Source organism: Ranitomeya imitator, chromosome 8 (assembly GCF_032444005.1).
Source record: "Ranitomeya imitator isolate aRanImi1 chromosome 8, aRanImi1.pri, whole genome shotgun sequence".
In the NCBI taxonomy this organism is placed as follows: domain Eukaryota; kingdom Metazoa; phylum Chordata; class Amphibia; order Anura; family Dendrobatidae; genus Ranitomeya; species Ranitomeya imitator.
In genome coordinates this window covers 18163247-18307425 of record NC_091289.1, presented here as the reverse complement: position 1 = coordinate 18307425, position 144179 = coordinate 18163247, and the positions used below count along the sequence as shown (strand labels likewise).

The window sequence follows — 144179 nt, the reverse complement described above, 5'->3', positions numbered from 1 at the left end:
TATTGAGGTACTGATAAAAACACACATAAACACACATAAAATAAGGACACTCTGCATTATGAGTCTGGGTTTGTCTATATTGATGTGTGGGAGGCAGTTTAGGGACATCATACCATGTGGGAGGCACTTTAGGGGCATCATACCGTGTGGGAGGCACTTTAGGGACATCATACTGTGTGGGAGGCACTTTAGGGGCATCATACCATGTGGGAGGCACTTTAGGGGCATCATACCACGTGGGAGGCACTTTACGGACATCATACTGTGTGGGAGGCACTTTAGGGACATCATACTGTGTGGGAGGCACTTTACGGACATCATACCATGTGGGAGGCACTTTAGGGACATCATATTGTGTGGGAGGCACTTTAGGGACATCATACTGTGCAGGAGGCCCTTTCGGGACATCATACTGTGCGGGAGGCACTTTCTTAACCTCATACTGTGCGGGAGGCACTTTAGGGACATCATACTGTGTGTGAGGCCCTTTCGTGACATCATACTGTGCAGGAGGCCCTTTCGGGACATCATACTGTGCGGGAGGCACTTTGTTAACCTCATACTGTGTGGGAGGCACTTTAGGGACATCATACCATGTGGGAGGCACTTTAGGAACCTCATACCTTGCGGGAGCCACTTTCGGGACATCATACTGTGCGGGAGGCACTTTAGGGACATCATACTGTGTGGGAGGCACTTTAGGGACATCATACCGTGCGGGGGCACTTTAGGGACATCATACTGTGCGGGGGCACTTTAGGGACATCATACTGTGCGGAGGCACTTTAGGGACATCATACTTTGCTGTATTTCCTATGGGGTCAGTAATCTGTGCATGTAAGGAGGTCTCTGGGTAAAACTGTTGAGGAGACTTTGCTGTGGGGATATCATACTGTGAGGGGGCATTGTTGGGAGCATCATCCTCTATGGGGCTATGAAAAAAGCATAAATTTGGGTGAGAATGCTAGGGGGCTTCAGTAGGGGCATAATTACTGTGTATGCTCCACAATGCATGTCCCTGTTTTTAAAAGTTGAGGGATTAACCCAAGCTACAATACTGATATTTTTTGGAGTGTGAGAATAGGGGGTCCCCAATTGCACCTTTTTACCCTACATACAAATTAAATATTTTTATCTAAGAGGATGTGGTCTTCAATAAGATGCCCACAAAAAACAGCTGAGCACCACGCCAACTTGGCTAACAGGACTATATTTATTTGCAGGGGAGATGGGGGGTCATATCTGAGGAACGGAGAGGCTCAGGAACAAAAGGGAAACATGGCCGTATTTCGTCATTATGTGATGACATATCCTGACCTAGGGGGGGGGAGTGATACCCCTTTAATTAAAAGGATCAATTAAAAAATATATGTCTATGCATTGGTGCCCTCTAGTGGTCAATAGTCAAAGATGCCAGGAATAAAAAAATAAAATTGGGGAATATTTTTCTTTTCCTTTTTAATGTCTTGAACAAATGCCAGTACTAAGAGATGTACAGTAGTTATCCGCTGACCCGGAGGTGGAAGAGTTTACAGGAGGGCAGTAGTAGGTCCATCACATAATTACCCACCGCACACGAAGGTGAATGATTTATAACGGCTCCGGATAAGCCCCTGGGATTTATAAAGGCAAAGTATTAAATAGAAGCTGTTTTATGGCAGGAGAACATTAGGCAATAAAAGACATAAGGCCCTTTGTACCCACCAGGGGAAAATTTCCCACTGAAGGATTAGTTCATAACACAGACAGCGGATCTACAGCGTCAGTCTCGTTCCTCGCACAGAACATTCCCCCAAGACAAACGGCTATTAAGACAACTCAATAAAACCACTCGGCTCTCGGTTCTGTCAGCAGCCTCACATTTATAAGAGAGCAGATATTTTACCATCTGGAGCCGAGAAGACAGATTGCAAAACTATCCGACCAATATCGGTGTCAGAGGACAGAACAATTCAGAGTAGCCACCACTAGAGGGAGACATTGCACACGCTTCTCATTGCTCCTATTGTTGTGAGCTCCCCCTAGTGGTGGCTGCCGATAGCCAAAATGTTATTTATTTCTCAGAAAAAAATATGAAGGGTACATTTCAGGCACTACTGTTCATGGGGCACTGCCATAGAACTGCTTAATGGACCTTCACTGATATTACCCATCTTGTAACATTTATGGCATATCCGCATGATAGCTATTTGTCCTACCACTGGGAATTGCATGTATTTCCAGACCAGGGACCCCCTTTATCAATTATTAAAATTAAATTGACAGATGAAAAGGATTTCAAGCTGATAGGTTTACATTTACACATATCAATATAGATCGAGATTCATTTTGCACTGTAAAAAAAAAAAAATAATGAGGGGAAAAAGTGAACTGTTTAAATACACGTGAAGGGCTGGATTATATGGTTGAGATGAATAGAATTTTTTTTTCTATAATTCTACATGTATACAAATAAAATATAATTCACAAATTAACCACTAGAGGTCACTATGCACAGTGAATCTATGAGACCATCGTTCATAGACGTCTTCAAGAATCATAACAACCACTATATACAAGGTGTGTCTAATCACAAAATGAAGTTTTTACAAGTAGGTCTTTATTATTAAGGGAAAAAGATATCCAAACCTGCAGGGCCCTGTGTGAAAAAATGATTTCCTTTAAACCTAATAACTGATTGGGCCACCCGAAGCCACAACAACTGCAATCAAGAGTTTGTGATAACTGGCAATGAGTCTTTTATAACGCTCTGGAGGAATTTTGGCCACTCATCTTTGCAGAATTGTTGTCATTCAGCCACATTGGAGGTTTCAGAGCATGAATCACCTTTTTAAGGTCACAGCATCCCAATCGGATTAGTGTCAGGACTTTGATTAGGCCACTCCAAAGTCTTAATTCTGTTTTTCTTAAGCCATTCAGAGGAGGACTTGCTGGTGTGTTTCGGATCATTGTTCTGCTACATAACCCAAGTTCATGTCAGCTTGAGGTCATGAACAGGTGGCCAGACATTCTCCTTCAGGATTTTTTGATAGACAGAATTCAGGGTTCCGTTTATCGCAGATAATCTTCCAGGTCCTGAAGCAGCAAAACGGCTCAAGACCATCACACTACCACCACCACCACCATATTTTACTGTTGGTATGATGTTCCTTTTTGAAATGCTGTGTTACTTCTACTCCAGATGTAATGAGACATGCATCTTCCAAAAAGCACAACTCTTGTCTTGTCAGTCCACAGAGTATTCTCCCAAAAGTCTTGGGGATGATCAAGATGTTTTCTGGCAAAAATGAGATGAGCCGTTATGTTCTTATTGCAGAGTAGGGGTTTTCGTCATGGAACTCTGCCATGCTGTCATGATCCGTTCCGGAGTTTAGTCCTGTCTGCTCTTTCTCTGGGTGGATCATGTCAAGGGTTAACTTTGATCTCCCTCATTCTGGGCTTGGGTTTGCTATTTAGCTCCCAGGTATCCTGAGGGTGGTGTCAGCTATAGTTCTGTCTTCTGCTTGTGAACCTGACTGTGGAAACCCTTGGTATGTCCTGCTGTGAACCCTGACTTGTCCTGTGTCTGTTATCACCCTCTGTCTTCCCTTTCCCTGCGTTTGTCTGTTCTTCTTGATCCTCTGATTCTGACCTCCTGGCTTGGCTATTGACTCTGCCTTGATTTGTCCCTATTGTACCGTATTTTGCTCGCCCTGGTTTACTGATCCCTTGCTACGTCCTGACTATCCTTTCTGTTTATATCCTTTTTGTACTGATGTGTCATCTTGTGTCCTGATTCAGTTTTTCTGACTACTCTCTTGCCACTAGGTGGCATCTGTTCAGCTGCTCAGTGTGTGCAGTCTTGCGTCCCTATAAAACTCCCCCTGGTGAAGGTTGCGCTGTACTGCACTGCAGCTTCATGACACATGCAGGCCATTTTTGCCCATTCTTTATTATGGTGGAGTCATGAACACTGACCTTTGTTGTGGAGTCTTTTGTGACCTCTTGGATGAGTCGTTGCTGCGATTTTGGGGTAATTTTGGTCGGCTGGTCACTCCTGGGAAGGTTCACCACTATTCCATGTTTTTGCCATTTGTGGTGTAGGATTGCACTTACCGAGTGTATTGGGTCACACTCATTTGGCAGCGGATTAACTTAGTCAGGCACGGGTTTTCACTTTAACAGTCCATGTGGTTTATTATGGAGTCATAAGCCACAGAAATATAAACAACAAGCACAAAGTCTTTACATCAATCTTCACATCATAGTATACGGCTTTGAAACGCGGTCACTAAACACGCCAAACCTCTGTGTCCAGTTATCGTGGGTGACCGCATGCCATACAGTTCATTAATGTCCATGGAGCACAACAGGCACCAACATATGACATTACGGTTGCAGTCTCTAATCATGCTGGGCCTTACTCCGTCCAGTTGCTGTGGGTGACTGCACGGTTCCCCATATGCTGGGTTACCTTCCAGGAGCTCCTGCTCCACACGCTGACTCCTGTCAGTACTCTCTCTCTCAGGGAAGCTGCCGACCTGGGATCACCGTCCCAGACAATGCCTTGCTCACCTGGCCACCTGACAGTCCAGATCCTCAGACGGGCTGTAGCTTCCCCAAACGCAGTGCCATCACAGACTCTGCACACGCGTCCTCTCTGTGCACTATTCAGGACGTCCATCCCCATCTGGGACCGTCCAACACACAGGTCCCCAGGTCCAAGGCCTTCCCCATGTGCTCTTCAGGGATCTAGTCCTACTCCCAAGACCTCCCAACACAGAGGACCTCCAGGACCTGGCACACAGACCACTATCCATTTTTTTCCATGTGACTAAACGATCACATTATATACTTGTAACCAGGGCCGCCATCAGGGCATGACAGCCATGACTGGCGTATGGGGCCCGGTGGGCAGAGGGGGCCCGCATCGGGCCCCGTCTCATCTGCTCACCGGGCCCCCCCTGCAGGCGCTGCGGCTCACTATTGACGTGCGGGCCCGTGCCCGCACGTCAATAGTTAACAGTCGCCGCCAGCCAGTCGGAGGCTGGCAGCTGACTTGAACGGCGGCAGTGCGCAGTCGCACCTCGCCGGCGTCTGACGTCATCGTCAGCCGCCGGCGAGTGCGTCCTTCACCTGCGTGGAGGAGCTTCGCCCGCCGCGGGAGCATGGCAAGGTAAGAAGTTTTTTTTTTTTTTTGGTAGCAGCGATCCAGGGGAGGGGGCCCGGGGCAGTATGCTGGACACGGGGGCAGAATACTGGACATGCTGGGGCAGAGGAGATGCTGGACACAGGGGCAGAATGCTGGACAAAGGGGTAGAAAGCTGGACACAGACAGGGGCATTATGCTGGACACAGGGGCAGAATGCTGGACAAAGGGGCAGTGTTCTGGACACAGGGGCATTATGCTGGACAAAGGGGCAGAAAGCTGGGCACAGGGGCATTATGCTGGACACGGGAAGAATGCTGGACAAAGGGGCATTATGCTGGACAAAGGGGCAGAAAGCTGGACAAAGGGGCAGTATTCTGGACACAGGAGCATTATGCTGGACAAAGGGGCAGAATGCTGGACACAGGGGCAGAATGCTGGACAAAGGGGCAGTATTCTGGACACAGGGGCATTATGCTGGACAAAGGGGCAGAAAGCTGGTTAGAGAAGATGCTGGACACAGGGGCAAAATGCTGGACAAAGGGGCAGAAAGCTGGACACGGGCAGAGGAGATGCTGGACACGGGGGCAGAATGCTGGACAAAGGGGCAGAAAGCTGGACACAGACAGGGGCATTATGCTGGACACAGGGGCAGAATGCTGGACAAAGGGGCAGTATTCTGGACACAGGGGCATTATGCTGGACACAGGGGCATTATGCTGGACACAGGGGAAGAATGCTGGACAAAGGGGCATTATGCTGGACACAGGGGAAGAATGCTGGAAAAAGGGGCATTATGCTGGACAAAGGGGCAGTATTCTGGACACAGGGGCATTATGCTGGACAAAGGGGCAGAAAGCTGGACACGGGCATTATGCTGGACAAAGGGGCAGAAAGCTGGACACAGGGGCAGAATGCTGGACACAGGGGCATTATGCTGGACACAGGGGCATTATGCTGGACACAGGGGCATTATGCTGGACACAGGGGCAGATTGCTGGACAAAGGGGCAGTATTCTGGACAAGGGCAGAATGCTGGACACAGGGGCATTATGCTGGACAAAGGGGCAGTATTCTGGACACAGGGGCATTATGCTGGACAAAGGGGCATTATGCTGGACACATGGGCATTATGCTGGACACAGGGGCATTATGCTGGACACAGGGGCATTATGCTGGACACAGGGGCAGTATTCTGGACAGGGGCAGAGATGCTGGACACAGGGGCAGAGATGCTGGAACCAGGGGCAGTATGCTGGACAAAGGGGCAGTATGCTGGACAAAGGGGCAGAATGCTGGATACAGGGGCAGAATGCTGGATACAGGGGCAGAATGCTGGACACAGGGACAGAATGCTGGACACGGGCAGAATGCTATACAGCGGCAGAATGCTGGACACGCTGGGGCAGAGATGCTGGACACGGGCATTATGCTGGACACAGGGGCATTATGCTGGACAAAGGGGCAGAATGCTGGACACGCTGGGGCAGAATGCTGGACACGCTGGGGCAGAATGCTGGACACGCTGGGGCAGAATGCTGGACATGCTGGGGAAGAATGCTGGACACGCTGGGGCAGAATACTGGACACGGACAGAATGCTGGACAAAGGGGCAGTATGCTGGACACGGGCAGAATGCTGGACACAGGGGCAGAATGCTGGACAAAGGGGCAGAATGCTGGATACAGGGGCAGAATGCTGGATACAGGGGCAGAATGCTGGACACAGGGACAGAATGCTGGACACGGGCAGAATGCTATACAGCGGCAGAATGCTGGACACGCTGGGGCAGAGATGCTGGACACGGGCATTATGCTGGACACAGGGGCATTATGCTGGACAAAGGGGCAGAATGCTGGACACGCTGGGGCAGAATGCTGGACACGCTGGGGCAGAATGCTGGACACGCTGGGGCAGAATGCTGGACATGCTGGGGAAGAATGCTGGACACGCTGGGGCAGAATACTGGACACGGACAGAATGCTGGACAAAGGGGCAGTATGCTGGACACGGGCAGAATGCTGGACACAGGGGCAGAATGCTGGACACAGGGGCAGAATGCTGGACACAGGGGCAGAATGCTGGACACGGGCAGAATGCTGGACACAGGGGCAGAGATGCTGGACACAGGGGCAGAGATGCTGGACACGGGCAGAGATGCTGGACACAGGGGCAGAGATGCTGGACACGGGCAGAATGGAGATACGGGGTATGATGAAAGACATGGGGGCATGACTGGAGACAGATGGGGAAGGATTGGAGACAGATGGGGCAGAATGGAGACACAGGATGCATGATTGGAGACATGGGGGCATGATTGGAGACACTGGGGGCAGAATTGGAGACAGATCTTGCAGGATCATGGGGCAGGATTGATATGATGGAGACAAATGGGTCGGGATGGGGAGATCATATGGGGCAGAATGGATACTCATGAGGGCAGGATGGGAGAACATATGGCTGACGCCAGGAATGAGACACACGGTGGCCAGGATGGGGAATATTATTACCATAGGGACTAATTTAGGGATATTATTACTGCAGTGATGTATTTATTTTATTTTTTGAGGATACTGTTTTAAATGAGGGGGCGATCCTGTTACTGTGTAGAGTGATACTATGTCGCCTCTTTTTCTTCATGTGGTGTAATGTAGAAGTTGGGAAAATTAATTAATGTATTCTACAAGCAGAACTCGAGATAACTGTGTTATTTCCTGCAGAAACGAGTCCTGGCTGGATGAAATGATGGCGGTCTGTGCTGGATGAAAGATGAAGGACTTCACCTAGAGATGTCACTGGTAAGTCAGTGTGTTACCTATACACTGACACTATACACTGTATACAGAGCTCCTGTGTATAATTTCACTAGTGATCACTGTATTATCTGTACACAGACACTGCATACTAAGTACAGATCTCCTGTGTATAATGGCACTTATGGTGATAGTATGGTGCTTTTTTTTTTATTACTGATCAGAATTGTAGTATTCAGTCACTATGTGGTGGTAATATGTGGTCTGGTCATGGTGTAGCGGTATTTGTTCTTTGTATGTGATATTCGATCACTGTGGTGGTAATATGTCATCTGGTCATAGTGCTGTGGTATTTGTTCTTTGTATGTGATATTATTGGTCATTTAAAAAATTGAAAAATAAATAAAAATATACCTAAATTGTATCGCATATTTTAACAAATATTTAATAGGTTACAGTAGAGTAGGGCCCGGCCAAAAGTGTCTACTGTGTTATGGTGGCGGCATAAAAAATCTTTTGGCCAAAACAAAAGCTGCCGGCTATATGTGTGATCTGGTGATGGGAACTGTTAATGTGTGATAGGTGAGAAGTGGAGTTTTTCCAAGAGAGAGCGGTGGGGCTGTGGACAGCTCGAGGGGTGGAGCCTGGAGGCGGGGCTGGGGTGGAGCCTGGGCGGAGTCTCAAGGGGGCCCCGAAAATTTTGCCAGTATGGGGCCCCGAAATTTCTAGTGGCAGCCCTGCTTGTAACCACTCCTAGAGGTGGGAGGTGGCTAGTTCAACCATTATAACCACAGATGCATATCCTGAGGAGCACATGCAGCGTCCCCTAGCTGTAACAGGGGTCACTGCATCACAGTGGATAATGGCTCTCACTGTGGTTCGCTGGAGTCCCAAAGCTTTAGAAATGACTTTATAACCTTTTCCAGACTGGTAGATCTCAATTACTTTTTCTCTTTTGTCCCATAATCTCTTTGGATTGTGGCATAATGTATAACTTTTGAGGATCTTTTGGTCTACTTCCTTTTGTCAGGCAGGTCCTATTTAAGTGATTTCATGATTGAGAACAGGTGTGACAGTTATCAGACCTGGGTGTGGCTAGGGGATGTGAACTCTGATTCCAAGGTTATGATAAACCACAGTTAATTTATGTTTTAAGAATGGTGAGGGCAGTCACTTTTTTACACAGGGCACTGTAGGTTTGGATTTCTTTTTCCCTTAATAATAAAAACTTCATTTATAAACTGCATTTTGTGATTACTTGTGTTATCTTTGTAGAATATTTACATTTGTTTGGTGATCTGAAACATGTAAAAGAATAGGAAATCGGGAAGGGGCAAACACTTTTTCACACAACTGTATCTTTTTAAAAGCATTTTTTCCACACCTTTTCTACGGTGCTACTACAGATTAAAATGTTACCTGCTGCCGGAAAACGACCCCGACATCCAACCAATTTCATTAAGAGCAAGGAGCCCGGGAAGTCATAATCCACAGAGCCCTGATCTCACATCATCCAGTCTGTCTACAATCACATAAAGAGACAGAGGGATCCGCACAAGCCTCATACACAGAAGATCTGGGGTCAGGTCTCCAAGATGTTTGGAACAACCTCCTGCCGAGTTCCTTCAACAACTGTGTGCAAGTGATGGAGAAGAAATGATGGGGGCGACAGGAAATCACCGAATACTTATGGGATTTACATTTCTCTTTTGCTCATTCACTTTGCATTTTGTTAATTGATAAAAATAAACTATTAACTTTCTATTTTATATTGCAGCATTTTCTCCACACCTGTGCTGTATACACAATATACGGTATCTTTGTCACACTCCGATTTTGCAAGTTTTCCCACCTAAAGAGAATAGAGAGGTGCAGAAACCTTTGTTTGCAGTTACAGAGGTCAGACGTTTCCTGTAGTTCTTGACCAGATTTCCACACAGTGCAGCAGGGATTTTGGCCCCCTCCTCCATACAGATTTTCTCCAGATCTTTCAAGTTTCGGGGTTGTCGCTGAGCAACATTGAGTTTCAGCTCCCTCCAAAGATTTTCTATTAACTTCAGGTCTGGAGACTGTCTAAGCCACTCCAGGACCTTGAAATGCTTCTTACGGAGCCACTCCATAGTTGCCCTGGCTGTGTGTTTCAGGTCATTTTCATGTTGGAAGACCCAGCCACGATCCATCTTCAATGCTCTTACTAAGATAAGGAGGTTGTTGGCCAAAATCTCATAATACATGACCCCATCCATCCTCCCTTCAATATGATACAGTTATCCTGTCCCCTTTGCAGAAAAGCAACCCCCAAAAGTATGATGTTTCCCCCACCATGCTTCATAGTTGGGATGGTGTTCTTGGGGTTCTACTCATCCTTCTTCTTCCTCCAAACATGGCGAGTGGAGTCAATACCAAAAGTTCTATTTTAGTCTCATCTGACCACATGACCTTCTCCCATGCCTCCTCTGGATCATCCAGATGATCATTGGCCTGGATATGTGCTGGGTGAGCAGGGGGACCTTGCGTGCCCTACAGGATTTTAATCCATGACGGCAAAGTGTGTTACTAATGGTAATGTTTGACACTACGGTCCCAGCTCTCTTCAGGTCGTTGGCCAGGTCCTCCCGTGTAGTTCTGGGCTGATTCCTGACCCTGGTACCAGAGAAACGAATAGCAGAACAGTCAACAGCAGCTCGCTGATGGTTTCCACGTAGCACCAAGAACATTTTTTTTTAAATTTGAGCTGAAAAAAAATCAAAGTTCCTAAACAAGAACCTCATAAAAGAAGGAGCGCAACTTTAAATGTTACGTTGTTTACAGCGAAAGTAATGAGAAATAATTAAGGCGCGCAGTCGCCGCCGTCTGTTACAGGCGCAATTTAATCTCTTTGTAATTAAATAGAAAATGTCAGACGGCAGAAGCGATGCTCCGCAGGGTTTTACCTGCACAACTATCATAAAGTTTTCCGTTTTGGTAGTTGGATTTTGCCGCTGTTTTAGGAGTCCACCTCTTAGATCCATTTTATTCCTTTTTCCCCATAAGTCACGACGCTCTCCTCATTTAATAAGCGAGCCAAATTAGTCCGATCGCTATAGTGTATGAACAGAAAAATCAATTTGTCTTTAAATACTCTAAGTATTATGTAATGAGACAACCGAATTAGAAATGTGTGTTCTCTGGACGCGAGCCAGAGATATGAATTGCTGATTTTAAGAGTTCATTTTACATTCATAGTTTCATTTTTTTTTTTTATGGACTGAAACTGTTCAAGACAAAGTCTTAAAAGGCACAGCGAATGTAAAAAGCTGACGTTATGTTCCAGCTATTGCTCCCTGTTATCAGCCATATCAATGTCGAGAGGCTGACATTTATCCCTGCTCCCGTGTTTCACTACTTTTCTCATATATCTCCAGAGCTAAAAAAACTTCAGATACATTGACATATATTGATGCGACTGATATCAGTAAAACTGTCATTTTTAGATGTACTGGCTCTTTAAGAAGGATTTTTTTCCCGTTATTTTTTTAAATTAATGAAACCTATATTTATTTGAAAGAAGGTTGAATTTCTGATAGAGGAGGCCCCTAATTCAGGACCCGGACCTTATCAGCCAAGATGAAAACAGATTTAATTCTCTAGAGGACTCAGCGTCCATGCATGACGTGATCAGACTTATAACACAATTGCTTTCTAGGGATACCATTTCTTTTTTTTTTGCAAACACCTCCAGCAGGCAATGCCTCTTGGGGAAATAAAATTGCATCAAGGCGAATGTCCACACCTTTTTTTTTGTAAATTCAGGCCACGCATGGCTGCTGATTGGCAGTACCTGATTGGCTGCAGCGATGCCTGATTGGCTGCAGCATTGTCTGATGCTCTCATTGGCTACAGTGATGCCTGACTGGCTGCAGCAGTGCTCGATGGTCTGATTGATTGCAACGATGCCTGATTGATGTCTCATTGCTGCAGTGGTGCCTGATTGGCTGCAGCATTGTCTGATGCTCTCATTGGCTACAGTGATGCCTGACTGGCTGCAGCAGTGCTCGATGGTCTGATTGATTGCAACGATGCCTGATTGGCTGCAGCAGTGCTCAATGGTGTGATTGGCTGTAATGGTGTCTCCTTGCTGAAGTGATGCCTGATTGGCTGCAGCATTGTCTGATGATCTGATTGGCTACAGTGATCCTGATTGGCTGCAGCATTGTCTGATGATCTGATTGGCTACAGTGATGCCTGATTGGCTGCAGCAGTGCTCGATGGTCTGATTGATTGCAACGATGCCTGATTGGCTACAGCGATGACTGGCTGCAGCAGTGCTCGGTGGTCTGGCTGCAGCAGTGCTCAATTATCTGATTGGTTGCAGCTATGCCTGATTGGCTGCAGCAATGCCCAATGGTCTGATTGGCTGCAGCAATGCCTGATTAGCTGCAGTCCTGCCGGATAATGTGATTGGCTGAAGTGATGCTTTATTGGCTGCAGCGATGCCTGATGGGCTGCAGCAGTGCACGATTAACTGGTTGGTTGCAGCTATGTCTGATTGACTGCAGCAATGCCCAATGATTTGATTGGCTGCAGCAATGCCCAATGGTCTGACTGGCTGCAGTACTGCCGGATGATCTGATTGGCTAAAGCGATGCCTTATTGGCTGCAGCGATGCCTGACTGGAGTAGTGCCCGATGGTCTGATTGACTGCAGCGGGGCCCAATGGTCTGGCTGCAGCCATGCCTGATTAGCTGCAGTGGTGACAGATGGTCTGGCTGCAGTGATGCCAGCTGCAGCAGTACCCGAAGGTCTGATTGGCTGCAGCAATGCCCAATGGTCTGATTGGCTGCAGTACTGCCGGATGATCTGATTGGCTAAAGCGATGTCTTATTGGCTGCAGCGATACCTGACTGCAGTAGTGCCCAATGGTCTGATTGGCTGCAGCGGCGCCCAATGGTCTGGCTGCAGCCATGCCTGATTGGCTGCAGTGGTGACAGATGGTCTGGCTGCAGTGATGCCAGCTGCAGCAGTACCCGAAGGTCTGATTGGCTGCAGCAATACTTGATTGTCTGCAGCAGCATCCAGTGTTAAAGAAAGCATAGCGTATACAGAGTGATCCCATCAGCGGCCCGTGGAGGCAGCGGGGCATCGGTCGGGGAGAATATATTACCATTACTGGCACAGACACAGGCGGCCCCTGTAATCGAACTGAGCATCTTGTAATTCATTATTTCTCCTCTGGGGGAGCAGTAGGAAAATTGAACACTTGCTGCTGATTTCTTCACAGATAATCAGTGAGGATCTTAGAAGTGAGACCTCCTGGGACCCCCAACCTGCCATGTGCGGACCCCGCTCATCCCTCATTTAGTCTCGTAGATTAATAATGACTTTACAAACGACGGCCGGCGGCGCATGTTACCATCTAATGTAATTGCATATCTGCCCCTTTATAATTTGCTAATGTTGACAGTCCGTCCTTGCTCAAATTGACTAAGTATTTCAAATTAAGCTCGTTTCGTCCCTTGCCAATACGCGTTTAAGCAAACAGTCATTATGCAAAGTGCTCAAACGACTATTTTTAATTACATACATTTCCACAACGTGCCGTACATCATTACCAATGGAAGTGGCATTTTAAAGGGCCGGTGAAAACGAGCTCTCATTTATAGAACAAGAATACACAGAGATGGTTTATCATTTGGCAGAACCCCAACAATAATCTATGTAGTAAGTGCAGTACCGCGGTTCTCCTCTAGAGGGCACCGTCTGTGGATTGAATATGATTTTATTCAAAGTTTTCTAAAACCTTAATTTACTTTTCTACATGTTACATTAATTGATTTAAAGAAAATTTGCCCCATGCTGTAAAACAATGCTGAGAGTTGTAGTTCTGCAATAGTTACAAAGCCAGAAATTAAAAAAGAAAAACACACATCTAAAAAAAAAAAGATATAACTTCACCTTTTAACACTATATAATTTTAGGTGCACATTTCTGTGCTGATTAATTTCTTAATACATCTTTACAGCAGTCAGAGTTTGGATTTCTGAGACAGAGCTCCAAATCCTCTGCATGAACAGAGAATTAAATAGAAATAGATTTCTGTATACCTGCAGCCACCACTAGGGGGAGCACACTGCATACTGATTTATCATTAAGTTTAAAAGGCGTGGTCCAAAATACTAATTTTCAAGCTAAATCTGTATCGCTCGTTTCAGGGGCTGGGTTAGTTCCTGCTCTGTCACTGTGTGATGTGCATAGTGACACTGCGCTCTCTGTTGCCGGCTCAGATGAGAAGCAGCAACAAGTAGTAGCAGAGCGCACTGTCAATGTGCATTGTCAGAATACCGCTTGTGCAGAGACCAGCACCGTCCATGCAAGTGACTTGCGGGGGCAGTGCTGGTGTCTGCACGCCGGGTATTCTGACCGCTCACTGACAGTGCGCTCTTGTGCCGGCCCATTACTACTGATCTGAGCCAGTGAGAGAGAGTGCACTGTCATTGTGCACATAGTACAGCTCCATAAAACAAGCGTCACTGATCAGGGAGGGGGCACAGGCTGCGGCAGTGACCGCAGCCTCTGCCTCCTCTGCCCCCCTGATGAAGCGTCATGTGAATTAAAAGTCCCTTTAATTTTTAGAGCGGAGAATACAAAAAATGGTGTTCCGGGTTGGACTCGCCGCATCCAAAGGCTCCTTTGTTCCAGTTAATCGTGAGCCTCATTTGCAACAAATGTTTCCACGAGGTGAAGTCCTTTCGGGCAATGCTTTTACTACTCGAGAAATATTTGGCAATCTGCTCACAATCCATTATACCGACGCCTGAGCGCAAAATACTGCTATAAAAAGGAAATTCTGTATTCCTACGAGAGGCAGAGAGTTGGCAGCGCTGGCAGAGGAAATATTTCTTTTCCGTGTATTCATAAAGGTGTCAGACTTACTAACGTCAATATTATGGGGAGAACATGAAAAATTGTAATCACATTTCTGCATTTTGGTAACATAATAACAATGCGACCTTTGTCATATGTTACATCATTACAAGGACACTGCCTCCTGCCGTATAGACAGGTGACCATTGGCGATCGAGTGTCAGCTGCTGGGAGGCCAAGTGACCAGTCGTGACCTGTGACATGTTCCCTGCAGCGCCCCCATAGGGGTTATAAAGAATTGCACTGTTCCCTTTGATATGTAGATGATGCATGTAATGCAGGGACATGCCCCAGAGCTAGAGACAATCCCTGTAGTGACCCTGCTACATAGTGGTAAAATTTGGAAGGGTCTGTCTGGGTGTTAGAACCTTGCAGTGCTCATTTTGGAATTGCATCTCTTCGGCTCAAGGATTGTATATTTCTATATGTCTGAGCTAATGGTCTTAATCATTTCTACATGGTTGGAACAGGTTTACCTAAATGGTTGTCCACAGCTGACATAGGATAGCTCATCAATATGAGAACTAGTACAGTAGTATAACAGAGTTGACTCAGATGTGGCAGAGCTGAGTTTGACAGAGTTCAACACAGAGATGGCACAGTAGGATATCAACCATGTGCCTCAGCTGTGTTTGTCTCAGAGTCCAATGCAAAGATGAGAGATACCGAATTATAGCAGAGTTAACTCAATGATGTACCATAGCTAGGTTTGTCAGAGAGTCCAATGTTGTCAGAGGTAGCAAAGCACTAGGTCAACCAGGTGCCATAGTTGAGTTTGTCAAAGAGTCCAACGTTGGACATGATGCAGCGGTTTAGCGGAGTTCACTCAATGATATTCCATAGCTGTGTTTGTCTGAGAGTCCGATGTTGGAGATGGCACAGCAGAATTTCAACCTTGTGCGATGTCTGCGTTGCTCTGATAGTCCAATGTTAGAGATGGAGCAACGGTATAGTAAACTCAACGATGTGCCATAGCTAGGCTTGTCAGAAAGTCCAATGTCCGAGATGTCACAGCAATATATCAACCATGTGTCATGTCTGCGTTTGTCTGAGAGTTTAATGTTAGAGATGGCACAGCAGTATTTCAACCATGTGCCATAGATGAGTTTGTCAGAGAGTCCAATGTTAGAGACTGTACAGCAGTATAGCAGAGTTAACTCAATGATGTGCCTTAGCTGTGTTTGTCTGAGTGTCCAATCTCGGACATGGCACAGCACTTTTTGAACCATGTGCAATGACTGCATTTGTCTGAGAGTCCAATGTTAGAGATGGTGCAGAGGTATAGTAGAGTTTACTCAACGATGTGCCATAGCTAGGTTTGTCAAAGAGTCAAATTCAGAGATGGTACAGTAGAATATCAACCATGTGCCATCGCTGAGTTTGTTTGAGAGTCCAGTGCAGAGATGGCACAGAAGTAAAGAAGAATTAACTCAATGATGTGCCATAGCTAGGTTTGTCAGAGAGTCCAAGACAGTGTTGGCACAGTGTAAAGGCTGAGTTACCCAGATATATAGCAGTGCTGGCTTTGCCAGGTGGTTTGTGAGACAAGAAGCAGTCTATGATAGTGGCATCAAGGAAAACTACTGGGTGTAGGCAGGATGTCTACCGCTGTATGAGCCAGTAACCCAATGTGCAGAATGGTAGATGAGCTAGCCTAGGCAGCGGGAGGACGCAGTGTCTGGCACTGAAGCCATGGCCATTAGAGCTATTGACAGTGTCTAGCCCCTTTAAGATTTTTGACTTTTCTTCTGTTTGCCTATAAGTGGGATATGTTGGCCGCATTATAACATCCTACAGTTATTTAATTGAACCCAAACTTATAAACTGACTTCAGGATGTTTGGAAGATGCCAGATCCTGTTTGGTTACCTCACACACCCTTCATGTGGAATGTAATGTTGTATTTCAGGGAGAAATCTGTCAGCGCTCAGTCTGCACATTGTACATTTTAATTCCATACCGTGGACTGCGCTCTTGTTTGTTCTTCTATTTGCCTGCAAGAATTTTCACAAGAGCTCGTAATCCTCCCCAATGGGTCATTGCAAATGGCAACATTGCAAGAGGGGTGTATAAAACTGAGACGTCACCCTCCCTGGTCTTTGTAGAGTAGTGCAACCGGATCTTATTCCCACTGGTGGTTTAGTCGCTTCTGGTTTATAATTCTTCCCACGGAATATCTGATGGCTATAACAATATATCAGTGCTCCACTAGGTGGAGCTCACTGCATACATTTCCCATTGGAAACTAGTCGCATGAATATATGACATGAGCTCCCCCTAGTGGTGGCTGCAGGCAGTTAGAATTTTATCATGTAAGAAAAAGAGATTCCCCCTATACAAATACATTATTAAATTAATTGGCAGAGAATTTTTAATCTGGAGCTCTGAGTGCCAAGTGGGGCCTGTTCTGAGTTTTGTTAGGGCTCCTATGAGTTCTGTGATGAAAATGACCCTTATTTAATGATTGTACCCAGTTTTAGGGTAGAGGTTATCGCAGAAACGAAGCCTGATTTTTCCGGAGCGAATCATCCCCTATTGCTAACCATGAGAGCTCCACTCATGAAAGAAAAGCAAAAATAGTCACATTATTCCGGAGGAGATTATAAAAATGCCGGAAATGTTCCTGCCTGTTATTAAAGGCAGCGCTCCTTATAGTTCATCTCACTACCAGGCCGTTCTTACATGACTTCACAAGCTGATATCACCAAATGGGTTTTTGCAAAAATTGCAATTTCATATTCAATGCTTGAGCTGCTTTGTGTATTGCAGATAAGTCGCTGCCTGCGATGTGCACAGAGGAAATAAATAGAAGCTTTTAACCCCCTGTTAGTCACGCAGAGGAGCGAGGAGAGTGAACTGTGCCCATGATCTGTCACCAGATTTCACCATAAAAAGTACAGTGGCTTGTGAAAGTACTCACCCCCTTACCACCCCAACACCCCCGGCTTATTACCTGTTTTGTTACATTACAACCTGTGTGTAAGTATTTATGTCATCCAATTTGTGTGTGATGCATCAGCACTAAATAGTCTAAGTTGGTGAAGTGCAAAAAATATAGGCATACATTAAAGTTATGGGATCAAATAACTAAAAATTGGCACGTGCATATGTAGTCACCCCTTTTGCGATGAAGCCTCTAAAAATTTCTGGTGCAAACAATTCCCTTCATAAGTCCCATGCTTAGTGACAGGACGTCCCCCTGTGTGCAATCTAAGTGTCACGTGTGTCAGTATATTATTATTATTATTATTATTTATTATTATAGCGCCATTTATTCCATGGCGCGTTACATGTGAGGAGGGGTATACATAATAAAAACAAGTACAATAATCTTGAACAATACAAGTCACAACTGGTACAGGAGGAGAGAGGATCCTGCCCGCGAGGGCTCACAATCTACAAGGGATGGGTGAGGATACAGTAGGTGAGGATAGAGCTGGCCGTGCAGCGGTTTGGTCGATCGGTGATTACTGCAGGTTGTAGGCTTGTCGGAAGAGGTGGGTCTTCAGGTTCTTTTTGAAGGTTTCGATGGTAGGCGAGAGTCTGATATGTTGTGGTAGAGAATTCCAGAGTAGGGGGGATGCATGAGAGAAATCTTGTATGCGATTGTGGGAAGAGGAGATAATAGGGGAGTAGAGAAGGAGATCTTGGTATATATCTTGGTAAAGTATATACACTTTACCTTCTCTGAAAGGTCACAGAGTCTGCAATACCATTAACAAGAGGCATCACTCACCAAACACCACCATGAAGACCAAGGAGATCCCCAAACAACACCATGAAGACCAAGGAGAACTCCAAACAACACCATGAAGACCAAGGAGATCTCCAAACAACACCATGAAGACCAAGGGGATCTCCAAACAACACCATGAAGACCAAGGAGAACTCCAAACAACACCATGAAGACCAAGGAGAACTCCAAACAACACCATGAAGACCAAGGAGATCTCTAAACAACACCATGAAGACCAAAGAGATCTCCAAACAACACCATGAAGACCAAAGAGATCTTCAAACAACACCATGAAGACCAAATAGATCCCCAAACAACACCATGAAGACCAAGGAGAACTCCAAACAACACCATGAAGACCAAGGAGATCTCCAAACAACACCATGAAGACCAAGGAGAACTCCAAACAACACCATGAAGACCAAGGAGAACTCCAAACAACACCATGAAGACCAAGGAGATCTCCAAACAACACCATGAAGACCAAGGAGATCTCCAAACAACACCATGAAGACCAAGGAGATCTCCAAACAACACCATGAAGACCAAGGAGATCTCCAAACAAGTCAGGGACAAAGTTGATAAGAAGTATGCAGCGCCCCAGGGTCCTGGTCGTTGCAGTAATATAATTCTCCTCTAGGGGGGAGTGATGTTACGTTTGGAGGCAATGAAAGAGATCTCTTTACCAGGTAACACCAACATACAACACATTTCATACTGCAGTCCGCTAGGGGGAGCTATGCTCCTATTTATTAGAGCACTCTTTACAATTAGGTAAAGCTAGTGGCCTGCAGAGGAAGTTAGGCAGTTGCTGGCTGAGCTTCAGCTCAGGTAGTTGGTCCCTGACAGGGGTGGGATCCTGTCAGAGGCCTATATAGAAAGCCACGGAGCTGCGCCTGCCCCACGTGCGGCAGTTCCTAAGGAACAGATACGAACAGAGAACTGTATTGTAGAGAGTGATAAGAAGTCATAGCAAAAGGAGTGGATACCAGAAGGAGTTCTGCGTACACTGGATGCCTCCTTCTGGGGCGCAGGATCCCGGTAGCTGGAACACCAAGGGAGCAACAGTCCTTTATGCCTTGATCCAGAGACCAAACAATACAAAACCCGGCACTCAACTTTGTGGTGTGAAGAAACGAAAGATTTATTATCCCAAATTAGAAAACGTTTCGGTCCCACAACTGGACCTTCATCAGTAACGTTTACTGGGACAATGTATAGATTGAAGTGGCTATATGGCCTGCCCGGAGGTTGCTACCAATATAGTATTGGATATCCAGAGAGAAAAGTTACAGCCTATATGGGTGCTGTCATCGCGGCGTCCACCGCTGAATAGCAAGTCAGTTGAGTGCCCGGTTTTGTATTATTTGCTGATTACGGTTTGGGAACCTACCCGTGCACCTCATACGGTTGTGCACACGTGTTTCTAACTACGTTGATCCAGAGACCGGCAGGACAGCTAATTTCACGTTACTGATCCGCCCTATACCCAGGAGGCAAGGTGGCACCCACGAGAGGCTGGGGCATGATAGAGTCCCTGTAAAAAGCCTCAGGCCATTGGTCATACGGGTTTGTCCTATCCATCTGGGGGACAGAGAGAGAGACACAACATCTGTAACATCTTCAATAGTTGTGAGGACCTTATGAGAGGCTCAACAGTAAGGTACTACAACACCAAGGCGCTAGAGGAAGGCTACTGATTTCCACCTGGATAAGGGGACTCTGGATTTGCCTCCAAACCGGCCGGACTCTGCCTGCCCTGTGATCTGTGCTCTGGACTGTGGATGCTGAAGCCTTCAGTAAAAAGGTAAAGAGACTGCACCCTTGTGTCCTCGTTCTTCACTGCGCCTCTCACCATCCACCATCTTACACACCGGGAAGCCCTGGGGACATACTTCACCTGTGAGAAGGTATACGTATACCATCTAGCTGCCATAACATTACTACAGCGGACACCTTAAAGCTGTGTCGGTCCCCCTGACCGAATACCACAGGTGGCGTCACGAACATATCCTTTTAAAGACCTTTCCCTTTTTCAAAGGACGTCCCAAGGGCCACAGACTGGGTCAGCCACTGTGACATCCCCCTGAGAACCGAAGGACCCGGTACCGAGTACCCCACTGCTCGTGGGGGCGCTCCAAGTACAAGTCAGGGTTGGGTTATAAGAAAATATCCCAATCTCTGATGATCCCCCAGAGTACCATCAAATCCATTATCATCAAATGGAAAGAACATGGTACCACAACAAACCTGCCAAGAGGTCTGCCCACCAAAACTCTCAGCCCAGGCAAGGAGGGCATTAATCAGAAAGGCAGCACAGAGACCAAAGGTAACCTCGGAGGAGCTCTAGAGTTCCCAAGCACAGACTGGAGTATTCATCCATCCTACCGCAATAAGCCGTACACTCCATAGAGGTGGCTTTTATGGAAGTGTGGGCAGAAGAAGCCTTTACTTACACACCAAAATTGTAAGTCTCATTTTAAGTTTGCCAAAAGACATGTGGAAGAGTCTCCAAATGTATGGAGGAAGGTGGTGTGGTCAGAGAAGACCAAAGTGGAACTTTTTGGCCACCAAAGTAAATGCTATATCTGGCGCCAAATAAACAAAGCTCATCATCCTAAGAACACCATCCCCACAGTGAAACATGATAGTGGCAGCATCATACTGTGGGAATGTTTGTCAGCAGCAGGGACAGAGAAAATAACTTTCGCAAGCCACTATAAGCAAGGTTGCAATTGACTTGCTTTATCTATCTACTGTCTTTCTTCTGGAATAATAGCTTTTATATTGCATACTATGCAGCTGGTTTCCATGGAACGTGGCCACCAGTGCCTTCCCAGAGTAAGCAAAGTAGCTCCATTCTAGGTCAGGTGTCCACTCCTAACATACCAACCACCTCACTCCAGCCCATTGATTTATATACAGTAGTTAGCTGCTCACATCCCTACCACCCTCCTGATCAGTTCTACAGGATAGTCCTGTAGAATCCCAATCTCTGGGACTCCGCATCATGTCTCTTAGGCTGTGTGCACACGTTCAGGATTTTTTGCGGGTTTTCACTCTAAAAACGCCATAAAACCGCGAAAAAACCCGTATATATTAAGCATCCTATTATTAGAATGCAATCAGCACTTTTTGTGCACATGTTGCGTTTTTTTTCCACAGCGGAATCGCATTCCGGAAAAATACGCAGCATGTTCATTCTTTGTGCGGAATCGCGGGGATTCCGCACACATAGGAATGCTTGATCCGCTTACTTTCCGCATGTGGCTATGCCCACCATGCGGGAAGTAAGCCGATCATGTGCGGTTGGTACCCATGGTGGAGGAGAGGAGACTCACCTCCAGGCCCTGGGAAGTTGGGAACCATATAATTGTTAAAAAAAAAAAAAGAATTAAAATAAAAAATCGTGATATTCTCACCTTCCGGCGTCCCTTGCAGCGTTCCAGCTCCTCTTGATGCTTCCGTTCCCAATAATGCATTGCGAAAATGACCTGTGATGACGTGCGGTCAAGCGATACCGCTACGTCATCTGGGGTTTTTGCCGCAATGCATTATTGGGACCAGAGCATCGCGAGGAGCAGGAAGACTGCCGGGGACGCCGGAAGGTGGGAATATCATGAGTTGTTTTTTTTTATTATTTTTAACGTTCTATCTTTTTACTATTGATGCTGCATAGGCAGCATCAATAGTAAAAAGTTGGTAAGACTTGTCAAACCCTATGTTTGACAAGTGTGACCAACCTGTCAATCAGTTTTCCAAGCGATGCTACAGATCGCTTGCAAAACGCTAGTGTTTAGCGGGAATATGCATGCCAATTCTGCATGCGATATACCCCGGCAATTCTGTAACGTGTGCACTTAGCCTTACTGTCCCTGGTAGTAGTGTTCTTGTTCTATGTGTAAATACAGTGATAGCCGTGTAGACTTGGAACAAAGTCTTGAATGTGTTACAGCAGAACTTGTGCTGAGCTTTATAGTTCTACTAATACTAAAGCTCATTTGTTCACCAGAATTGTCAATCAGAAAGAACCTTCCCTGCTAGAAACCATTAAGTAAGGAGACTGCAGGGCTGTGAGCTGCTCAAGAGACAACTTGAGAATAACCATTTAAAGGAGTATTATCAAATTTGTAACTTCTATCCACAAGATAGTGGATAACTTCTCGATTTCTGGGATGCCACCAAATAAATAGACCGAAGGAATGGAGTGACAATGTTCATGATCAGCCACCTCAGCATTCACACGAGGCTCTTCAGAGCCCCTATTCTCATTATCAGTAGAGGGTTCAATGGGCGGCCCCTCAGCGATCCAGTGGATAGGGAGAACTTCCAAAATTGAAAATACCCCTTTAAGAGAGCTAAACTACTGCCAAAGACTCGAATCTCTCCACTGAGAACACCAAGTTGAGCATGCATTTGTATGGATGGAATGGATGGAATAGTGGTCAGAAAACATCAGTCTTAAGTGTATGGTCAGCCTATATCTTCTACTACCAGGAACAGGGGAATTTGTTGTATAAATGAATTACAGCTCTCTCCCTTCAAACTTCTTATTCTAATATATGCGAAATATTGGCCAGGTACTGCAGAGTTAATGTGCGCAGTGATTAATGTGCTTGAGGGACAAGTACCAGAAGGTCTCTAGGTCCTCTATAGTCAATAGGACAATGATTACGCCTTGACGCTGCTGTGTCCACACAAGACATCAAAGCCCTGGTATTTTCTTCAGAAGGAAATCGCACAGCGGGGGGGCTAATCTAGTCTATTAAAAAACGATCAGCTATTGTATCTGTAAGTGGGAAAAGAAAAACAAGCAGCGTAACCCGGATAAACACACAGGGGTCCATTATCCATCTCCTTTTGGATTATTTCTTAAACTCAACTTTTTCAGGTTCAACTGCTTTGGACCATTCTTTTCCCAAAAAATAAGTTTGTCCAGGGATGTCCCAATGGGAAAAAAATTGGTATCTAGCATCATATTTGCCTGCAGTGCCTCCATGGGACAAATGAGGTATTGCATGATGTTCAGTTAAATCCATGAGCTTGGGTCCTCCAGGGTGATTGGTGCTTTTTGGAGATGCCAAACTGTTCTAGCAAGTAAAGGAAAGAAGGCGATCCTGGGCGCTGCCGCTGACAAAGGTTAATCCAGACGGTGAGAATAAAACGTCCAATTTATTGCAATGTGTTTCGGAGTAAAACCTACTCCTTCCTCGGGCCTAACTTGATTTTATCCATCCAAATTGTGGCAGCCGACTCAGGTAAGGGCAGGCAGAAACTGTAGCCGTAAAGAGGTCCGGAAAGGCAGCAGACAAAAATACACGGCAAAATTAACAAACCAGATTGATGCCAACACAAACTGGAGCAACACAATGAAATAAATGTACTGTCCATGTAATACATGAACATATTAGGTCCTCCAAGGTGAGGGACACTGTAGCGGCTATGTCTAATCGATGGAGGTCCCAAACGAGAGACTCCCCACTATTAATGCCGAATACCCTAAAAAGAATAATTAATTCCAAAAGTTATGTAGTGGAAAGTTTTCTGAAGTTTGCTGACACCCATACACTTGTCTTTCTCCCCCCTCGACTCTCCGTCTTATTCTCCCTCTCCCTGATTCTCTCCTCTACGACAGCAGATGGGCCGATCCATGAATAAAGCCCGATATCGACCTTCTCTTATTGTCTCCGAATTACACTTGTCCTCCGTGGGTTTGTGGCCGACCTCCGCGTCTTTCTAGGCCGCGAGTCTGTTTCTTCAGCTTCATTCTTGGCAGCTATAAAAGAGATCAGACGCGGACGGATCGTGGCTCAGATCCAGAGTTTTCAAATGCCGCACGCTCGGATGTTGGCGGCGGACAAAGGAGTAATACACACGACGGTCGGCTCCGGATTGTTTTCTTTTTAATTTACTATGTATTTTATTTCAGAATACTCAAGTGTTATAAAGCGGTGGTCCCAAAAAGGCGTCCTATCAGCTGTTCCAAAAAAGACAACTCCATGACCACAACGATGGTGCCATGATGGGTCCCAGACAGCCTCTGTCATGCTGGTACGTGGTCCTTACAGGCATCATGGGTAGGATCAAAAACACATGGGCTACTTGCACATTGAACAAACACACATTTTCAAATGGTAAAAAACCAGAAGAAAAAATGAAGTGAGGGAGAGAATACGATATAAAATAATAAATTTATTCAGAACTTATTCTAAAAAAGTGTATTTACACATGATATAAAATTAGACACAAAAAATGCACAAAAATGTGGGGGGAACGGAAACCTCCAAATACCAGGGGAGGCACCCCACAAACTATCGCTGTTATGTGGTACTGATAATGATCCAAAAAGGCAGCTAAATAAATTGGTAACAATATGTGTCTAGACAATCAAAGAAATGCTTAGAGGATCAAAGAATAGTTTGCAACGCACAGGGTTAGCTGACAAATGGTAATATATAATCTTAGAGAGGACGTATATCCATAGGGTCATAAGCATATGTACCCAGTATCTTGGCATGCAGTATGCTGTAAAGGAACCTGGGGAGTGTACTTGGCACTATATATATGCAGGAAGGATATATGGTACAACGCCTATCTAGATATAGTAGGAAAGGTTTTTTACCTGAGATAAATAGATGTCAGGAACCTGGGCGTGATAGCAGGATAGTGTGGAGCCTATTTAGCTGCCTTTTTGGATCATTATCAGTACCACATAACAGCGATAGTTTGTGGGGTGCCTCCCCTGGTATTTGGAGGTTTCCGTTCCCCCCACATTTTTGTGCATTTTTTGTGTCTAATTTTATATCATGTGTAAATACACTTTTTTAGAATAAGTTCTGAATAAATTTATTATTTTATATCGTATTCTCTCCCTCACTTCATTTTTTCTTCTGTTTTTTTAACATTTGAAAATGTGTGTATGCTCTATGTGGAAGTGACTCTAGCCATTGTCAAATATAGGACTATGGGAATAATTGCACATTGAACAAGTCTGTAGGAACCTGTTCACACCACCAAAAAACTTGAAGACACAAAAAAGCACAGTGAGGTCAAAAATACTCTGTTGTAAAAAAAATCACAGTAATAAGCAAGTGCTTGTCAAAAGATGGAAAAAAACAGGGTATTTAGTTGATATGTTTTTTTGCAAAAAAATGTATACTAAACTGCTCTACCAATCGTCAAGGTATACCCATATAGAGCAGTCCTACCTAATGTATATAATCCCTATCTGATGTATTTAAAACCTGATCATCTGTATAGTACCTGTATAAGCAGGGTTCAGAGAGGAATATCTGTGTGGACATGCTGGATGGAACAGCTTTGATGCAAATGACCCATAAGGAGTGGTGGACTCCCCAGTCTTGTAGAAACAAGAGAACAATTATAGAACCAAAAACACATGGGCTACTTTTACAACAGAGTATTTTTGACCTCACTGTGCTCTTTTGTGTCTTCAAGTTTTTTGGTGGTGTGAACAGGTTCCTACAGACTTGTTCAATGTGTAAGTAGCCCATGTGTTTTTGGTTCTATAAATACATCAGATAGGGATTATATACATTAGGTAGGACTGCTCTATATGGGTATACCTTGACGATTGGTGGAGCAGCTTAGTATACATTTTTTTGCAAAAAAAAGTATCAACTAAATATCCTGTTTTTTTCCATCTCTTGACTAGCACTTGCTTATTACTGTGATTTTTTTTACAACAGAGTATTTTTAACCTGTGCTTTTTTGTGTCATCATGGGTAGGATGTTGGCAGAGACCAGCGGGGACACCGGACCCCAGGACAGAGGATTCAATGGCTGCCATGGGCGAGACGCCGAGGAGGAGAAGGTGGTTTCTCTTCCTCTAACTGTTCCCCTCTTCTTCCATCTACAGAATGGGTAGACTTGTTGGCCGGTGGATGGGCCGCCAACTAAGTCAAGACTGGTCGCACGCCACCAGACGAACCCTCGCCACTTACATCGCGCTGCTTCTCCTCAAGGTTTCAAGACATTCTGCGTGCCAGTCTCAACGGAGGTGTTATGCTGTCAGAGCAAAAAGCGAGAGTGGACCCTCTGGACCGTGGCAAGGTACTATCTCCGGGCGAGCTGACCAGATGTTAACCAACCCCTATACAGGGACTGGCTGGAGCAGACCCGGAGAAGACCGAACCACAGTAGCAGATACCAGAAGGGACGGCTCAGCGAAGAGACAAAAAAACAAAAAACGGAACTCAGGAGCGGGAACTACGGAGGCAGCAGAACAGGAGCACAATGGACGACACGGATACCGGAAGACAAGCTGTACTGGAATAAACAGGAGACGGAGGCGAAACTGAAAAGAGAAACGGGAGAGATGACGGGTAAAGTAAAGGAACACAGGCGAAAGGCAGGCGAAAGATACTGGACTAGCAAGGACACACAAGACCAGAAGGGGCCAGAGTCAAAGGCAAGAAGCTAATGACACTCAGGCACCTCCTAGCAGGGGAGGTGGCCTGAAATACAGCAGGTCTTACCGGGATTGGCTGAACTACCGGATCCCGGAAGCAGGAGAGGTCAGACCGGAGCGCAGGCGCCCTCTATAGAACCTCGCGTGCCGGCGCAGAGACCGAACATCCTCAGCAGGATGTGAAGGAGGCGGAGCCTGCGGACGATGAGCGCGCCGTCCCCCGGAAGCAGTGCGGCGGGGACGAACAGTGGTGGAAGAAGTCGGCGCCGCAGAAGAGTCCGGAGGAGCGACGCGCCGGGACCCAAGCGAGGAGCGACCAAAGGAGACCGGGACAGCGCGCCGGCAGCCCGAAGCGGCGCGAGGACGGAAAGCAGCGGCGGCGGCCGTAACAGTACCCCCCTCCTTAAAATCCCCTCTCCCAAAACCGGATAGAAGATAGAAGATAGAAGACGGGGTGCATTAATATTTTCCAGCGGCTCCCAAGATCTCTCCTCGGGACCGAAACCCCTCCAATTCACCAAAAAAAACTTTTTCCCTCGAACTCTCTTCATAGCCAAAATATCCCTCACCTCAAAAACACCATCGGCAGGAGCAGGTTGAGGAGAGATACAGGAAGATGGATGGAAGCGGTTAAAAATAACAGGTTTGAGCAAAGAGACGTGGAAGGTATTGGGAATACGGAGCGAGGCGGGCAGCTTCAGCTTGTAGGCGACATCGTTGACTCGACTCAGAATCTCAAAAGGACCGATGTAGCGAGGACCAAGTTTACAGGAAGGAATCTTAAGTCTAATGTACCGAGAAGAAAGCCAGACCTTGTCACCGGGAGAAAACGGGGAAGAATCTAAACGTCTCTTGTCCGCATGTCTCTTCATCCTCAAAGATGCCGTATCAAGTGCTTCTTTAACCTCTCCCCATATAGAAGAAAAGTCCGAAATTACAGTATCGGCAGCAGGAACGGTAGACGTTGAGGACACTGGGAGAGGCATATTCGGATGTCGACCAAACACGATGAAGAAAGGAGACTTCGCAGAGGATTCATGGGAGTGATTATTATACGCAAACTCGGCCCAGGGCAGAAGACTAACCCAATCATCTTGGTGGATGTTAGTGTCGTAGATAGGCAGCCACAATCTGATTCATTCGCTCTGCTTGTCCATTAGTCTGAGGATGGTAGGCTGAAGAAAAGTCTAAAGTCACTTTTAAAAGTTTGCATAATGCCCTCCAAAAATGAGACATAAATTGAACTCCTCTGTCGGACACGATGTTTTGAGGAAAACCATGAAGTTTGAAGATTTTCGAAATAAAGATCTTCGCCAACTCAGGAGCCGAAGGTAGACTAGGCAGAGGAATAAAATGAGCCATCTTGGAAAACCGGTCCACCACCGTAAGGATAACTGTACAACCAGACGAGTTCGGCAAATCGGTGATGAAGTCCATGGCTATGTGCTGCCACGGACTAGAAGGGACGGGAAGAGGAAGCAATCTTCCGCAAGGAGATCGTCTAGGCACTTTATTTTTAGCACAGGAAGAACAAGAGGCAACAAACTCCTCGATGTCTTGACGTAGTGCAGGCCACCAGTAGTAGCGAGTTATGAGAAGGTAGGTCTTCTTTATCCCAGCATGGCCTGCTAACTTCGAGGAATGTCCCCAGTGAAGCACTTTCTCTCTGTCCCCCTCGGCCACAAAGGTCTTACCCGGAGGAGGATGGATCATGCTAACTGGAGCCACCGTGACAACTTTGCAGGGATCGAGAATGTGAGCTGGTTCTTCGTCGACCTCCTCGGGCTGTGAAAGCCTAGACAGTGCGTCAGCCTTGATATTTTTGTCACCTGGCCGGAAGCGAAGCTCGAAATCGAAGCGAGCAAAGAACAAAGACCATCGAGCCTGTCGTGGATTAAGTCTTTGTGCAGTTTGAAGATAGGCCAAATTCTTGTGGTCGGAGAAAATTACGAAAGGATGAACTGCTCCTTCAAGAAGATGCCTCCACTCCTCCAGAGCCAACTTGATGGCCAACAGTTCACGGTCTCCGATGGTATAATTGCGTTCCGAGGCAGAAAACGTTTTAGAGAAGAATCCGCAAGGAACTAGTCGACCGGTGGAGGATCTTTGGGAGAGCACTGCTCCTGCTCCCGTGGAGGAGGCATCCACCTCGAGAACGAATGGCTTGTTGACCTCAGGATGGTGCAATACCGGAGCGGACGAAAAAGACTGCTTCAGGAGCACAAAGGCATTCTCGGCCTCCGGAGTCCAAGTCTTCGGGTTGGAACCCTTGTGGGTGAGAGCAGAAAGAGGCTGAATTACAGAAGAGAAATGGGATATGAACTGCCTATAGTAATTGGCGAATCCCAGGAACCGTTGGATAGCCTTTATTCCATAGGGACGTGGCCAATTGAGAATGGCATTCACTTTCTCAGGGTCCATCTTGAGACCGGAATCTGAGATAAGGTAACCAAGAAAGGGTAGCGAGGTTTGTTCGAAGAGACACTTCTCATACTTCGCATAAAGACGATTCTCCCTCAAACGTTGCAAAACCAGACGAACACTTCTTCTGTGGGATGGCAAATCCACTGAAAAAACCAGGATGTCGTCCAAATACACCACAACACAGGAGTAGAGAAGATCACGGAAAATATCGTTAACGAACTCCTGGAAGACCGCTGGAGCGTTGCAGAGGCCGAACGGCATGACCAGGTATTCATAATGACCGTCTCGGGTGTTGAAAGCGGTCTTCCATTCATCGCCGGCACGAATACGAACTAGGTTGTATGCTCCCCGGAGATCCAACTTAGTAAAAATTCGCGCTCCTCTAAGTCGATCGAAGAGCTCAGGAATGAGAGGTAGAGGATACTTGTTCTTGACCGTGATGTTGTTTAAACCTCTATAGTCTATGCAGGGTCGAAGCGAACCGTCCTTCTTCTTGACAAAGAAAAATCCCGCACCTGCAGGAGAAGAAGATTTACGAATGAATCCTTTAGTCAAGTTCTCTTGAATGTATTCAGACATCGCTCTGGTCTCCGTTGAGGAAAGTGGGTAAATTCTTCCTCTAGGCGGGACGGAACCGGGAAGAAGTTCGATTGGGCAATCATAGGATCGATGTGGCGGAAGAGTCTCAGCCTCTTTTTTATCAAAAACATCCGCAAAAGACCAGTATGTAGAGGGTAATCCGGAGGGAATGGAAGCTGCCTGAGGAAGAACTACAGGCCTAACGGGCAGTAGGCATTGCTTTTGACAGGTAGATCCCCAACGGAGCACATCCCCCGAACGCCAGTCCAGAGTTGGTTCATGAGTACGGAGCCACGGCAACCCCAGTAACAATGCATGGGCCAGATGAGGCAAGACGTAAAAGGTGATCTTCTCTCGATGTAGAGCCCCAATCTGAAGTTCGACCTCCTCCGTAACTAGGGTAATGGCATCTTGCAAGGGTCTCCCATCCACGGAAGCGATCAGACGAGGAGTGTCCAGAGAGATAACTGGAATGCGAAGTCTTCGAACCGCCTCAAGGCTGATAAAGTTGCCCGCCGCACCCGAATCCACATACGCGACCTCGGAAAAACGTTTAAGGTTAAGAATAAGCAAAACAGACAAAAACAGAGGTAGAGAGGAATCAGAAACACCTAGGGAGGCCTCTCTTACCTGGCCTAGGCGGAGGAGTTTTCCGGACGATCGGGACAGGATCGCAACAAGTGAGCAGCGCTACCACAATAAAAGCAGAGCCCTTGGGAACGTCTCTCCCGACGACGTTGTTCTGCCAACTTGACGCGATCAACTTGCATAGGCTCAGGAACAGATGCAGCAGAGGACGTCACAGGACGTGGACTCCCCGGCCTACGGACCGGTGGTAGGGGGCGAACAGACCTCTTCTCCTTGGCGGTCTCACGAGTTCGCTCTTGGAAGCGTAGATCTATACGTGTAGAGAGAGCTATGAGGTCCTCTAAAGAGGTAGGAGTATCTCTTCCAGCCAATTCATCTTTTATCTGACTGGACAGACCACGCCAGAAAGCCCCAACTAAAGCCTCGTTGTTCCACCCCAGCTCCGAGGCTAAAGTTCGGAAGCGAATAGCATATTGGTCTACCGTTAGGGAACCCTGCTGAAGACTAAAAAGAGACTCCGTAGTGGAGGCTAATCATCCGGGCTCGTCAAAAACTTTGCGAAAGGTCTCCAGGAAGAAAGCTAACTGAGAGACTATGGGGTCGTCCCGCTCCCAGAGGGGATTGATCCAAGCTAAGGCTTCTCCCTCTAAATGGGACAAAATAAAAGCCACTTTGGCGCGATCCGTCGGGTATTGCTGGGGAAGAAGTTCGAAGTGGAGGCGGCACTGATTTAAGAACCCCCTACAAAGTTTAGGATCACCGCTATACCTGGGAGGTTTGCCTAGGCGAGGAGGCGGGTGAGGTGTGGGGGATGAACTTTGGTCTTGTGACACTACCTGAATGGGAGGCGTAGGGACAGACTGTAGGTTGAATAAGCGGTCGTCAATGGAGGCCATATAGGTCAGCATGCGTGCCTGCGTATCACGCTGCTGAGCGAGCTCTTGCTGAAGGCTCGCTAGATGGGAAGCACTGACTGGGTCGGCGGCCTGTAATGAGGTCAAACGAGACTCCATATTTTTTAAGAAAGACATGATGCGCTGTTGATTGTCGCGCAAATGTCCCAATTCCTTTTGGGCAGAAAACGCGGCACCTGCGGGGTCCATGGCCTGAGTGTTCTGTTATGCTGTCAGAGCAATAAGCGAGAGTGGACCCTCTGGACCGTGGCAAGGTACTATCTCCGGGCGAGCTGACCAGATGTTAACCAACCCCTATACAGGGACTGGCTGGAGCAGACCCGGAGAAGACCGAACCACAGTAGCAGATACCAGAAGGGACGGCTCAGGGAAGAGACAAAAAACAAAAAACGGAACTCAGGAGCGGGAACCACGGAGGCAGCAGAACAGGAGCACAATGGACGACACGGATACCGGAAGACAAGCTGTACTGGAATAAACAGGAGACGGAGGCGAAACTGAAAAGAGAAACGGGAGAGACGACGGGTAAAGTAAAGGAACACAGGCGAAAGGCAGGCGAAAGATACTGGACTAGCAAGGACACACAAGACCAGAAGGGGCCAGAGTCAAAGGCAAGAAGCTAATGACACTCAGGCACCTCCTAGCAGGGGAGGTGGCCTGAAATACAGCAGGTCTTACCGGGATTGGCTGAACTACCGGATCCCGGAAGCAGGAGAGGTCAGACCGGAGCGCAGGCGCCCTCTATAGAACCCCGCGCCGGCGCAGAGACCGAACATCCTCAGCAGGATGTGAAGGAGGCGGAGCCTGCGGACGATGAGCGCGCCGTCCCCCGGAAGCAGTGCGGCGGGGACGAACAGTGGTGGAAGAAGTCGGCGCCGCAGAAGAGTCCGGAGGAGCGACGCGCCGGGACCCAAGCGAGGAGCGACCAAAGGAGACCGGGACAGCGCGCCGGCGGCCCGAAGCGGCGCGAGGACGGAAAGCAGCGGCGGCGGCCGTAACAGTAGGCATTTAGAGGCGCACCCCTCCTCCTGAGTTAGGCGCCTCTCACTAGTGTCTAGCACCTCAACCAGACATGTGACTCCAGTCGAGGACATATCTGCCACAGTTTGTGCCACTACATGGAACAAGTTGTAATACTTTAATAATATTAAATAATAATATTAATAATAATAATATTTAATAATAAATATTTAGATAATAATAAATAATGATAATACTTTTAGTAGTGCAAATACAGTCAAAAACAACTTGATGAATCAGGCCGTATGTGGACAATATGGCAGTATTACCATTTTTATGTGCACTTTATAGTGACATTATGTGTGCAGTATGGTAGTATTAATTGTGTACTGTATGGTGACCTCAAGTATGACAGGGTTATTTCTATGTATCGTATAGTAAGAGTATGTGTGCAGTCTGGAAGGATAATTTATGTAGTGTACTGTATGGCGACATTTTGTGTACAGTATGGCAGTATTTGCGTACTGTATGGTGACTTCAAGTGTACAGTATGGCACTGTACACTGTACAGTATGCTATGTATAGGGCAACAAAATGTGTATAGTATGGCAGCATTATTTATGTATTTCATATGATGACACTCATAGTGCATTAACTGCACAAAATGGCTGTTACTTAAATGTGTTATATGGTTTACATTAATTGTACAGTAAAGAGGTTTTATGTTCACTGTATGGTGACATTAATTGTACAGTATGGCAGTATTATTTCTGTGTACTATACTGCAACATTTATTGTATAATGCCACAGTTTTGTGTACTGTATGACAGCATTAATTGAACAGTATAGCAACATTATATAGGATGGCGGATATATGTGTACTGTATAGTGACAGTAATCATACAGTGTGGCAGTATTATTTATTTGTACCATGTGACGACATTAATTGCATAGAGTGACAGTTTTGTGTGTACTGTATGACAGCGTTAATTGTATAGTATGGCAGTATTATATATGAGTACTGTGTGGTGATGTTTTGACATGCGGCATCATTATCTTCACTGTATAATGACATTCGTTATTAACATTATAACGAGGCCAGTATCAATGTGATGCACATGCCTCTACTTTTATGTGAACGCCCCATGTATGACATGGAGGCACGAACACTCCATGAGATACGGATGCTCCAGGAGGCACAGACACTCCAGGAAACAGGGATGCTCCGCGAGGCACGGACACTCCAGGTGGTACGGACGCTCCAGGTAGCACGGATGATCAAGGAGGCACGGACGATTCAGGAGGCACGGATGCTCCGTGAGGCACGAACACTCCAGGAGGCACGGACGCACCGCGAGGCACGGATGCTCCAGGAGGCACGGATGCTCCAGGTGGCACTGACGCTCCGCCAGGCACGGACGCTCCAGGTGGTATGAATGGTCCACGAGGCACCGACACTCCAGGAGGCACGGAAGCTCTGCCAGGCACGGATGCTCTAGGTGGCACGGACGCTCTGCCAGACATGGACGCTCCGCGAGGCACGGATGCTCCAGGAGGCACGGACACTCCTCCAGGCACGGACGCTCCGCGAGGCACGGACACTCCAGGTGGTATGAATGGTCCATGAGGCACCGATACTCCAGGAGGCACAGACGCTCCAGGAGGCATGCAAGCTCCAGGTGGCACGGACGCTCCAGGTGGTATGAATGCTCCACGAGGCACGGATGCTCCAGGAGGCACGGATGCTCCAGGTGGTATGAATGCTCCACGAGGCACGGACGCTCAAGGTGGCACAGACGCTCCAGGTGGCACGGATGCTCCAGGTGGTATGAATGCTCCAGGAGGCACGGACGCTCCAGGTGGTATGAATGCTCCACGAGGCACGGATGCTCCAGGAGGCACGGATGTTCCAGGTGGTATGAATGCTCCACGAGGCACGGACGCTCAAGGTGGCACAGACGCTCCAGGTGGCACGGACGCTCCAGGAGGCACGGATGCTCCAGGTGGTATGAATACTTCACGAGGCACGGATGCTCCAGGTGGTATGAATACTCCATGAGGCACGGACGCTCCGCGGGGCACGGACACTCCATGAGGCACGGACGCTCCGCGAGGCACGGACGCTCCAGGAGACTTGCCATGTATCGTACTTTCCTGGAAATGTGAAAGTCATCCGTTCACTTTCTCTTACCAGACGAGCCACATAAACCCATTTTAATCAGATACCGGCTCACTCTGAGCGATCGTTTTACATTTCATGCGGATTTAATCTGTAACATCTTAATAGTTCTCTGTGGATAGTCGATTATTTATCAGACTAGTACCGACAACACTTAACACCCAGCTGTGGGCAGATGAGGGATGCAGAAATCGCATTAACCTTATTAGTAGCTAATCTTAGCATTTAACGTATCTAGTCCAAGGGTGAACGGCCGGACACGGGCTGCCAAGATGCAAAATTAAACCCTCAGTCCAAATATTGATTTTTCCTGACTAATATACAAGTTGGAGACCACAGATATATATTGTCGTGGGCTAATTAATTTATTTTATTGGAGTGGAAGACAAATCACTGATTTTTCTCCAATAGTGGATTTGCCAGCAGAGAAACCTCCCCCCGCCCGGGAAAAATCGATAGCAACGTGCCTCTAGTAGTGTTGTGTGGTGCATATAAACTATTATAGCTACCTGCAGCCACCACTAGGTGGAGCTCACGGTGTACACGTGTATACACTTCCTTCTGAGGTCAAGAAAGGCAACATAAAAACACATGCAGCAAGCTCCCCCTAGTGGAAGCTGTCAGCAACAGCAGTGGAGGAAGAAATGAGCTGAAAGTGTAAATTATCTTTGCATTCATGGATTTGATAGAAGCTTTGATAAATAGACTTTAATTAAAAATTATGTTGTCCTCTCACCCTCCTGGAAAAATCACTCAAATTTGCCAGCCACTATGTGTTTCTCTTCTGTCTAACTTGGTGTCCACTGCAATCCATCTCTAGCAGCAGAGAAGCCGAGATGGGTAAAGGCAGGTGGGGACGGGTCTTCATCTCTTTGCATCTGCTCCTGGTGGGCTTTTAGTTGAGGCCAGGCAAGCCATTGGACAATAGTAATGCATTCTGAGATGTGATGGGGAAAGGAAGTTCCAACACCTATAATGCTGGCAGAATGCTGATGAAGAGGATGTCACAGTTTCTGGACATATCATACTGGTATGTGAATGAAGGCAGTTTTACTTTGGGGAGGATGGGGGGACATCGTGGTGCTAATCATTGGACTATGTGAAGCAATTAGGGGTCTTCTCTTGGGTGTCAATGTTCCTGAAAAAGAAGGGATTTGGAGATGTAAATCTGAGGATCGAGTATAAGAAGATCTCACGAATATCCATAACCAATAAGACTACACTGGAGGACGACACTGCAGCCTCCGCACACAGTGGGTCTAGTGCTACCGTATTATTCAAACGTGCATGAGACAGGGGTCATACATGTGCTGGAGAGGGGGTCACACATGTGCTAGAGAGGGGGTCACACATGTGCTGGCAAGGGGGTCACACATGTGCTAGAGACGGGGTCACACGTGCTGGAGAGGGGGTCATATATGTGCTGGCGAGGGGGTCACATGTGCTAGAGAGGGGGTCACACATGTGCTGGCGAGGGGGTCACATATGTGCTAGAGAAGGGGTCACACATGTGCTGGAGAGGGGGTCATACATGTGCTGGAGAGGGGGTCATACATGTGCTGTAGAGGGGGTCATACATGTGCTGGAGAGGGAGTCATACATGTGCTGGCGAGGGGGTCATACATGTGCTGGAGAGAGGGTCACACATGTGCTGGAGAGGGGGTCATACATGTGCTGGAGAGGGGGTCACATATGTGCTAGAGACGGGGTCACACATGTGCTGGAGAGGGGTCATACATGTGCTGGAGAGGGGGTCACACATGTGCTGGAGAGGGGGTCACACATGTGCTGGAGAGGGGGTCACACATGTGCTGGAGAGGGAGTCACACGTGCTGGAGAGGGGGGTCATACATGTGCTTGAGTGGGGGTCACACATGTGCTGGAGAGGGGGTCACACATGTGCTGGAGAGGGGGTCACACATGTGCTGGAGTGGGGGTCATACATGTGCACCACCGCTCTATTATCTACAGGAGAGACGGAGCTCAGCGCTCGGCCATATACTGTGATCTGTGTTTCTCATGTTCTGACTTCGCTCCTTTCAAGCTTGGCAGAGCCCTGGTCTCGGGTTCAGTGAGGGTCCCGGAGGGGCCAATCCTCGAGGGCCAGCAATATAAGGCTACGTGTCCATGATCAGGAATATTGGCGTTTTGGACACGGGGTATTTTCGCTGCGTTCTAATTACCGTACTTATGGTCAGGTACCAGCGGATTCATCGCCTATAATGACAGCGTAATACTGAACATCCGCAGCGGAAACGCTACAGAACGTTACATGCTGAGGCTCATAAACCGGCAGCGCGGGCGAGTGTACGCAGCTTCACATAGAAGCACAGTGTGCGGGACATTTCTATAAATCCCTCCACTGTGCTCGTAATGTAGAACATAGCAAAAATATGGTGCATCTAAAACGCTGCTATTCCTGATGATGGGCACGTATCATCATGGTGCAGCAGTAGCAGGAGTCAGCAGCCCAAGGTGTCGTACTAGCAGGAATCTACAGCCCACCCGTGCCATACTAGCAGGTGTCCGCAGCCCACCCGTGCCATACTAGCAGGTGTCCGCAGCCCACCCGTGCCGTACTAGCAGGTGTCCGCAGCCCACCCGTGCCATACTAGCAGGTGTCCGCAGCCCACCCGTGTGGTACTAGCAGGTGTCCGCAGCCCACCCGTGCGGTACTAGCAGGAGTCAGCAGTTGACCCATGCCGTACTAGCAGAAGTCCGTAGCCCACCCATACGGTACTAGCAGGTATTCGCAGCCCACCCGTGTGGTACTAGCAGGTGTCCGCAGTTTCTGGACATATCATACTGGTATGTGAATGAAGGCAGTTTTACTTTGGGGAGGATGGGGGGACATCGTGGTGCTAATCATTGGACTATGTGAAGCAATTAGGGGTCTTCTCTTGGGTGTCAATGCTCCTGAAAAAGAAGGGATTTGGAGATGTAAATCTGAGGATCGAGTATAAGAAGATCTCACGAATATCCATAACCAATAAGACTACACTGGAGGACGACACTGCAGCCTCCGCACACGGTGGGTCTAGTGCTACCGTATTATTCAAACATGTGCAGAAGACAGGGGTCATACATGTGCTGGCGAGGGGGTCACACATGTGCTAGAGAGGGGGTCACACATGTGCTGGCAAGGGGGTCACACATGTGCTAGAGACGGGGTCACACGTGCTGGAGAGGGGGTCATATATGTGCTGGCGAGGGGGTAACATGTGCTAGAGAGGGGGTCACACATGTGCTGGCGAGGGGGTCACATATGTGCTAGAGACGGGGTCACACATGTGCTGGAGAGGGGGTCATACATGTGCTGGAGAGGGGGTCATTCATGTGCTGGAGAGGGGGTCATACATGTGCTGGAGAGGGAGTCATACATGTGCTGGAGAGAGGGTCACACATGTGCTGGAGAGGGGGTCATACATGTGCTGGAGAGGGGGTCACATATGTGCTAGAGACGGGGTCACACATGTGCTGGAGAGGGGTCATACATGTGCTGGCGAGGGGTCATACATGTGCTGGAGAGGGGGTCACACATGTGCTGGAGAGGGGGTCACACATGTCCTGGAGAGGGGGTCACACATGTGCTAGAGAGGGAGTCATATAGTGCTGGAGAGTGGGTCACGCAAGCTGGTGAGGGGGTCATACATGTGCTGGAGAGGGGGTCACACATCTGCTAGAGAGGGGGTCACACATGTGCTGGTGAGGGAGTCATACATGTGCTGGAGAGTGGGTCACATGTGCTGGAGAGGGCATCATACTTGTGCTGGAGAGGTGGTCACACATGTGCTGGAGAGGGAGTCACCCGTGCTGGCGAGGGGGTCACACATGTGCTGGCGAGGGGGTCACACATGTGCTGGAGAGGGGGTCACACATGTGCTGGAGAGGGGGTCACACGTGCTGGCGAGGGGGTCACACATGTGCTGGAAAGGGGGTCACACATGTGCTGGAGTGGGGGTCATACATGTGCTGGAGAGGGAGTCACGCGTGCTGGAGAGGGGGTCACACATGTGCTGGCGAGGGGGCCACACATGTACTGGAGAGGGGGTCATACATGTGCTGGAGAGGGGGTCACACATGTGCTGGCGAGGGAGTCACACGTGCTGGAGAGGGGGTCACACGTGCTGGCGAGGGGGTCACACATGTGCTGTAGAGGGGGTCACACATGTGCTGGAGGGGGGTCACACTTGCTGTAGAGGGGGTCATACATGTGCTAGAGAGGGGGTCATACATGTGCTAGAGAGAGGGTCACATGTGCTGGAGAGGGGGTCACACATGTGCTGGTGTGGGAGTCATACATGTGCTGGAGAGGGGGTCACACATGCTGGCGAGGGGGTCATACATGTGCTGGAGGGGGGGTCACACATGTGCTGGAGAGGGGGTCACACATGTGCTAGAGAGGGGGTCACACATGTGCTGGTGAGGGAGTCATATAGTGCTGGTGAGGGGGTCACACATGCTGGTGAGGGGGTCATACATGTGCTGGTGAGGGGGTCACGCATGTGCTGGTGAGGGAGTCATACATGTGCTGGAGAGGGGGTCACATGTGCTGGCGAGGGCATCATACTTGTGCTGGAATGTTGTCACACATGTGCTGGAGAGGGGGTCACACGTGCTGGAGTGGGGGTCATACATGTGCTGGAGAGGGAGTAACACCTGCTGGAGAGGGGGTCACACATGTGCTGGAGAGGGGATCACACATGTGCTGGAGAGGGGGTCACAAATGTGCTGGAGTTTGGGTCATTCATGTGCTGGAGAGGGAGTCACGCGTGCTAGAGAGGGGGTCACACATGTGCTGGCGAGGGGGTCACACATGTGCTGGAGAGGGGGTCATACATGTGCTGGAGATTGGGTCACACATGTGCTGGAGAGGGGGTCACACTTGCTGTAGAGGGGGTCATACTTGTGCTAGAGAGGGGGCCATGTGCTGGAGAGAGGGTCACATGTGCTGGAGAGGGGGTCATACATGTGCTGGAGTGGGGTCACACATGTGCTGGAGAGGGGGTCACACATGTGCTGGAGAGGGGGTCACACATGTGCTGGAGAGGGAGTCACACGTGCTGGAGAGGGGGGTCATACATGTGCTTGAGTGGGGGTCACACATGTGCTGGAGAGGGGGTCATACATGTGCACCACCGCTCTATTATCTACAGGAGAGACGGAGCTCAGCGCTCGGCCATATACTGTGATTCATGTTCTGACTTCGCTCCTTTCAAGCTTGGCAGAGCCCTGGTCTCGGGTTCAGTGAGGGTCCCGGAGGGGCCAATCCTCGAGGGCCAGCAATATAAGGCTACGTGTCCATGATCAGGAATATTGGCGTTTTGGACACGGGGTATTTTCGCTGCGTTCTAATTACCGTACTTATGGTCAGGTACCAGCGGATTCATCGCCTATAATGACAGCGTAATACTGAACATCCGCAGCGGAAACGCTACAGAACGTTACATGCTGAGGCTCATAAACCGGCAGCGCGGGCGAGTGTATGCAGCGTCACATAGAAGCACAGTGTGCGGGACATTTCTATAAATCCCTCCACTGTGCTCGTAATGTAGAACATAGCAAAATGGTGCAGCAGTAGCAGGAGTCAGCAGCCCAAGGTGTCGTACTAGCAGGAATCTACAGCCCACCCGTGCCATACTAGCAGGTGTCCGCAGCCCACCCGTGCCATACTAGCAGGTGTCCGCAGCCCACCCGTGCCGTACTAGCAGGTGTCCGCAGTCCACCAGTGCGGTACTAGCAGGAGTCAGCAGTCGACCCATGCCGTACTAGCAGAAGTCCGTAGCCCACCCATGCGGTACTAGCAGGTATTCGCAGCCTACCCGTGTGGTACTAGCAGGTGTCCGCAGCCCACCCGTGCGGTACTAGCATGTGTCTGCAGCCCACCCATGCGGTACTAACAGTTGTCCGCAGCCCACCCGTGCAGAACTAACAAGTGTCTGCAGCCCACCCGTGCGGTACTAGCAGGAGTCAGCAGCCCACCCATGCTGTACTAGCAGAAGTCCGCAGCCCACCATGCTGTACTAGCAGGAGTCCGCAGCCTACCTGTATGGAACTAAGAGGTGTCCACAGCCCACCCGTGCGGTACTAGCAGGTGTCCACAGCCCACCCGTGCGGTACTAGCAGAAGTCCGTGGCCCACCCGTGCCATTCTAGCAGGAGTCCGTGGCCCACCCCTGTGGTACCAGCAGGAGTCCGCGGCCCACCCATGCCATACTAGTAGAAGTCTGTGGCCCACCAGTGCCATACTAGCAGGAATACTGCGGCCCACCCATGACATACTAGCAGGAGTCCGCATCTGAGATGCCCCATTTCTCCACTATCTCATCTCTTCCCTCCTCGTAAGCCCTAGACCACCAGGGAAGCTTACAATTAATCACTTACTGCCCTTGACCATCAGATTACCTCTAAAATGACCAAGGATTTCTACATTAACCTCTTATTGTAGGGATGCTCCCTTCAATCTCTTCTTTACCCCAGACCAGCAGGGCTGTGACTGATAAACTCGAATTGTATTAGAACCTCCAGGATTCCTGCATTAACCCCTCATTTCCCAGGACCACCAGGAAAGTTTACATTAACACCTACTCTAACCCACCAGGGATGCTAACATGACCCACTTACTGCCCTAGACCACCAGGGATGCTGAAATTAACCTTTTACTTCACTACACCAACATTCATGCTGAAATTAACCTGTTCTTCACTAGACCACCAGGGATGCTGAAATTAACCCCTTACTTCACTACGCTACCAGGGATGATGAAATTAACTTTTACTTTCCTAGACCACCAGGGAAGCTGATATTACTTCACTGAACCACCAGGGATGTTGAAATTAACCTTTACTTTCCTAGCTCGTCAGGGATGCTGAAATTAACCCTTATTTATGCAGACCACCAGGGATGCTGAAATTAACCCTTATTTATGCAGACCACCAGGGAAGCTGAAATTAACCCCTTACTTCACTAGACCACCAGGGATGCTGGTATTAAGTCCATGTCTCTGTATCTCTCCTTATTTAAGATGTTAACCCCCGCAAGAACTTAAAAACACCCGAAAGTTAATTACCAAAGACCACCAGGGATGCTGATTTAACCTTGTCACTGCCACTTCCCTGAAATCACCCCACCTTTTTTCATCCAGGTGGGGTAACAAAGATTATGAGTACTTGTTGTGAAAAAGCAAATTTGCCCAAATAAATAGACATAAAGGATGGTTGGAATAGAATTTAATAAAAATGATATTTGTAATTTTATGGATTTTTCTCACCCTGGATCCGTTTCTGATAACTAATATTGATAGTGATCGGATCATCTCGGAAATGTTTTATCTCCTCCGGGTATCCAGGTACCGGACACGGAGCGATCACACGATCATAAGTGATGGCAGCCGTCCGCACAGCATTCCACGGTTCACGTAACTAATGATTGCAGTTCACAGTCTGGGTCACATTTAATTAGACGATGCATTAAATAGATTTGTAGAAGCAGTTATTCTGATTTAATTACTTAGAATGATGGTGTAACGAGCGCGCGATCAGGAGGGAAAAAAACATGTTTAATGGCCTCATCTTCAAAATTAATAAAAGCAGAAAAAAATCATCTTTTAGCCAAAATTCTAATATGACAAGTTCATAAAGCTGGGACACAGCAAACATACAGGACCAAGACAGTCTTAAAGGGGTTGTCCACCTTCTCATTGAAAGGCTGTCATGACGGTGGTGGGATCATGAAACATTTCCATTTCCTTGCAGCGCCACCACTGTTCTTGATGCTCCTCCTTGCTTTACACTGCAGCTCTGTTCATGTTGCCTTTTGTAAATAAGTACAAGGTCGCTATATGGTAACTATAAGGAGAGGTGACTTCAAAGACCTCACCAATTTAGCAAAGCTGGAAAATATGCTAGAAAAGGGTTGTCCACCTTTAAGGTGAATTTTTTTTTTTTTTTTTACCTGCATTCATATTTTTTCAAAAAGGTTTCATTAAAAATATTGCACCGTTTTGCTTTTACAGGATATTTTTTCCCCAGCAAATTCAACTTGTATGTGGTCTGTACCCTTAAATAAGATGAGAAGAGCTCAGAAAAATACAGGTGAAAAAGTTAGTCTCTCTCTTAAGAGTTAAAGATCATCAGAACGAGCTCATTGATGGATTCTCAGTTTTCTCTTTCTACAGCCAGCAATAGGCAGCGCAACACAGGGGCTATAGAAGGCAAACGGTTGAATATTTTTAATAAAAACCAATTGCAAAACTCATTTTTAGCACCAAATACATGCATTTAAGTAAAAAAAAATTGTTCCCAAAGGTGGACAACCCCTTTAAGAGTATATATCGGCAAACACCCGGAGCGAAGAGTTTCCAAACAATCCGTTTAGATTTGTGTGCTCGTAAATATTTTATTTTATGGGTAATATTCTTGCCCTGGTTACGTTGTACAGAGGTCTTTTCTGAGGCCGTCAATTTAATATGGGGGTTTGGGGAATTTTTACAGCCTGGAAAGAAGAACCTAAATCAATAGCGCAGACCGCAGCGCTGGGGAGAGCGCAGCTCTGGATCGACTCTGCATTAAGAGGAATCCATGTCAGCCGTACGAGCCGGCCTCTGACTGTTTGTGGTTTGGAGGATAAGCAGATGGGCCGCAGCGAGGCCCCCGGGGATTTACTGTCAGAACTTATACTAAGTTTTCACTCTAAAGCGGCGCGGCTCTGCAGCACATAATGGCGGCACTGTGATCCCAGCAACATAGATTTCAGCCAATATTTGCACCATTTTCTGGTTTTATTATTAATAAAGCTGGCAAAAAGTTGCAGACCACACCCACTTCAAATGAACCACACCCACTTTGAGCAAAACACACCCATTTACTCTAAACCACTCCCACTTCCAACATACCGAATTTTAAACTTTGAGGAAATTCGTAGCGATATCAATTCATTATGAAACTTCGGCTTTAGCAGAGTTTCTGTTTTAACCTGTCCTATTGTCAAGGGCTCGCTAGGTGGTAGATCCTCAAAGTCCAAGATTTAGGTGGCAGCAGAGGTACTGGAAGCCGCAGGCAGACAGGAGATGTCCTGGAGACCACAGACCGGTAGCGGAGGTCCTGGAAGTCGCAGGCAGACAGGAGACATCCTGGAGATCACAGACAGCAGAGGTCCTGGAAGACAAGGAACAAGTAGCAGACGTACTGGAAGCCGCAGGCAAACAGGAGATGTCCTGGAGACCACAGACAGGTAGCGGAGGTCCTGGAAGTCGCAAGCGGACAGGAGTCATCCTGGAGACGACAGACGGGTAGCAGAGTTCATGGAAGACAGGAAAAAAAGTAGCAGAAGTACTGGAAGCTGCAGGCAGACAGGACATGTCTTGGAATCTGCAGATAGGTAGCAAGGGTCCTGGAAGACAGAAAACAAGTAGCAGAGGTACTGGAAGCTGCAGACAGACAGAAGAAATCACAGAAACTGCAGACAGGTAGCAGAGGTCCTGGAAGTCGCAAGCGGACAGAAGTCATCCTGGAAATCACAGACAGGTAGCAGAGGTAATGAAAGCTGCAGGCAGAGAAGAGAGATCCCGAAGTCTACAGTTAGGTAGCAGAGGTACTGGAAGCTGTAGGCAGACAGGGGATGTCCAGGAGACAGAATACAGGTAGCAGAGGTTGGAGAAATCAGAGGTGGACAGGAGATGTTCTAGAAACCACAGGCAGACATGTAGCAGAGGTCCTATAACACCAGGAACAGGTAGCAGAGGTGGTGAAAGACACAGGCAGACAGGTAACTGAGCAACTGGAAGAGGTACTGGAAGCTGCAGGCAGCCAGGAAGCTGTGCACAGACAAACTAAGGCTATGTTCACATGTTGCGTTTTTTGCTGAGTTTTTAATGCAATTTATAAGTTGCATTTTACAGTATTAACAAAAGCTATGAGATTTCAGAATCTCGTGCACACACATTGCCTTTTTTTACCCTGACTAAATTGGAAAACTGCTGCGGTTTTTCAAAACCAAGAACGTTTACCGGACCAGGGTGTAGGGAGCAGAGCCCGAACCTGGGACAGGTGTGTGACACCTAGATTTTCCCTGAAGATTAGCGCTGCCCCAGGTGCGTTGTCGCTTATCATGCAATGATCATTTAACAAAAAAAGTCGCCCATGTAAAAAAAAGTAGACAAAATTAGAGAAAATTTTGCAGAAATACAAAATCTCATTAGAGGTCTAGGCTGGAAAAAAATTAAACTCGAGGAATTTTATAAAAAAAAAAACTTCCTTTAATCCAGAATTAATTTCTGGATTATCAAATGTTTGGATCATAGGATGGTCATAGCAAAGCAGGGGAGATTTACAATTACTCATATCTGGTCTGGATTTTAGGAAGTTCCGTGCCGGAAAAGGAAAATCTGAATTTCCGGACTATTAAATGCCGGATTAAAGGAATTTAATGATTTTTTCCCCCCTCGCTCTCGTAAAGACAGGAAACAAGTGGATGGGTTTCGCACTTCATTATTCATTTCCGTTGTTTGCAAATACTTTTAGCTTTTACTTACAAGGACAATTTCCCTGCTGAATATGCGGAGAAGCGGCATTAATTAGTCTTGGCCTGATTACAAGAGATTCTGACAAGGATGCGGAGAAAGTGCCAGGACGAGACGGATGAGCGGCGGAGACGAGGACGAGGAGGATTTAGTCTCATTGTCGGCACGATCAAGTGTCGGCTTCTCCAAATACTAAGAGATGGCGGCGGATAGAGATCAGCGGTGCCCGGCGCCCCTCCGCAGCGGAGCTGTGTACACTTGTCGCGATCCATTTTCCAATTCTTAATAGGAATAATTATTTCCTTTTAAATTAAAAACAACGTTAAAATTAATATTGCATGCCAGGAAAATATATCAGGGGCCTGGGAATGCTTGGTGACGACACTGCGGAAAGAACCTGACATTGCAAAAATAGAGATTAAAGGGATGTATCATCAGAATATGATAAGGTTTTTTTTGTTAGATGTATTTTTAATTATTTTTATTTTTGTTTGCTAATTTTTTTTAAAATTACCCTAAATCACAATATGTATTAAAAATAAAAAATAGAAATCTTGCAAACCGGCCACTAGTTTTATTTTAGACTCTAACTTCCTGTTCATTCAGGAAATAGCACATGAACATTAGCAGCAATGACTGACTGACCCTATCATTATAGAGAAGCATCTAATGAGTGTGTGCAGAGGTCATTGTAAAAGGAGGTGAGCTGTGACATCACCTATTGTGAATGGTGGATCCTGTGTTATCTACTGTATATAGAGGTGTTATCAGTCATTGTACAGGTGGAGGAGGAGGTGAGCTGTGACATCACCTATTGTGAATGGTGGATCCTGTGTTATCTACTGTATATAGAGGAGTTATCAGTCATTGTACAGGAGGAGGAGGTGAGCTGTGATATCACCTATTGTGAATGGTGGATTCTGTGTTATCTACTGTATATAGAGGTGTTATCAGTCATTGTACAGGAGGAGGTGGTGAGCTGTGATATCACCTATTGTGAATGGTGGATCCTGTGTTATCTACTGTATATACAGGTGTTATCAGTCATTGTACAGGAGGAGGAGGTGAGCTGTGACATTACCTATTGTGAATGGTGGATCCTGTGTTATCTACTGTATATAGAGGTGTTATCAGTCATATTTATACAGGAGGAGGAGGAGGAGGTGAGCTGTGACATCATCTATTGTGAATGGTGGATCCTGTGTTACCTACTGTATATAGAGGTGTTATCAGTCATTGTACAGGAGGAGGAGGTGAGCTGTGACATCGCCTTTTGTGAATGGTGGATCCGGTGTTATCTACTGTATATAGAGGTGTTATCAGTCATTGTACAGGAGGAGGAGGAGGTGAGCCGTGACATCACCTATTGTGAATGGTGGATCCTGTGCTATCTACTGTATATAGAGGTGTTATCAGTCATTGTACAGGAGGAGGAGGTGAGCTGTGATATCACCTATTGTGAATGGTGGATCCTGTGTCATCTACTGTATATAGAGGTGTTATCAGTCATTGTACAGGAGGAGGAGGTGAGCTGTGATATCACCTATTGTGAATGGTGGATCCTGTGTTATCTACTGTATATAGAGGTGTTATCAGTCATTGTACAGGAGGAGGAGGTGAGCTGTGACATCACCTATTGTGAATGGTGGATTCTGTGTTATCTACTGTATATAGAGGTGTTATCAGTCATTGTACAGGAGGAGGAGGTGAGCTGTGACATCACCTATTGTGAATGGTGGATCCTGTGTTATCTACTGTATATAGAGGTGTTATCAGTCATTGTACAGGAGGAGGAGGTGAGCTGTGACATCACCTATTGTGAATGGTGGATCCTGTGTTATCTACTGTATATAGAGGTGTTATCAGTCATTGTACAGGAGGAGGAGGTGAATACAGGGAAGGATTATTAAGAGTTAACCTCTTGGAGAGGGCCATTAACCCCTTCACCACCACAGAGCAACCCCCAAAAATATTACTAATAATACAGATAAGTGAGCTGATCTGTAACATATCGAAATATTTACAAATGTCCTGAAATTTTCGGATTCCGGCACATCTGACATTCGATTCGCAGTGGCCATTTTTGGCACATATTTTTTTTCTTTTCTTTTTTTAATGCCGTTAAGGGGTTAAATTAAAAATTAACCCGATATCATTGCCACCACAATTTCCCCATTTCTCCATGCAAGCATTTTTTTCCAGCGCTGATGCAAACGTCAATGCCCCACATCGCCCCCTTTATGTCCTAATGAGATAGGGGAGCGTTTAGGATGGGGGGGGGGTACACTTTTTTTAAGCCCCTTCCCTCCCCTTCTTTTATTTTGCTGGAGGGCTCAATAACCAGGGGCACTTTCGATTTTTCGATTTTTAACCCTTAAATCATCAAGGACATTTCCTGCCCTCGGGAGAACATTTTCCTACATATGGGATGGGACTGGACCAGGACAGGACCCACCTCCCCGGGACCTTCCCCACCGGAACCCACCCCCCTCCAAAAGGGGGACCTACCTCCAAAAAAAGAGCAAAAAAATAATGAAAGAACTGTAAAACTCAGCCTGGAAGACAAAATATTCTGTGACCATGTCCAAGGAAAAAAAAAAATCTTCTAGCGCCATCCTGTGATAAAACACGTAGGTCACACGTTCCCCTTGAAGAAAATTACAAGATTGCGGCCAAAGTATCAGTCATTTATTGACCGTTTCCTACGACTCCAGGAGTCAATTCTTCTACTCCGATGCCTGTAATTAATTAAACGTATTGACCCCTCGTCTTCTGCGGCGCTCCCCGGCCCCATCTTATACATAGTAATGAGGTGTCAAAATGGGATAAATAAATAAAAATTTAATACTGAAGTCAAAATTTCCTGCAGGCGATGAAGGGTTAACCCCCGAGAGGTCGCAATTACGCGGGGTAAACTGTAAATTTAGGAAGATGAATTAAGTCCAGGAGGCGCCGTCCGTTCTGCGGCGGGTGCAGCGTTCCTGTGGACGGCGGCCAACATCTCTTCGCGGAGGCAGGTGTCGGAGGAATACAAATGAGCGGTGTATAATAAGGGCGCACATCGCGGCGCAGGACGCGCTGCTACGGGGGGCTTATTTCTAATAGGAAAATAACAGGTCAGCTGCGTCTGCTGATCACACGGCAATTATTCCCGCTGCCTGCGGTGGAAGAGCGGCGAGGTCAGCGCGCATCTGTAGCGCATTCACCGGATATTTCTATTAATGAAAACCATAAATTCTGACATTCGGAAACAGATAGCCCTCAACAACAAAAAAAGTCTCCAGCTGCTGCAATCGCTCAGACCTCAGGCGACGCTGATCAGTGGACCCCTATGGTGGAGCGGAAATACATTGCTCCCTGCTATCAGGTCCAGTAGTATGGCGGTATTATGGAGAAATACATCCTCTCTGCTATCAGGTCCAGTAGTATGGCGGTATTATGGAGAAATACATCCTCTCTGCTATCAGGTCCAGTAGTATGGCGGTATTATGGAGAAATACATCCTCTCTACTATCAGGTCCAGTAGTATGGCGGTATTATGGAGAAATACATCCTCTCTGCTATCAGGTCCAGTATTATGGCGGTGTTATGGAGAAATACATCCTCTCTACTATCAGGTCCAGTAGTATGGCGGTATTATGGAGAAATACATCCTCTCTGCTATCAGGTCCTGTAGTATGGCGGTATTATGGAGAAATACATCCTCTCTGCTATCAGGTCCAGTAGTATGGCGGTATTATGGAGAAATACATCCTCTCTGCTATCAGGCCCAGTAGTATGGCGGTATTATGGAGAAATACATCCTCTCTGCTATCAGGTCCAGTAGTATGGCGGTATTATGGAGAAATACATCCTCTCTGCTATCAGGTCCAGTAGTATGGCGGTGTTATGGAGAAATACATCCTCTCTGCTATCAGGTCCTGTAGTATGGCGGTATTATGGAGAAATACATCCTCTCTGCTATCAGGTCCAGTAGTATGGCGGTGTTATGGAGAAATACATCCTCTCTGCTATCAGGTCCAGTAGTATGGCGGTATTATGGAGAAATACATCCTCTCTGCTATCAGGTCCAGTAGTATGGCAGTGTTATGGAGAAATACATCCTCTCTGCTATCAGGTCCAGTAGTATGGCAGTGTTATGGAGAAATACATCCTCTCTGCTATCAGGTGCAGTAGTATGGCGGTATTATGGAGAAATACATCCTCTCTGCTATCAGGTCCTGTAGTATGGCGGTGTTATGGAGAAATACATCCTCTCTACTATCAGGTCCAGTAGTATGGCGGTATTATGGAGAAATACATCCTCTCTGCTATCAGGTCCAGTAGTATGGCGGTATTATGGAGAAATACATCCTCTCTGCTATCAGGTCCAGTAGTATGGCGGTATTATGGAGAAATACATCCTCTCTACTATCAGGTCCAGTAGTATGGCGGTATTATGGAGAAATACATCCTCTCTGCTATCAGGTCCAGTATTATGGCGGTGTTATGGAGAAATACATCCTCTCTACTATCAGGTCCAGTAGTATGGCGGTATTATGGAGAAATACATCCTCTCTGCTATCAGGTCCTGTAGTATGGCGGTATTATGGAGAAATACATCCTCTCTGCTATCAGGTCCAGTAGTATGGCGGTATTATGGAGAAATACATCCTCTCTGCTATCAGGCCCAGTAGTATGGCGGTATTATGGAGAAATACATCCTCTCTGCTATCAGGTCCAGTAGTATGGCGGTATTATGGAGAAATACATCCTCTCTGCTATCAGGTCCAGTAGTATGGCGGTATTATGGAGAAATACATCCTCTCTGCTATCAGGTCCAGTAGTATGGTGGTATTATGGAGAAATACATCCTCTCTGCTATCAGGCACAGTAGTATGGCGGTATTATGGAGAAATACATCCTCTCTGCTATCAGGTCCAGTAGTATGGCGGTGTAATGGATAAATACATCCTCTCTGCTATCAGGTCCTGTAGTATGGCGGTATTATGGAGAAATACATCCTCTCTGCTATCAGGTCCAGTAGTATGGCGGTGTTATGGAGAAATACATCCTCTCTGCTATCAGGTCCAGTAGCATGGCGGTGTTATGGAGAAATACATCCTCTCTACTATCAGGTCCAGTAGTATGGCGGTATTATGGAGAAATACATCCTCTCTACTATCAGGTCCAGTAGTATGGCGGTGTTATGGAGAAATACATCCTCTCTGCTATCAGGTCCAGTATTATGGCAGTGTTATGGAGAAATACATCCTCTCTGCTATCAGGTCCAGTAGTATGGCGGTATTATGGAGAAATACATCCTCTCTGCTATCAGGTCCAGTAGTATGGCAGTGTTATGGAGAAATACATCCTCTCTGCTATCAGGTCCAGTATTATGGCAGTGTTATGGAGAAATACATCCTCTCTGCTATCAGGTCCAGTAGTATGGCGGTATTATGGAGAAATACATCCTCTCTGCTATCAGGTCCAGTAGTATGGCAGTGTTATGGAGAAATACATCCTCTCTGCTATCAGGTCCAGTATTATGGCAGTGTTATGGAGAAATACATCCTCTCTACTATCAGGTCCAGTAGTATGGCGGTATTATGGAGAAATACATCCTCTCTGCTATCAGGTCCAGTAGTATGGCGGTGTTATGGAGAAATACATCCTCTCTACTATCAGGTCCAGTAGTATGGCGGTATTATGGAGAAATACATCCTCTCTGCTATCAGGTCCAGTAGTATGGCGGTGTTATGGAGAAATACATCCTCTCTACTATCAGGTCCAGTAGTATGGCGGTATTATGGAGAAATACATCCTCTCTGCTATCAGGTCCAGTAGTATGGCGGTATTATGGAGAAATACATCCTCTCTGCTATCAGGTCCAGTATTATGGCGGTATTATGGAGAAATACATCCTCTCTGCTATCAGGTCCAGTAGTATGGCGGTATTATGGAGAAATACATCCTCTCTGCTATCAGGTCCAGTAGTATGGCAGTGTTATGGAGAAATACACCCTCTCTGCTATCAGGCACATTAGTATGGCGGTGTTATGGAGAAATACACCCTCTCTGCTATCAGGTCCAGTAGTATGGCGGTGTTATGGAGAAATACATCCTCTCTACTATCAGGTCCAGTAGTATGGCGGTATTATGGAGAAATACATCCTCTCTGCTATCAGGTCCAGTATTATGGCGGTATTATGGAGAAATACATCCTCTCTGCTATCAGGTCCAGTATTATGGCAGTATTATGGAGAAATACATCCTCTCTGCTATCAGGTCCAGTAGTATGGCGGTATTATGGAGAAATACATCCTCTCTGCTATCACGTCCAGTATTATGGCGGTATTATGGAGAAATACATCCTCTCTGCTATCAGGTCCAGTAGCATGGCGGTGTTATGGAGAAATACATCCTCTCTGCTATCAGGTCCAGTAGTATGGCGGTATTATGTAGAAATACATCCTCTCTGCTATCAGGTCCAGTATTATGGCAGTATTATGGAGAAATACATCCTCTCTGCTATCAGGCCCAGTAGTATGGTGGTGTTATGGAGAAATACATCCTCTCTGCTATCAGATTCAGTAGTATGGCGGTATTATGGAGAAATACATCCTCTCAGCTATCAGGCCCAGTAGTATGGCGGTGTTATGGAGAAATACATCCTCTCTGCTATCAGGTCCAGTAGTATGGCGGTGTTATGGAGAAATACACCCTCTCTGCTATCAGGCACATTAGTATAGCGGTGTCATGGAGAAATACACCCTCTCTGCTATCAGGTCCAGTAGTATGGCGGTATTATGGAGAAATACATCCTCTCTGCTATCAGGTCCAGTAGTATGGCGGTATTATGGAGAAATACATCCTCTCTGCTATCAGGTCCAGTATTATGGCGGTATTATGGAGAAATACATCCTCTCTGCTATCAGGTCCAGTAGCATGGCGGTATTATGGAGAAATACATCCTCTCTGCTATCAGGTCCAGTATCATGGCGGTATTATGGAGAAATACATCCTCTCTGCTATCAGGTCCAGTAGCATGGCGGTGTTATGGAGAAATACATCCTCTCTGCTATCAGGTCCAGTAGTATGGCGGTATTATGTAGAAATGCATCCTCTCTGCTATCAGGTCCAGTAGTATGGCGGTATTATGTAGAAATGCATCCTCTCTGCTATCAGGTCCAGTATTATGGCAGTATTATGGAGAAATACATCCTCTCTGCTATCAGGTCCAGTAGTATGGCGGTATTATGGAGAAATACATCCTATCTGCTATCAGGTCCAGTAATATGGCGGTATTATGGAGAAATACATCCTTTCTGCTATCAGGTCCAGTAGTATGGTGGTATTATGGAGAAATACATCCTTTCTGCTATCAGGTCCAGTAGTATGGCGGTATTATGGAGAAATACATCCTTTCTGCTATCAGGTCCTGTAGTATGGTGGTATTATGGAGAAATACATCCCCTCTGCTATCAGGTCCTGTAGTATGGCGGTGTTATGGAGAAATACATCCTTTCTACTATCAGGTCCAGTAGTATGGCGGTATTATGGAGAAATACATCCTTTCTGCTATCAGGTCCTGTAGTATGGTGGTATTATGGAGAAATACATCCCCTCTGCTATCATGTCCAGTAGTATGGCGGTGTTATGGAGAAATACATCCTTTCTGCTATCAGGTCCAGTAGTATGGCGGTATTATGGAGAAATACATCCCCTCTGCTATCAGGTCCTGTAGTATGGCGGTATTATGGAGAAATACATCCCCTCTGCTATCAGGTCCAGTAGTATGGCGGTGTTATGGAGAAATACATCCTTTCTGCTATCAGGTCCAGTAGTATGGCGGTATTATGGAGAAATACATCCTTTCTGCTATCAGGTCCAGTAGTATGGCGTTATTATGGAGAAATACATCCCCTCTGCTATCAGGTCCTGTAGTATGGCGGTATTATGGAGAAATACATCCCCTCTGCTATCAGGTCCAGTAGTATGGCGGTGTTATGGAGAAATACATCCTCTATGCTATCAGGTCCAGTAGTATGGCGGTATTATGGAGAAATACATACTCTCTGCTATCAGGTCCAGTAGTATGGCGGTATTATGGAGAAATACATCCCCTCTGCTATCAGGTCCAGTAGTATGGCGGTGTTATGGAGAAATACATCCTCTATGCTATCAGGTCCAGTAGTATGGCGGTATTATGGAGAAATACATACTCTCTGCTATCAGGTCCAGTAGTATGGCGGTATTATGGAGAAATACATCCCCTCTGCTATCAGGTCCTGTAGTATGGCGGTATTATGGAGAAATACATCCCCTCTGTCAACATACAAAATTGTACAGAAATACATTCCCTTTACTATCAGTTTTAATAGTGTGGCAGTATTGCATGTGTTTCATTTGCAGTAATATATGAGTACTGTATGAAAAAAGTATTTAGGCATTTTTTGGCGGCTTTATTTGGACACTATAGAGGAAATTTATCTTAGTTTGGGGTTGGCAGTGTGTATACATCTGGCACTATACAGTAACATTCTTTCCATTTTGTATAAAATAATGGCTAGTGGAACTTGTTTGACCCTTACATTTGGAGAATGTACGACTAATTGGTTTCTTAGTCCATGGAGACAGGAAAATGAGATTATTGGGGGATAAGGACTGATGTGAATGATGCCAATCTCTGTACATCGCTGCAGAGTATGTTGGAGCTACAAAAAACAGAGGTATATAAAAAAAATAATGGTTAATTATTGGGCAAACTGATATAGGCAGCTTTATAACCATGGTACAAAGTGACCTGATAATTTGTCTAAAGCACAAACCTGGTAGGGTGCGATTGGCAGCCAGAGACAGGACAAGCAATTACACTAAACATTCCCTCTAACCCACAGTCATGGTTCTGAGAGATTTCCTGCCACCGAAACATTTAGAATTTGTCAATTTTTCAGTTATGCACCCAGGCAGTCAGGATGTGCTCCGAAGAGAACGAAGCACTGAACCACCGCATATGTGTGAAGTAGCTGTAAATAATGTATGGACCATACCAAGAGACTGTGCTGTTAGTACCTGCCAAGATCTATCCTGCAACTGTGAAGTATAACTATCAAGCTCTGCGCCTCAAGCGTGAAGAGCAACCACAAATTATATGTGAAGACTGAAATGTAACCACCAAGTTCTATTCCTCATGACTGAACTGTGACCACGAAGTTGTGTGCCTCAAGTCTAAAGTGTAACCACTAAGGTCTGTGCCTCGACTCTGAAATGTAACTATCAAGCTCTGTGCCTCAAGTCTGCGGTGTAAACACCAAACTCTGTGCCTCGACAAAGTCAAACCACCAAGTTGTGTGCCACAAGTCTGAATTGGAACCGCTAAGATCTTTGCCTCAACTGTAAAGTGTAGCCTCCAAAACATGTGTGAAAACTGAAATGTAACCATCAAGTTCCATGCCGAAAGACTCAACTGTAACCAACAAACACTGTGCAAGTCTGAAGCACAAGCATTGAGGTCTGTGCCTCGACTCTGAAATGTAACTATCAAGCTCTGTACTTCAAGCCCAAGTGTGACTTCCTAGTTATGCGTATGCAGCCTGATCTGTAACCACCAAGCTCTATTCCTCAAGTCTGAAGTACAACCACAAGGATCAGTGCCTCAGCTCTGAAAAGTAACAAATCAAGTTCTGTGCCTCAAGACTGAATTGTAATCAAGAAAATATGCCACAAGTGTGAAGTGAAACCACTAAGGTCTGTACCTCGATTCTGAAATGTAACTATCAAGTTCCGTGGCTCAAGTCTGAAGTGTAACCACCAAGCTCTATTCCTCAAGTCTGAAGTACAACCACAAGGGTCAGTGCCTCAACTCTGAAAAGTAACAAATCAAGTGCCTCGATTCTGAAATGTAACTATCAAGTTCTGTGTCTCACGTCTGAAGCGTAACCTCCAAGTTGTGTGTGAAGCCTGAACTGTAACCAACACACTCTATTTTTCAAGTCTAAAAGTGTAAAACCCCAAACTCTGCACGTCAAATTAAAGTCCAACCACCAAGTTGTATGCCACAAGTTTGAAGTCTAACTACCAAGTTGTGTGCCACAAGTTTGAAGTCTAACTACCAAGTTGCGTGCCACAAGTTTGAAGTCTAACTACCAAGTTGCGTGCCACAAGTTTGAAGTCTAACTACCAAGTTGTGTGCCACAAGTTTGAAGTCTAACTACCAAGTTGCGTGCCACAAGTTTGAAGTCTAACTACCAAGTTGTGTGCCAAAAGTATGAATTAGGACCACCAAGAATTTTGCTTCCACTGCGAAGAGTAACCATATAGCTCCATGCCGCACTAATCACCAAATAATGGCGTAAAATATTGTAACAATACTCTACCGTAAAGCAGATTCCAGCTGAACCTTCCATGGTCTTCATCCTCGATTGGGGATCCCTGTTTAGGGTTGTAGGGAACACACCCCAATATGACCCTCTTACCCTTCCTACAAATAACATGGGCAGGAAATCAGCTCTGGAAATACAGTAGTATCCCAATCGTCAGCGCACACAGGTCGGCATCAGTCCCAGCCTGCAGGAAGGACACGACGTTCAGCCTCCTCAGCGCTTTGTCTTACGCTGCAAATCTCCATGTCACCAGCATCAATTACCTCTCCATCCATATAGGAAATTATGGAGCCGGAGAAAGGGAACGAAATGCAATTTTCTCATCCGTAGAATTTCATTTATTTGCTGTGCGCCTTGAGCTGCTGCGACAACGGTTACCAAAGATTCTAGAATTTAAAGGGGCAACTATTCAGTATAAGGAGACGTTAAACAATTCTATTCAGTAGATCTGAATCTATCCTGGTCATGTCATGGACACACAGCTGCCTTGGTCATTACAGTATAGCACAAGGCTGGGGGGAGGTGCATCACACAGATTTAAAGGGATTGTCGGCGCCATTCTTTTTTTATTGACTGTCCGGTATGGTAGCCTTCAAGTGAGTGAAGGTTTGCTGCAATACCGAAGACCATGAAAAGTCATAATCCACCACTAGAAATATCATTCATATCCGACAATGATAGATTTGAGTTTATGAAAAAAAATTAAATGTTTTGAGCAGCGAACCTCGGGGGCAGGGCCTAAGTCATAATGTTGGTAATGTAATGGTTACTAAATATACACAATGCTTCTTTAATTGCAAGTTTTAAGTGAAACCAGCCTTTAAGCATCAACTGACCCCGTGGCCATGTTCCCACGTTTCGGAAATTATGCATTATTTTGCCCATAAAATCTGCTTAATCAAAGTGGACGTGGTGTGATTTCATGAAAAATCATGTCTACTGTGCATTTACAGTTGCCATTGAACTGTGTGTGTTTTATTTTTCTTTAGGTGCATTTTTTTACTATAGGTTTGTATGTGAAGCAAAGAAAAAGCAGGTAAAAAAATGAAGTAGAACCTCAAGAAATCTACATAAAAAAAATTAAAAAAAAAGAGGAAAACGCAGGAGAAAAAAAAATGCAATAATTACCAATATTGCCTATTTTGGTGTGAATACCTGCAGTAAAATCATAAATTAGAAGAAAAAAAATGTGAAAAAGTTTTTTTCCCCACAGTGGGACATGGCCTGTATATTATATAGTGAAGCAGCCAATGGAGGCTTGATGGGTTGAACTGAAAGAAAAATATGGCTGCTTGCTTCCAAAACAGTGCCACGCCATATCATAGGTTGTGTCTGGTACTGCAACTCTGTTGAAGTGATAGGGACCAAATAGCAATACCACGCACAACCTGTTAGGAAAGTGTGGCGCTGTTTCGAGAAGAAGCCATTTTTTTTCAATCATGTACAACCCCTTTAACATTTGATTTTTTTCCTCTTGCGCTCTATTCCTACAAGCGGTCTGGTTCTAGTACATTTCACGTGCTAAATGTGATCCCACAGTCCCCGGAACGACTACCTGCTGTGAAAAGCTCATATTGCACTGCAGCTAAGTGTATTGATTAAAAGGATTCCCGGCCGATGCCAGGAGGTTTCGCATGTTATTGAATTAAATGCCTGGTAAGCCTTAACGCAATTGTTCTAATTTTTGGGTGTAGAAAACCGATCACATTTCCCAGCTTGGCACATTAGACATGAGATGAAACCAGAGAAGGTGGAAACACAGGAAGCTCCGATCAGCTGGTGGCTACAATATTCTAGGTTCTTTCCCCCCACTGTGTAATGTAATAGAAAAAAATAATCACATTAATACAAAATACAATATCAAAATACAAAAGTAAAAGAATACTAATAAAATATAATACTAATAAAATAATAAAATACTAAATCAAAATATATTAAAAACAAACATAAAAGAAGTTGTTCACTACTTGGACAACTTCTCAGACCTCTCGCTTGGCCTCCGTAAAATAATAAAGCCTACACTCCCCTCCCGTGCTGGCGCCGTTCCCACGGTGTCAGCGCTCGCTATCCCCAGGGCTCTGGTGCGGTTGTTGTGACACGTGACGCCGGGGACCAATCAGTGCTGGAATTACTGTCCCCGCCTCCTGTCGAATTGAGCAGGAAGAGGAAGTCGGACATCAGCGGCAGCCCAGACTTCCTCCTTATGTTTGATTTGTCCGAAGGCAGGGACAGTGATGCAAGTGCTGATTGGGCGCCGCCATCACATGTTATAACGACACGGACAGTCCCAGGACCGAGAGTACAGACACCGCGGAAAAGGTGCAGGAACGGGAAATGAGCACAGGCTCTATTATTTTATGGGGGGGGGGGGTCAAACATTTTAATCAAGAAGGGGTTGTCCTAGTAGTGGACAACCTCTTTAAATACAATAGTGTGAAGACACAGAATTGTATATTAATTAACCAGACGACTATTTTTTCGCATGAAAGAAAGAATAGACTTATCTATATGTTGACTTTTGAATTTGTCTTGATTTCTGGTTGGTCAAGAAAATGGATTTTTGCTCGTGTAAGTCCAATATTGACTTGTAAGGGTGGTTTCACACTTGCGTTTTTGTCTGCAGCGTTTTTTGCACAAAAAACCGCATGCGTTTTTTTCCCTATATTTAACATTGAAAACGCATGCGTTTTTTTGTACACGTTTGGTCGCGTTTTTAATCGCATGCGTTTTACTGCATGCGTTCTTTTTAAAAAATGCAACTTGTAGTAATTTTGAGGGGCGTTTTTGGGACAAAAAAAACGCATGCGTTTTCATGCGTTTTTTTGGGGGCCAAAAAATACATTGGAGTCAATGGAAACGGATGCGTTTTTTGTGCATGCGTTTGTTTACGTTAAAAACGCATGCGTTTTTATATTAAAAAAACAGAAAACACACTGATATGCCACCCCCCACCATAAAGGTGATAAAGGGATCTTAACCCTAAAGGGATCCTAACCTTAACCCTATAGGGATCCTACCCCTAACCCTAAAGGGATCCTAACCCTAACCCTACCCCTAAAGGGATCCTAACCCTAGCCCTAAAGGGATCCTAACCCTAACCCTAAAGGGATCCTAACCCTAACGGGATCCTAACCCTACCCCTAAAGGGATCCTAACACTAACCCTAAAGGGATCCTAACCCTACTCCTAACCCTACCCCTAAGGGGATTAGGGTTAGGGGTAGGGTTAGGATCCCTTTATGGTTAGGGTCCCTTTAGGGTTAGGATCCCTTTAGGGGTAGGGTTAGGATCCCTTTAGGGTTAGGGGTAGGGTTAGGATCCCTTTAGGGTTAGGGGTAGGGTTAGGATCCCTACCCCTAACCCTAGCTATTTATGTTTATAGTTTTTTTTTACTTTATTTAGATGAATGGCAGCTGTCACACATTTCTCAGCATGCGTTTAAAAAATGCAAACGCATGGAAAAACGCATGTAAATGCGCCAAAACGCCGTGTTTTTTACACCACATGCAAAAACGCATGCGTCTAAAAAACGCAGCGTTTGCATGCATTTACATGCGTTTTTTCACCATGCATTTTTTTTTAAACGCATGTGTTTTAAAACGCAAGTGTGAAACCAGCCTTAGTTGATATTTGATATAACATTGTGCTCTTATCCTTGATGACTAGCGATGTTTACTAATATGCTAATTATGCATTGTGCAGGCCAGATAATTTGTTGACTTCAAAAACAGAGGAGGAAAAACTCTGCAAATAGATTAAATAATCAAGTAATGCTACTTGATCTCTTGTCCATTCTTACCTGTTATGTAAATACTGGATTGAAGGACACTTATTAAACATAAAAGAGGTCGTGTGACTAGGAGACAGAAAAGTATTTAGAATTGAGAGTCCTCAGTGGTTGAAAGATGGTAACAAATTGCAAGCTTTCGAGACTACTCAGGTCTCTTCATCAGGCATCTACTGGCTTACACGGTACCAAGATATATAGCTTTCCTGTATCATCTATGAGACCGAGAAATTCAGCCAAGACATCAAAACATCCAAAGTATCAGAGACAGGACAGCAGCCAATACATCATGGCTCCGTCACAAGGGTCACAGATTTATTATTCTACAGGATGCCAACTTATGGGACCTTGGACCCGGTTGGAAGAATACAGATCTGCTCCATTGACCATAGTTGAACTTTGGATATGTTTGAAGAAAGCCAGGATTGGGACCTGCCGGTTACCTGGCTCCATGGAGATGTTTGGAGAAGTCAGGTTGTGACCTACCAGTCAACTGGCCTTGTATCTAAATGGACTGTCATCTTCCTACGCTTGTCGTTACCTCCTCTCTGTGTGTGTCTCACAGGTGGAGTACTGCACCCTGGAAGCCCTGAAGTAACAGTTGCCATTGTCTCCCGGTACCTACCTACACGCGACCTCCGATCCTCCCAAGACCTCCTTCTCTACTCCCCTCTCATCTCTTCTTCCCATAACCGCATCCAAGACTTCTCCCGTGCTTCCCCCATACTCTGGAACTCTCTACCCCAACACATCAGACTTGCGCCTACCATAGAAACCTTCAAAAAGAACCTGAAGACTCATCTCTTCCGACAAGCCTACAGCCTGCAGTGATCCTCAACCTACTGAACAGCCGTACAGCCAGCTCTTCCCTCTCCTAGTGTATCCTCACCCACCCCCTGCAGACTGTGAGCCCTCGCGGGCAGGGTCCTCCCTCCTTATGTACTCGTGTGCCTTGTTATCTGCTCATGTTTAATGTATTTGTCTATATTTGCCCCGTATTCACATGTAAAGCGCCATGGAATAAATGGCGCTATAAAAATGTATAATAATAATAATAATAATAATCTCGGCGGGTCGGCGGAAGGGTCAGACTCTAATGTACACCATCTTGGGGTATTTTGCTGGGACTGTTCTACATGTTATCTGCCTGTTTTGTGATCAATAAAGCATTGTTTGACCCTCACCCTGTGTTGTCAGAGTAGAGTTACGCCCACGTTAAGAGAGCGGGCATTCGGCGGGATGATCCCAGGTTCATGTGGTTTCAGCTGACGGGAAATAGAATAGTAAAAAATTTTTTTTTTTTTTTTTTTAAATAAAATGTATATAATAACAATATCAATATAAACCGGGTAACATTAATATTTATAAAATACTAATACGGATAATACTACTACTAACAAGATTGATAGGGTGCAGGGTGTTGGACACCTATTGATGTGATAACAGATGACCTATCCTAATGCTAAATCAAATAAAAATAAAGGACATCCCCTTTAAAAGAAGAACATGTCCTTTTACCAAGGGGGCATTGGTCATAGGACACTGGGGGCATCCTTAGGCGGTTTGACAAAATTACCATATGATCAACACCTACAAAAAAGACCATATCTGTGGAACAGTATGGTGGATTAAAAAGACTAAAAAATAATAAATCATACACATTACATTTTTGTAACATCCAATAATAAGAAATGCAACTCAATAAAACGTAGATATTTTAAAGTCATTTTTACTATTTTATTTGTGGAAAAAAAAAACTACAAGCAAGAGATTCATAAATAGACATTTCTAATTAAAGCGGGAAACAGAAAAAAAAATAAAAATAAAAAGTAACATAAGATAAAAAGATAAGAGGCTTCTAGGACAGCCGTGCACATGCTAGCAACAGTAATATATTAACATCTTTTTTTTTTTTTCATTTTGCTAGACAAAAAAAAAAAAAAGCAGTGTTTAATTAAAAAAAAAAAAAATTCCAAAAACATTTAAGACCTGTGAATTTCTGACCATTTCACAAAAAACCACCAATTGACACTTTTAGGCATAACGTAAAATACCGTAAAATAAAATAAATAAAAAAAGAAAGCTGAAAAAAAAAAATCCTAAATGCTTCAAAGACTGTACAGAAGTAACTGTCAAAAGCAGAATACAAGCCAAAAAGGTTTTACAAAGATCATGTTTGACATAAACAAGCATTCTATAGGACTTGCCAGGGGAAAAAGAAACAGAAAAAGAACAAAACAAACAAAAAAAAAAAAAAAAAAAACAGAATGTAACCAGCTTTACACAGTAAATAAAGGTTACGAGTTATACATAAAATTGATTGTGCATTGAAAACCTCTAAGTATCAATGCCTATAGAAACGTTGGCTCTGAAACCATGTTTGGTTACATACACGCAAAGGAAAAAAAAAAGAAGTTCATATTATACAGTCAGCAATTATTTAAATTTTCAATAATTTAAGATACAATAAGCTTAAAAAGGAAAAAAGAAATTAGTAAGGCAGGTGACAAAGTTTCACACACGGTGGGGTCAATTATTTAAAGTGCACCCATCGCCGAAGCGACAGAGGCGAGCATGACACTGTAGGATGTATATTTACTATAAATTGGTTCATTGCCCAAACTCTAAGTGAAGGAACAGGTGTTTATAATAATAAAAAAATATTCAATATTGGAGCCCCTAAAAAAAACAAAAAAAAAACGGATCCTCGGGGGTGGAGCATTACAGAAATGTCCGGCCCACCAAGAGTCTGCATTAGAAACAACAGTGGATCAATTCTACCTGGAGTGTTCCTTTAAGTGTGGAAGTTCTGAAAGCAATATTATATTGTTAGGGACTTTTAAGTGGCTCCAAGGTGATGCTTTACTTTAATGGTTATCTGTACAGACTGTTAGACAACAGGTAAACTTTAAAAAAATGTTTGGACCTAACCAAAGTGTTTTTATGATGGGGGAGGGGAAAAAAAGAAGAAAAGATAGTTGAATGTTTTACCATTTCATAATGCAACATTTTGACTTCCACAATATTAGACTGGTATTATTTGAGATACTAGAAGGGGAAAAAAAACCCAAACAATTAAACACTGTGCTCTGTGATATAGCCCTGTGCCAGCAAACCCTCCTATTGCCATATTCACCCATGAAGATGTTATTCTGTTGACAGCTATGAAACGTGTGAAGAGTGGTAGAGGTGGTGGTGGGGGAAAAAAATAATTAACTTAATTTCAAGAAGTTCAATTTCATGTTCTACATTTATATAATTTAGTAAGATATTTAGAATCTAAAACGGTTAATCCAGTTGTAAACTCTGATGGTTGGTTACATAGGGCATCATGTACAACTGTTTTCTGTCTCTGGAGGCTTGGTGACCCCCGTTGCAGAGAAGTGCGGGTTCCGGAGGAGAGACCCACATCTATCAAACATTGATGCCATAAATGTCCAAGGTGGAGATAATCCTTTAAGGGGTGTTCCACTGTGAGATAACTCGTTCATTGGCTTGTGTACATCATACAACGGTCTAGGGTTGGCGGAACTCCCCGCACCTCTTGTGTAGCCCTAGGTACAAATGGTTCTCTCTAAACTAGAATAAAAAGAACATGAACCTAAAGCATTCGTGTCCAATTTGGACATCATGTAGGTGGTGACATCGAATAACCTCCAACTCATTCATCCTGTATGATTAATGCCCATTTTCTAGGGTCGAGGAGGCCTAGGACCTAGGCCAAGAGACATTGTGGTGGTCACCAGAGGCTCATTAGTCCTATCGGCAGCCTCTAGCCCCTTTCTATAACATTTGGGGTAGGGTCACACGACAGTCTTCACCACATCACAGAAAACCGGTCACATTTTTGCAAAAGCGATTTTTCTGTATTAATAGTTACCTAAAGGAGGACATTTGGTGCCTGGGTTTCTGGATTACTTCGGTTCGATTATTCTAATCAATTTTTCTCGGATGTAGAGAGAAAAAATTAAAAAATATCTCCACCTTCTCCATTCTGTCAATCTGTGAAAAATCAGTCCGCACTGGTATGTCATCAGAGTGAAGTCCAATTTATTTTCACTGACCCATAGAATTCCATTGATCAGACATGCAGCTGAATATCGGACATCATTTTCTTTTCCGCAAGCCTCTCAGGCCTAAGAAAATAGGATATAGGTTCGAGTGCCATCGTTGACAAATAGGTCGTGTGCACAAGCTCTTAATCTAAAAACAACCCTTTTGATTTGAAGTAAATTAATTTAGTGGTCCGTTTCGACGGGTCCCAGTGCACTCAAGAACTTCCACACACAAACTAATATGAAGACATTAAAATAATTTAAAAAAATGTTTAGCACCAAGTGACCAGTAGGAAAAATGGTTTAGAATGTGCTTTAAAAAAAACAAAAACAAAAATAAGTGGAGCACAATCCACGTGGTCCAGAAGGGCTCAAATACAAGATGATGGCAAGCTTAACCTAACAGTTTTGATGGAACCAGTAAGACCATCTTGGAAGTGTCCTGGCCTTCCCTATATGGTTGATATTGAGAGAAAGCAGAATTGTTTGAAGGAGTTCAAATAAGTGTACATTTTTTTAGCAACAACATATTGACTCGCTTTTGACTAGTTTTACACCTATTCATAGAAGTAAACATATAATTTACCTCTATCTTAACCGATGGGACAAAATGTTGAAGGATTATTTATCAGCTATCAATGGTTAGCAATTCTGAGAAGGAAAACCATTGACAGTAGGGTGGCACAAGCCAATAAATTAAAGTCATCTGACAGAGGGCAACCATTTGTATAAAAAAATAATCAGAAAATACACTCAAAGGCCAAATCAACAACGATCAGTTACCAGTAAAAAAAAGTCGGACAATTATATTTGCACAATTAAGTTGAAGAAGATGGAACGAGTTTGCGCTGCACACAGTTGTTAGCAATTAAAGAAGATCCTAAACTAGGTTGTTATGGTCCCATCAAAACCTATGACCTTCATCATGGAGCAAAAGTCAAATTAACGGCAGAAAAACATGTAAAAGTTTAATACACAACACCAAGAATTCAGACTTTTACCACATCCATAAACTAATAACTTGTGTTGAGTTTTGTGATAGACTACTAATCACAACATGCAAGATGTTCCGAGAAAAGGCAAATTGTTACATTCACAAAAGTATATTTTGAGGAGTCTAAAAACACAAAAATGAAAATTTTCTGAGGACTGGTAAACAAAATCTATCCACTCAAATCCGGCACAAGCAGTTTTAGAATGCGGAGAAATAAAAACAAAGTGATTGAAATGAAAACATCTTGTATTTAATTATCATAATTTTATCTTTAGTTCCAAAAGATCCCTGTAACTCTGAAAGTAAGATGTCTCGAACATGAGTTGAGGTTTCGCAACAGCTGCAGGACATTGCCCTAGATGTTCCCAAAAAGTAATTGCTCCTCCTCAGCTTTGGTAAGGTTTCAGGAACCTCTCGTTACTATACACTAGATTTCCTATTATTGGACTATCTTGTGAGGATCTACAAACATAGAAGTTGGCTCTTCCCATGTAAAATACCACCGCAGTGGATAAGAGTCAACTTGTGACTAAGTATTGTCAAGCCATATGGTGGCTTGGCCTGAGCACAAAGCCATTGAGCATCTGGTACTAATTTTGGTAGGACAGACCACTCTTCAGATCATTTGGAAGCTATTACCGGGCACTGGTGAAATCAAGAAGATCAGAAATCTACTGGGATTGTCAATTCCCATTTCGTAACACCTCACATAGTAAATAACGACAAGGTGTCCATGATGTTTCGGCTTTAGACAAAGTCTTTGATCATCTGTGCATAAGGTTGTCCAATAACTCACTATGATTTTCAGTATAATAGACGAGAAGAGGAGAGGCAGACGTTGGATAGACTTGGGAGTTTTAGGTTTTGGGCTAAGGGAAATGGATGAATCTTTGCCGTACCAGTCAGTCAATCTTGGCATGGAAAAGATGCGGCTTTCAGGATTCAAGAGGACATTGGTAAACTAATGACTGTACCCACAAGGTCAACAACATTACAACTTTGGTAGAAAAGGGCAAGCTAGATTCTATATTAAACTTTTGGGTCACAAGATTTCTTCGTACACCAAGTTGTAAAGGTGTTTACCCAAAGTGGTTTCCATTGTTCTGAAGCATCGAATAAGGGTGACTCGATGAATTCTGTAGGTACAAGTCTAGTTTAATTCCTCAAGCTCATGGCTCAAGTCCCGCTCTACATCTAGCATAAGAGTGATCTGCACTGGTAAAAGACACTTCAAAATATCATATCAAGAGGTTTATAAAACCTACCAGAATGATGCATACAAAAATATACCTTTTGAATGTTAAAAAAGCCTTTTCTTGGTCTTCCTTCTGTTTTCGTAATCACTCAAAAAATTTTTGACATGACTTATGTTATTAGATTAGACTGGGACAAACAAAAGGCCTCAAACCTCAGTTGTACTGAAGTCATTGCATAGACAAATAATTAAAACTACAGTCTAAGGAAGATGAAAGTAATTAATAAGAAGTCAAGTTACACTTATTCATGGTGACTCTCAAAAGTCACGTCTACCGAGACAGTGGAGAAAATTGAAGGGGGGGGAGGGGGGGTGTTTACGTTATTGGGTTGTTGAAATCACGACGTCTCATCAAGGTAATTTGTAATAGTCACAAATACATAGGAAGTTTCAGTACATCTTCTAGACAAGTTACCTACACCAATAGAATAAGCAGTTTCTCAGTAGGAAAAGGATTAGGTATATGATATTCGGCATCCCAATCTGGCAATTTTGGCCATTCTAGAGAGGAAAATTTGGACTTTACCAAATATCAACTGAGAAGTGATATTTTACAATTCCAAGATAACATTTCATGAATCAAGGTTGAGCCGTGTCCCAACCGATTTAGGTCACAGGTGACCGTTCAGGATGACAATTGCGAATCCAGAAAAATCACTGACCCACCACCTGACATTACTACTAAAGGGTCTGATATGCATTGGAAAGATTGTTACGACTGATAAGCTCTGGGTTGTAGGTCCTCTAAAGACCAGATGGTATACCATGGTTACACAAGATAGGGCAAACAATTTATTGGCCTAGAAGACCGGGGAAACCTGCAGTCAATGGTAACGTTTCATCAACCCAAGTTTTGTACTCTCTTAAGATGTACTGCTGTCATTTTCTAGCCCCTTAAATCCCAACAGAGCTCCATGTACTCATCGTGTGGAGCACATCTTATTGTTCTATGAAGATGCAAAAGTGGAAACCTAAAGCTGTTTATACCGGAAAATGGGAGTCTACAAGGCTTGTCATGACCTTGGAACCACAGCCCAGGATCTTGACTGGAAAGGCCATCATCTTGTGTTACTTTATAAACTCTTTGCATACATATTTGTGAATGCTACAAGCCACCCTTCTAATCGAAGAGACTTGCATTTCCTGTTCACCACGACAAACAATTTCTAGTAAGATGACAACATGGGAAACACAAGTTGGTATAAAGGGGCTGGAACAAAGCAGAAGGTTCACACTTTTTATTTTTAATTGTCACTATCTTTTTGCACCCTCAATCCTAAACTTCTGGCACTAAAATGTCAAAACCTTCGGGCCTGTGTTTAATTCTTCACTTCACAGTGTATCAAGCACCAGTGTTTTTTTTTTTCTATGTATTGGTTTTAAATAACCATTTATTTATATATATTTATATATATTTTTATATATATTGATGTATAAAAATTGATAATATGCTGTATTATAAGAAAGGAACCAGGAGTGGGCGAAAAGGAGAAAAAAAAGCAAATAAAGGAGTTGTCAATGCAATAAATAAATTCCAAATAAAGAATAAAACAAAAAACAACAAAACAGTAGATCTGTATAAAAAGTAGATTTAGGTGCACATCCAATGACAAATGATCGCAAGGGAAATGCTATAAAATAATGGAATACGCAATTGTTAAGGGTTAATCTTGATGGTATGATGTTTTATGATAGCCAGGTTCCCAAGTGGAGCAGAATTGGTCTTGGGAGTAGCACTAATTTGGGGTCCAGGAAGAAAAAAAAAAAAAATAATAATTCAGTCAAAGGAAACGAAAAAAAATAATAATCCAGGAATAGAAAGACGAGGCAGGCGGGTGTCTGGGAATTCCTGACCGCGATTCGGAGTCTATTCTGCCCAATGTATGTGCAATATTTTTTTTTTCTGTTCTTTTCAGAAAGACTCGTCATTCACAGCGGACATGTCGCCCTTAGGGGTTGAGGAACGGGAGGAACCCTTGTCTGTGAATTCTGAGCCAGAGCCGCTCTGGTTCTGCTGTTCCGAGCCCGCGCTGGAGGTGACTGTGGAGGACGAGGTGGAAGAAGAACGAGTCTTTTCTTTAAAGTCTGTGATAATTACGGTCACGTTGCCCACCGTTACTGCAAGTTGTTGTGCAGTACTTCTGTCCACGTTCTTCAGTCTGGGCCTGAAATAAGGAGAAAAATAAAAAAATAAAGAACGACTGAATACACATTCATTAATGGAGAGTCCGTTGGCCACTAACACATGCCTGCAGGAGATCAATGGGTCAGTGTGGACCTATAGGACCCATTTCAGACAACCCTTTATAAAAGTTAGTTAAGGGGTTACCTTAGGATACAACTCATTATATAACTCTCCAACTGATGCAACTACAACTCCCATGATGCCAACAGTCAAAGGACGCGACGTCGGGGTAGGAGATGTAGTTTTAGAAAAAATGAAAAATCACAAAAACAATCATGTATTTAGTAGAAAGTGATCTGATGAGGATAAACCTTTTCTTGGCAAACCCTTCTACGGTCACGTTTAAAATTAGTTAGTGCAAAATGAAGAACAAGAAGAAGAGGAACTAAGCCAATATTTGCCAGATGGCACTATTACCACATCATACAATATATTCATAGAAAGCAACCTGCCCACAACATGATGATCAATGCACAGAACATAATGGACCCATCAGATCAAAAAGGACTGTTCATTATTACTTCACCACATAAGGGTCTTAGTACTTGGCAAAAATCATCTCATACTAGTGAGTAGGGCAAAGATGGAACAAGTCTTCTTTATAAAGGTTATTCTCATCTTGATAAAGGTGTACCATTGCAAAGTGCTTGTGAAAACTTCTAAAAATCCTCATTGTTCTCGAGAATAGAGGCTTTTTATTGTTTACTGCTCTTTGCTTAGGTTATTGGCCACCGCGGTAGTCTATCAGAAGGTGGTTGGTCTCCTAGGCATTGAGAGTAGAACTTACAAGCTCTGTGTTTTTTAGCTTGCAAGCGCTGCTCTAAAGCTGACCAGTTGATGGATGCGGTGGGCTTCAGTGCCACGGTGGTCTTCTGATGCTGCAGAGGCAAAGCTGACTCTGGTTGTAGCACGGAGTTCGAACCAGAGATGCGATCATGCCACTGGTTCGACCCGTCAGTGTCCAGGAGTGTGGGGAGCTGGGATGTAAGACTAGTGCGATTCTTAAGATTGAAAATGAGAATAACCCTTTCATAGAAGTAGTGGGCTAAAAGTGGGCTACAATATTCTTCCCAAAACCTCCATGAACATTCAATTAGATCATGGCAAGAGTCAGTAAGTCAACTATAGACACTTTCGTAGTGACTACGTTTTGTGCAGACTGGAGCAACTATGGTTGACACTGGGGGAACAGCAGTAAGCAATGTCGATACCGTGGCTAGCATTGGGGTTGGCATTTTAATATGGCTACGGTGGGATTTGGACATCTACATGGCATAGATGATGAGGCCCGGAAGTCACCATGGTTTGGTTAGCATTAAAAAAAAAATAATAATAATTAGAGCTGCTCTAGTTTTGACCAGCCTCAGAGAAGCTTAAGGACTTGATGATGGCTTCTAAATTCTAAGAATTTTTGATGTCCCAATGGGTCTTTCCGAAATAAAGTAAACTGTACCGTTCCTCAAACTCACCTTGAAGTGTGGTTAAAGTTACTGATCTTTGTTGCATTTGCGGACTGAATACTGTTCATTTCATGTTCAGGGTTTCGGTGTATATCCGGCTTTGGTCTGTGGAGACACAACCAACATTATGGTGCAATTAGAACTGGTTAATACATGCAATTGTGTAAGAACATAAGTTTGGTTAACGCAGGTGGTGTTGTGGAGAACCGATGGCAGCTGCCATCATGTATTCCATCATCACTAAAAAAGTGAGAAGTGTGGAAGGTCCACTCACTTGTCTTAACGGTGCACCATGCATAGTCAACTTTGTTAAAACATTCACATAGAAAGAAGTAAGCAGAAAAAGTGAACCCTAATCCAAAAAAAAATCCCCAAAATTTGACTTTTACAAACCCTTAAGTTAAGAATAATAGGGAAAGTTCCAACCTCAAACGTCGTTTTAGATTTCCAAAACTTCATATACTACAAGGAGAAAGGCGGCAAAATAATTTGGATATCCCTTCGATTGCAATGGGATAGAAAAGGCTTAAAGGGAACCTGTCACCCCGAAAATCACGGGTGAGGTAATCCCACCGGCATCAGGGGCTTATCTGCAGCATTCTGTAATGCTGTAGATAAGCCCCCGATGTTACCTGAAAAAGGAGAAAAAGACGTTAGATTACACTCACCCAGGGGCGGTCCCGCTGCTGGTCAGGTCGGATGGGCGTCTCCGGTCCGCTGCGGCGCCTCCTATCTTCTTTCCATGACGTCCTCTTCTGATCTTCATCCACGGCTCCGGCGCAGGCGTACTTTGCTCTGCCCTCTTAAGGGCAGAGGATAGTACTGCAGTGCGCAGGTGCCGGAAAGATCAGAGGCCCGGCGCCTGCGCACTGCAGTACTTTGTCTGCCCTCAACAGGGCAGAGCAAAGTACGCCTGCGCCGGAGCCGTGGCTGAAGATCAGAAGAGGACGTCTTGTAATGAAGATGGGAGGTGCCGCAGCGGACCAGAGACGCCCATCCGACCTGACCAGCAGCGGGACCGCCCCTGGGTGAGTATAATCTAACGTCTTTTTCTCCTTTTTCAGGTAACATCGGGGGCTTATCTACAGCATTACAGAATGCTGTAGATAAGCCCCTGATGCCGGTGGGATTACCTCACCCGCGATTTTTGGGGTGACAGGTTCCCTTTAAAAAGAAGCTCTGAGGAACCCCCTTTTCTATAAGATTAGCTGATGGTGATCTCCTGAATGAATGAATGAATGAATGAATGAATGAATGACGTTCCTTCATGAACTTAGAAAGCCAAAAATTTTTCTTTTCACATAAATGTAAAATAATAAAAAAAAAAAATGGGTTCTCTCATCAAAGTCCCCAATTAAAATGAATCTAGACTACCAGCACTGTCGGCAAAAAAAGTTCATTTTTGTCAGGACGGAGCTTCTGCCAGCCCGATAATTTGGAAATTAAATATTACATGCCAGCCAATAATATGTTCCATATAATACAAGAATAATCAAGCGAGTCACAGCGAGAGCCATCTATAAAGCAGATTTCCATTTTGCGGATTCTTTTCTATCCCTTTTATAGAGCTTATGGGACAGAGGTTAACCATGAAATAATTTATTTAAAGAGAGTAAACATATTTTTAGTAATGTTGTGCCGCACGCAGAGTCATGACACTTTGCAAACAATTTTAGTTAGGGGATTTGTCCTCATTCCTGTAAAAAAAAACAAAAAAAAACATGCAAGTTGCTTCCAAACCCTAGCTTTTCCCTGGCAGCATAGATATCAGAATAGTCTCAAATTTGGATAACATCGGATGGTCGTGAAAGGCTCAGCATGTGTCGTCCTCATCTGAGCAATGTCCCAGGGCGTTTCATAAAACTGCTGGATACAATGATTAAAACATTAGAAGAGGTCTGTCATTTTTACTGTAAGTATACGATAAAATAGTCCAGAAAATCACATTGTATGATTTTTACGTAACAAATTTGCATTTTATTGCAGGAAATAAGTATTTGATACAATAAAAAAAACAGAACTTAATATTTGGTACAGAAACCTTTGTTTGCAATCACAGAGGTCAGACGTTTCCTGTAAGTCATGACCAAGTTTGCACACACTGCAGCAGGGATTTTGGCCCCCTCCTTCATACAGATCTTCTCCAGATCTTCTAGGTTATGGGGCTGTCACTGCGAAACGGAGTTTCAGCTCCCTCCAAAGATTTTCTATTGGGTTCAGGTCTGGAGACTGGTTAGGCCACTCCAGGACCTTGAAATGCTTGTTATGGAGCCACTCCTTAGTTGCCCTGGCTGTGTGTTTGGAGTCCTTGTAATGCTGGAAGACCCAGCCACGGACCCATCTTCAATGCTCTTACTAAGGGAAGGATGTTGTTGACAATCTCACGATACATGACCCCATCCATCCTCCCATCCATCCTCCCTTCAATAAGGTGCAGTCACCCTGTCCCCATTTCAGAAAAGCACCCCCAAAGTATGATGTTTCCCCCACCATGCTTCACTGGTGGGATGATGTTCTTGGGGTTGCACTCGTCCTTTTTCCTCCAAATACTGCGAGTGGAGTTGATAAAAAAAAAAATTCTATTTTGGTCTCATGCGACCACATGACCTTCTCCCATGCCTCCTCTGGATCATCCAGATGGTCAATGGTGACATACAAATGGGCCTGGACATGGGCTGGGTGAGCAGGGGGACCTCGTGTGCCCTGCAGGATGCTAATCCATGACAGCATAGTGTGTTACTAATCAGGGCTGTGGAGTCGGTAAGCCACAGTTGCGACTCCGACTCCTGGATCTTATCAGGTCCCGACTCAGACTCCGGCTCCGACTCCGACATAAAAGGCCAATTTGTAACAATAAATTTACTGTTGTAAAATATTAACATCATGATTATTCAGTTTCTCACCATCATATAAGTAATCAGACCACTTGGTAATACGGTTATTCTTCATGTACTCACAGTTAACTGATGCAAAGTTTGTTGAAAGGATAATACTTCTTACAGTCTTACTCTTCTGAGTAGCAGCTGTGAGATGCTTGGAAGACGCACACCTAGTAAACATCTAGTCTAGAGGAGGAGCTTTACTACTAAGAATTTGCAACACATTTTCACTTTCAGTTTCATACATATGAAGTATAAGATTAGATAAGGGCAGTGGAGAACAGTGACACACAATAGGTAATAAATGTCTGCTTATCACTGTTGTTCATAGTTTGATAGAACATATATATTTGAGAAACATTTATAAAATTCATATGAAAGTTCAATTATGAAATATGAATACATTTTTTTTTTAAAGCTGGAGTCGGAGTCGGTACATTTCTACCGACTCCGACCAAAACTAACTCTGACTCCGACTCCACAGCCCTGTTACTAATGGTAATGTTTGAGGCTGTGGTTCCAGCTCTCTTGAGGTCATTGACCAGGTCATCCCATGTAGTTCTGGGCTGATTCCTGACCTTTCTCAATCATCCTTACCCCACGAAGCGAGATCTTCAATGGAGCACCAGACCGAGGAAGATTAGCAGTCATCATGTGTTTCTTTCATTTTCTAATAATTGTGCCAACAGTTGTTGACTTCTCACCAAGCTGATTGGCTATTGTCCTGTAGCCCATCCCTGCCCTGTGCAGGTCTATAACTTTGTCCCTGGTGTCCTTAGACAGCTCTTTGGTCTTGACCATGGTGGAGAGGTTGGAGTGTGATTGAGTGTGTGAACAGGTGTCTTTTATACAGGTAACGAGTTCAAACAAGTGCAATTAATACAAGTAATGAGTGCAGAGTAGGAAGGCTTCTGAATTCTGAAAGAAAACTAACAGGTCTGTGAGAGCCGGAATTGTCACTGGTTGGCCCTCATCATTTCCCGCCTTGACTACTGCAACATCCTTTTCTGTGGCCTCCCTGCTAACACCCTTGCACCTCTCCAGTCCATCCTTAACTCTCCTGCCCGACTAATTCATCTCTCTCCTCGCTACTCCTCCGCTTCCCCCCTCTGCAAATCTCTTCACTGGCTCCCATTTTCTCAGCGTATCCAGTTCAAATTAATAATGATGTACAAAGTCATCCATAACCTGTCTCCTCCATATATCTCTGAACTAATCTCCCGATATCTTCCCTCACATAAACTCCGGTCCTCCCAAGACCTCCTTCTCTCCTCCACACTTATTCGCTCCTCACCCAACCACCTCCAAGACTTCTCCCGAATATCCCCCATCCTCTGGAATTCTGTGCCCCAACACGTCCGACTATCAACCACATTCAGATCCTTCAGACGAAACCTGAAAACCCACCTCTTCAAGAAAACTTACAGCCTGCACTTACCCCGCTGCCTCCTCACCACCACTGGAGGTACCTCCTCTCCAACACCGGAGCTGCCGCAACCCCCCAACCTATTGTCTCCTTCCCCACCATCCTGTAGAATGTAAGCCCGCAAGGGCAGGGTCCTCGCCCCTCTGTACCAGTCAGTAATTGTTAGTTTGCTTACTGTAAGTGATATCTGTAACTTATATGTAACCCATTCTCATGTACAGCACCATGGAATCAATGGTGCTATATATGTATCTTTTATAACATTTAATAAATAAGAAATAATATGTATACACGCATCATCCCCTTTATGAAATGTGTGCCCTCTCCGTAACCGTACAAGCAGTTCATGTACTTTAAGCACGTTCAGGCCTTGGTTACTTTCGATAAATCTTGAAAATCCCAGACAAATCCCTTCAAGGGTCTTTTTTTACTATATATCGTTCCCTGTACTCCAACTACTAATAATCCCAATTAGGCCTTCTCTCAATAACAATTTTTCCAGCGATGCCTCTCGGGCCTGTGAAATGGGATTTAAAAAAAACAAAAAAACAACACATGAACTGAGCCAAGTGCAATCTCCGAACACACAAAGGAATCCTTTACGTCAACATACGCGCATCTTGTGGCCCACGTATCCCAGAATTCCCCTCGCGCCTGTGTTTTGGAATGTAAATTAGCTATTGAAACCGTGGCAACAAATACACGGCCTCCCAATATAAAGTAATTATGGGCTCTTCAGCCCCAAATGTGAGCGTTTCTCACATGCGAGAGCAAACAATGAGGCACTTTTATTCCCGAACAATAAGGGTTTTCACTCCCAGTCTTGGTTCCTACAGCTGCCGGGCCCGCCATGTTTACAATGACACAATTTACACTTATAGAGAACTGAAGGTTTGTTGTCAGTGATGGAAGCGGGGGGGGGGCCCCGTTTTTTTTTTCCCTCTGTTCCCTGCCCTCCATTTGATAATAAAGGCTTCTAAATAAACCGGGCCCAGGATTCAGACGATCGACATCTTGGGACTAAGGAGAAAATTATAGAGTCGCAATTCTTAGGGTTACTGAACCGTGTAATGCGCACACACGCTTTCTGGTCTAGGCCCGGCCTCGAGTACGTGACATAATAAGAGGCCGCTCTGTGGGAGGCTTTCTCCTGCGGATAAGGCAATCCTCGTTATTCCCAGCCCCTCAGTCCTGCCAGATTTAGGTCCAGCTTACCTCAGAGAAACCATATCAAGACATCTTTGAAAGCGAAAGCCTACCCACTATGCAAGCGTCACGTTAGTAACCCGAGGACATTTTAGGCCTAAAAAAAAACCGTTCATCTCTAAAGGAGTCAGAGTTTGGGTTTGGCCAACTCTCCTGCATCAATGGAATTGAAAACATACTGCTAAAGGGATCTTGTACCAAGTTTGGAAGGTTTCCTAAACACTTCCCGATTGCTGGGGTCTGTCTGCTAGGACCCCCTACTGATCCAGAGCTTGGAAGAGCCCCTTGTAAATGGAGCAGTGGTCGATCGTGCGCTCCTCCTCTCCATTCATTCTCATTGGGACTGCCAGAAATGGATGATAGCATCGTTTGGTTGGTCTGCAGCATTCTTTTTAAGAATTAACGAAGTTGAGGTCCACCACTGACCACTGCTCCCTTATCTTACACAGATCTTGTACAATTTTCTTGTTTCGGTCTCCCCCTGCTTTTTACAGACATCGCAGGAATTATGTGCAAACCTCATTTATTTTAAGAGATAAAGCTGTACACCATGCAAAATAATTACAAGGTCTAGATTCCAGCAATATACCAACAAGATTAAAATCCAAATTCAACATTATACTCACATATAGCACCATTAATTTCATAGCACTTTTCAGGTATCACTGTCCCCATTGGGGCTCACAATCTACATTCCCTATCAGTATGTCTTTGGAATGTGGGAGGAAACCAGAGTACCCGGAGGAAACCCACGCAAACACGGGGACAACATACTTTCTTCTGCCAAAAACATTTTGTCTAGCTTGTACCCCAGAAGAAGCCTTAAAGCGAAACATTTTAGTTGGGCTTGTGAAAAGTATGCCGCTGTTTGTAATGTTTTATGGTGAACTTGGATTTTAGTCTCTTGAGTATTTTGAATAAACCTTACTGGGATCGGGATCTTGAAATGGATTTACACCATGTACAACTTTATCTCTTCGAACAGAAGAGATAACCCATACACAGAAAACCCATGAAAATCCTGAAAAGAAGTAGAGTGGTGTAAAATCTAAATCCGTTAAATAAGTGTGTGTAACCACAGGACAATGACTCAAATATTGGACAATATTTTCCAGGTGAAAAAAAGAATTCCAATTATATCGTGTGACAACGTAGAGTTATGTTTTTATAAAATTTACTGTTTCGGGAAATTTTGGACTCAGGTTCCCGACCCCAAGAGCTTCATTGACTGTTCTAGGTATTGGGTGGTATATTATTTTCATAAATACAGAATATTGCTCAATGTCTTATTATTGAGCTCAATGTGCTAAAAGAACATTAACTCTATAAATGAATGATAGGGGTGGACAGGAGACCATTTTGCTCCCACGGTTAGTCTACAGCATCATAAACATGATCAAAACCTCAAAAAAGAAGAAGTCTTGCAGAGGAGTTTGGTTGACCTTCTGCGGATCTGTTCAATTTTCACACAACTGAAAAATTGGATTAGTCAAGGGGGTGGGTTTTGACAATATTTTAGTCCTACTACCGAGGGGAGGCTCCTGCTGCAGCCGGTTGTCTTACAGCCACACATAGGATAGTCCCGATGGTTAGAACTGAGCAATAAATAAATGGATAGAGGACAACTTATGAGTTTAGGATTTACCCTTTCAAGGAAAGAGTAGGACTTCTTAAGACTAAAAAAAAAAATCCAGAATTCTAGGGGGAAATTTTGAAATTCTAAGCAATCGTAATAACAAAAAAACATTTTTCAACAATCTTGTGTTCACTCAACGATTTGTCAATTCCGCTCACAATATTTACCCCACAACTGAAAAATTCTGAATGTCACCCATGTACAAACGCTGAAAACGATCGGGTACAAAGCTACATGTTTGAAACAAAGAACCTTTATATTTTGTGGCACTAGACACTAAAGGACCGGATTCATTAAGTTTTGCGTTGCACATGTTCGTCCTAATGAAGGGGTCGTTTTGGAGTAGGATATGCCAAATTAATTAAGAGGGATGCCACTTAATGAATATGACGCATCTTTTCAGCGGTGCGCTCTTCCTTACGTCTTGCCAGAAATGCTAGTCAAGTCAGGGACTTAAGTAATACTTCTGGCTTTAAAAAAAAAAAAATGCTGCCATTATTAATGAATTTGATGGGCGGACATTGCCACACTCCATCCCGGGTTCACCCCAGCTTCTCCCATTTTGGCCGAGCTGCCTGAATATGATGTGAAAATGCCAAAAGTCGCTAAAGCTTAGTGCAACTTTGTGTTGTGCAGACTTTTTTGTTCCTTTTTCAAGTGTTTACACAAAACACTTTAATGAATCGAGACCCAAAAGCATTATCCAAATGGGGCTGTCAACTTAAAAAAACAAAAAACAAAAAAAAAAACCAAGAAAAAAGAAAACTACACACGTCGAGCCTAGAATGGCAGCCGCAGACGTGTAGACTGTCCTGGTCTGGGCTGCCATTCACATCGGGACCGATTGTCGAGATCGGGCAGTATGAATTTTTTAGTATACTTTTCTCACACGTCTAAAGAATTTTTTTTTTTATTTTATTATAAGTCGACAATCCCTTAAAAAAAGAAAAAAAAAAAAAAAAGTACCTACTAGTTTTGAAAAGATTCGCGTACAAGTCACGGATGACCAATATCTGGTTGGCGTAAGGTCATGCATACTATAGCTGCTACGCTTGACCCTATCGGAGACACAGAGTTAGTGATTAGATTTAGTCTAGCTCTGTCCCCTTGAGAGGTGTGAACCTGCGCAGAGCTAAGCACTTGGCATCGTAAGATGAGGACACGGGTCAACTGGCCAAAAGTTACACAGCCTGTTCTCCTCCAAGGGTCTTGATAAGATACAATAGGGAGGGATTCGGTGAGGAAGGAGACCATCGTCGTAGTGTAAAACCTCCTGCTTTAGTGCCCTAAATGTACATTTTTGAAACATTTCAACACCAGGACTCAACCACATCAGACGCTCTATAGACATAACAATCAGCATCATGTGCCAAAACCTGGTGGCCACACAATGTCCTGCACTTACCGTGTCTTTTTGTAAGTTGTCTTCTTGACAACACTTGTACTAATCTCCCGCTCAGGCTTTTCTTTTACATGCCTCTCTCTCTCAACTCTCTGTTCCTTTTCAGGTTTCTGCTTATCAGTCTTATCCTTCTCTGTTTTTTCTCTGCCCAGCTTTTCCTTGTCCATTTTCTCACGGTCTAGCCTTTCACGTTCCAGTTTCTCCCGGTCTAGTTTTTCCCTGTCTATCTTTTCGCGATCTATTCGCTCTCGGTCTAACTTCTCCATTTTTTCCCTATCCAGCTTTTCCATTTTTTCCCGGTCCAGCTTTTCCATTTTTTCTCGGTCCAGCTTTTCCATGTCAAGCTTTTCCATTTTTTCCCGGTCAAGCTTTTCCATTTTCTCTCGGTCAAGCTTATCCCTGTCCAGTTTCTCTCTGTCCAGCTTGTCTTTCTCGGGTTTTTCCTTTTCTAGTTTTTCTTTATCTGTTCTCTCCTTTTCAGGTTTTTCAATTCTCTCTTTTTTCTCCTTCTTTGGAGGTGGCGGGGTAGCATACTGCTGGGCAACTTGCTGCGCCACTAACTGGGAGTTTATTCTAGGCTTCCTATGAAAGAAACAAAAAAAAAATAAAAAATGAAATATTAGTTAAGCAAACAGGCACAGATCTAAAAAGATTATTTGTACAATAGGTTCACAAAGTTATAAAGATCCAGTAATGAAGAGGATATTTTTGGACAAGAATGGCCGATTTGTTCCGAAGACACTCGGTTAGCACCCGAGCATGCTCAGATAACAGCTTATCCCAGCACGTTCGCTCATCACTATACAGCACTAGTATGATGCAATAAGCACAAAATAAATTTCCACCAATAAGAAAAACTACCGTAAGTAATTGTCAAAAATCCATAATGGGTAAAGCATTGACCTATAAAGTGACAGTTCTACAGAAAAACAGTTCGTGGGCAACCGCTTGAAAATAGCACTGCCTTTGTCTTTCATTCAGCTCCAGAGTAACTTCCTCCCAAAAAGTATACCCACAAGGATCGCCTACGGTGAAAATACAGATTAAAGATGAAGAAGACAAACTCTTGCGCCACTTACTGGAAGTAGTAATCACAAAAGTCAACATCAATCCTTTAACGAGCCTTGCCACACGATACAGAGTAAAAGCCAAACGTGAATCTCTACTTGGATACCCGTGTTTCGGGGATGTTTCCCCTCCTCAGCGCAAAGCAAGAGATCAGATTTGGTTGTATGAGAGATGCCGGACTGGTGTCCACAAGGCTACTTTCACACTTCCGTCTTCTGGGCTCCGTCCCAATCAGTTGTTATGGGCAAAAAACGCATCCTGCAAGTGTGCTTGCAGGATGCGTTTTTTGCCCATAAACTTGTATTAGCGACGGATGGGCACACGTCGCATCAGTCGTGCGACGGATCAGTCATGTTTTGGCGGACACCTCGCCCCAAAAAAGTTCAATGCAACTTTTTTTTGTGCGACGTGTCCACCATTTTCGACCGCGCATGCGCGGCCAAAACTCCGCCCCCTCCTCCCCGCTCATCACAATGGGCACGGATGCGTTTTAAAACTGCATCCGCTGCCCACGTTGTGCTAAATTTAGCACAACGTCCATCGGTACGTCGGGCCGACGGCCCCGTACCGACGGAAGTGTGAAAGTAGCCTCATGGCAACATCTCTTCTTGTAGAGAGGGACATGCCAGACATGCAAGTGTAAAGAGACTTATAGGCCATACTATGCTCCTTTGGTAAATTAAATATGCAAATTGGCTCTTCAGAAAGGAAGAGGACTAGAACTCTATTGCCTGTAGAAAAGCCGCGGAGACACCATCACGTGTTTCTCAACGCAAGCAATAAATAGCCAGGTCTTTCACTGGGAAGGAACAACCACGGGAAGGGCAGCATCAAAGAGGAAAACCACCTATGCCAAAACATGGTATCCATCCACAGACAGCTGTTTCGGGGCGTTTGCCCCTCAACAGTGTGGAGTAGGAAACTGACTATTAGGAGCAGTGCCTAGTAAAAGGACTATAAACATAAGGATGAATGACCTTGGGGAGATCAAAACATCCAACACCGCGGAGACACCATCACGTGTTTCTCAACGCAGTGATCCAGAACACTGCCCCCATCCCTTATGGGAAACATGCAAATGCTGATCTCCCCGAGGTCATTCATCCTTATGTTTATAGAACTCTATTGCCATCTACTGGAACTAGCAATCCCGAAAGTAAATATAGTCTGTTGCCACATGACTTTGGATAAAAGCCAAACCAGATACCCAAAACGTGTCTGCAAATAGAGTATTTTCTCTTCCTCAGTGTGAAGCGAGAGAATAGATTTGGCCCTATGAGTGACCCCTGACTGGAATCTAAGGGGTAACAACTCTCCATCTGGAGAGTGCCATACAAGTCAGCGTAAGGAGACTTATAGGTCATCCAATGCTCTTCTTGGAACAAAAGTATAGTGCACATCGAAAGCAAACATGCCTCGACCTTCTTTGTCTGCCGTAAGTACACCACGTTTTCAGCCGATCCTGACAAAATTGGTTGGTTTAACCAACCCCCATCTTATGTGTATTAGCACCTTACCTTTAGGCAATATATAAACTCTTGTAGACCTAATTCTATATGTAACAGAGTATGCACATTTATTTTAGCCGATCTTCCTAAAATGGAAATTTTGTTGTACTCCATTTTGGGCAACAGAAAAAAAAAAAATGAAAAAAAAAATGGTCTACTGGAGTAGTGTAACTGGTTTCCACAATCTTCAATATTCTCCTCCGTCATATAGTTATAATTCTATGTAGACACATATTTTGGTCGCACTTCAACAAGTCTCAAATATTCCAGACAAGGGAGATTTGGTAATAACGAGATACTGAGGATTCATGCGGAGGTTCGAGTCGGCTGCACTGTAGCATTCGGGGGCCAGACATCAGGAGTCGCCGCAGCAAAAGTATCAGTCGCATTGTGCTACGGTCCTGCAATGGAAGAAGTGAAAGAAGATACCGTACTTTAAGTCTGAGAGGAGGTGAAGGCGTCCAGAAGCTAATCTCCGATTCAAGGCACGTTGGCTTCGAGCAGTGCCTTCATCGCAGCACAGCATTGCTCTACACAACAATAGCTGCTGCCGCTTTTCTCCAAGGAGTCGGAATGATTATTGTGTCTCGGGACTGACAGTTTCATACTTATTGAAAGAAATTGTGAGAGTAGGGACTGGTAGAAGCGTTGATGGATCTTAAAAGGATCCAATAACTCAATATCCCACCTTCAACCTCCAATAAAAAAAAATTCTCATTTTAGGCACAATGGGTAGCACAGATCAGAAAACACTCCTTTAATCTGGGCTTCAAAAGCAGAAATTGTTAACCCAAAAGGAAATTCAATTAATTGATTTACATTTTAGGAGATTTGAAGATAGGTCAAGAATGAGCCTAAATAATCTGCACATGTAGCTCTAATGTGGCTAAAAAAAAACATATGAAGAACTGCGAAAACAAAAAATAAATTAGTATACGTGCCGACATTGATATTTCCTCTTCCTTTCAAAGAGCATCGGACTATGAAACACAATACATTGACATTTTTGGGGGGCAGAGTCATTCTTTGTATTGGATTCCTACAAGGCGAAAAAAAAAATAAATCATTGCTATTTTCTTACGAGACAATACCACACGCAACCTGTAGAAATGAGATAGAGATAAATAGATATATACAAAAAGAAAAAAAAGTCATGAATGTTTAATTGTGGACAGCAAAGAGAATGATTTGTATTAAGTCTGTAAGCTGTTCTCTCTCCATAAGATAAGTGATCACTTATTATTATTATTATAGCGCCATTTATTCCATGGCGCTTTACATGTGAGGAGGGGTATACATAATAAAAACAAGTACAATAATCTTAAACAATACAAGTCATAACTGGTACAGGAGGAGAGAGGACCCTGCCCGCGAGGGCTCACAATCTACAAGGGATGGGTGAGGATACAGTAGGTAGGGTAGAGCTGGTCATGCAGTGGTTTGGTCGATCGGTGGTAGCTGCAGGTTGTAGGCTTGTCTGAAGAGGTGGGTCTTCAGGTTCTTTTTGAAGGTTTCGATGGTAGGCGAGAGTCTGATGTGTTGTGGTAGAGGGTTCCAGAGTAGGGGTGATACGCGAGAGAAATCTTGTATACAATTGTGAGAAGAGGAGATAAGAGGGGAGTAGAGAAGGAGATCTTGTGAGGATCGGAGGTTGCGGGTAGGTAAGTACCGGGAGACGAGGTCACAGATGTATGGAGGACACAGGTTGTGGATGGCTTTCTACGTCATGGTAAGGGTTTTGTAGTGGAGTCTCTGGGCAATGGGGAGCCAGTGAAGGGATTGACAGAGGGGAGAAGCTGGGGAATAGCGGGGGGACAGGTGGATTAGTCGGGCAGCAGAGTTTAAAATAGATTGGAGGGGTGCGAGAGTGTTAGAGGGGAGGCCACAGAGCAGGAGGTTGCAGTAGTCAAGGCGAGAGATGAGGGCATGGACTAGGGTTTTTGCAGATTCATGGTTGAGGAATGAACGGATTCGTGAAATATTTTTGAGTTGAAAGCGGCAGGAAGTGGAAAGGGCTTGGATATGTGGTTTGAAGGAGAGATCAGCGTCAAGGATTACCCCGAGGCAGCGAGCTTGTGGGACTGGGGAGAGTGGGCAGCCATTTACTGTAATGGATAGGTTCGTTGGGGGGGTCGCGTGAGATGGGGTTAAGATGATGAATTCTGTTTTGTCCATGTTATTCATTTCTTAGGATTCAACTACAGTGACCACCAGCAACTTCGAGAATGTGACTCTGCTTGAGAATGCGCAGCGCTGAGCTATGCATCCCCTAAGGGACTGCAAAACATAGCCGGGTGCTGTACTCTGGACCTTTGGTTATAGATTAGCTGATGTCTCCACACAACCAGCAGCCAAGGTAAAGGTCTGACCATTCTATATTCAACGATCTTGGATAGTTCTAATAGTTGGCGGTTTCAACATTTGGTGCCAAAAATTCACATGGTCTATTTTTGTTAAAATGGTTGGAACAACCAGGCACAAATCGATTATGTACTCTCCCCCCCCCCCCCACCCCAACACAGTAGAGAGAAGTCAACTCAAAGAGCAGATTTTGATAGGACTGCTGGGTAACCATCTAATACGTTTGGCCACTGCCTGACTCCTGATATATTTGGATAAGAGAAGAATTGGTCATGTCGATCAAATTTCAAAGTCCGATCTCCTTTCTTCTACAAGTGTCTGGCGCTGGCTTAATGCTCCAATACACATTAGACTAACTTCAACAGATGATATCAGGGGGAAAAAAGAATCATCTGGCGAGCAGATCCTCTAGTTCTACAGTAGGTGAGCAGTCGCCAGGAATCGTCTGCCAGTCGCTCGCTGCAGGACACAGAAGCCCGCAGCTGAGCAGGGCTGTGGAGTTGGAAAGCCAAACCTCCAACTCAGACTCCTCAATTTGCTTGACACCGACTCAGACTCCACGACTCCGACTCCACAGCAATGCGGTTGTGCCAACCAGTCCTGTTCATAGGGGAGTCAGGAGACCTAGATGTCAACCGAAAGATCAGCTGAATTAAGACGACTTATCTAATGTTGGGGTCTCCCGACTCCCCCACCCACTCAAAACATGAACGCTTGGTCGAATGTTTGTGTTTTCAAAGCAAAGCAAGGAGAAATACGATGGTGGTTTGGATTCATCAAGACCAGCATTTTACTCAGCAGTTTTGTTCGCGGGAGTAAGATGCACCAGAAAAAAAGAGGCTTGCGCTCCCTAACGAACCGGGCACATCTGTGCGCCAGTGTTAAGAAATATTTGTTTTAGGTGCTGTGGGATAGCGCTACCTGAGTGTGTTGGGGGACACTCGCTTGGCAACGTGAGTAACTCACTCAGGCATGGTTTCTCTACATAAACAGTCTATCCGGTTTATTAAACTTCATAAACCGCACCACGAACAGTTCATTATTTACATCAACCACCGACCGTCTGTTCCAACGGCAGATGTGTCTCTGCCCGTAATCCCCTTTATCTTGAGTTACCTTACAGGAGCTCCGGCTCCACACACTGACTCCTGTCAGTCCTGGTTCCCAGGGAAAAGCTGCCTCACTGGGATCACTGTCCTTGTGACCAGGGCACTTCAGATAGTCCAGACCCGCAGTAGGAACTGTAGCTTTCCCAACACAGTAGCCGTTCCAGGCTCTGCAGATACAGCCTCTCCGTGCTCTATTCAGGAAGTCCAGTCCCAGGCACTTCCAACACACCGGCCTTCAGTTCATGGTCTCACCATGTGCTTCCAGGAATCGAGTCAACTCCAGGACTTTCCAACACCCTGACCATTCAGTCCATAGCCTCAGCAGGTGCTTCCAGGAATCCAGTCAGCTCCAGGACATCCCAACACACAGGCCATGCACTCTGAACATGTGACCCAAACCCTGGTAGCATTATGTAGCTGTAACCACTCCCATAGATTGGTGGTGTGTGTGGTTAGCCAGTCCTACCCAGCTCACCAGCTAACCCTGCAAGACTCCCTTTACAAACTATACAAATACTTGTGGGACTACAGGTCCCAGAACATTAATACTGCAGGCTTACAGCACAGACTCCCTCTGCGACACACACCGGCCATTTACAATCATGCTGGACACTTTCATTATCACCAATACAGATCCGCCTCCATGCGTATCCTGAGGGGTACATACAGCACCCCCTGGCCGTAACATGGGTCACTATCTCAGTGCTTATCTAGATTCCCTATCAGTAGGTTTTTGACGTGTGGGAGGAAACCAGAGAACTTGGAGGAAATCCACACAAACAAACACAGGGAGAACATACAAACTCCTTGCAGATGTGGTTCTTGGTGGGATTTGAACCCAGGACCTCAGCGCTGCAAGGCTACAGTGCTAACCACTGAGCCACCATGTGCCAACCAACCACTGAGCCACCATGTGCCAACCATACTCCATTTAGAAGTACGGTACATTATAATTTATTTGGTGTAACTTCTGGTGAATTTGTTGGCTGCACTTGGATATTTCCCTCCCTGCTAAGCTTCAACTACTTTTCAAAAAATTGTGTGATGGTGTAAACAGGCCAAAAGTCCACAAACATTTGAACAACTACACGTTGCACAAAAAGTTTGCAGCATTTTTATGCCACAATTCAGGCACAAATATCTTGATAATTCGGATTATTGCCTGGTTGCTAGGCAACCCCCACATGTACTTATGCTGGCTAACAGATGTAAATCATTCAGCTGCGGCAAGAAAAACAATCTGAGCACTAAAAAAAAAATAAAAAAAAAAAATACTCGGAGGACCCCCGAGCATGCTCGAGAAATCTCGAGTAACGAGTATATTCGCTCAGCGCTATTGCTGATATAAGAGCAAAATAAAATTCCCCCTCCTTTTGATCTAAGACCATAGAGCCTTTGTGATTCCTCAGGGATGGATGTTCTGTAGTCCTAAATGCCCAAAAGGTTAAAAGTGGAAGGATTCACTGACCTTTGAGTAGACAGACTGTGGTGAGATAGAGGTAAGGAAATTCAATGGCAAGCTTGACCGGATGCCTAATGGTGTGAATAGTCTCATAAAGGGATGGGCAGGCATGCGGATGGCTTTATGGGCCAATTTCGATACAGGAAAGAAACATATCTTGGTACCCTGTTAGCCACTGGGCCAATTTCAACACTTCAAGGAAGGACAAAATAAAAATAAAAGACTTTCAAAAACTTTATAAAAAGTTTAGTCCCTAGCTCTGGTGATAAGATCTAGTAAACCAAGTAAACGTACACAATGATGACAGCCATCTTATTGGAATGTGGGATGGGCAATTTTCTTGTGTTAGCCATTTTTGTAAAAAGTGGGAATACAAAATGTTCGAAACTGCCCAATTGTTATAGATTAAAACAATTAGGAGTTAGTTATGATTAGAGAAGTAAACGTAAAGACAACAGCCAATAAAGCCAAACTTTGTGTCAACAATTTTTTATAAAAATGAAAAGGCATCAATATAAAAGGACAATTTCTCTTTTTTGATGGTGGGGTGGGAGAGAAAAACAGAGGCATGGGATGGAGGGGGTTTGCTCTAGAGAAAGCACAAGGATGGGATGGAGGGAAGGGTTTGCGATAGAAAAAAAAGCAGAGGGATGGGTTGGAGGAGGGGTTGTGCTATAGTAAAACCATGGTTGGAACAGCAAGGGTTCGGGGACAGAAGGAAAAGTTGGGTTGAGTTCAAAACAGATCATCGCGAGTAAGCTTGAGACAAAGCGAGCGTGAGAAAGCGAGAGTCGCGAGCGAGAGACAAAGCGAGCGAAAGCGAGAGTCGCGAACAAGAGACAAAGCGAGCGTCGCGAGTGAGATACACTAGAGATGGAAGCCAGCAAATGGAGTCTGGAGTGGTGTACATTTGTCCACCATGTAGGGGGCGTGTAAAAAACTTCTTTAAATCAGAAAAGGTCTGATCTTTAGATCGGCCTCTCGAATTTGGATGCCAACTTATGTTTTTCTAGAAAAATGCACAGCTGCTATGTAAGTGGCATATACATTATCAGCTTAGAGGGAAAATCTCACATGCAAAGTATAGACCGAAGTCTTCCACATTTACCAGAAATTAGTCATCAGGTTAAATAAATGTATAATCTCATATTTGGTTTAGTGGTTTTCTTGTTTTTGTCAGTAAAACATGATATACCGTCAACCAGAAAACATTGCCGAGCAAAAGGGCGAGAAATCTGAGCAAGTTAAAGGCTTTTATGCAATCATCATACAGACGCTCCCATTTTGGACAATCCCTACCTATTAGAAGGCTTTATGGACATGAAGCTGAAGACGCCCACCTGGGACCCCCAGTGATCACCTGCAATTTGTGAGGAACCATGGCAATAAATGTTTAGTTTCCCTGCAGCACCTCCACTGATGGAAATCAAGCATTACCCATTGAAATTAATTGGTTGCAGACAGAACAGGTCCTACAATGCGACAGATACACGACTGGAGGTTTGACTGCCAGAATCCATAACATATGAGAGATTAGGGGTCCCATAGTCCCCATAGACCGCTGTTCCATCAATACATAGAAGTGTATGAAGTTGTGGACTACTGCGCCAATAATAATCACAATGGGATCAGTGGTGGTGATTATGTTATATATATTAAAGTTGACCTGGGTAGGGAGAGCAACTTCTTTATTATGTCGGTCCACTTTTCGTAAAAGTGGAAAACCCCTTTATGTGGAGAACTCCCTTAGGCCAAGTTCTCAAAAGAGGTTTTGATATTTGATGTGCCTTTGCATATGGCAATACATGGTCGGGAAAAGCCAAGGGCCCGATAACGATCCCCTTCAAACCAATCAACACAACCACTAATGGTCTGTACCCAACCAATTACATCTTCATGCACACAAAAAGGTGGTGGTCTTCTCTATTCTCCCCATAGATGGGATCATGTAGAAGGAAACAAGGGACTGCCAAGAACTTCAGTCAACAAATGACTGGCCATGCCAAAAGTCCATAAGCTCGACCCTTGTAACGCTATAGACAGTAGAGACCACGTCAAAGAACCTCAACATCTTATGACAAACATTCTTACTGGCATTGACACGTGGCCACAGAAGACTAGTTGGATCCCCAAAAAGCAGAATCTACTACTTGGAGGCACTTTGACATAGTTGCTCTCTTATTTGGACCCTTCAAACTGCAGATTTTTACTTCTATAGGAAGGGTAACTGCATTCACACGACTAACATTGCACAACGAGATAGAAAAGCACATATGAAGTTTCACATGACCGAACATTTGGTTAAAAAAAAAAACTAACGTGCCCAATGCTTGGAAGTAGGAGAGATTCCACTATTTTAGAAAAGCTAAGAGTGATGAACACGATCCGTCAGTTTTCGAAGAGCAGAGAAGGATCCTGTTGACAAGTCGATGGAGGATAAAGGAAGGGTTCATTCTGGTCTCAGATTGATAACCCAGCACCTACGCCGTGGATGCCAGACTGATGGCCTTGTACATTAAACGAAAAGCTCTTCAGAACCCGTAGTGTCAGTTTATTGGCTCTCGAAGTTCTCGCCGCTGCTCTTTGTAAGCCTCAGACTGCCTCCATGTAGTCTACATTATGAAGAGCGCTTCTCAACAGAGCCCAGACGATTCACCGTAAAAAGAAAGGAAACATGGAGTCAAGGGTAATTGTCACCGAGCGCTTAGCAACTTGCTGCAGAAGAATCTTGTTACAATGGCCTATGCTCTTGACCCTACATTTTTAATTAGTGCTGTCCTATAGATACAGATAAGAACTGGAACAAAGAACATCTCTGAAAAAGAAACTACATCGGCGACATTCTTCCTGGAGCAAAGTGCATACTCTGAGATGGGAGATGCAGTGTTACGTTAGACTCCTCGGAAAAAGAAGAAAAAAACAAAACAAAAACACTACTTGTCTTTAAGGGTACATGCACGTTGCATTTGCAGTAGGTCAAAACCTTACCCGTAGGTCACCATTCACCTGACGGAAGGGGACGTTGCTGGATATTTTCAAAACTGAAGGAAATTTTTTTTTTTTAAATTAATGAATTTTATCCTCTCTTACACTTCGGCTGAACTTGGGGCAAGTTTCCTTTTTTTTCCTACTGCACTATGAAGAAAAATTTGGTTTGTGCAGATAAAACTCTGAAATTTAGGATAATAGCAATTATCCTAGGATCAAATACGGCCAGTGATTGAGGCGGCTACGAATCATATGGATATGTCAGAAATATTCATTTCAAGTTTTCCATGCTAGTGATAAAGCCACTTCCAAGACATGGTGGTGCATGCATAAATCTAGCTCCTTTATGTTAAGGCTATGTGCACACGTACAGGTTTTTTCGCGCTAAAAACACTATAAAAACTCATTAAAAACGCACACATTATGCATTCTATCATTTAGAATGCATTCTGCATGTTTTGTGCACATGGATGCGTTTTTATCCGCGAAAAAAACGCATCGCGGTAAAAAAAATGAGCATGTTCATTATTTTTGCGGATTTTCTGCGTTTTTCCCGCAATTCTATGCATTTGGGAAAAAACGCACAAAAAACGCACCAAGAACGCGTCAAAATCACGGTAAAAACACATGCGGATTTCTGGCAGAAATGTCCGGTTTTTGTCAGGAAAATTTCTGCAAGAAATCCTGACGTGTGCACATACCCTAAGTCTGACAAAAAAAGATAACTGCAGGTTCCAGAGGTGGGTCCAGCATATAGCTCCTCCATATATCTCAAGAACAAGGGTTTCCATTCCGTGCTGGTGCTTCGGCCACTTGTCAAAGACATGGCCGTAAATGCGGCACTCTATTGACTCTTACAAGAGCTCAAAAACAGCAGTAATGTCTGAACCAGCCGTCGTCTTCAACTTCTCGACCAGACCCTGGCAACCACTATGCCCCATCACTCGGAAAGGTGGCCAGATTCCTACATGTGTTGGATGATTTAAAAATAAGTCGGATTCTTTCTTTACCAAAAAGCAGCACTTCCCCCAAATTTTCACGTTCAGGGGACAGGAACAGGAGTGCCCTGCCAGAAAGGGAAATGGTTGTTCCAATACCCCATTAACTGGAAGACCATGTCGAAAAATTGGCAAGAATGAGGTACAGTAAAACAGTTTCAGGACCCCTACAAAAAAAAAAATGTGACCACCACCGTCATTGGTCATTTTCCTTCTTTCCAACTCAAAATTGGTTAACTAAATGAAATGGGTTAACCATTACCTGGATAACCCCTTCTTAAATGCAAAAGTGCCTTATAGGAGAATAATAATATAAAAAATATTCACCTCCTGCATGGGCACCGTTCCAGCGACGCAGACACCGGGTCTGACAGAATCTGTATGACACAGCTGTGCCATATGGGCGCCGCGTCACGTGAGTGTCAACAGATCGAGCCAAGACATCATTGGGACTGCGATGGTGCAGGAGGAGGGTATGAAAGATTTTCCTTCATTTTCCCACAGGGCACGATTGTACTTAAGAAGAGGGCTTTCCAAACAGTGGACAACTCCTTTACAGGAAAAGAACGTAAATAATAACTTATCTTGTACCTGAAACTTGTTAACATTCAGTACTGATCCGTTCTACCGGTCCGGCATGTATCCCCAAAAATGTGCTCGGTGCCAGGCAGTACAATTTTGCCATGCTGACTAGCGCCGATTCCCCCCCCCCCCCCGTATACTCGAGCCAACAAATTGCATGGGAGAGAATGATGTAAATGCCATTGATCGTTCTGTGCCAATTCCGGCACACCGGGTGATGTGCTGCCGATTAACTTTATGCCGGATGCAACATCTTAGGTTGGGTTGACCTTCGCGTCCTTGGTGTCTTTTCAAAAGTACAGCAAAAACAGTGAACCCAGCCTAAGGACAAGTTATCTTCCAAACAAGCGTTGACCTGAAGAGAACCCAAACCCTCTCAGCTCTTAACCGGCTGCAGGTGTCAACGCTGAAGATCACGAACAAGGTTTTGGCCTGCGAGCAGCAAGGTTTATGATTTCTGAACTTTGTCACCAGCACGTCTGTAAAAAAAAAACACTGACAGCGGTGAGCAAACAGTGCCGACAAAACACTTCTTTCATGAATTCATGAAAATAAAAACCAGCGAGAGAGAGTTCCCATTAAACCTTACAGGGGCAGGTGCAGACAGAGGTAACACACGTCTACAAATGCATCAATCCGCAGTCCCAACCCTCAGGCGTAGAGCCAGTACAGTAATATCAACAACACACAAATGTCTGTACCGCCACACAGAATTACTCATAAAACCGTGCCGGCCGCACAGCAGTGCCATTAAATAGTTCCAATCACATCGCAGTGCCCACAGCGTAGCTACTGCTATAACGGTGCACATAAAAATGATGCCAGCGACAATACAAAAGTACCAGCCACAATTATTCATCATACATTTATCAGCAGGCACCAACATAAAGCCATCCCAAGTCTGCAGCCAGACACCGGGAAAGGGTCATGGTCAGATATCTGATGTTTCGAGACATTTTTCATTTTGGTGCCAGGAGATTTTCAGACAATGCTCCATGGAAACAAATATGCAAATCAAGATCAGACATTGATTTATAGGGGAGATACAGCATCTTCAAAAAGCAAAAAAAAAAAAAAACACTTTCCTTCTTCCAGGAAAGAGTCAAATTGCACGTTTTCCCCATGAAGAATTGCCTCCATACCAGTACCTTCTCTAGAGCTGGCTTCTCGTTCTTCTAACCAGTGCCCAGTACCATCCTAACGATGGGCACGTACCACAAAGAAACATGTTCCTCAGATATAATTCTAGTTTGGATGATATTATTGGTCATGGTGCAAGGTTTATAAAAGGGTCAGACCATTATGGTAGCTACCAATCAGCAGGTATCACCAATTTTATATTTATTATTATTATTATTATTATTATAGCGCCATTTATTTCCATGGCGCTTTATATGTGAGGAGAGGTATACTTAATAAAAACAGGTACAATAATCTTGAACAATACAAGTCACAACTGGTACAGGAGGAATGAGGACCATGCCCGCGAGGGCTCACAATCTACAAGGGATGGGTGAGGATACACTAGGTGAGGATAGAGCTGGTCATGCAGCGGTTTGGTTGATCGGTGGTTACTGCAGGTTGTAGGCTTGTCGGAAGAGGTAGGTCTTCAGGTTCTTTCAGAAGGTTTCGATGGTAGGTGAGAGTCTGATATGTTGGGGTAGAGAGTTCCAGAGTAGGGGTGATGCGCGAGAGAAATCTTGTATGCGATTGTGGGAAGAGGAGATAAGAGGGGAGTAGAGGAGGAGATCTTGTGAGGATCAGAGGTTGCGTGCAGGAAAGTACCGGGAGACGAGGTCACAGATGTATGGAGGAGACAGGTTGTGGATGGCTTTGTATGTCATGGTTAGGCTTTTGTACTGGAGTCTCTGGGTAATGGGAAGCCAGTGAAGGGATTGACAGAGGGGAGAGGCCGGGAATAGTGGGGGGATAGGTGGATTAGTCGGGCAACAGAGTTTAGAATAGATTGGAGGGGTTACAGAGCAGGAGGTTACAGTAGTCGAGGCGGGAAGTGATGTGGGCATGGACTAGGGTTTTTGCAGATTCTTGGTTTAGGAATGTACGGATCCGTGAAATATTTTTGAGTTGAAGGCGGGAAGAAGTGGAAAGGGCTTGGATATGTGGTTTGAAAAAGAGATCAATGTCAAGGATTACCCCAAGACAGTGAGCTTGTGGGACTGGAGAGAGTGGGCAGCCGTTTACTGTAATGGATAAGTCAGAATAAGTCAGAAGACTTGTTGTTCCATATGGGGTTAGGTAGTCAAAAGCAACATGGAAAATTATAGCCTGTACAGAGACTCATGGATTGCTATGGTTCTGGACTCAAGCTCTCTGGGTAGATATTTTTGGGGGCTTCCAACTAAAAAAATGTATCTAACAGCAAAATACCAGTCAGGCTTGGTCTTTTTAGATGTGACCCAAGTGCAACTCTTACTCCACGATCTATGGAACATTAACACTTTCCGGGTCATTCATGAACGGCAAAGTAATGGAACAAAACTCAAATCAAACGCTCTCTGCAGGGAGATTTAATGAAATCCATATTCCCCCATACACCTAGGTCATTAGTGAACTATGTAAAATATGTGCTAGATGTTTCAGTACAAACATGCCAACCGCACTGTTACGAAGTCCACATTTCGCGCTGTCTCCAGCAAAACAGTAAAAGATCCTTGGTTGTTTTAATAAGTTCAAGTCCGTCGGAGAAGTTTCTTACCCTGCAATTTGTAGAGTATTTCTACTTAACCCAACACAATCTGCTTTCAATAACCAACCACATGTAACCGAATCCACCGCGCTATTTCTAGGGATTACGTGGTCCTCATGAATTGTCTTTGTAGAGTAAGCGAGTGACTACACATGGAAGACGTTCTCCTGTGAAATGGTTTACATGTGCACAGAGGTGAGGTCTCGTATGTCTGGCTACTCAGAGGGCAAAGAAAGAGTCCAAGATGAAAGAAAAAAAAAAATGAAAAAGTTTTCTTACAGAACTTTATGATGCATTAACTGGATCTGTAGGGGTCACAATAAGCTCATTACTTTGGGGCAAGCGTTTCCGGCGCTGACCATTTTTTCCCCCCAATATTTTTTTTATGCCTCAAGCCCCATGAACTCCACCTTTCTCACACACTCTCCATGGGAAAAATGTTGTAGAGATGCAGGTGGTTTGGGGATGAAACGTACTTCCAGGGGCCTTGTCCTTTTTGAGGGGCTACAGGAGAGTTAATCTTACAGTGCTCGTTCATGACAACTCTCTTGACCTCTTGAGGACATAGAAAATTTAAAAAAATTGTGAGGATAAGCGGCCAAATTGTGTCCTTACTTGCCCTAAAAAAAATTGGAGCCAACCAGACTTCCATGCCTCCATGACCCTGTAAAGTCTTGTTTTATATTATGTAGAGTCAACCATTGATTGAACTCCGCTCGGCCAGTTTGGTGGATGATCTCCATAGCCTACAAAATGATTTAGGGTGTGAAAGTATCATGAAATGTACCTTACGGGGAAGCACGTCTCCTTACACTTGGTCTCGAATGAGTAGATCTGAACATGGTCACAATAGGTGAGGAAGCGCAATCTAGGACAGGAGCATCATACTGGATGGACACTCGAAGAAGACTTTCACCAGTCACATGAGAGCAAAATACATATCTAGAGGCCATACCTTAAAAAAAAAAAATGAAAAAAGGCTGTCAGCCAACTTCCAAAATGTTTGGCTGGAAGTCTAAAAATTTATTGGTTCTTTACAGACAGTTGTCCATTGATTTGACTCATTGGGAATCTGCTCATCTCCAGGCGAAACAAGTCGTGAATAGCAATTACACAGATATTTCTCCAGTCTCAATGTAATTAGATTACCTGAAAGGACTCCAATGGAAAATATAAAATGGATGTCATGGGGAAAACCTGTATTTTTTTACAAATGGACAATTAGTCTTCTGAAGCTCTTAAACCCGTCATACCAAGGAAAAGCAGGACATATATGAAAAAAAAAAATGTCTTCATAAAGACTGGTTCCACCTGTAGAAAGTCCTCTGGGTCAAATCAAAGAACAGGATTATATAATCTAGGATAAACACCATCAGAACCGTTAGCATTAGAGGGTGACAACATGGCCGTTGTGGGGGGACAATTCCTGCTAAAACAGTATGAAGTCCCCATCATCGGTTCTTAGAGCAATTATCGGAATATCTTTCTAAACCATACTTACAATTTTTACTCAAAATCGATCATAAATGATCATGAATGACAATTAGTGTTCAGATCCATCCACTCACTAGGACTTCTGGTTTCGCCAACTGAACAAACAATGCATCTTCAGGGGTGCACAAGTTTTTATCTGCTGGTCAATTATTTCATGAATGAGTCTAACAGACAAACAATTACCAATTCTCCATCACGGTTTACTTTCCACTCAGCTGCCTCGCTTCTCTACTATAGATGGATCATGCCTAAGGGAAACAGATTTGGAGGGATTATATGGTTTTCCACGATGTTACGTTCATGGCCCTCTAGGTAGGATGTATGGAGTTCCTACCTTTGGAACCCCCACTGATCAGAAGATCGTAACATTGGTGGCTCTCACCCATTGCAGAGGTCAACATACCATCGTACCATGTAGGCAACCTGTGCAGCTGCAGTTAGGTGGTGAGGTAGTTATTGGGTTGCACTGCACTTTTAAAGAAAAATAATAAGTGCTCCCCACCACTTGCAAAATAGCTAGGATGCAATTACACTAAAGTTCCTACTCTCACATTGTGATTTTTGCTGTTTTTTTTTTTTTTTGCAAAATGGATCAGGACCACTGTACGGTATAGTTGTCACTAGTGTGTACATGTAACTTTGGCAGGGTGCTTTTTAAGCCACCTTTCAATTCCAGACTCGCCCCTAGTCCCAGCGTAACATGCCGTTTTAGATCTAAGCTAAGCCGAGCATTTGCTCTACAGCTAATTTTTTTTCCATTCTTTTTTTTTTGGACTAGAGCCAATTTTAAAGAAAAAAACAAAAAACAAAACACAACACTAAGTAGACCCCCATTAATGTGCAAAGTGGGCAATAAAAATGTTCTCTCAATGCTACATATGATATTAAAGTTTGCCTCGTAAATGCAGTTTAATATTAGAGTCAATAAATTTTATTGAAGAGATAAAAAAAATACAGGTTATCGTCACACTATATAAAAGTGCCTCGATGCAGTACCCACACTGACTCACCAGAAGTGTAGGTGAGACATCGTAATAGGGATACATACATGGATAGCCCTTAAAGGGGACTTGTCAATTGCCATAAAAATGTAGTTCTTTTTACCTAATGTAAGAGTTACTATTCTCCTGAATCCGGCGATGTTTTTCTTTTGTTTCTGCGCCTCTCTGTTCCCGAGATATGGCCCTCTCTTCCCTGTATGTAAATCGTGTCTTGTTACTAAGTGGGCGTGGACCTGTACAAGACAAGATTTACATACAGAGAAGGGGCCATATCTCAGGAACGGAGAGGAGCAGGAACAAAAGAAAAACATTGCCGGATTCAGGAGAACGGCGGCAAGTGAGAGGTTTTCTTTAATTTCTTCAAAAACTAAGTAAAAACTGTCACATTTTCGATCATCCTTGCTTAGAGTCTCCCATTTTGCGGTTCTTTTGTTACTCCTCCTGGAAATGCATGAATTACAGTCTGAATTATATAGTGGGGTGTGCCCTGTCCGTACCATTGTCCAATCACTATGGCGAATCTGACACCATTAACAAGGGGATTCGTAATGTCCAACGGTCAATTTATTCACATATTTCCATGAAAACGATAGCGGAAAGGGACATGACAGTTTCCAATCAATGGACTATTATATCTGCAGTGAACGTAAGCAACGGATTTTAAGCAAGTTGTATTAAGATTATAACAGTGCCACACTTGTCCACAGGCTGCGGCTGGTATTGCAACAGTCACTAGAATAAAAGGGTTAAAATAGTTGCCACAATATTTAAGGATTTTTAAAGACCCGAATCCATCCCCACTCTTTGCGAACGTCCCCAGCCCCCCAGTGCGGGACTCCCAAGAAATTTGGGACAGTTAGCCACTATGGATTGGGCATCATGGTTATTTTGAGGCAGGTTATTTTTTTTCCCAAAAAAAATTCCCTGATGACTCCTTAAATCACAGATTAGGGTTTGTAAAAGCAGGACCACCCCCCATCCCTTCTCTGCTACCAAAAAGTAAATAACGGAAGGTGCCCCTTGCATCATTTCTCTAGGCTGGGTGCACACATGGCGGTTTTTCAGTGCAGATTTGTCCCAAAACCTGAAGGGTTTCCTGATGCCGGCAAAGTGCATGAGAATCTTGATATCTAATGAACACGTGGCTTATTTGTGACTTGCAGATTTAAATCCGTGATATGTACATTTTTCAGATTTCACCCCATACTAATGAGTGGGGCAAAATCTGCACCAAAAATGCACACTATACAATGATTAATTTTTTTTCACTGGGGTGGCGCTGCAAGGAAAACTAACACTGCCAGGCGATTGCAGGTGATCACTGGAGGTCCCAGCAGGGGAACCCTACCAACAAGTAGGGACTCTCAAAAGTGGAGCACCCCTTTAAAAACGTATCATTTCATGAATATTCCGTGCAAATATAGAGGGATAACTTTAGACAGATTATTCCGTTAATAAAAGGTAAAACCATTGTGGGATCGGACCGCGTAAAACGCCAACCGGAGATCACAACCGGTCCTACGCGGGATTTTGCTGCCAATGCTTAGTACATGCTACGGAAGCTATGGGGGAGGGGAACAGGCCGCTAGCACTTTACGAGCGTGCTGCAGCGAACAATACATGCGAGCACTGGAAGAATGCGGCCCAGCCACATTGAATGAGCGCAGGATTTTAACGGCACACGGGGAGTCAGTGCGAAACTTCTTCGTATTCTTCTCCTGTCCTCGCCTGACCCTTACCCAGCGAGAGAGAGAATTTCCTGTTACTTGATCTGCTCTCCAGCTTATTAGATGAGCGCTGCTCCGGGGCTGAGGAGGGCTGGCTAATCATTGAGAACTGCTCGTATTAAAAAAGGACAAAGAACACGGGCCGCAAGACCGAACGCACGCCGAATTCTTCCTGCATTGTGTTCCATTAAATACACGGAGAAACCCGTATTATAAAGGCAGCCGTGTATACGGAACATTCGCTTGCAAAACCATAAAAATGTCCAAAACTAAAACGCTTAAATAATCCAAGAACAAAAAATAAAAAAAAATTCTGCCAGTCATGTTTTTTTTTCCCAAGAGGCAACCCCTTTAAGGCAGAGTTCCGTTCAGCCATAGCGCATTTGGCAATATGTAATTTTAATATTACGGTCATACACCTTCTATCACTCCCTTAATTTCCTTCCTTATGTACTGTTGGGATAATGGTTGAGACAAAATGGAAGATCATCAACAGGAGTGGTCAGACTACACAGGGTTTGTAGTCTGTTACCATGGAGACGTATAGAACTCGTAGCAGTAACATGATAGGAAATGTTTAACGACCACCTACCGCAAATTTGACTCTTTTCTCAATTTTGGGGCTCGGAGTGGGTGTGTGGGTGGTGGTGGGCGTAGGTAAATAAGACCGCAGCCTTAAGTACAGGACAGGCCGAGGTATCGAGGGTCTAGGCCTCCCGTTTTAGACATCTTTAACGGAAATTTCTCTCAATCTTGCGCTTTTCCCTCTCCATTATACTAATTAGTAACGTAGGAATCATTTTTAAAGCTGCTGAAAAGTCATCAGAGGATAAATCAAAGCTTTATAATTTCAGGATAAGCGATAATGATTAACCCTTAGCAGGCCAGAACCAATCATTCAAAGAAAAGTCCTTAGATTTTAGCATGAAATTTCCGCTTCACCACGGGGGGAAAAAAAAAATGGCTGCCTTGTTTGTACATTCACTACTCAGAAAATGGTAATTTTACAGTTAATCCTTAAAGGGATTGTCCCACTGACAGCATTTATCATGTATGAACCCGGGACAGTGATAAAAAGGTATGATCACGGCGGGTCCGAGCCCCCCCACTTATCCTGAGAGACCCCAGAATCCCGTGTGACAGGGGCACTAATGAGCATGTAACCACCGATCCTATGAGTGTGCATGCTCATATTGATATGCCTTATCGGTGGGATATTGAGGACCACCACTATTCCCCATACCTGGCAGAACATGTGGTAATTCCCCACGATCTCTATTGGAGATGTTCCCAACGCTGCTGTGTGCTGCTGAATACCTTCGGTTGCACATTCAGGGAGTGTGAAAGGGGCATGACAAAGGCATGGAAAAAACAACAAAGGAAAACACTATGGGGTGAGGTTCAATCACCTCTTGGAAGGTTGTCCACAAAAGCTCACAGGTGGCTAAAGAGAGGTCCAGAAACTTGAGGGTCAGGCGTCATTTTCTAATATGGCTCTGCCTCATCCACACAACATGGGTTTGCGTAGGAGCTGTATTCCCGAAACAGTAGTTTTGCCCAAAAGTGGCATAGCCAAACATTATATACAGTAGAGACCAAAAGTTTGGACACACCTTCTCATTTAAAGATTTTTCTGTATTTTCAGGACTATGAAAATTGTACATTCACACTGAAGGTATCATAACTATGAATTAACACATGTGGAATTATATACTTAACAAAAAAGCGTGAAACAACTGAAATTATGTCTTATATTCTAGGTTCTTCAAAGTAGCCACCTTTTGCTTTGATGACTGCTTTGCACACTCTTGGCATTCTCTTAATGAGCTTCAAGAGGTAGTCACCGGGAATGGTCTTCCAACAATCTTGAAGGAGTTCTCAGAGATGCTTAGCACTTGTTGGCCCTTTTGCCTTCACTCTGCGGTCCAGCTCACCCCAAACCATCTCGATTGGGTTCAGGTCTGGTGACTGTGGAGGCCAGGTCATCTGGCGTAGCACCCCATCACTCTCCTTCTTGGTCAAATAGCCCTTACACAGCCTGGAGGTGAGTTTGGGGTCACTGTCCTGTTGAAAAATAAATGATGGTCCAACTAAATGCAAACCGGATGGAATAGCATGCGACTGCAAGATGCTGTGGTAGCCATGCTGGTTCAGTATGCCTTCAATTTTGAATAAATCCCCAACAGTGTCACCGGTAAAGCCCCCCCACATCATCACACCTCCTCCTCCATGCTTCACGGTGGGAACCAGGCATGTAGAGTCCATACGTTCACCTTTTCTGCGTCGCACAAAGACACGGTGGTTGGAACCAAAGATCTCAAATTTGGACTCATCAGACCAAAGCACAGATTTCCACTGGTCTAATGTCCATTCCTTGTGTTCTTTAGCCCAAACAAGTCTCTTCTGCTTGTTGCCAGTCCTTAGCAGTGGTTTCCTAGCAGCTATTTTACCATGAAGGCCTGCTGCACAAAGTCTCCTCTTAACAGTTGTTGTAGAGATGTGTCTGCTGCTAGAACTCTGTGTGGCATTGACCTGGTCTCTAATCTGAGCTGCTGTTAACCTGCGATTTCTGAGGCTGGTGACTCGGATAAACTTATCCTCAGAAGCAGAGGTGACTCTTGGTCTTCCTTTCCTGGGGCGGTCCTCATGTGAGCCAGTTTCTTTGTAGCGCTTGGTGGTTTTTGCCACTGCACTTGGGGACACTTTCAAAGTTTGCCCAATTTTTCGGACTGACTGACCTTCATTTCTTAAAGTAATGATGGCCACTCGTTTTTCTTCACTTAGAATTTGTATTATGGCAAGAAAAAAAGCAGCTAACAGTCTATTCAGTAGGACTATCAGCTGTGTATCCCACCAGACTTCTGCACAACACAACTGATGGTCCCAACCCTAAAAGGCATGAAATTCCACTTATTAAACCTGACAGGGCACACCTGTGAAGTGAAAACCATTCCCGGTGACTACCTCTTGAAGCTCATCCAGAGTGTGCAAAGCAGTCATCAAAGCAAAAGGTGGCTACTTTGAAGAACCTAGAATATACCGTATATACTCGAGTATAAGCCGAGATTTTCAGCCCAAATTTTTGGGCTGAAAGTGCCCCTCTCGGCTTATACTCGAGTCAATGTGGGTGGCAGGGTCGGCGGGTGAGGGGGTGAGGGCGCTGAGGCATACTTACCTAGTCCCAGCGATCCTCGCGCTGTCCCTGCCGTCCCATGGGCTTCTGTGCTGCAGCTTCTTCCCCTCTTCAGCGGTCACGTGGGACCGCTCATTAGAGATATGAATAAGCGGCTCCACCTCCCATAGGGGCGGAGCCGCCTATTCATTCCTCTAATCAGCGGTGCCGGTGACCGCTGACAGGAAGAGCTGCGGCACCGAAGACCAGGCAGAGGGACAGCGCGAGGATCGCCAGGACTCGGTAAGTATAGCATATTCACCTGTCCTCGTTCCAGCCGCCGGGCGCCGCTCCATCTTCCCGGCCGGCGCCTCCATCTTCCCGGCGTCTGCGCTCTGACTGTTCAGGCAGAGGGCGCGATGACGCATACAGTGTGCGCGGCGCCCTCTGCCTGATCAGTCAGAGCAGAGACGCCGGGAAGATGGAGGCGCCGGAACGAGACACCGGGAGCTGCAATCAAGGGAGGTGAGTATGTGGTTTTTTTTTTTTTATTGCAGCAGCGGCGGCAGAGATTTCTATGGGGCACAATGAACGGTGCAGAGCACCGTATATGGCACAGCAATGGGGCACAATGAACGGTGCAAAGCACCGTATATGGGCACAGATATGGGGCACAATGAACGGTGCAGAGCACCGTATATGGCACAGCAATGGGGCACAATGAACGGTGCAGAGCACCGTATATGGGCACAGATATGGGGCACAATGAACGGTGCAGAGCACCGTATATGGCACAGCAATGGGGCACAATGAACGGTGCAAAGCACCGTATATGGGCACAGATATGGGGCACAATGAACGGTGCAGAGCACCGTATATGGCACAGCAATGGGGCACAATGAACGGTGCAGAGCACCGTATATGGCACAGCAATGGGGCACAATGAACGGTGCAGAGCACTGTATATGGCACAGCAATGGGGCACAATGAACGGTGCAGAGCACCGTATATGGCACAGCTATGGGGCACAATGAACGGTGCAGAGCACTATATGGCACAGCTATGGGGAAATAATGAACGGTGCAGAGCACTATATGGCACAGCTATGGGGAAATAATGATCTATTTTTATTTTTGAAATTCACCGGTAAATGCTGCATTTCCACCCTAGGCTTATACTCGAGTCAATAAGTTTTCCCAGTTTTTTGTGGCAAAATTAGGGGGGTCGGCTTATACTCGGGTCGGCTTATACTCGAGTATATACGGTAAGACATAACAAAAAAGTGTGAAACAACTGAAATTAAGTATATAATTCCACGTGTTAATTCATAGTTTTGATGCCTACAGTGTGAATGTACAATTTTCATAGTCTTGAACAGGGTGGATTTGATTTAAATCTAACTGATTTAAATCACGATTTAAATCACTAGTCAGTAAGGCTTGATTTAAATCAGTGATTTAAATCAAAGTTTCTACCTAACTGAATTTGACTCCGCAGAGGTCCCAGCCTCTTCTTCACGGCAGAAATGTTACAACATGAACAGAGTTGAGAAAAAGACCCTAATCCTATTGTTCTACAAACCTATGAATACAGAATCAACCCCTTCAGTGCCAAGTCCAAGAAGTTAGACAATATGTTTCTGATTGTTTGGAGTGGAATAGATCTGCACAACACAAGAAGAATGTGAATCTAAAGGCCCCTTCACATTTAGCGACGCTGCAGCGATACCGACAACGATTCGGGTCGCTGTTTGGTCGCTGGAGAGCTGTCACACAGACCGCTCTCCAGCGACCAACGATGCCGGTAACCAGGGTAAACATCGGGTAACTAAGCGCAGGGCCGCGCTTAGTAACCCGATGTTTACCCTGGTTACCATGCTAAAAGTAAAAAAAAACAAACACTAGATACTTACCTACAGCCGTCTGTCCTCCAGCGCTGCGCTCTGCTTCTCTGCTCTCCTCCTGTACTGTCTGTGAGCTGGAAAGCAGAGCGGTGACGTCACCGCTCTGCTTTCCGGCTCACAGCCAGTACAGGAGGAGTGCAGAGCACAGCGCTGGAGGACAGACAGCGTTAGGTAAGTATGTAGTGTTTGTTTTTTTTACTTTTAGCATGGTAACCAGGGTAAACATCGGGTTACTAAGCGCGGCCCTGCGCTTAGTTACCCGATGTTTACCCTGGTTACCAGTGAAGACATCGCTGGATCGGTGTCACACACGCCGATCCAGCGATGTCTCCAGGGAGTCCAGCGACGAAATAAAGTTCTGGACTTTATTCAGCGACCAACGATCTCCCAGCAGGGGCCTGATCGTTGGTCGCTGTCACACATAACGATTTCATTAACGATATCGTTGCTACGTCACAAATAGCAACGATATCGTTAACAATATCGTTATGTGTGAAGGTACCTTAAGTGTGAGGAGGAGGAAGGGCAAGCAGACAAGAAAATGAAAGTGAAACTTTGAGCACAATACTGCAGCATAGCCACAGACAGACAAGTCTGGATCTGTTTGTGTCTACGATCTGAGGTTTATTACATTCTTTCCTTATAATGGCAGCAGGCCGTAAAAGAGACCCAGTTTGGGAATATTTTAATGAAGCTCCTTCGCCTATCGGTAAGGCAGGCATGCGTGCAAAATGCAAACGATGCAACAAAGAGATGCAAGGCCTGGTGGCGCGAATGAGGCAACATCATGAGAAGTGCGGTGATGAAGATGAGTCCTCTTCATCATCGCACTTCTCATGATGTTACCTCATTCGCGCCACCAGGCCTTGCATCTCTTTGTTGCATCGTTTGCATTTTGCACGCATGCCTGCCTTACCGATAGGCGAAGGAGCTTCATTAAAATATTCCCAAACTGGGTCTCTTTTACGGCCTGCTGCCATTATAAGGAAAGAATGTAATAAACCTCAGATCGTAGACACAAACAGATCCAGACTTGTCTGTCTGTGGCTATGCTGCAGTATTGTGCTCAAAGTTTCACTTTCATTTTCTTGTCTGCTTGCCCTTCCTCCTCCTCACACTTAGATTCACATTCTTCTTGTGTTGTGCAGATCTATTCCACTCCAAACAATCAGAAACATATTGTCTAACTTCTTGGACTTGGCACTGAAGGGGTTGATTCTGTATTCATAGGTTTGTAGAACAGTAGGATTAAGGTCTTTTTCTCAACTCTGTTCATGTTGTAACAATTTTGCCGTGAAGAAGAGGCTGGGACCTCTGCGGAGTCAAATTCAGTTTTGAGAACTGCGTAAGTAAAGCGAGCATCTGTGATAATATAGGAGAGAAACTGCCCACTAATCCTACAGAAACCTCTGGAAGAGCATGGCATTGTGAATGTTACACATACACAGCCTTTATTCTACTGAGTTAAACAACTCAGCTTTATCTCATGATGGAAGAACCTTTGGATGGTAAAATATTTTCCTCAAAAAGCAGTTTATTGAAAAAAATCCGATTTAAATAAAAAAAATCCGATTTTTTTGATTTTTTTTAAAAAAAACATTGATTTTTATCCACCCTGGTCTTGAAAACACAGAAAAATCTTTAAATGAGAAGGTGTGTCCAAACTTTGTCTGTACTCTATGTACAAAACAAGCCAATCGTGTAAACCAGAGGTGTCAAACTGAATTCCTCAAGGGCCGCAAACAGGTCATGTTTTCAGGATTTCCTTAGCATTGCACAAGGTGCTGTAATCATTATGTGTGTAGGTGATTAAATTATCACCTGTGCAGTCCAAGGAAATCCTGAAAACATGACCTGTTTGCGGCCCTTGAGGAATGCAGATTGACACCTCTGCTGTAAACATTCTGAGCATTTCTACTTTCTTCCACCTTTACGCATTTAGTTGCTTACTTAGACCTAGGAGACGGATAAAAAAAAATGTAAAAAAAAAAAAGTATGCATGACCTGACTACAGTGTTTGTGGTCTGTTACCATGGAGATACAAAGGTCTGCATAGGACCTGTAGAAAAACTAGAAGAAAGTTTTAATTAAGACCTATTGTAAAGTTACTTTATTTTTCATCCTTGGTGCACTGGGACCATTACAAAAATTAAGAATGACGACTGTGGACATCGCCTTCGAGCCTAAATAAGGACGACCTAATGAGCTTTTCCCTCTCTGTTGTTCCAGGCAGATGGAAAGGGAACAGGACGGCCCTTGATACCAGCATTTAAAGTGATTTTCAATCTAAAAAGAAATTGGCACGTTGGAGTCAAGGAAGCCTTTCATTTCCCGTCCCACTTAATAGCGGCAATCTCCCCGCAGTTCCCTCGCTCGGGCGGCTCTGACCGTGCGGCGCACACAGACGGATGTGAGGCTTACTGGGAATCCTAATGCTTATTTTTTCCTGCTGGCTAAACACAGAACTCCTGGCTGTTTGCCTGACCCACAACATGTGTGGAATTGTACAGCCGGCGCAGCGTGTCATCTGGAAGGGGAAGCTGGAGTCGGTCTAGGCATTGTCGCTTTTAGAACAGCCCCGGGGCTCGAGAGTCCGCTGCCACTAACCATTTAAATGTCACTCACGAGGGAATAAAAAGCATGGTGGCACAGCGGTTAAAATTACCGCCATGCAGTGTCGGGGGCCGCGCGTTCATCTCCCACCCTGGCACGTTATCCATGGATTTTCTCTGCTTCTTCACATTTATTTACCACCGGCCAAAGACTCGGCGGCTCATTTGGTTTTGTATATAAAGGAAATCTGCTCCATTCAGCCCGGGAATTTCCGCAGAGGATTTCATCGTTTTGCAATGCAAAGCGGGAAATCTGCGGTAATAACCCCAGCATAAATGGACAAATCTGCAGAACCGCTCGATTTATGCTGCAGATTTTCTCCGCAGTGTATGACCGACGCTTCATATCATGCTAATACAGTAAGAATTTTCCATCCTGATTCGAAGGTGGAAAAATCTGGGTATTGCAGTATCAGTAATATCCCAAAATGTAGGTTTTTCTAGGCAGAAATTCGCTTCACATATCACAGAAAAATTGGAGTGGATTTTCCATTAGATCGCTAATGTTCAGGGGTTTTTTTTTTATGTGGATTTTGAAGATTCTGCTCCAAAATCCACAGAAAAAAAAAAAAAGCAGCTTTTAACACTCAGCATTCACTTCCTATTCATTTCAATGGGAAACATAGCGCACATGGTGCCTTCCCTCCCCCCCCCAGTTTGGAAAAAAAAGCTGCAAAGAGTTAAGTGAATCTGCTTCAAAATCTACATTGAAAGTATCTGAAGCATTTTTTTTTAATTGTGAATTTTAAAGTGTACCTGCTTTAAAAATCAACAGCAAAAAATTAAAAAAAGTGAACATATTCCAATGTCAATTCTTGATCTTTTTGGTTTTTTTGTTGCAGAAATGCATTTTGCAATTTTAAATACACTTCATTCTCAAAAGTAGGGATTTTTAATTCATGCATTTTTTTGTCTAATGCTTGTGTCTAGGTTAGCGTTCACCCTGTAATCTAGCAGTTGGGGCCGAGCATGCACGGTTGCTTACAAGCAACTTTCAATGAAGCACTGATGTAAAGCTTGCCGGATAAATAGAGTGCAATATTCGGCCAGCTTTAGTGTTCTTGTGCTCCTCCGATGCTGCAGAGAGACATTGGGAGGCAGAGTAGCGGTGCGCTCCTAAAGAGGTCACACAGGAACAACGCAGAGTAGCGGTGCGCTCACAAAGATATCACACAAGAACAATGCAGAGTAGCGGTGTGCTCCTAAAGAGGTCACAAGAATGCAGAGTAGCGGTGCGCTTCTAAAGATGTCTCACAAGAACGCAGAGTAGCGGTGCGCTCCTAAAGATGTCTCACAAGAACAACGCAGATAGAGGTGTGCTCCTAAAGAGGTCACACAAGAACAACTCTTTAATGGTCACGATGGAGATGTTGCAATCTAATTTTTGGGCAATACAGTAAGTCCCCATAAGGGGCAGAACCAGTATTATAGGATAGATTAGGCAACTAATATCTAGAGTCTATGGCCTAGGGCAGTCTACTTCATTACAACCATTTATTGCATTTGGGACCATTTAAAAGGATTATTTTCATCTTTTAATATAATTGATCAGGTCAGGCAGCTCCGTTACAGAATGGTGAAACAGCAAGCAAAGGCCATTACTCAGGACATTCCCGCCTGTCACCTCCGTCATTCTGTCCAAGCCGTAAAGTAATATCACTTACTCCGGTTTCATATGGACATTTTCCAATCGGCTGGCTCCTTCCCAACAATAACCATAACTATAAGTGGCGGTCTGAGATGCTGACCACAACTTAGTGGTTGATGTTAAACCTAAGCCTATTTTTATATTTAGCAAAATCTCCCAGAAAGTATCACAACAGCAGAGGTCAGTGGAGAGGAGGCGCCGTCATTGTGCGAAACGTCCCTCCGTGTAATCTCGCCCTGCGGCTGAATGATGGTCTCGGTGATTCAGAAAAGTCCATCGCTTAATGCAACACAGATCCTTTATCCTTCATATAATGTCCATTCACAAAGCCCAAACTACAAGAATAATTAAAGGAACACTCCATCCAGAAAGAGCTATAATGAGCTATACGTCGACTTTTTCAGGAGGATTCAACTCCGAAAACCACCTGAAAAAGCGTTCACTAAACGCTCAAAAGAATGAACGTTTGTATTTCTATGTAAAGACGGCTTGAGGTTTGTATGTTCAGTCTTTTCAGCACTTCGGATTTCCAAAAGACGTCAAGTGGATAAAATCAGTGAGGAAATCATTTGTCAGGAGTTTTCCAGCACTGAAGATGCTTCTATACTTTGTAATGGAGTTCAATAGGACAGTCGGATACGTCTTGTTGAGCGTTTTGGCTGGAGTTTCGCCTAAAAAGAACCCACTTGTGTTTATTGAATTGGTGAAAGGAATAAAAAAATAGAAACAGAAGTCCGGAAAATGTCATTGAAATAGACAACACAACAATGCTTGAAAGATGGTCAGTCACTAGATGAACGTTAACTGGACCTGCCCATTTCAATAGGCTGGTAGTCCATCTAATGTGTAGGGGGGTGTCCTGACTTTCTCCCTGGCAGCTGATGTCAAAGTATGAAAGATTGGGCATGTTTAATTTCGACATGCCCGATCAGTCGCTCTCAAGGAAGAAAAGCCACCAGCAGATGTCTGGCAGCGGCTTATGCTGCTCTCCCTAAAGGTGCCGCTTTATGGGGAACGAATGGCTAGCGGAAGACAACTATCCAAGGTAAATGGCTACCGGCATAAGAATATGGGTGCTACGTCTGCTACGGACAATGCCCCTCTAGGGTAGACTGTCAGGATTCAGCGAAACGCGTCATTGGCTACGTGGGGTGGAGGAGAAGGAAATTATTACACGGGGGAAAATTATGGCGACACGGACCCCACAACTGGGAAGACTGAGTCTAGCAACCCAAGAAGGTCAGAAGTGGCCCAGAGCCTTTTATCCCTGCAGTCCCGTAATGACAGAGGTCCTGCTAAGCTTGCCTTGCAGAAACCAAACTGCTTTGAATGGTCCCTTTATAAAAAATAAATAAATTAAAAAAATTAAAAAAAAATCAGCAATGGTCTGTTTACAGTGTCTTTTTGCTTAGGTTTCGGAACAGACTTTGATCAAAGAAAAAAAATAATGTATCAACAGTCTCCAATGAGACAGTCCGAGAAAAATGGACTGCACTCTGATGCCATTCGAGTTTGGTCCGATTTTTTTTTTTTTTCATAGACTTGCATTGCCGATTTTGATCTTATGCTTGGACGGGTCTCTGCAATTATCCGTAGACCGCAAAAAAAATTCACTGACATATGAATGGCCCCATAGGCTATAAGAGGTACGAGTACGATCCATGAAAACCATGGCTAGTACTCGTACGGGAACATCGGAAGTCTGAATGAGGCCCAAGAATTCTTGTAGAGAAAAAAAATAAAAAATAAATAACTTGCCGTTTAGTGCCAGAAATTACATTCCACATTGATATTTAACATTACTGGACTATCAAATTCTGGAATAATGGAAGTGACTGTACAGACAAAAAAAAAATAAAAATTTTTATTTTTAATTACCACAACCAAAAATAACCCTCAAGCCTCCATTCTGTGATCAGATGGGTAGGGATCCTATCAAAATCTTCACGCCTCTTGGCCTCCCGTCCTATGTCACCCTCCAACCATCCACTTGGCGAGTTCTACAGTCTAGTTCCCACTTACGACAATGAAGTCACATTTCAAAAATGGGCTCCCAAACCCAACGATGGGACCCCCACACAACCCTCTAATGCAATCTAACAAAAAAAGGGAACTACGCGTTTACATTTTTCACCTAGCAGTTCGCTCGACAACACGGGGTCATTACGAGGGTCCACTTCATCTAGAAAGCACCATGCAGGAAGTGGAGAAGTGCTGGTTGAGGGGCTCCCTGAATAGTTTACGACTCGCCTGCGGCTCGTGTTATGACCAGAGGGGCTCAGACTGAAGTTTGGGGAAATCGGAATGGACTGGTGGTGCTAGATATGGAAGCGGCTCGGAGACGTTCCTCGGTTTACCCAGAAGAGGCTTCTATGGCAGCAGGTAGACCAAGGATTTCTCGGCTTCCGAGATGCTGCGCTATGGAAAGTGACAGACGGCTGTCAGGAGAAGCCCCTGGTGACCTGTTCCGACTATGCTGTTCTGCCAGAGATCAGAGCGCGCCGTTGAAGGGAGGATCACTGTTCGACTCCTCATCTGGGAACACATACACATTTGCTTGAATTTTCATGTTGCTCCCCTGACCGCCTGGAGGAACGGCTTCTATCAGACGAGGATGTTTACAGCTGTCAGCAAGACGGTGCGACGGTGTCCGTGCCAGTGCCTCCAATTTCAGAAACGTCATGTGCCGTGTGATCAGCCCGGCTGTGTTGTCATGAGAAACCTAGTTCTATGCGGAGAGCAAAAAAAAAAAAACGCAAACATGGAGACATCCTGACAGCTCAGACTACAAAATCAATCGTTTTTATAGAGAGGTCGATTACAGGAAAGGTAATATACGACAAGGACAGAAATCATCCACAGCATCAGAAAATTAGGATAGGTCTGCAAGCTAGCTTTATAGAGGAATAAGACCGTCGTGCATCCCCCGCCTTTAGGACAAGCTATGCAGTGGAAGGTGGAAAACACTACTGGTTGGAATATCACCAAGACCTTCCAATTTCCCAAGTAACGTAGTTAAATGGGATTTCAAAAATGGCCTTTAAGTCTCCTCACTTTGACATGCCAGGCTTGTCACACTCCACAAGAACAAAATATACCCCTTAGACCCCGCTCCAGAGCCTCTCGCCTAGCCAAACCAGATCTCATATTTTGCACTGATGAGGCGTGGCAACCCCCGAAACACGTGTTTTCAACTAGAGATTCTGGATTGGCTTTTATCCCAAGTCATATGGCAAGGCTTGTTAAAGAGTCGATATGGACTTTTAGGATCGCCGCTTCCAATAGGGGTCGCTAGAGTTCTAGCCCTCGTCCCCTCTGTAGAGAATTTGCATAATGAACTCCCCAGAGGAGCACGCATGGCTAAAAAGTCTCCCGTTTCTGACATGCCAGGCTTGGCTTGTCACTCTCCACAAGGAGAAACATTATCCCTTAGACCCCCAAAAACTATGACCAAATCTGCCTACGAACCCACACTAAAAAAAAAATGTCGCCTGCTGACTGTTTCCCGAAGCGTCAAGTAGATTTCTAATCACAGGCTGTAACGAAGGAAACTTACGAGAGCCAAACCACGAAACAATGACGTCACGTAAATACGAGAGCCGTAACTCAAACCTAGAAGAAACTTGGAGCAATGCTAAAAATGTAAACTTTCCTCTGCGATCCACTTTGTTTAGTTCCAGCTGGTGCAGCGCGTCTTACAAATCCTAGCAGAGGACACGGAGTTCTGCGCCGACGTCCAAAAACTTCAATACGCTGCCTAAAAAGTGCACCTAATGTGAATGTCGGGGTCAACTAAGGACAAAAACAAAATTCTAAAACAATTGCATCATTGCGAGGGTGAGTTGTATTAGTCGGTTCCTCTACACCAGTGTTCCCCAAGTTCGGTCCTCAAGAGCCACCCGCGGGTCATGTTTTCAGGATTTCCTTAGTATTGCCCAGGTGAGAATTCCATCATCTAGACAGGCAACAATTCCATCACCTGGGCCATACGAAGGAAATCCTGAAAACACGACATGTTGGTGGCTCTTGATGACCGGAGTTGGGGAACACTGCTCTACAGTAAACAGAAAAATATTATCTTGTCTCCAACCCCGGACCAACATCTCCATAACCAGAGTCATCCCGCTCCTCCTGCCTTGCAGGCTGCATACAATGGATGTTCTTCCGCACGTGAATACTCAGCCCTGAGTTTATTCGTTTGATGAGTATAGTCCTTCTGCCTATGCAGAGCGCAGCAGTAGAGATTACTTTGTCAAGGTGCTCCACTTACTTTGCATCAGTAGTGACAGATGACAAAACCCTCGGTCTAATCTAAGCTTAGTCAATGCCAATACACACAGGCGCCCATGGCAAAGTCATCTCAACTGCTGCGCTTTGCGCAACGAGTGGACTTTCTGGTGGGCGCCGGGCACTCACTACTCCCATCTGATGCCAGTAGATGTGGCACTTGTAGGCTACTTAAGACTCCCAAAAGGGTGGTCTTGCCACCCTGAATCATTCTGACCATTGGTGGGGGCCATATAGTCTGACAGCCGGGACAGCACCACGCCCTTAAACCCCCAATGCTCCCTTTGAACACTATGCCACTGGTCACCGTCTACAACACAGTCACGAGTTAAAGTACAACCAGACATAGCAGCACCGTCAATTTTCTTTCAAATCAAAGAAAATCCCCACAGATCGATAATAAAGTATTTGCAAAATTCCCGTGTATGGGCATACCCCAGGAAGAAGTCAACAGGCGAAACCCAGGGTTGGATAAAGTGATTTATTCTTGGGAGAATATTGGAGAAAATAAAAAAAAATTTAATGGAAAGACAATTGTCTGGCAGCGGAAACTCGTGACCAGTTAGGTGTCGGTGATCGATTATGGAATTACTGGTCTTAGCAGGACTGATAGCGACATGATTGGATGAATACATCGATACTGGAAGGGTCACGGAGGGAGGATTCCGGATGACGTGGATTCTAAAAGTTTGCAAAGTTGTATTTCATCGGTTTTGGGTATGAAACGCGTTGTGCCACTTTATTGAACTCTCGGTGCCGCGCTGGTATTCTTCAGGTGAAATTAGTGCCCCGATAAAAAAATAATCATGGTTGTATAAGTACAGATTTAGAAGTCAGGACCCAGGAACTCTAAGTTACTCATCTACACTCACCCGACTTCTTACGCTGCCTCTCCTTGGTCCTCATCGGTCTTCAATTATTCCAGCACCAAGACCCATGCGAGGGGCGTTGCCAGATACGGATGCACGATGCCCTCCAGATGTTCACACGGGTCTCAGTGCCGGAAGAACCAAAGCAGTATGGAGGAATGGGGAGCAGTATGGGTAACGGAGGCGGCAGAAGGAATCAGATGATTGTCAAAAAGATTCCGCAAAACGGAAGTCCACTTAATGCCATTTTTCTGGATTTGCACTAATCAAAAATTTCAGATTCTCCAGAATATCAAGTTTTTGGAAAAATTAATTAAATTTTTCATCCCCACATCTGATCTTCCTGTTACCACAGGAGAGAAGCCATGGCCAAAAGGATTTGACAGCCAGTTACTCCACTCTCCCCATAAAAAAACACTTGCACATTCATCAGAGTCCAGCGTGCATGTGTATGGCAGTGTCGGTGAGATCGGTAGTGCACCTTTTAAACAGGAGATTTTCCAAAATCAGTGAAACTTCTATGTGTTACAAAAAAAAAAAGATTATCTTTTAAGGGCGATAAGATTTTGGGGTGAGCGGTCCGGATGATGCGGCACTGGATAGGTTTCTGTAGACCCATATTAATCCAGTGTCAGATTAGTCTCTTAAACCAGAGGGGGGATCCTAAGAACCATTTTGCAAGCTTCAGCTTTGTATAGGAAGTATCATGGCCGACGAGACGTTAAAGCGAAAAACAGGAAAAAGAGAGACTGGTATTTGTAATCGCGTTGATGAAACTGCGCGTCATAGTGACAGCTGTCACCGCAAGAAGCCATCACAACCCACCACCCGCGCCTAGTGATAGACAAGGTGGAGACTGCAGAGGGGCGCGAGGATCAGCGGCGTCAGTCAGCTACTTTATCAGCGGGTGACCACGTAGCACAGCACGGAAACCAAGACCGCTCGTACTTCAGGGGTTTTTGGGAGTCAGTAGAGCAATCTCTCCATTGGCATCTAGAATAACAACATGGGGCCCCGTGTCGTACACCGTTAGTCCTTATGAGCGCCTGATCGAGAGATTCAATTTGATTTGACTAATTGGATATTTACTTGATCTGACTGATCCGACATTGGTAGGATATGCTCGATGGGTGGTAAACTTCAACAAGATTCCGGGGGGTCCAATAGCTCGTGGCTTTCCTTACCTCCCTTTAGATTTATTAAAAGGTTATTTGCCAAGTCTGAAGGGCCATATGAGTAGGGGATAAGTTAATGATTGATTGGGGTCTGCCGCTGGGACCTCCATGAGAACTGCCATTTCTTGCAATCCCATAGATCATAAATTGAGTAAAGGCTCAATAGGGGGATCTGCAGAGCCCGGTTTTCGGGATCCAAAGCCAAGTTCTCAGGATCATTTGTGGTCCAAGTGGTTGGACCTTTAGTGATCAAAAAGTTATGACCAATCCTAAGAATTGGGGATAACCATAAATGCTCCTCTTCCATGGAGGGTCACGGGCTGAATCCCATCCATAAAGTGGTGTCCCCAAGCTTGGCCCTACAACCATTGACTCAGCAACAAGCCAAGACCAGAATTCTAATCTTAATCCATTCTCTTTTTGGAAGAAGCCGCCACCAACAAGAAGAACTTCGACTTTACAAAATACTTCTAGCTACATCCCAGCTTCCTCTCTTGCTTAGCCGGGCTGGCGCGCCATCATTACCTATTGTAGTGTCACACCGGGCCGGCTAATCACCAAAACCGCCAGGGACACTGGCCTATAGGAGAAAGTTCGCAAGGCTCCCGTCTGGTGGCCATGGAAATCTGATGCGGACCCTGGACCTACCAATCGATTGGCTCATCCCTAGTATGTGGCTTTCCTGACTCTCTGACAGATGTTCTTGGCGTCAGAAGGACTTAGCAGGAAGAATAGAAGTCAGCATTCGGCTTACTGATCCACAATGGGGCAGATTGATCTATACTAATTCTTTGACTGTGCAAATTTAAGCCCTTCTAGTCGGTACTTACTAACCGTCTTGGTGCCAGAATTTTGAGCCAAAATTTTCTGTGTGTATTGTGGCCCTTTGTTTTATTGAAACCACCTCATTTCAGTGCCTTCTTGTCAGATAATTTTTTGGAAATGTGTCTAAATCTCAAATGTTCAATTCTGCCTTCATTCACATTGACGTCGTTTGACACAAGGTAAGGTTTTAGTACTAGAGACAGGTTAGGTCCATCCCGTTGAGTACACCTTGACGCGGTGGGATGGCTTTTCTGCTTTTTTTTATTAAACTAGAATTAACCAAGTACCCCATGTTACAGTATCTCCATGTACTATTACCATTTACTTGCTGTAGGTTATATGCTCATTTATTGTTGCAATAAATATGGTGCAAACAATAAGTTTTTGGGGGACGCAAAAGGTCACAGAATTGTGATAATACCATGGAGAGGGCTCCACGTTGATAGGTCACATCTCACAGCAGAGTGTTTGCTACAATTGTACACATTCCAGTAACTAAACCTCCTACAATGCATCATCGAACGTAAACACACACATTTCAGAAGCACGGCAATGACTCTGCCCTTTCATTTCCTCACGAAATGTAAATGACGACTTAAAACCTTAATCAGAGCGTTAGCCACATCACAGTAATAACGAGCCCACTAACGGCTGCGGAGAACTAAAACCCCTTCTACGCAGATCTCTCACATAATCTGAACTCTTTCCATTTCTTTAGCGTTTCAGACTAAATTCTAGACGCAGCATCTTCTCTAATAAAAAAAAAAAAATCAAAGCGCGTTTCATTTCATGATTCGACTTCACGCTCAGAAGGATTGTAACCGGACCCCGTGGGGGAAACGCGCCTCCATAAATGATCTTTTCCCTTACATTTAGGAGTTTAAAGCCGCCATGCAGGTTGGAAGGAGGAGACGGGAGGAAAGAAGGGAAAAATAAAATAAAATGGAATGATATTGTAATTTGGCTGATTTATGGATTTGGCCGGTAATTGAACAGATCACGGCACTAATGTAATAATTTAAGAGAAGCGAGATTGTCTCTTAGTAATATGTGACATGAGCCAAATGGAATTATCCGCTATTGTAGATGAGAACGCCGAGTCCGGGGCCTCTGGAAACGCTACATGGAGGAGAGGCACTTTACAGACTAATAATATGCTGCGCGCTTCAGTCCTCCAGAGATGGAGAGCGGGAGAAGCCACTCCGACAGTCTGTTAACTCCTTCATGCCCTGAAACCTTCAGGAAGATGTGGCTGCTACCCAGAAAGTCAGCCAATTGGTAGGGTGAGTATATAGATCTCCCATAATGCCAACATATATATCCCATAATGCCATCATATAGCACTGCACGGACTTAACGTAAATCTGTCTGCAGGTCTTTGCTGTCTGAGAGCAGCACGATATATAGGCAGAAACACTGATTTCAGTGATGTGTCACTAACTAGGCTGCATTTTTGTTCAATAAAATCACTACAGGACTAGGTTTCTTGTGCCTCCTAGTCCTCCTGCTTTATGACCACACCCCCACCACTGATTGGCAGTTTCCTGCGTGCATAGGCAGAAAGCTGCCAATCAGCAATGTGGGAGGAGGCTATAGAAAAAAAAACATGCTCAACTGATGAGGCTGTGAACCCACAACACTTTGAGCATTAAAACCAGCTGCTGCAAGCCACGGGGGTCAAAAAACCAAGAGTATAATGAAGGAATAGGGAGGTGTTTTTTTGTGCTGCTTGTCGAGTTCCCCGGATGAACACGGACACCCAGGATGAATAAATGTGCGGTTTTTATTATCTACGCGTTTCGAAGTTATCCAGCTTCTTCAGGATCCAACCATTTTTTTGGCTGTTTTTACTGTGGCTGTATCCTGAAAAAGCTGAATGAGGCTTGTTTTACACTTACCGGGTCTTTTGCGGTCCGTTATTGCGGGCCGTATCGCCGCAATTTTCAAGGTCTGCCGCAATATCGGACCACAAAAGAAACTTGCGGATTGCCGTTTTTTTCAGGTTCACAATACTATAGCAGAAGTATTGGGGGGGGGGAAAACGAGGTCTGCAAAACCGGGAAGTCACTGCGCACCCCAAAAACAGACTTCCATTGTTTTTGCGGCCCCATTGATTTACAATGGGGAGCCGTAACCGTAAGCAGTGAAAAGTATCGAGCAAACTCAATTATTTTTTTCACGGCCCTAAATACGGCCCTCAGGACCATACGGCGCACCATGAAATGCATTGGGCCTGCAAAAACGGGCCGAAAAAACACGGCAAGTTTAAAAGCAGCCTAACTTCAAAACGAGTAGATAATAAAAACCGCACGTGTCTTCATCCTGGGTGTCCGGATTCCTCCGTGGAACTTTACCAACAGAACAGAAAACCAGCTCCTTATTCCTTCATTATACTAATGTGATCCTGAAATGGTGTTTGGGCAGCCCTTTCTGAACATCCAGTATTGCACTTACTCACTCTCTCCCCTGCGAACCGAGAGCACGCGCACTTCGCGGATGTAACCCGTCCCCTCATTCACGGTCGCGTGACACCTAGTGCTGGGTATGGTACTGAGGCATCACTATGGAGGCCTATCCACACCAATACTAGGTTTTTGCAACCGTGTTTGTAGCCATCACTACTTGTATTCACCTGCTGAGGTGCAAGTGCAGTTAAATTTTCTTTTGGGAAGTTGCTTTACTGTTCAGCGCCGGGAACAATGTGTCTGGATGGGGCCTGCGCCGGCGGTATGATGATTGTGTCTACAGAGGTGGAATATGACCTCAGGACTCCAGTGCATCAAAGCTACGGTGGTAGCCACTGAGCCACCACACAGACTCCTCAGGAGGTATCTGTGTCCTTCCCAGAAATCTGAACAGCTCATTTACATATTTATAAATTGATTAATCTGCAATAATTCATTAGATCGCAGATAACGCTATCAATGTATGACCTACGCACGCACGCGTTAAAGTTTGCATTGGAAGAACACAGGAGGCAATACAGGATATGTAGTAGCGCTCATCCTGAGCCAAATGGTTCATGGTTAAGACTATTCTAGCTAGTAATTAGAAGGCTGTCATTGCTTTTGTTGGGATTTTGGCATTTAGATGGGAAAGATGTGAGTGTGGATCAGTATTTTTGCAATCAAAATTGATCAAAACCCCAACAGACATTAAAGCTAACCAGGCCAAAAAAAGTTTTTCTGCCCTTGGCAGTGCTCCTCAGCCACATCAAGACCATTATCAGGATGCCAGTCCTTGGCAGTGCTCCTCGGCCACATCAGGACCATTATATGGATGTCAGTCCTTGGCAGTGTTCTCCGGTCACATCAGGACCATTATCAGGATGCCAGTCCTTGGCAGTGCTCCTCGGTCACATCAGGACCATTATATGGATGTCAGTCCTTGGCAGTGTTCTCCGGTCACATCAGGACCATTACCAAGATGCCAGTCGTTGGCAGTGCTCCTCGGCCATATCAGGACCATTATCAGGATGCCAGTCCTTGGCAGTGCTCCTCAGCTATCTCAGGACCACCATTAGGATGCCAGTCCTTGGCAGTGCTCCTCAGCTATCTCAGGACCACCATCAGGATGCCAGTCCTTGGCAGTGCTTCCCAGCCACATCAGTACCATTATCAGGATGCCAGTCCTTGGCAGTGCTTCCCAGCCACATCAGGACCATTATCAAGAGACCAGTCTTTGGCAGTGCTCCTCAGCCACATCAGGACCATTGTCTGGATGACAGCCCTTGGCAGTGCTTCTCAGTTACATCAGGACCATTACCAGGATTCCAGTCCTCAGCAGTGCTCCTCAGCCACATCAGGACCATTATCTGGATGACAGCCCTTGGCAGTGCTCTTCAGCCACCCCAGGACCACCATCAGGATAACAGTCCTTTGCAGTGCTTCTCAGTTACATCAGGACCATTACCAGGATTCCAGTCCTCAGCAGTGCTCCTCAGGCACATCCCAACACAGGTCCTTAGTAGTCCTCCGCAGCTAAATCCAGACCAATATCCAGATGCCAGTCCTTGGAACTTCTCAGCAGCATTCATATACCATTACCAAACCAAACTTTCAAGACCACTGCCACATCATCATCGGTGTTCAGCTCCAACCATCGATCAGGTCAAGACCCTGGAGCTTCCAAAGAAGCCTCAAGACCACGGAAGAAAGCAGCCATGGACCTTCTGAGGCCCTCAGCTTTACACAAGAACTCCACCCTCATTGAGAAGTGACCCTCCAAAAAACAGAGATCATGGAAAGAAATAATGAAAATCAGTGTGGGAATTTGGGAGACCCCTACCAGATTAATGGCCCACGGGCCTAGACATCAAATGGGGTTAGCTGATTGTGACAACCCCATAATAAAAAATAAATACTCTTGCCTGTGTCATTATCATCATTATCAGGAAAAAGCTGAGGACAGTGGTGAGGACACCAAGGAGAGATCTACAATGTCATGCATCTTCCTCACCCTCCCCACCAACTCCAACCTGCCTGAAGAAGCTCCTTTAAAGCACCCCGCCAGTGTCACACATCCCTTTAAAGAGGCCAATTCAGTACATTGTATTTGCAATGCATTTTTTAACCTACTGCCTGAAGTTATTGGCACGCGACACGCATCCATCATCGCCTGGATTTACACGGATGCTTCAAGCCACACTTCTCAAGCTGTGCATATATCCAAATTTAATCCAGACGAATGATCAGCAGTTCGTGGAAAATGTAATATACTGAACATTAGAGACCGCGAACATCGCCGCGGATAAACGAGCCGGAGGGGCTGCGGGAGGTGAAAATGTGTCACCATTCTAATTGCTGCATACAGGGCAAATGTATCACGCGGTGCGGACTCCGGGAGCGAGCGGTATACATTTTATTACTGAGATGATTAAACCAGTTGCAGGGGTGTACTTACAAATACCCGGCATATTTCCACCTCTCTAGATGTAAGTTGGGTAAAACCATTCTACCAGAAACTATGGGAAGGACAGAATTCTTTATACTCCACCAATTTATTTTTTTATCATGGCCACCAATCCATAGTTCTCGACCACCTTTCCAACCTGTAGGATAGGAGACTTTCCACGGTGATCACTCGATCGCTGCAGATCCAACTCAAGAGAGGCCATGAGCTGTAGTGGCCACTAGGGATGAAAAGAGGTATTACATGCAGGTAGCCAAAGTTTGGGAGTCCCTTCTTCTACATCCACCAGGTCATATGTAAACGAGTTATCACTTATCTTGCCAATTCCTTTTACATTCACCCGTAATCATAAACGTCATCAGTCCAAGGGCCTCTACCAATTTTCCATGATTCCGACAACTTCTACCGCAACCCATGTGTTCTGTAGGGTGGCAGTAATTATACTGGGCATGGGGGGTGCCCTAGGATGATGCTCTGGGTTGGGTGAATGCACCGAATTATCCTTTAGTTTATGTTCCTAGAGTCACATTTTAACTTCCATAGTCCACACTGTATTTCCCTACGTTGCAGTATTTACTTGTTGAAAACCAGGTTCGCCCCAAAATTTGGGGGATTTTATTTTTCTACTGACTTCTATGAGCGTTCTTACTGACTAGCTAAAATCCGTCATTCATAGTCTGAGGCTGCCAGAGCAGAACTCTTCTAACCTCTTCCTGCCGCTATTCGCAGCGCAACGACATCGTTGAGGCGCAACATTCGCGAGACGCCTTCCAAGGGTATAACGGCAGGAAGGAGGAAGTTTGAGAACTTTAGTCAGTTGGATCAGAGTTTGGCAACTTTTTTTTTACTTTACTTTAGACAACACCTTTTTTAAAGCCAAAATTCATTGTAATTTAGACCAATTCTATTTTTTTTTTTTTTAAATTTACATCTTTTTTGAGGTCAATTGGTCTTTGGCAAGAAATGTGTCCAAAGCCTAATTAGAGGCACAGGATGATGGACGATTTCCAGCAATGACTAATGGTTATGTGCCATCCTGGGACCCATTGGTGAAAGTCATAAAGTATAAAAGAATACAGATATTGAGTTTATTTTCCAGGAAACACCAATAAATACAAAATATACATCAAATTTTACAAAAAAAAGTGGAGAAAATAATTTGCCATGGAAAATGTGGCCAACGTAAAGAGCCGGTGGTGCAGAGCCATAACAATAGCCACATAGTGGCAGAACCCAGGGAACGCTTACAGAACCAAAGGCGAAAAATACAGGTCACCATCAAGTACCAAGACCCCCTACAACCACTACCACAACTGCAGAAATGCTCAGCCGGGCGCCGATCTCTTTAGGAAGGGTGTAGTCTGGTTGGAGGTCAGCGATGGGATGAATGCGTCCGTGCCCCTATTTTGCTAATTGGCAGGACCCTCAGCCATCAAAATGTCTGACATGAAAAAATTAGTAATAAATGGGTTTTCAGGCTCCTATTTTTTTTTGTTTTTTTTTATTTTTAAATGACAGCGATAAAACGAAGCACAACCAGCAGCTGTTACACCTGCCGAAACTGTGCTGGCCATACCGGCGGTCTGCTCTCTGGTCAACTGAGCAATCATAGGTCTGGTACGGATGTGACAAAGGTGATGTCCTTTTCTAGTTGCCCGATAGGACAACTCAGGACTATGTCATTGGGTTACCAAAAAACATGATGTTTCCTCTCCCCATCCCAGCACAGACTAACAGAACAATCGGTGGTGGATACACTAAGGATTAAGCAAAATGTAAGAAGAAATTTCCATATGGAAGTAGTGGTATTGGTTAAATAGGCGCTTGTTCCTCTAACAAAATGTTACCCGTTTCGTAGAGATCCGATGTGCCAGTCATGAGAAATCTTGGAAAGACGCAATATGCAAATCAGGCTGGAAGTGCACCGGGGCGTGGCAATGCACTTGGGAAGAGGCTGCTTTTACACTACGTTTCTCATGAAGGGCAAGACTGATTTCTACAAAAATGGTATCATATTTATAGGGAGACGAGCGCCTATATAGCCGTATCACTACACTGCACACTATTGCCCACATGCCAATACATCATTAAATTCAGCAAAAACTAAAAAGTCAGTCGCTGGGCATCAAAAGGATAAGACGTAACAAGTAGATAAACCGACATGCAAATTGCAAAAGGTTTTAATATAAAAGGCACAATGGCTGCATGTAGTCTGGAATAAAAGCAATATTTTCACCAGGCATTGATCAGTATGGCTGCTTTTTTCTCCTAGGCTGGAGGAATAAAAGTTGACCATCTGCATCACACAAGGGCTTGACCTGTAAGAAGGCCATTATAGAACTGCTTTTATGTTTTCCTCTTCCATTCACTACTGGTCCATTTGCCATTTCCTTGATCTTATCTGACATTTTTTTCAGACGACCTTTCAACCTGACCTGAAAGGTCAAGGACCTTAGGGAACATAGGGCCCACCAGGCCAGAAGACCATAAATCTTCATTTATGAGAGCAGGAAGGTCTTGATGATGATCCTTATCAGCACAACATACAGAAATGTGGATTCAGCAGGGGGGGGGGGGGAAATCAGGCTTAGACTTGAAGGGGGGGGTGGTTCTCGCTAGATTCAGCGAGGGTCAGGCTTAGATGGGCCCCTCACTGGATTCAACGGGGGATCGGCCTTAGACGGTGGGTGCAGTCACGCGCTGGAGTTGCCCTCAGGGTCACGAAAGTAAAAAAAAAAAAAAAAAAACAACAACTTTATTAAACAAAGAAGATTGTCTTTTTCTAGCCTCCTGTTTCACAGCGGCTTTTTCTTTATTCCTTCTTATTGGCAGGAAAAATGTTCTGCTTGTAACGAAGACTTTTAGGCCCATGTAAAAGATGGCATCGTTGCCATGTGTATAGGGGCTAATGATCAGGACAAGCATCAAGTGCTCGTTTGGCCAATTATCGGCTCGCCTAAAAGGGTCAACTTTATACAGTGGGGAAATAAGTATTTGACCCCTTGCTGATTTTGCAAGAAAACCATTGGTAACACATTATGCCGTAAAGGTGTGAGATCCTGCAGTGCCCGCAAGGTCTCCCTGCTCAAGAAGGCACAGGTGCAGGCCCGTCTGAAGTTTGCCTATGAACACCTGGATGATTCTGTGAGTGATTGGAAGAAGGCGCTGTGGTCAGATGAGACAAAAGTTGAGCTCTTTGGCTTTATCTCAACGCACCTTGTTTGGAGGAAGATAAATGCTGCCTGTGACCCAAAAAACACCATCCCCACTATCAAGCATGGAGGTGGAAACATTATGTTTTGGAGGTGCTTCTCTGCTAAGGGCACAGGACATGGATGGAGCTATGTACTGTAAAATCCTGAGTAACAACCTCCTTCCCTCCGCCAGGACCAGGACACTAAAAATAGGTCGTGGCTGGGTCTTAAAGCAAGACAATGACCCAAAACATGCAGCCAAGGCAATAGAGGAGTGGCTCAGAAAGTAGCACATTAAGGTCATGGAGTGGCCTAGCCAGTCTCCAGACCTTAATCCCATAAAAAAAAAAGTTATGGAGGGAGTTGAAGCTCCGAGTTCCTTGTATTTAAGCCTAGTCTTGTTACCCAAGTGGGCGTGGTCAGCCTATTTTATGTGGGCATCTTTTTGATGGTAATGCCCACTTGGCTATAACTTTTTTATACAGGGAAGAAGGGGTCATATCAGGAATGGAGAGGCGCAAGAACAAAAGAAGAACATCTCCAGATTCAGGAGAACAGAAGTATTTACACCAGAGGAAAAAAATATCTCTAAGTAACAGGTCGTCTTGAAGAGCCTAGGATTCTAATGAAGAACTCCAGGAACTTTATGTGCCAACAAAGAATCACATGGTAGTAGATCTTGTATGACGGCAACCAAGTGCACTAACGTAGATCACTGGGAAGTGAAGGGAAGGGGTGTGAGTCACAGTGGAGACCAAAGCTTTTTAGGTCCTGACCTCACTTCTGGCTGAGCGTGGCCATGAGGGAGCCCAATTGTAAGTTTTTCTATGGCAAGTATGCACCAAGAGATTACATGACATCCGTAGTCCATTATCTGGACACAAGTCCTCATGCCTTAGTGTTCCCGATGACACCCACATGGACTACTACCCTCATCTACAAACCGGCTAACGAAGACTGATTTACTCCATGCAAGACATTAGGTAGAAACCATGTGCCCAGCATGGCAGCCTCCTGAGAGCCAGGCCAGAACCTGCCGATAGGCAACAAGTGCCGGCAAATAAAACCTTAGATACCAATACCAAAAGTTTCCGCCTCTTGGAGGTAAAGACACTACTAAGTCAAGTCCTAACATCAGCCCAGTCATTAGAGGAGGTAAATCTCAGGTTTGCAGTCATGTTGTTGCCTTTAGCCGCTTCCTAGATGGACTCTTGAAGTGAATTTAGGCTTCATGAGGCTCGTAGCCCCCGAGGTGCCGGAGAAGGTCACAAGGCGCAGACGCTCCCCCGTAACCAGAGCAGGTCAAGAAAGAGAGAGAGAGTCCAGAAGAGGACAATGGGGGCTTAAGGGTCGGCTCTTCTTGCCTGTGGGTTTGTTTAAAAAAGTAAAAAATAGAAAAAAAAAAACTTGAGAAGCCAAGGACAAACCTAGGAACCAACAAGATTTTCCTGAAAGTTACAAAACTAGAAGACCAGAGAGAGCTGCGGTCCTAAATGACCAGACACTTCGGGCTACTATGAGCACTTGGAATTTTAACGACCCTATATTTTAATTTTTTGGGTGGAAGGTTGGAGGGGGAAACAATGTTTCTTGTTTCCTAATAGATTAGTTTAAGGAAGAAACTGCAAAAACAGAGCATTTCCTTGGTCTTTCTAGGAGGAAACGGCCCCCTGTTGTGACTCTTTGCAGCTTTCTGACTAGCCTGTGTCAAATTTGCAGCAGATCCCATCAGGAATCAGCCTCATAGAAGTGACAGTTTTTTCTAAGTAGGTTTGCAAATAAAAAAAAAAAAAACACAGAGAAAACCTCCATATGATCAAAGTGTATAGGAAGAGGATTCGAAAATCCTCCAAAAAAAACAAACAAAAAAAAAAACCTACTCTGCAATGCTGGAGGGGACCTGGCGATCACCGACAATTAAAGAACCCACAAACAAGCGACAGACATACATTTGGTTAAAGGAATTGTACAGATCAGGATAACATTGCAGTTTTCTTCCAGAAACAGCGCCACCCCTTCATGTTGGTCACGCCTGGTATTGCAGCTCAGATCCATTTACAAAAATCATCTATATACTGGAATAATTCGATCGGCTGGGGTCCCACTGATGACCAGAATGATTTACGGTACTTATGCCCCCAGTTCTGCCCAACCAGGGTCAGGAATCATGTTCGTCGTCTAGTGACTGATCGCAATAGCTGAACACACTGCCATAGACCATTAATTTTGGAGTCTCAGCATTAGATAAGTGATCATTTTATAGACTGGGACACCCCTTTAAGTAATCGGGGCTAAGCTGCAATACCACACACAACCTGTAACCAAGTGTGGCGCTATTTTCACACGAAAGCAGCCATGCCGACAACATTCCTGATTAGCTAATGAATCCTACAAAGTCAATCTATTCCTAGATCAGGTCCGCAATGTAAACTTTTCCTCCCAAGAACGGAAATGTAATAATAATAAAAAAAAGAAAATACAGCAAATGTGAAGCGGTAACAGCTCGATGGAGACGACACATGCTGCGTCCACAGATCAATTAACAAGCGGAGTCCTCGACTGGAAGAAATTAGAGCGATTTTCTGTAAGAATGGTTGGAGAGTCCCGCTCCATGCATCATCTTTTCATCACCTCGTTTGCCCTTGTCATAGAGCGTTCGCTGCCAGCGCCTCCGCCAGCGCGAAGCCGCCGAACGCAGCGGTGTGACGGGAAAGGGGTGAAAGCGGCACAAAAACAAAAGTCTAACGTGCGGTACGGAACAAGACGGGCGATAATTGTACAAACTAATAAGGATGCGTTTACATCGATGTTAACAATGACCTTCGGTGACCATGAGCTGCGCGTAATAAAAAAAAAAAAAATTTAAAAAAATAAATAAATAATAAAAAAAAAAAGTTTAAACAGCATTTCTGGGTCTCCGTAAAGGCTACTGCATGGCATAGGGAATATCACGGCTCGATTCCTTTTGCAGGATCGGTTTTCTTAAAGGGCTCTCCGGCACCGCTCACTTCTGCACGGATGACGTAGGGACATGGCAGAAGGAGTTGTGCGCACATCCTGGCAGAGCGCCATTCTACAAACACTCCGGGTAAAACAGACACACCGCACAGATTCGCTAAATCCTGTAGAATAAGCCAAAATGTATCACAGTAGTGCATGCCGGACGGTAAATTTGGGGGAGTCAGTGGCACTTTTTTTTTCTAACTTTGCACCACTTCGTTTACACGGTGCAAATTTTTTTTGCATTTAGTGCACGTTGCACGCACCCAGACGAGTTGCAAATATCTCCAGATCTCATTCAAGACTAGTTGCTACTTTTTTTTTTTTTTTTCCTTTTTATTCCATGTGCGTAGGAACAGTAGTTAAAAAGTTTGTCGCAAAGGTGACCCTACCCTTTAATTAAACTAAAAATAAAGTGGTTTGGTACCGTGTTAGCCTACCCTTTAAGGCATACATACTTCCATAGTTTCGCATAGACGTAAAAAAAATAAAAAAATAAAATAAAATTGCTTCCCGTAACTTTACTCCGCTGCACTCGGATTAAATGCCTGCACATACTACAACTGGACAGGGAGGGAAAGTGTTAACAAGACGAGAGCAGGATCAGCCAAACACCCAACGAGCCGGATCATTTTACTAAAAACACCGAGAACCCCACGGGCAACATCATCATCTGAATAAAACATACAGGAGGCTGCGGCTCGACATCAGCCCAATCTACAAGTTCATAATTCATGAAAATAATATAAAAAGGTGGAAAAAAATAAAATGGAAGTTCCAAAATTAAAGATTGGCGAATGGAGGTTAAAAAAAAAAAAAAAAAGAAAGAAATACAAATCGTCGGCCAATTCGGTGAGCGGAGACGGACTGATGAACTACCTGTGTGGAGCATTATAGAAATCATCATGTTCTTGGGCTTCTTTTCCATCATCCTAGAATAACCTTCCATCATCTGTAAGATCTCTGCATAATATCAGTGAATGGAAACATTCTGGTTATCCTGAAGCCCCAAAAATCTAGGCAGAGTTTGTTACAAGTTCATCCGTTCTAGAGAAACACAACAGCAACAAAACGATATACTCTAGAGTTTGCAACAATGTATCACAGACAATCCTCAGCCCAGATCTTTGCTCCATTGGTTCAACAGTGAGCAATCTGGGGGTTACACAGCGATTTCGGACAAAAATTGTACTAGGATGTAAGTGACTGGTCGGGCTGCAACTGATTCACAAAATATCCAAACTCAAAGACAACAACCTAGCATCATGCCCAAGGAAAGCCAGGACTGGGTATTACAGAGGAGACCCTATAATTATTAACCGAGTGATTTCATTACAGGGACAAGTTATATCACTGTGACATTATACACGAGGAACATTCCTCTACAGCTCGCCCCACTTTCCAGGAAACTCATTAAATATATATATTAAAAACAAAGGCCCCGATTCATCAAGACAGGCATGTTAATCTTGAGCTCGAGTAATACGGTAGGTGCCAAATTCATTCGTTGGCGAATTTTTCGGTTTCCGTGCACCACTTCCAGAAATTTACTCCAATTCGGAATGGAGCAATTTTCTGTCCTAACTTATGACACTTTTTTTTTGCACAATTTATAATTAATCTTCCGGTCGTGCTCCGTTACATCCCCTCTCTGCGAAGTTTCACCTGCTTTACAAAAAAGGTGGTTGGAACTGGCGCAAACACATGAGCTACAAGTTGCACGAAAACTTTGAGATTTCACTTTTTTTTTTTCTTCATTTTTAAATGCCCACACGCATTAGGTAGCACTCAGACGCATCTATTCTTCCCCGACATCCCCCGTACGCATGCACGCTCAGCTCAGACGGGCGTTCATGTGTTATCCATTGGGAGATTGGAATAATGGATTACGGACTCTTCTTCTGGGAGAATAAATTAATTGGTCAGTTAAATTTACCATACCCAACATCTTCTGATTCAGGAGAGTTGGAAGGCCCCCCCATGCACATTAGATAACTAGCCCAAAATCTCCTCGCACCAGCTCAGAGAAAAGTGAAATTAAGAAATTGTGGGGAAACTGGTGAATATGCGCACAGAAAGTCGGGTAACGGTCAACAATAATGTTACTGGTCACGTTCACCCAAAGGACAGTGTATTAGGAAAACGTAAGAGAACTAATGAGCCAAAATCCAGTTCTGCTCCATAAAGGATCATCCAATTGACCGTACTCCAGTCCTGACTTCTGAACCATGCACCTTAACAAATTACCCAAAAGCCATTAAAGGATGTGCTTTTTATTATTATATATATGCATTTCAGCTCAATTTTGGGGGATTTTTTCAGGTGTGAGTTCATTTGCAGTTATGACTGCTGACAGGTCATGTACTGATGGTGGTTCTGGTGATGTATCCCTGTAGTGATGGAGGAAGACTCTATTCTGCTGCAAAACCCACTTCTGAAAATGCCGTATGACCTCGGCACTTGAATAGACCTTAAGGGCTTCCACGCCTGTCACAAGTCTAACGTTTAACTATGCTTTACCCTCCAAGCATGACATCACGAGAAGGAATCCCATTTATCCAGAGTTATTTAGATTTGCCTAAGGGAAGGGGGGGAGGTTTACTATACAGCAAGTGAAAGGCAACCAAGGTCACACGGGAATCAAAACTAGAAAAGCACTTAAAAGGGCAGCGCACCTAGATTTCTACTCAAATCCAATACCCAGATTCCGCTCTCCCTGGTGCTGATAAAAGAGAAATGGATCGTCCATGATGGACAGTCACCAGCCAGCTATGATCACCCTAAAAAACGACCCTTCATATTAGCAAAAGATGAACTTTTCAACACAAACACTTCTAGGTCATGATATTACCCAGTCTAGGGAAGTCATAGGAACGAAGGACTGCAGAAAGCAAGATCTTCCTGGGCTATGTCTATACACCTATAAATTAGATATAACCTAAGACGACCCCGCTGCGTTGCTCATTTGCCAAACAGGAGCGCAAATGGATTTGGGCCATTAGTTTGTCTAGGGCTACGCATTGTTAAGAAGACCCATGTAAACCAGACTTAAGGAACTGGTCAGGCCCATTTAAGAGGTTGTCCTCTGATCAACAGTCATCACTTCACCATAGGTTACATTAAAAAAAATGTATGATCACTGGGTTATCCACCAATCCTGGAGATTGCAAATTACCCTGTGTGAATGGAGCAGTGATGAGCATATATGACCACCACTGGGGTAAAGCGTATGCATGACCACTGCCCCCTAAGACCACGAATGGGGCGGGGGTCATATATACTCATTACCGCTCCATTCACACATCCTAATTCTTCGGACCCCCCCCCCCCCCAGCGATCATACATTTACCACCCATCCTGCGGATAGGCGATTTGTTTACAGGACGACCCCTTTGAATTCCAAAGTGTTTTGTTTGTTTTTTTTTTACTTTATTTCCAAAACATTCTAAATTCTGAAGGACAGGACGCCGGCGATTTCTGTCGTCTTCGCTTTGCACGAACCACCGACACACTTTCAGTATCGCTACATTACGAGTCGACAGACGCTCACGAACTGCACCTTGTTTATTATTAACTGTCAATCACGTGCAGGAAATACTCGCGAACGCTCAAAACAAGAACTCCCGGCCACACGCTGGAAGTTTCACATGAATCATTCGGTTTGTAGAGAATCCCGTATGTCATTTCGAGCAAAGTCGAAAATAAAAAAAATAAAAATTCTGCACGTTCAGCATGTAAAAGGGACAGACAGGAATAGGCACTCGTGTTAGGTGGGGGGAGGGGAGCGCTGACCTCAATGACTTATCTTTAAACCGTCCGACCATTATGAGATCACATACACTTTAAATGTGTTCTGCCCCGACAAAGAAGTTTCTTAGAAGAGCGAATTCATGCCAAGCTATCCACATGTCCAAAGGCAACATCAATGGTAATCAATGATAATACAGAGTGTAGATGCCAGACCCCTATGTTGTTGATCAGAGATTTCCGAAATTCAATCTCCAAGTTAATATCAATGGTCATGTATCAAGGAAAAAGTAAAAATAAAAAAACATTTTATACAAAGTCATAGCTAAGGAGATTCAGCACTGCTGACCTCTAAATTAAGTTAAAGTGGAATGCCCCTTTAAGAAATCCATAGAAACATATTGATAGTAACTGACTTATAATAATTACATATTTAGGAAAATAACAGTACAAATTACCATCAGCAATAAATATAAAAGATCAATATCTCCAAAAACAAACCCCAAAATCATCATCATTGGGGATTGTGGAAGCCACAACAGATGCTCCGATTATGGCTTCAACCACCTGTTATGGGTCAGGCCAATCTATGGATAAAGAAAATTCCGGCCATAAAAGCAAAAGGAAGAACATTTAGACTATGGATTGCGCCAACTATACCAAGCAAAGACAAAGAATCCAAAATATAGCAACATTTCCCACTGTGGAGAACTACAATTCCCAGCTTACTTGGTCACATACTATAAAATTCATCGCTCCTCTCTATGGAGGAGTAGTGCGTGATTTGATTTGCTTTTAAAGGGTTAACACGTCTTAAAATCACACGTCATGAAAAAAATAAACACATTTTCAGAATGTTACCCAATGTTTTGTCATTGCAACTAGTACTAATATTTCAATATTAAACCCTCTGACGCACAAAGAGGGGGTTAAAACAAAACAATTATTATAAATAAATATATATCCATCTAGACAATTCAGCCGCTATCAAATGCTACATTTCACATAAACTGATATATATATATATATATATATATATGACATCGCACAGCAGAGAGGAGTTTGCCACATGGCACCACTTACAGTATACTCCATTATCACAACTCAGCACCTGTAGAGTTAAATGGCTCGTTCAGCTCTGCTACATCTTAGACCATCATTAAACAATACATTGTAGCGCGGTGACGTTGCCATTTTATAGGAAGGAACCAACTTGACAGAGCCTATGGCAACTTTTGCACAATCCATGGAAGTCGATGGTTTGTATGACATAACGCAAAGTGGCATGGAAGGAGGAATGGGCACGATGACGTATGTGCAGCGGGCAGCACACGGCGTCCGTCCTCTCCAGCCCGATGCCACAACAGTCATTGGGAAACAATAAACAAAATGTATCGGGCAGAGAGAAAAGTAACAAAACAAGAAATGTATCATGTAAATATTTACACAAGAGAAAAGGCCACAGTTCCATGAAGGGCTGGCAGCGGCGGCATTGGGCACAGTACCTGGTGGACGTTCCTTTCCGGACATCGCAGATGCTGCATTTAAAGGCTTCCGCGCTGTTCCTGAAGGTGCACACGCTACAATCCCAATATCCCTCGTCCGCCGACGGTTTCGCTTGCCGCTTTGGCCTGTGAAGCAAAAAAAAAAAAAAAAAATATAAGACGAGAAATATCAGGACCTGTCAAACCAGCCTGTCATTTACCAGAATCCCCCCCACCACCACTTTAGGGATACAAATCCCAAACTTTGCAGCCCACCCTAAAAAGCAGGTTGCTGCGACAATTGTCATATCCGACCCCCCTGCCCTTCAAATTAACCTTATGGTGCCGAGAGAAGGGGTTAAAACCAGCCCCAAGGAAGAGTCCGCCAACCCTTGCACCTTTCCCCCCCCAATCCGCCGCCCTGTGCCAGCATCTCCGCCAACGACCTCCCCCCCACAAATTATGACATGCAGCCATTCCAACAACACTACCCCCCTCCCTCCCTTCTTCCAAAGCCATCACCGTCATGTTTAACCCCTTACATGCTCCTATAGAAATAAGAGGATGGTCACGGGAAAAAGGAAGGGAGGTGGATTAGAGAGGAGGGGGTGCGGAGGGGGGGTTATTATACAAGGAATAATGCATTATAAAAACACAACACACCCCACTGTGAAAATAACACACACAAGACAAAGACGCCGGAGCCGACACAAGACGTTGCTGCCACCCACCGACTGCCCCCCCCCATTCGCCTATCAATAATGAAATAATACTAGAGGATATTGGGGTGGGGGGTAATGACTCATTTAGATTTTAAGGGTATTGGAGGCGTTTCTGGCTTTCTCCACCCTGCCCTTTTTTTCTCCTCTCTCCTGGTAAATATTCTCTTTGTCTGAGGCTCTGTGCAGGGAGTGTGTGTTCTGTGTCTAGGATCGGCCGCCATAGTCGAGCCCTGCACTTCCTCCCCAGCGCCCTATACACGGGCTATAGGCTCCATACTGGGGAGGGGGCTGCAGGGTGGTGGTGCTGCAGCCTGCACTGACAAGGACAGGGAGATGGTGGGGGGGATTAGATCTCCATCTGTCTACATGGTAATGGGGGGTATAGAAATAAACCTGCCCCCCTCCCCTTTAAGGCTTATTATGATTCCCCTCCCCCCACCATCATCCCCTGCTGCACTGTACCTGGTCGGGCTCTTCTTGTCGCCCATAATCATGAAGGTAAAATCCTGCACGCCTGGTGCGCCCTCCCCCCTCTTGTGTTCTGCAGGGAACCCCCCCAACACCTATAAATAAATAGGGATTTAAAGGGAGGGTCCAGGGGGGGAGGTGTGTGGCTCGGGGGGCTGGCAGGTCCTCCTCGGTCGGTCCGGGAGCAGCCCCAGCCGTGCGCTCTCCGTCCGTCGCCGATCCGCTGCCAGACTGCACAGACACTCAGGGACGGAAGGAAGGGCGGGGCGCAGCCGCCGTGACGTCACGGCTCCCGGCAGCCAATCGCGGCACGTGGGGGATTTAAAAGTCCAGCAAGTGGGGAAGGTGAAATATTCTTTATAATGCCCCAGTATTGGAGGAGGGCTCAGCTGCTGCTGCAGAACCTCTTGTTCATCATCTGGGAGGTCCATATGAAATTACAGAGCAGAAGGGTGATTGATAGTTCTGGTGGGAAAGAAGTTCTGCAGCAGCTACAGGTGTCACCTGTCTGTCCTCTTTTGTGCTGGTTTTCGATTGTTTCGCAGCAGGACTACAAGTCCCAGCACGTCAAGATAGCAATCCAGGCCAGATGTTTTGGAACTGCAGAGTTTCCTTCTTTTTTTTTTTTTTTTTTGCAGTAGGACTACAGGTCCCAGCATGTCAAGGCTGATGCAGAACCTCTTGGTAGGGAGCTGTAGTAATCTGGAGATTACTTTTTTTTCCCTACAGCTATGACTTAATAGAGCCATGTTGGAAAAGCAGTTCTGCAGCAGCTACTGGTGTATGTCTGACTGTCACCTGTCTGTGCTATCTTGTGATAGAAATCAGGACTACAAGTCGCAGCATGTCAAGATAAGAGTGCTAACCAATCCAAGCTAGTGGTTGTGCCGAATGTTTTGGAACTACAGATTTTCCGTTTATTTTGTTTATTGCAGTAGGACTACAGGTCCCAGCATGTCCCAGGTAAAAGTGGTCCCATTTGCTGTGGAACTACTAATCCCAGCACACATGCCAGTCTCATAGCTTTTTCTAGCAGCCTCCTTCAGTGTTTCAGTTGCGAGGCTACAGGTACCAGCTGATGCAGAACCTCTTGGTAGGGAGCTGTAGTAATCTGGAGATTATTTTTTTTGTCTGTCCTGCAGCTATGACTTAATAGAGCAGGGATGGTTGAGAAAGAAGTTCTGCAGCAGCTACAGGTGTATTTCTGACTGTCACCTATCTGTGCTCTCTTGTGATAGAAATCAGGACTACAAGTCACAGCATTTCAAGATAACAGTGCTAACCAAATCTAACTAGGGGGCTGTCCCACTTGTTTTGGAACTACAGATCCCAGGACACCTATTTCACAAATTTAATCACTTTGCTGCTGCAGAACCTCTTGGTAAGAGATTTTTATTGCTGCAGTATTTTTAATAACTGTGATGACAGAAGTTCTGCAGCAGCTACAGGTGTTTTGTGACTGTTACCTGTCTGCTCGATTTGGAAAGAAAGTTTGCACCCTTTTTTACAGTCGGACTACAAGGCCCAGCATGCCAATGTTAAAGTGGTCACTTTAAAAGTTGTCCCAGGCGTTGGGGAACTACTGATCCCAGCATACATACCAGTCTCGCAGCTTTAATTACACTTTTTCTTTTACTAGCAACCTCTTTCAGTCTTCAAATTGCAAGCATATAAGTACCAGCTGATGCAGAACCTCTTGGTAAAATAGCTGTAGGTTTTTTTTTCTACATCTAGTAAAGGAGTGATTCATAGCTCTGACGGCAAAGAAGTTCTGCAGCAGCTGCAGGTGGTTTGTGATTATCACCTTTCTGTACTCTTTTGTGCTGGTTTTGGAAATGTTGACAGCATTAGTGATAGGACTACAGGTCCCAGCATGTCTAGACAAAAGTGGTCCTCAATCCAAGCTAGAATGTTTCTCAGATGATATGGAACTACAGGTACCAGCACAGCTTTCTATCAGCCTTCTTCAGTATTCATATTGCTAGTTAGAGGTGTGAGGATACTGGTACCAGCTGCTGCTGAACCTCTTGGAACCAGAGCATGTCCTATATTGTTATCTGGGATGGTGTGACAGAGCATGGGAATCGTTGAAGGTCATAATATCAAAGAAGTTCTGCAGCAGCTACAGGTGTATTGTGACTGTCCCCTGTTTATACTCTTTTGCTAGTTTTTGAAAGTTTGACAGCTTTTGCAACAGGACTACAAGTCTCAGCATGACAAGATTAGAGGGGTAACTAATCCAAGCTAGAAGTTGTCCCAGGTGTTTTGGAACCACAGATCCCAGCGCACAAGTTGGTTTGACAGCTTTAATCCCCTCTTTTTTTTTTCTAGCAGCCTCTTTTAGTATTCATATTGCCAAAACATAGGCCTCTGCTGCTGCGGAACCTCATGGTAGGAGAGCTTTGTTATATCTGCAACGTTGCTGCAGCTATAAGATCCATATGGTTAATAGCCATGATGAAAAAGAGGTTCTGCAGCAGCTACAGGTGGTTTGTGACTGTCAGAGCTCAGTTGCCTGTTCTGTGTACACTTTTTGCCAGTGTTTGGGCAGCCTTTACTCTAGAACTACAAGTCCCAGCATTCTTGTATAACTCTGGGCGTGAGTTTGAGAACGGTGTCCAAGCTCTTTAGTTCTTCTTGATGCCAAGAAGCTTGGGCATCGTGTACCATTCTTCTAAGTGTAGAACAACAAGACTCAGCATGCCAGGGTAGTAGAAGGCTGCAATGTTAGCGTAGAACTACAAGTCCCAGCGTGGAGCTACAAGTTCCAGCATTCAAAGACTGTGTCAACAAATCTTCAACACTGGACTCTTGTCCCAGATTTTTATTTAAGAAGGTCTCCGGTGTGTCAGCTCCTGTCATTTCAGGTCTTGTAGAACTACAAGTCTCAGCAGGCACTTTGCCTCTAGAAGTGTTCTCTGATATTTTTACTAAAAGGCCAAGGCAGTGTCACAGCACGCACCTTTAATATTAAAATTTCTATCTGGGGAAAGTAAATATATGGGTAACAGCTGCTGCAGAACCTCTTGGTGGGAGATATTTGGTCATCCAGGCTGTTGAAGACAGAACAGCTGCTGGGAATGGATTTCTGTCACTTTAAGACCTTGCAAAATTAATTTAGAACTTATGTAGAACTGCAAGTCCCAGCACACCTAGACACCCCCATTATTGCAGCTTTTCCAGCAATGTAGGTAGTGCTTTTTCTTTTTTCTTTTTTTTTTAAGCTGCACATGTTCAGACTTGTTTTCTTCCATCTATTGAGTGTAGGAAACCCAAGGATGGACATGATAAATGTCACCGGCCGGGTCTGGCAGCCACTTGTCACCATTGGATAAGTGCTGAATATGGATATAAAAGGGGACAATATATTTTTTTTTTCTTAAATGCATGTATTTGGGGCTTAAAAATAATTTTTGCAGGTTTTTTTTTTAATTAAAAATGTTGCACCGTTTGGCTTTTACAGGCTCAGTTTCCTGCACATTCAACTTTGATGTGGTCTGTGGTCATAAATCAGCTGAGAGGAGCTCAGAAACGGACAGATAAGAGATTTACAAACTCTCCCATTGAACTGTTAAAATGAGCTCGCCGATGGATTCTCAGTTACCTCATTCTGCAGCCAGCAATACACGGAACAGCGCAGAGGCTGTAGCATGAAATGGTGCGTAGTGTTTGTATACCGGCCACAAGACTACAGCTGAATGGAGCGTCTGGCCGTGCCAGGACCCTACCGCTCTATTCTAAGGATACAACGATGGCCGAGCGCAGCACTGTACCCACCTAGCTTCTTCAATGACATAAACTTTGTATGAAGCTGAAAAGCGCCAGCAGTGGGATCTACCCCAATCTATGAATTATCACCATCCAGCAGATATGTGATCATTATTGTAAACCGGAATACCCCTTTAAGTAGCTGTCCGGGATTACAAAAGCATGGCTGCTTTAGAAACAGCGCCACACCTGTCCATAGGTTGTGTCTGGTTTCCTGCATTCAGCTGAGTTGTAATACCGCACATGACCTCTAAACAGAGGTGGCGCTGTTTTGTGGGGAAAAAAATCTAAAAAAAAACACCCCTGCCATGTTTATGAGAGCCTTGTAGATCACCCGATTTCATGAGGCTCCAGAAGGAATGGCAAGTATGATAGGTGGCTAAAGTAGATCTATGGACACGTAACCCTAAATACATGACATAATTTTAACAGGATCTTTAAAAATAAATCCCATTAAATTCTGCATGTAGGAACCTTCCCCTAGACCAGGGTTCTCCACCCTGCAGCTATTGCAGCACTACAATTCTCAGCATGCGCTGACCGCCAGAGCTGATGTTTTCCCTTGCAATTGAATGACAAATCTGAACCCCTAATGTTTCCACACCCGACACGGGCAGTTAGGGCATGCTGGGAGTTGTAGTTTTTGGAGATCAGTGTCGTAGACTGAGCGTGGGGCTGGGATGACTGGTAATCCTACGGAAATTGAACACATGACCGATAGAGTTGAGCAAAAAGATGTGCAAGGTCTTGGCACAGTGGCCACGTTGGTAGCTCATTGCCGCTGGGCCAGATCCCTGCCAACCTCCTCTTACCTAGTGCCCGACGGGGCTGGGCAAGGACCACCAATAGCATTGATTCTTGGGGCTCGCTGCTCAGCTACATGCAGCCTAGTTCTATGGAATATTCATTTGTCTAGCTGGTTTACTGAATCATTCGATGATCACTTTTTCTGCAAATATGACGTCAAATGTAATAGCACTGTTCATCAGCACGACGTCAGAGGGGCCCACCAGAGGATTGCCCTGTCCGCCGGTAGGGCAGTCCGAGCCTGCAACTTTCCCAGCACCTCCACTGGCCAGTCGCGCCTTGTAGCACAGTGCGATGACATTACAGGGGCCTACTAATCAGAAGAGGCGCCGGGATGCCATATTATGACTTGCCGCCATCGCAGTGTCCTAGGGGTCGCAATGATCTTGGTTGGATTTTCTTTTCCCTCCCTTGAAATATAAAATGACCATGTAAGATCGAAGCGAACATAACGAACGAGATACAAATAAATAGAAAAAAAAAATGTAAAGGATAATTAAAAACCCACAGAGGATGCCGGAGAGCAGCGGATACCACAAGTATAGGAAGCTACGTGGGGTCCTCCGAGAAAAGAGGATGTTACTGTGAGCAGATGGCACAGGACGTGGGGAAAGATAGAGGACAGGGACTAGAGGACAGGAAGAGGAGACCAGAGCTGATGGTTTCAGTTACACGGCGGAAGTAAAAATTGGCCACTTAGGGAGCTTCCTTTTTCTTAGCACTTGTCTTTAAATATAAGCTGATCACTTGGCATGCCGCTGCTGGGATCCCCTGTGATCTGCAGAACTTGGAAACAGGATTCATTTTCCCTGCAGGAAACATGAAGTATTACACAAGTCAATGTGCAATTCAATGCCCAGACGTGTTGGGTCCTTCAAAGAGAAAAAAGCGACGGAGGACGATTGTCACGGGGCTACCGCGACAGAGAGGTTCCAGAGAACCGCAGCGCTCTGGGCCTCGTTCACACACAGTGAACAGAAGCTCTTCACCTGTATTCTAACCTGGCTGCTTTGTGCCAGCAGTGCAGGAGTTAACCTTATTGCTGAGTTGCTGAGAGCTGGGTCTCTCTCAGCTGAAGTGGATTTTGTAATCTGATCCTCTATATAGACCCAGTCCTGACTTCAGCTATTGTCAGTGATCAGTTCTACTGCCTGGCTTCGAGGTTGAAGGAGCGTAGTATTGGAGTTGGAGGTTTATTTACAGAGATTGGTGTCTGCTGTTTTGGTTGCATATTAAACCTGTTTTCCTTCCTAGTTTTTTATTTCTGTTCCCTTCTTTGTGTTACGTCTGTGGTTGTGTGAGTATTTGGTGAGTTTGAGACTTTTAGTTACCTTGTCTGTATACCCTGTTATTTGTTGTATTGTTACACTGGTGCAGTCCACCTCCCTTGGGGGGAGAGGGGGCCACTGATAGGGTCTGCACAGGAGACAGGGATACGCTGGCGGCTCAGGGTCCCAGTACGCCGTCCTGCCCCTTTATCGCCGTTAACGGCGTTACAACGATCATGAGACCCTCCATTTGGACGCAGACAACCATATAGTTTGGATCTAGATCGATTCTCAGTGCAGGGACTGGCCGGCGGGTCTCCTCACCTGAACGTGACGGCTTCATAGAGATAGCTGAAGCTGTGACTCTCTGGATGGGAGACCCATCGGCCAGTCCGCGCACTGCGGTCTGATTTATATGATGGACCAACAGAGCGAATGGACAGGTGTTGTCATCATAGTAACATAGTTAGTAAGGCCGAAAAAAGACATTTGTCCATCCAGTTCAGCCTATATTCCATCATAATAAATACCCAGATCTACGTCCTTCTACAGAACCTAATAATTGTATGATACAATATTGTTCTGCTCCAGGAAGACATCCAGGCCTCTCTTGAACCCCTCGACTGAGTTCGCCATCACCACCTCCTCAGGCAAGCAATTCCAGATTCTCACTGCCCTAACAGTAAAGAATCCTCTTCTATGTTGGTGGAAAAACCTTCTCTCCTCCAGACGCAAAGAATGCCCCCTTGTGCCCGTCACCTTCCTCAGCGAGATATTTGTATTGTCCCCTTATATACTTATACATGGTTATTAGATCGCCCCTCAGTCGTCTTTTTTCTAGACTAAATAATCCTAATTTCGCTAATCTATCTGGGTATTGTAGTTCTCCCATCCCCTTTATTAATTTTGTTGCCCTCCTTTGTACTCTCTCTAGTTCCATTATATCCTTCCTGAGCACCGGTGCCCAAAACTGGACACAGTACTCCATGTGCGGTCTAACTAGGGATTTGTACAGAGGCAGTATAATGCTCTCATCATGTGTATCCAGACCTCTTTTAATGCACCCCATGATCCTGTTTGCCTTGGCAGCTGCTGCCTGGCACTGGCTGCTCCAGGTAAGTTTATCATTAACTAGGATCCCCAAGTCCTTCTCCCTGTCAGATTTACCCAGTGGTTTCCCGTTCAGTGTGTAATGGTGATATTGATTCCCTCTTCCCATGTGTATAACCTTACATTTATCATTGTTAAACCTCATCTGCCACCTTTCAGCCCAAGTTTCCAACTTATCCAGATCCATCTGTAGCAGAATACTATCTTCTCTTGTATTAACTGCTTTACATCATCAGACAGCTCCTTCTTCCATAATGTACCATGACATACTATTAGGTCATGGATTGGGTGCAGGTGCATGGTGCGGCCTCAGGAGTTGAGCCTGCTCCACAGAGGGCAGGTGACGGCTGTGTTATACAGCTGGCACCTATCACTAACCAGAGTCTGCTCCCATCGCTGCTGTATAAATACCACTTTCAATCCCGGACGTCAGAATTTTAGTGATGTGGTCTTGTGGGGGCGGCTGTGGAGCACCCATTAGCCCCTCATTGAGATAATTGTTGGGTACTGAAAGCCCCCTGTCATCTTGTAAAGCCAGGCATAAAGCTGGTTTTCTAATGAGACTGTGATTTTTATACACTGTAAGTGCCTTAAAAATCAATAAAACATTGAGGGGAGAAGAAAAAAATGCAAATCATCTTTTTCCCTATTGCCTCTCCCCCTCCCCCCAAAAAAAGATACCCATAGTCAGTATCGCTGCATCTGTAAATGTCCAGTCCATCAAAATATAAAATCATTTAACTCATAAGATAAACAACTTAAAGAAAAGAAACCATAAAAATGCTAGAATTGCCAAAATATGGTCACCACATCTCCGCTCCCAATGGAAAATGAAAAATAAAGCGATCAAAAGCTTGCATGTACCCCAAAATGCTATCACGAAAAGCTACGCAATAGAAAAAATGAAGACACAATCCCTATCTGATGTATTTACTATTCTCTTTTGTGTCTTCAGGTTTCTTGGTGGTGTGTGAACATGATCATACAGACTTGTTCACTGTGCAAGTAGCCCATGTGTTCCTGTTTCCATAATTGTTCTCTTGTGTCTACAAGACTGGGGAGTTCCACCACTCCTCTTGGGCTATCTGCACAAAAGCTGTTCTACCCTGTATGCACACATGGATTTTTCCTCTCTGAACCCTGTTCACACAGGTTATATACAGATGATCAGGTTTTTAAATACATCAGATAGGGATTGCATACATTAGTTAGGACTGCTCTGATAAGGGTATACCGTGAAGATTGGTAGAGCAGCTTAGTATACATTTTTTGCAAAAAACGTATCAACCAAATACCCTGTTTTTTACATCTTTTACTAGCACTTGCGGATTACTGCAACATTTTTTCAAACTGAGTGTTTTTGGTTTTACTATTCTCTTTTGTGTCTTCAGGTTTCTTGGTGGTGTGTGAACATGATCATACAGACTTGTTCACTGTGCAAGTAGCCCATGTGTTCCTGTTTCCGCAATAGAAAATATATATATATATCCCTCACACTGCTCCATCGACAGAAGAATTAAAAAAAAAAAAAAGTTCCAAATCTTGGAAAATGGCGACAAAAAACTTTTTTTTTACTAAGTTTAGAATTTCTTTTAAGTCGCTAAAATAATAACTAAAAAACCCTATACAGGTTTGGTATCGCCGTATTCGTTCTGACCTGGAGAATCGTGTTATAAGGTCATGTTTACCGCACAATAAACACTGTAAAAAAATAATAATAATATTTAAAAAAAAATGGAAGAAGAGGAAAAAAAATTAAAATGCAAAAAAAACCGAACATTGGGTCATTAAGGGGTTAATGGAATTTTCCTACTACAGTGATGGCATCACGTACTGATCGTTATGGGTGTTGCCTGCCCGGACCCCCACAACTCTTACCTGCGTTCACTCATGGCTGCGGATACGTGACGCAGGGATTGGACAGTGGACAGTCGGTATATCGGGTAATTGTCACTTAATATGATGGGATGCTGGAGTAGTAGTCCTTGTGTAGCATCACCGATACATAAATATGAGGCCCCCGTCTGGGGATTATCTATACGTAACTTGGGTCTCGTGTATGTAACCAGGGCACGTCAGTTGGAAATGTTACCCATAGCAACCAATCAGATCACATCTGATATATTCTAACCTGCCTTAGAGAAATGAAAGCTGTAATCTGATTGGTTGCTTTCGGCTCCACAACATGTCTGCCACCACAGAGCACAAGAGCCATTGAAAAAAAAATAATGTATACCGTGCTGTACGTCACCATATGGCTGTGCATAGGAGTACATCAGGGAACACTCCTGACATACAGTATGTCACTGATGTATATACTTCTTATAAGACTTGCATAACTTGGGACGGTAGCTACTGGCGAAGTACTCATGTTACACAATACATTAAAATGGGGTCCTGGCTGGGTGTGTGGACTTTGTCTACGGGGTCGCTACCGGGGGCTGCTTGGTGCCGTTGACTTAGGCTGGCCAGAACCGGATGTTATAGAGTTCAATAAGGGAGACCAGTCCACCGCTGAAAAATAATCTGTCTTCTACTGAACCATAACGTGTGAAGCAGTATGTATGGTGGATAGCGAGTGCAAATCTTCATAGATGGCTCAGTGAGCGAGAGTCCTAATTCTCAACCCGCGGTTCCACGTCCTTTCCCCTTAGGGGTCCACCTCTGCCTCTATGGCCATTACTTAGCTTCTCTGCTTGCCGACGCCTTGGAATTACCACACAGGGCACTCTCTTCATCTCGCATTCTCTGCTCCAATTTGTCTCGTTACCTCTTTGGCTTGTGCACTCAGGACCGTCCTGCTATGTCTCCTGCCCTGGATCCTGTCTCCTGGGAGAATCACTCAATCCTTGTATCTTGTTTCCTCCTTCCTACCCTGGATCACGCTATCTGTAGCCTCAGTCTCCTCTCACTGCAGGGACACTCACTTAATGCGGCTCTGCTCGCTGGTCATACCATAGGTCTGTCTCGACTGCCCATTGTTCCCTATCTCCCTCACTACCAGGAAGTCCTCTCTGATCCTGTTACATAGCCCCTTTCTCTCTGGGCTAGTCCCAACTCTTAAGTCTATCCATACCTACTCATTAACTGTTGCTGGGCATATGTCCCCATATGTACCATCTGCAGTGCCCCCTTATGTTCCATCAGCAGTGTCCCCGTATGTACCATCTGCAGTATCCACATATGTTGCATCTGCAGTGCCCCCATATGTACCATCGGCAATGCCCCCGTATGTACCATCGGTAGTGCCCCCATATGTACCATCCACAGTGCCCCCTTATGTGCCATCAGCAGTGCCCCCATATGTACCATCGGCAATGCCCCCTTATGTACCATCTGCAGTGTCCCCATATGTACCATCGGCAGTGCCCCCATATGTACCATCTGCAGTGTCCCCATATGTTCCAGATGCAGAGCCCCCACATGTACCATCTGCAGTGTCCCCATATGTACCATCGGCAGTGCCCCCATATGTACCATCCGCAGTGCCCCCTTATGTTCCATCAGCAGTGCCCCCATATGTACCATCGGCAATGCACCCATAAGTACCATCGGCAATGCCCCCATATGTACCATCGGCAGTGTCCCCATATGTACCATCGGCAGTGCCCCCATATGTACCATTGGCAATGCCCCTTTATGTACCATCGGCAATGCCCCTGTATGTACCATCTGCAGTATCCTCATATGTACCATCAGCAGAGCCCCCATATGTACCATCAGCAGTGCCCCCATATGTACCATCAACAGTGCCCCCATATGTACCATCAACAGTGCCCCCATATGTACCATCAGCAGTGCCCCCATATGTTCCATTTGCAGTGTCCCTATATGTTCCAGATGCAGAGCCCCCACATGTACCATCTGCAGTGCCCTCATATGAACCATCTGCAGTGCACCTTATGTACCAGATGCAGTGCCCCCATATGTCCGATCTGTAGTGCCCCTGTATGTACCAGCTGCAGGGCCCCCATATGAACTAGTAGCAGTTCCCCCATATCTACGATCTGCAGTGCCCCGTATTTAGCAGCTGCTGCGTCCCCATATGAACTAGTTGCAGTGCCCTCAAATGTATCAGCATCCATAACCTCAGATGTGCCATCTGCAGGGTCCCTAAATTAACTACTTGTCGTGCCCTCATATGTACCAGCTGCAATGTCCTCATGTGTACCAACAGCAGTGTTTCTAAATTAATAGTAGTGCCCTCATATGTACCAGCTGCAGTGCTGCTATAATATGTACATGCTGCAGTGTCCCCAAATGTACTAATTCCAATGCTCTCATATGTACAAGCAGCAGTGCCCCTGTATGTACCAGCTGCAGTGCCCAATAATAAGTATCCTCTGCAGTGGTCTTTGATGTACTAGCTGCAGTGCCTTCCTATGTACCAGCTGCCCTATATATTTGCTGCACTATCCCCATATGTACCCACTGCAGTGCCCACTATATACAGTATTTATCATCATTAGACATTTAGGACGACATTGGATCATTCAGAGATCCACAATGAACTTCTGGGGTGAGTTTGCTGCACTGAAAGTAAAGGGGCCGAATATTATTGCACTCCCCACTTTTCAGTTTTCGATTTTCCACAAAAGTTTAAAATCACCAATAAATTTCGTTCAACTTCACAATTGTGTTCCACTTGTTGTTGATTCTTCACCAAAAAATGTACATTTGGTATCTTTATGTTTGAAGCATGAAATGTGAGAAAAGGTTGAAAAGTTCCTGGGAGCTGAATACTTTCGGAAGGCACTGTACCTGCTGTATCACCCTATAAATGTCAGCTGCGGGGTCTTCAACTGTAGAGTTGAGTTGCCCCAACTGTACTGGGCAGGAGCATGACCAGGATGACCCGCTTCAGTGTCTCTGGCGTGAGTGGTTAGCATTGTCTTCATAAGTACCGGCCTTAGTGTGCTGAGGACTTCCAGTCTGTGCTACCCCCAAAATCTTTGGTGCAAATATATCCCCATAAATAACACGCCACCCTCTGTGTTTCCATAATCGCGGTGGCTGGATGGGAGCCAGGGTGGGCGTTCTCACCAGTGCGGGTCTCAATATTCTTCTAATACTCCCATGTGCCCATAAATTGCATTTGACCATTGTTCTTCAGGTTTGGTCTGAAGATGGCACAAGGACTGGCAATTCACCAGTCAATGGCATCTTCATACAGTGGCAAGTGCCCACCATTGAGTAACGCTTTGCAGGTTCATGAAGAGCCTCCACTTATCAGGCACAAGAGAATGGCGCGGCGCCTATTGAGCACGCTAAATACACAGATCAGCACTTAGAGGGATAAGCATCTTAGCTAGCGAGCTCTTGGAGGAGCCGAGCGGGTTCTGCCATAGTATTGGTTGTCTCTGTGGCAACCAGACAGGCTACCAGCGTGTGTGTCAGACACATTCTCTTCTTTCGCCTCCGTCCTTCTGCGGGTGAAATAAAAGGGGGGAAAAAAAAGAAAAGGCAAAAAAAAAAGAAGCTTTTTATGCCTTAATTGTGTCTCCGCATTCTGAATGCAGGAGAGCCGGGAGCCCGAATGCTTTAACCTTGATCGGAAAAATAGATTTCCAGTGCCCGATGTAATAACTTGAATATGTTAGGTGATTGGCGTCCTCCGTGCCACGCGCTGACTGGCAGCCAGCTTTTATACTGTGCCATTCATGACGGGGAGCTTTAGAAATACTTTAATAACAGAGATGTATGCAGACTTTGGAAAATATGTCATGTAAGGGTTAATAGGGACTTCTATGATGGCCGCCTGAAATACTCTGCGCTGTAATTTCCTGAAAACTAGCTTTGATGGTGCACATTCAGAAGCATCTAATGTCCTGGCCGCAATTGCTGCAGAGGAGTTCCTACCGAATACCATTTACCCTGTGCTCCTCCATATAGGTGCTGGGCACATCTGAGGCCTAAATGTCTCCTTACACTGACAATGACGAGCAATTGTTTGGCCATCAACTCCTCCTTCTGACCTCCCCAAGCACATACACAATCAGTTCGGCCAACAGTGAATATGTCCTGGATGGGAAGAGAGGGCCGTATGCCTCTGCTAGACTCTTCTGTCTAAAACTTTTCTGAAAATAAAAAGATTGGGCATGTTGAAATCCAACAGCCCAATCCTTTTTTTTCCCAAATGGGTACAAAAATGGGCAATGCGGGACCCCCTCCGATGGATAAGGTGTACCATAAAAATCTGAAGGGTTTGGTCATTATTATTGCACCAAACTTTAATGAGTTGGTGAAGTTCTTCAGACAATGGGTCCAAACATGAACAAATTTTAATCCTATGCCGTAAGTATGATTGTGAGCCATCTAAAGAACTTCATAGATTCATAATGACAACTTTTTCCACATAATGACACTTGTGAAAAATGTTTCTTTCCTGGGGAAGCCCAAGAACCAATTCATCACTAGTGCAAAGTAAGAAATGTTTATGTCTTTTGGGGGGCTTCCCAGAGGTTCCAAAAATACTCCTAGGTTTCTGTAAAGGTTCAACCAACA

At 44.7% G+C, this 144179-nt stretch overlaps 1 protein-coding gene across 1 annotated transcript; it reads right to left on the bottom strand.

The window, feature by feature from the left end:
• Positions 1-67139: 67139 nt before the first annotated feature.
• On the bottom strand, positions 67140-130971 carry RYBP (RING1 and YY1 binding protein). The gene is made up of 5 exons (XM_069736476.1): positions 130717-130971; positions 129554-129679; positions 77764-78342; positions 69221-69316; positions 67140-67731 (listed from the first exon to the last, which is right to left on the bottom strand). Exons 1-5 carry the CDS (start codon positions 130746-130748, stop codon positions 67479-67481), a joined length of 1086 nt encoding a protein of 361 aa, XP_069592577.1. The 5' UTR covers positions 130749-130971; the 3' UTR covers positions 67140-67478.
• Positions 130972-144179: the final 13208 nt, after the last annotated feature.

What these genes read in the sequence shown, in the direction of transcription:
- RYBP (XM_069736476.1), bottom strand. Translation starts at nt 130,748, where the DNA reads ATGATTATGGGCGACAAGAAGAGCCCGACCAG. An exon ending in ACAACTTACAAAAAGACACG is followed by an intron (nt 69,317 to 77,763) that starts GTAAGTGCAGGA and finishes GTGTCTCCACAG; the next exon opens with ACCAAAGCCGGATATACACC. An exon ending in AACTTTAACCACACTTCAAG is followed by an intron (nt 67,732 to 69,220) that starts GTGAGTTTGAGG and finishes TCCTTATTTCAG; the next exon opens with GCCCAGACTGAAGAACGTGG.